Source organism: Malaclemys terrapin, chromosome 11, assembly GCF_027887155.1.
Source record: "Malaclemys terrapin pileata isolate rMalTer1 chromosome 11, rMalTer1.hap1, whole genome shotgun sequence".
In the NCBI taxonomy this organism is placed as follows: Eukaryota; Metazoa; Chordata; order Testudines; family Emydidae; genus Malaclemys; species Malaclemys terrapin.
In genome coordinates, this window is record NC_071515.1 from 65,296,282 (window position 1) to 65,440,460 (window position 144,179).

A 144,179-nucleotide genomic window follows, 5' to 3' on the forward strand; every position below is an offset into this window, starting at 1 on the left:
GCGTTGTCTCGATGCATTTTATAATGTCAAACTCCCTTAAGTACATACCTTTGCTTGAAATCCCAAAATGTACAATGAAATTGTATCCTGGTCAAGATCCCAACCAGCAAAACATTTGGGCATATGCACTCTCCTGATCTGAGGTTAGCTTCCCTGGGTGAGGGTGCAAATTGTATCCTAATTTTTGAACTGTGGGTGAAAATCTGAGAAGTCCTGTAGTTTGAGGTATGGGTTTCTACTCACATTTAAGTTTTGGATGTGACTCTACATCAGCTCCCATTTAATGATCTCAAAGTGGTTTACAGCTGTTAACTAAGCCCCCAACTCAACAAATAACTTAAGCATATGCTTAATTATAAGCATTCAAGTGGTCCCATTGAAGTCAATTGGGACTGCTCTTAAGTGATCAGATGAATCGGGATCTTTATAAGTCTGAGACAGGTAAGGATTATCAACCCCCTTAATCCATCACAGAAATACAGCCATGTCAGTTACCTCTTGGATGGAACACAGCAACACAACATCATAGCTTAGATTATAAAGGCAAAAACCTGTTACCAAATATAATCTGTACACATTATGACTTTTAGAATGCCTAACATTTAGATAGCACTTTTCATGTCCAAAGAACTGGAGAAGCAGGTTTTTCTGGCTCTTATCCCCAAAGGGCATGCTGGTGGAGATTTAGGGGAGTTGCTTTGCACTGGCAACTCAGCCAGAATCCCTCCTGATCACTGTTTGCACCCACCTTCTTGGCCTGCACTGCTGAAAGGGCAAAAGGGAATTGACCTTTTATCTAGCCATCATAGCTACCTTCCTTCTATACCCTGTCTAGGCAGCCCAGGGAAGGCCTAGTCATCAGTAGTACTTGTGCTACAAATCAGGGTTGGTGTCAGTATCATTCACATTGCTGTACTTTCATTTCACTAAGATCTTGTCAACTGAACTTCACACTTTGCTGCGGCATGAATCACTTTATTTCACGTTGGCTTCACTCACACACTTGTGCCTTTTTAATTCCAGAGTCACTGGAGTTATGTTCTTGATTCAGGCATGCAATATTAATTGCATCGTTGTGTAAACATTCCAACACAGCTCTGTTTTGGGTATCATTAATAATTCTGTTTGTGCTCCAGATCAGTTTCACTTTAGATTCACCCATAACACATGCAAGATATTTCAGATATTTTGTGTCTATTTCTTCTTTAAAAAAATTCATAATCATCAGGAACTGTTTTATAGTCAAATTAATTTAATTTTTATAGAGAGGATTGGTTCTCTTTTTGCTGTATCAGCTCTCATAGACTAATACTAACAATATTTTTGTTCCCACTGCTCCCCACCCCCTGCTCAAAATCAATAGAATATGGAGTCAAACACAGGAATTTTTTCTCTTAATAGTATAATTTTATTATTAACTCTGGGGAATGGAAATTACTGAAACACATTTCATTAAAGTTGCCTTGTCTGCATAAGAATCAATAGCACTGTTTCCTAAAACCAAAATGGCTATGTTGCCAAAAAATTCCTTTCTATGTCTCCGCTGTGTTTTGCTGTTCTTCTAAAATCTTATCTGTTTGCAGCTCTGAATGTTATTCTGTTTCCTTTCGTGCTATTCTGTGGTTCATCTAGGATTTTGTTGAGACTTTACAAGGTCTTACAGAAATCTGTTGGCTTCAGCTGGTGACTTTAAAAAAAGTTGGTCATCTGATTATTTTCAATTTTTGCTGGATATTTGTAATTGTGCTGCAGCATCAAAATTCTTAAGATCCCGGAGAAGAGATATGAAAGCCTGTCCATTTCTCGCTGTTTCTGGGCTTAAATCCAGGCATACAAGAAAAAAGTCCCAAAAGTTAAAAAAAAAAAAATCTGTGGATCCATCTGGCATAGGCTTGAATCAATGCCCTACACGGATAGGAAAGCAAGTTCACAAAAGGACTGGGCCATGCTCTGGAGGCTCACTTTGATTGTGGTGCCATAGGGCCCAGTTCTAGTTTTACTGGCATTTCTTCCTTTAGAACCCAAAGTGATGTAGATAATGTGGTTTTTCTGTACCGCGGTTATGCTTTGCACCAATCCACAGAGAGAGATTCCCATTGATTTCAGTTGGCTTAGGAGCAGGCCTTTAGCATGCCACAATGTCAAAAGAGGAACCACTGGCATCCCTAAGTAATGGCTCCTTTTGCAGCTTCTCCCACTCAGTGGATACCGAGCGCAGCTAGGTGCTGACCCCAAATCCACTGAAGTCAACTGAAAGATTCCCAGAGAGGAATTAGCTTGAGGTCCTAAACAGTGAGTCCCATATATCAAACAACAACAACTTCCATGGAGATGCATTAGGTTTCAGTTTGACCCGTAAAATGTCTCCCTCAGATTTTATGCATGGAATGGAATAGGGACACTTTTGTTCTTCTACTAGCTAATTAAAAGGTTTTGCCTCTATGCTTGTTGGTTTCACAATAATAAAGATGGACAATTGATCCTTTTTTCCCTTAAGGAATCCCATGAAACATGCTGGCTTTCTCAACGTATTTACATGAATGCTGACTCTGAAGGTTTTTTTTTTTTTTTTTTAAAAGATTCAGAGTTAGAGTCAAATTTTGAATTTTAAAGAGGCATAAATGGCTCTGTGGGGACAGTAGGTGACATTATACCCAAAGAGAAAGAGATTGACTCAAGCTTTCCCTAATACTTCAGCTCCCTCTGTGTATGTCTACGCTGCACCTGGGAGAATGCCTCCTATCCCAGGGCCACAGACTTTGTAGTGTCGACACAGGATTTAAAAATTCGCTCAGTTCATTCTCCCTTTCCTGCCCCCCTTGCCTTTGTCACATCTCCTACTTCTACAGTTCCAAGGTTTCAGCTGAGACTAGAAGTGGTAGCTCTGAAATACTGAGATAGGTTATTTTTCAATTTTTCCAGACTGACGCTGCAAATGAAATGACATGACCGATACAAAAACAACATTCATGAATCTATGAAAGGAGCCTAATTTCCATCCCGATTTGCAGATCAACAAAGGAAATTGGCTTAGACTGGGACAAGTGTCCCCAAACCCGCAGAGGTTCAGTTCAAGTAACTCTCTGAAACTTTTGAGGACGCCCATCATTAAGAATTACACATCCTGCTACTAGAGCTCACCATAGGAAACATAAGACCCTATATGAAGACAGATTAGATGTTGGCTTTAGTCAGGCTTCCCGAAAGGACAGCATATATTAGAGTGGAGAAGGGTCTGAGAGCTGGGGGAGCTTCAGGGTAGTTTGTCAACAGTGATGGGAATTGTCATGGGGGTGGGGAAGAATGTTAAGGAAGGTTTTAACAGTGATAATGTGGATTTGATCAGTAAACTCAATTCGGGGGGGGGGGGGAGCAGTGAGATTTAGTCCCTAATGGATAAGTCACTGACATTCCTAGCCAAGGACTGTGTGTTCTAGTCCCATCTTGAGCAGAAGATACTTTGGGTAGGAGGCTGGTCTAATGGGCACAGAAGCAGGCTAGAACTCAAGGTTCAGTTCTGACCTCAGCTACAAACTTCCAATGTGACTTGGGCAAAACACTTACTCTACCCTGTGCCTCAGTTCTATAGCTCTACACCTGAATTAGGTAACTTCCCTATCTCGCAGGGGTGATGAGAGTATGAAATCCATTACTGACTGTGAGGTGCTCGGATACCACAGTGGTGATGACCACATAGACCTGTCTCCAATTGTCTTTTAGGATGGAGAGGGGAGGATGTGGTAGCAGACTAATTAGTGTGAGGTGCTATAAGGATGTGCTGACAGGATAGAGCTGTGTAGCGCCGCATACTTTGCGTATGAATCAGACATGCCCTGGTTGCTGCCAGTATGGTCCTGTATACACACGAGCTGATACATTTCCCCCAAAGATGCACTTTTTTGGAACAGTGGTGATGAGAAATCCTTACCACAAGTAAAAGCAGGGAATCTTGCCACCTACTTAAAAACCCTCTTTATGCATTCACTCTCATAAACTTAAAGATCAGAGATGCTTCGTATGAATACTAGGGAATCTTTTAAAAGCTGGTCACTTTTCTACATGTAGCAGAGTGCAATATTAATCACTGGCTTCCAATTTTAATTGCCTCTCTAATGTAGACTATGAACGTCTACCTTCAATATTTTGCAATTTAGTGACAGTAAGTTGAAACATATAATTTGGTTTCTCTAATTGTCTGATTGTATAGAACTTTTTATTGTATTGTTATTGATCTTTTATGCAGTATTTTACAAAGCTACAGTAAAATAGAAGTAGTACATAAAGAAAATAATAGTATTATGCTGGTAGTCAATAAAAATTACAGAGTGGATATAATATCACAACTACGCTATATTACAAAGCAACCATCGCTCACATGGTTCCTCAAAGCCATCAAGCAGACTATCATCTTAAAATAAGGTAGCGCTCCATTAAACAAGACTTAGAGATCATAAATGGAGGAAAGTATTCCATGCCATGGCCAGGCAGAGCTAGAACAGTATCAATTTCTAGGGAAAACTACTTTTTACAGAAAAAATGATACAGGGGATCCGATTCTCGATAACATTATAGCCCTTTACTCCATTTGGCAGTGCAAAGGGACCTTAAATTGGGCATAAATTATATGTACTGATTTTAAGGGTCTTTTACACTACCAGACTGATGTAAAGAAGCCTCGGTGTAAATAAATTCAAGCCCAGAGTATGTCAGGAGGCAAAGTATCAAACCCTGTATATAAACCATGCTGTCACAGCCTTGTCTTTATGTATGTACTACACCTGGTATTTCAAAATGAGTCTCTATAGCTTATTAAATGCATTTTAGATGGGGCAGCACATTTTCTTAATGAAATTCTAGACATTATGGGTCAGAGTTTATGTTACAGTCCAGACTAAAAACAGCACTGTACTAGCAACTGTGGTGATCATGGATCTCAGAACACTGGTAGATCTGAGAGAGAGGGAAAAAAGGCTTAAGAATATTGATTTGGTGTGTTGTCTATTAGACTTAGTCAATAAATAGCCAGAAAAGCCAACCGATTCTTCCAGTTGATTCACAATGTGTGATGCCGTAATGGTTTCTTATGTGCACTGGCTCTAATTAAATTCCACCATAAGCAGACAGAGCAGTTACGACAGAGCCACTGTTCATGTTGTCCCACTAATCCCTTCCATCCAGACAGTCACTGGACTAAATTAATTCTTGCTAAGATAAGGAAATGCAATTGGGTGTCCCTAAGCCAACCTAATCCACCATGGCCTTGAGGTTTCTACCAGTGGCAAGCAACTTCATTCTTTACCAGGGGGCTCAGAGAAGTCTCTCTAGGAGGCAGGCTAACTCAATACACCCCCAGTTTCTATAAGCACACCTCCTCCCTAGTCAGTTCTGCATGCTTTTGGCTCTACATACATACCCAGCAGAGAGTAAAGCTGCTGGCTCCTTGTGTAACAATGACCCTGGTTAGACCATCTGAGGACTGAACCCAACCCCTGGACTGAAAATCTTCAATTAAAGGCCCAGGTCTCCTAGCTCAGAGACAGTGGCAGAGTTCCAGCCACTAGAGAGAGATTAAGAGCCTGTAACAGATATCATCTCAAGATGCTCACTGTGGCACAACATGGGCCTGCAAGTGCATGGCCCTCAGCTCTCTCTGGGGTTCTTGTAAGCCGTCACCCGCAGGCCAGAATACTTTAATTAAGATTCCCCATGGTGGGATTTTCATTTATTATATCTCATATCAAACAACTCCTTGTTCCAGCCCTTGTTCCCCTTGTTTCAGGATCCCACAGCCCTCCTTTCTGGAGTGGGGGGTCTGCTCTGTTAACTCCCACCTGTTTTCCCTCCTTCAGTCAGGAGTCCCACAGCCCTCCTCCTTCTGGGGTTTGTGCTGGTCATTCAGGCTGGCTGCAACCTTCACTCAGCTTCTCTACATTGGCCCCTTTCAACTCTGTCCCTTCCCCCTGGCCTGGGAGAGGCAGGTAGCCCTCACTGCTTCCTTTGCCTCCCTGGAGGCTTCTCTTTTACCTCCAAGCCAGGACTGATTTAACCACATGAATTTCCTGTCATGTAGCTACACTGATCTTCCCTATATGTGGAGAAGGGCTGAATGAGTCACAGGTGGACTGTTACCCCTTAAAGGGACACTCACCCTGTAACATTGCCACTCTGTGGCACTAATGTCTACACTCCCCTTTTGGAAACTAAGGGGGGTCAGACACAGTTAACACTTCAATTGGAGGCCCTCTGGGAATAGATTCCTAGATTCTAGGACTGGAAGGGACCTCGAGAGGTCATCAAGTCCAGTCCCCTGCCCTCATGGCAGGACCAAATACTGTCTAGACCATCCCTGATAGACATTTATCTAACCTACTCTTAAATATCTCCAGAGATGGAGATTCCACAACCTCCCTAGGCAGTTTATTCCAGTGTTTAACCACCCTGACAGTTAGGAACTTTTTCCTAATGTCCAACCTAAACCTACCTTGCCGCAGTTTAAATTCCATGCAGATGACCTCACTAGCAGTGTTAATACTTGAACTGTTGCAACCTTTTTCCTGGTGGACTTTCTACCATCGGGGCACTATGACAAAGTCTTCACAAGTGGGAGCCATTGCAGAGCTTGGAGTGAATCAGGACCACTCTCGCATTCTCTACCCATCCCCATATCTGGGTGGCAGAGAGTCAAAGCTAGAACTAGATACAAGAGAAAATGACAGGCACAAGTTCAGTATCAATTAATTTCTGTACTTGCCTTTGATTTTGTAGTAGATTATTATGATTCACTGGAGGAGGATAAGGGGGTGAGACTGTGGTGTTATTCAGTGCTGAGTGTTCCATGGGGACTAGCAGCTTGCATGAAAACAATGTTATTCTTCCAGTGATTTTTTTCAATGAATGATGCCCCAGTGAAAATGGAGCAGCAGCTGACATGGAGGTACCAAACAGCTCTCCAATTAAAGCAGGATTGATGAACCCAGGAAAAAGCCTTGCAGACTTTGGAGTTTCTGATGATTCTGTTTTGTGATATTTCCTTTCTTAGCAAGTCTGACATTTTTGAGACTGAGCACTAAAGCACCTTGGGCAGATGAGACTCCCAAAGATACATAGCACACACAAGTGTGTGAACTGAAATGTTAATGTAATTGTTTTGTATTGTATCTTGTTTATTTGTCTGTATTTATTTTGATGGTGCAGTAGAAGCAACATGCTCAAAGATTGCATACAAAGAAGGAGGAGTTGAAACTCCCAAAATAAACAAACTAAAAACAAATGAACAACAATAAAAAAAAAGTCAGCACCACCACCAGGGAAACTTCTTAAATTTGTGTTAAGGATATGAGTATGTCCTGATCTTTTGGAATTGCTTTGGCAAGCTCTACAAGATGTATGAAATGAAAAATCCCTGAAGATGCTTCTGCACCAACACTGTCATTCTGTGCTACATACTCAAGTAATAACCACAAACAATGCAGATTTCCCCTAAAATCTAAGGAGGAAGAAAAAATGTTGATTTTTTTCATTATTTTTTTATTTAATTTCATACTTTTGCTCCCTTGTCAAACATCTGTGATGAAGAGTCTTTGTCTTTCCTCATTCTCATGCAAACTACAGAAAAAAGAATTAAAGCCTTTTTAAAAGAAAAGAAATCTGTTTTCTATTTTTGTTATCCTGTGGATTTTTAAGCATATTTATAACACTGAAAACACTCCTTTAAATTCTTATGTTCGTGATGTCTTAGATCACAATCTGAGTCAAATTTACATGACTGTTTGTAGGACATTATGACATCGGCAATGGCTTCTGGGACATTTGAGCCTTTTCTTGTAGTACGTTCTTGGTGGATTCAATTTGCATAAGCCAGACTATGTTAGAGGACGATGTGGTCCAGAGATGACCATTCACGTTGTCAAATCTGTCAGTAGCATTTGACAACAATCATGAACTGATGAGTCACCTAAGAGACATGGCAAAGGTGGGAAGAGCTGCACTGATCTGGCTCTATCCCTTCCTCTCGGACAGAATACTGTGGATCACGATGGACACCAACTCGTCACTCAGGGGATCTGGGTACTACACCTGCACCATAGCCACTACAGGAGTCAGTTCCAGGCAGTCCATGAGCTGTCTTGAGAGCTGCATGAAGAGCTTCACATGCAGAAACCATTGCTGTGCACAACATTTTTATTGATCCTACAAGACCCAGAAATAATGCTGCATATCTTTGAGCACAATTGACTGGCATCTGGTTGGTTAACTATTTACATATATAGAGAGACATCTCTTTTATAGACCACTCTTGTAACAGGCTGAGCACTTGCTATCTCAAGAACCTATCTTTTAGCTACCTAGAAAGAACATAAGAATGGCCGTACCGGGTCAGACCAAAGGTCCATCTAGCCCAGTATCCTGTCTACTGACAGTGGCCAATGCCAGGTGCCCCAGAGGGAGAGGACCTAACAGGCAATGATCAAGTGATCTCTCTCCTGCCATCCATCTCCACCCTCTGACCAACAGAGTCTAGGGACACCATTCCTTACCCATCCTGGCTAACAGCCATTAATGGACTTAACCACCATGAATTTATCCAGTTCTCCTTTAAACGTTGTTATAGTCCTAGCCTTCACAACCTCCTCAGGTAAGGAGTTCCACAAGTTGACTGTGCGCTGCATGAAGAAGAACTTCCTTGTATTTGTTTTAAACCTGCTGCCTATTAATTTCATTTGGTGACCCCTAGTTCTTGTATTATGGGAATAAGTAAATAACTTTTCCTTATCCACTTTCTCCACATCACTCATGATTTTATATACCTCTATCATATCCCCCCCTTAGTCTCCTCTTTTCCAAGCTGAAGAGTCCTAGCCTCTTTAATCTCTCCTCATATGGGACCCAAAAATCACAGGAACACCACTAAAATTCACAAAGCTTGAGTTAGGCACCTAGGCTCCCTATACAATGAATGGGGAGAGATAGACACCTTAGACTGCAATTCACACAAGGCAGTACACTAGACAGGGAGCTGCCTACGTGATCCAATGGGAGATGCTCATGAGAGGGGTGTGTCCAAAGCCCACCTCTCTCACAGAGACAGGTGCTAAGCCCAGGCTGCAAGGAGGCACCTCTCTCTGCTTGTGAACCCTCTCCTAGAGTTAGTCACATCAGGCACATCTGGCAAGAAGCTGGGGGATGAAGGAGGGTTGCAGGGAAGGGAGGGTCATCCTGGTCTCCCACCTCCACCCAATTCATATTTATATACAATGAAACAGCCTCAAAAGGGCAGATTGAGGGAGATCTGCATCAGAATATCCCATAGCTCAACGCTTAGGGACTTATCTGAGAGGTGGCAGACCCTTATTCAAATGCCTTCTCCTCATCATGTGGAAGGAGTCTAGGACCAGGGGTTTCTCACATCCCAGGTGAATATCCTAACTGGGCTAAAGGTATAGAAGGAGGTCCTTCATCTCCTTCCCACCCCTTCTCCAATTGTTTTGTTTTGTATGGAGGTAGGTCCAGGTGTGAAAGTAACTTAAAGGACTTACCAGTATGCAGGGTGGCCAGGGTCCTGGATAGGGTAGGGCGGTGGCTCTGGGCCCCTGGAAGGGGCAGGGCTTCGGGCACAAGGGGTGGGGCAGGACTGGGCCAGACTCCCCCAGCTAGCCCTCCAGTGCCCGGGGCTCCGGCGGCTATTTAAAGGGCCTGGGGCTCTGGCCACTGCCCGGAGCCCTGGGCCCTTTTAAATCATCAGGCCCTGGGGCAACTGCCCCTTTTGGGCCCCCTTTTGGCCCCATCAGTGGCCCTGCAAGCACAGTCGGCCATGTAGCGGACCCTAACGGCGGCCACTTTCTTACTGGTACGCCATACCACTCCATGCCGGTTTACTTTCACCTCTGGGTAGGTGGCCTGTGAGCACCCCCACCCTACCCACTTGGGCCCCACAAGCAAGTTAGCGGGAGGCACAGTTCATGGGTTGAGGCAGGAGGTAGGCGTCCAGACACCCAGAGTGAGGCCACAATGCACATGCAGAAATGTAAGCACATAGGGAAATTTTAATGTAAAAACCTAGGGACCAAAGGGGTTTAGGTGCCTACAGGCTCCAGCAGCAGCTGAGCAGGAGTTTTATGAACCGCAGCGGTGCCTAAAAACAAGACTTGGGCACCTAAGACTGGGGGTTATGCACTTAAGTACCTTTGTGAATCTAGCGCTACATCTCTCTCCGTGGTATAACACGAAAACTGCCTCATTAGGAATTCTGGAGAAAATTCCCATTAATGTCCATGGGATTTGGATCATGACCACAGTATTGGGGAGTGGAGGGTGGGAAAAACTGACTTCTATACAAGATCTTTTATATCCCTATTTGAAAGAGTCTCTGCGTGTCATAGATCTGTCCTTTTCTATCTTATCACTGTCATTGGAATGTGTCAAAATCATAAACATCATATATTTAATAAATCTATGTTACTCTATATTGGGTTTTATAGCATTCTGTTTGTATATTTCATTTTTAAAAGCCTCCTTAAATTAATCTTTTAGCCATACTGAAGACGTTGCTTAGTCTACATTTCGAACGGGAGCATTTTTATTTATTTGTGAGCTACACGAGGCTTCCAAAAGCTCTCTCAGACTTAATGAAGTACCTTCTGCTATTACATATGTACCTGTCCTGTTTGTTTGGCTAGGTCGCTCTTACATGCTTTTAAAGCTGGTCTCTCCAAAACAATACATCCTGTTTCAGAAATAATAGGCTTTAATTTCCAGGTGATATTAAATGTGCAATCATAATGTGACCATTTTACTTTAGCGACTAATGTGATTTTTCTTTCTTTAACCATAGGTCAGGACAAAGATCAGATCTGGAAATACACTCACCATACAATGTGTTAGGAAGCAATAAATTACTGTATCCATTGCTTCTCTCTCCTCTTTTCCTTTGAATTGCAGTTTCAAGGATTCCAATTTAAATATCAACCATAATTACAATATTGTTATCTCTCCACGCCTTCTTTTGTCTCGTACTTATTCTCATTTCTCCAGTAAGGGAAGGGAAAGAGTCTATATCATACTTTGTTACCACAACCCAGGGTAATGTATCCCTCAGATCTAAGGGTATGCATCTCAAGTGAAATCCTAAGACCACTGAAGTCAATAGGGTTTTTGCCATTGACTCTGATACAAGAATTGTACCCTTCCTGCATCTCCTCAGCTTGTTTTATGACCTTCATCATGTTCTTGAGCCCAGCATCTGTATTGTCACCCAAAACTACACACTGGCATTTTAGGTTAAGGTTTTCAAAGGAGCCTATAGAAATTAGATACCCAAATCCCAGCCTCAAACATTTATTTATACTATCCCAAACATACAATTCTACCCAGCAGCATCCACTGTAGAAGTGCTGTATATGAGCCTGACCCAAAGCGCATTAGAGTCAATGGGAACCTTTTCATTAGCTACAAGGGGTTTTGGACCAGACCCTAAATCAACACATCAATTCATAATGCTAAATGTCAACCCATTAAATGTATTTTATGTAGCTTGCACTTACAAGAACGAGATTCTACTATTCTTGTAACTTTGATTGTCTTAACAGCCAGGTAACTTGTAAGAGTGAACGGCTTTTGAAAATCGGTCCCCACATTGTTGACAAACCCAACTTATCTTTCCATTTCTGACAGGTATTTCTTCTTAATACACCACATTTTTCTTGAACAAATGTATTGTGGTCAATGCAAAAAAAGACCCTGTCTATTGCTGATGAAGTGCAGGAGTGTCTTCTACACGCCTTTGTTTTACCGTATAGGATTCCCATTAGTGTTAACAAAGAAACTGGCAAGTTTCCGCAGCAGTATCTCCGTCTAGGGGCATTTAATCTGCGGGTCTCTCTTGACCAGTGAAGATAAGTAATGTGACTAGAATAGCTGATGTGAAGGTGGCAGCTTTCTGAGCATCAACGAGGTCAGCATGCAACTGCCTTTTTGAATATTGTACTAACAAATCACTCGCTGTTGAAAGCTGAAGAAATGAAATCATTTGCTCTGCCTATACTTGATATCCATGCTCCGATATTCAATTGGCCAGACCAACCCAAATACAGGTACAGTACCTCTCTCTGGGCAAAATTCTGCCCTCATTTGCACCTAGTAAATGAGTAGGTTGGGAAGTAGGAAAGCATTGAATATTCCCATACATATTTCAAATGAACTTCACTGAATCTTGAGCATCCAATTACATGCATCCTGTTATACAAAAGATCAGAAATGTCAAGCGTGTGCACATAGTCACACTCAAAAGTTCCAAACAGATTCCTTAATATTAATCAAAACACAAATCATCCCTTGAGCAGTCCTAAAATATCTATTAATAAATTAAAAAGGTGGGTTTTTTCCCCAAACGCTAAAGAAATCTTACAACTTCAAAGGCTGAATGAAAAATATTCTTTGCAAAACCTGGAATGACTAAGACATCATAATCAAATATTAAAATGCATCTGCATCAAACACTAAAATAATTATTTTCTAGCCCTAAAGGGGCTGTGAAACATAGTTTAAAAATATGGCTATGCCATGAAGTGGCTTTTAATTATTCACTACAGCAGAAACAAATCTCTTCCAGTCTTAACAGGACCTTTGACATATAGCAAGCACTATTATTCCTCTTTAAAGGAGTGTTATAAACATTGCTCTTTTTAAAAGACATTTTTCTCTAGAGTTGTAGCACTGGAAAATGTGCACGTTAGGAACATGAATTAAAGTACACATATTACTATTAGTTCAAAGATGTGAAGAATGATTATTTGCTTTAAAAACGTGTCACATTGTTGATTTCCCTCAGGTATTCTTGCTGGGAACTTGGCGATATCTCTGCATTTGTGGATGAAAAATGGGTACTTAAACAAAGAACCAACTTGTTTCCAACAGTAAATAACTTCACACTGGAAAATGCAGGGATTAGCAGTGCTACAAAACAACTGCCTCATATAGCCATGTTATCCCATTGAATCCTAGGGTGAACAAGGCAGGCTGCCACAAGGGCAGAGTCACACCTTGTTAAAGTGGAAAGAGTAAATCACCTTCATAGCTTGTCACTCCAAAACCACATCCAAGACCTGGTGGTGTCAATTTATCTCAAATAGTGTCTTGGAAGTGCAGGATGTTGAAGGGTGCACTAAATCAGGCAGTGTTCAAGTATTTGCCTATGCTCTCCACATTCACATTTGGAGTTATTCCTGAGCTTCCAGTTGATCAAATTGTCACCATTCTTTGCCACCCCAGCTCTCACTTTCTTTAGAGCACACCAGTGTTTTCATTCGAGGTTAGTACTTGGAGGAAGTTGTTCTAAAGGAACCAGGTTCTTCGAGATCATCGGCATTTACCCAATTTTGTTACTCTGTAGCCTTCCATAGTGATATTTTGGGGTAAGGGATTTTCAGAGGCAAAGCTCTTTCCAGACTTCAGCCTCTTGGCTGGGGGAATGTGTCCATGCAATATGGATGTCTGGAATCATGCATCTGTTTTTGTCTCTCCTTTTTACTGAAGGCATCCCACCTCACTGATGGTGGTACAATCCCTGAAAGGCAGCATAATGACAAAGTGGGAGTCAGTTCAAAGTCCCTGTGATAATCCTGCAGGATTGATTGAATTAACAATCAATTTTGTGCATATGGCTTGAGCAAGACCATCCTGAGATGGGCGGGGGGCAGGGGGGGGAGGAGGCTCAGTGCTTTGCAGTGACTCACAGAGGGTGAGATTAGTTGCTTGGAGTGTTTTTGGGTCAACTCCCCATTTTGTGTTGGCCAATTTCTGGAGTACACAATTCCTGGAGTTCACTTTCTTCTCAACTTCTTGAGGTGCTCTCTGAATGTCAGCTTTCAGTCTAAAGTGACCCCAAAGTACACATGGTTCAAAGATTGTACCATGCCACAATATTTGCAGTTTTTGCTTGGCTTTATGGTGTTTCAAATGGAAGGCGCACACCTGTGTCCTGCTAAGGTTGGCATTCAGGAATCATGTGTGAGAATATTTGCCAAGTATACTCAGGAAGCCAGTTAGAATAGACTTAGTGTCCTCAAATCTTTTCAACTTGGTGACAATGCAAAGATCTATATAAAAGAACTTTACCTGTTGGGAAATTCTAGTTGGTCATTTGTATAGACATTAAAGAGCAGGGGTGATAACACTGAACCTTGGGGCAGTCCATTCCACTGAGTATGCAATTGACGTTTCTGACCATCCATTTCAACAAAGAAATGAGGATTCTGGAGCAGGGAGGAGATGACTTGGACCATCTTGCTATTTCTCAAAATTCTTGCCAATTTCAATGGAAGTGCATGATGGTTCACTGTGTCAGAAGCAGGTGACAGATCAACAAACCCAGTATCTGTAATTTTGCAGTTTCAAAACCATATTCAAATGTACTGAGTTAGGTTTAAAACTTGGCCACAGCATTAACATCCTGGGCAAAAAATTACTTGGTCATCAGTCAACTGCCCATCCACTATTGGTGCTGTTCCACCCAACTCAGCCTTAATGGTAAACCAGCCCAAAAAGCAAAGCACAGAACAAAACAAGTCAAGGAGTATCTTTGCTCACTCTGCAGAGACTGCAAAGTCACAAGTAGCTCAATATTGAGGAGCTGTGGAAACCCTGAAATGTGGACTCGATGGTATATCGAATGAATTATTACTGCACTTTTGGACAAGGCCACAAAAATGGCTGCTTGACTTCTCTAACTCTTGCATGCAAACAGCCAGACTGTGGAGACTGGTCAAACCACATTGTTGGGATTTTTCTCCAAGACCTTTCTGTGATGCTTTGTACCATGGGGGAACACCTTACACCCCCATGTTCATCTTTATAAAATGATTGTGTTGTATCCAATGCAAAGTTTGTCATGTTGGGTGTCTTCAGAAGGTTTATGATGCACTGAGCATGGTTTTTATAGTGATGTAATACTAATATTATAGGTTATAATTTTATGTATAAAGTTATAATGCTGAAAATGTATCCTCATTGCTTAAAGCAAGCCCAGACAAAAACTCTCCAGAAGCAGAGGGGCAGTTCACACCTCATCAGGGTGTGGATGGGACAAACCCAGCCCAGCCTCACAGGAACAATCGACGTTGGCCTAGACAGTAACAAAAGAGTGAGTCATCCCCCTTCCTTTGGTCAGTTTGGAACTGCAATAAGGTAATGCTCACCTGACTCTGAAACAGGGTGTGGGGACAAAACCAAGAGGGAAGAAAGGACATGATAAAAAGGAGAGATATTTGCCATGCTCTCTCTCTCTCTTCCACCTACATCTACAGACACCACAACAAGCGACTGAAGCGCTGATCAAAGGGGAGAGCCTGGCTGAAAAGCAACCAGCCAGCCTCTGGTGAGAAGCATATATGTTTGTAAGGGCATTGAAAGTGATAAGATCAGCTTAGAATATGTTTTGCTTTTATTTCATTTGACCAAATCTAACTTGTTATGCTTTGACTTATAATCACTTAAAATCTTTATAGTTAATAAATCTGCTTGTTTATTCTACCTGAAGCAGTGCATTTGGTTTGAAGCATATCAGAAACTCTCCTTGGGATAACAAGCCTGGTACATATCCATTTCTCTGTTAAATTGACAAACTTATATAAGCTTGCAGCATCCAGCCGGCATAACTGGACACTGCAAGACAGAGGTTCCTACAGTTGTATCTGGGACCGGAGAAATTGGCTAGTGTCATTCAGTTTCACAATCCAATGAGCAGCTTACATGAGCAGGGTTCAGTTATCATGGCACTTGTGGCATGACTCACCACGGCATAAGCAGGGTCCGTTTAGCCCAGGCATTTTTCCACCCTTTTCCGCCAACTTCTCTATTCCTCTGAGGTGTTCCATCAGAGAGGCCTGCCCACACATGGGAAGCTACTTTAGCCAGAAATCTGTGTGTCAGAAGAAGGTTTCCAGCAATCCTACTGCAGGGCCCCCCTGAGGCTAAATAATATCTTGGTAAGTCGTAGTATCCTTTTTGGTTGTTCTGTTTTCTTGCTGCTTGAGGCAGGAGATCTGGTAGAACCTTCCTGCAGCTGCTGGAGGCATTTCAAATAGACTAGTTCACCGGCATGGCCAACCCAGCTTGCCTGATTGACAGGTCTCTGGTAATGTCTCCCAAGAAGCTGCAAGCAGGAGTAAGATGCATTGTAAGGCATTTACGGACTTTCCCTGCGAAACCATGCTTTGGAATTTTGTCATGTGACAGATACTGATGCTTTGATTTTTTGTTCTGATTTGGGAGAAAAACAAAGGTCAAAATATCAGTGTCACCTTTCCCAGATTAACTCCACCTCTGACCACACTCCTTCTCATGTCTCCAGGGCGGGCTCCAGGCACCAGCGAAGGACACAGGTGCCTGGGGCGGCCAATAGAAAGGGGCAGCACTCCGTACATTATTGGGGCGGCACGTTCGGTTCTACGGCAGCAATTCAGCGGCGGGTCCTTCAGTCCGTCACTTCCTCTTCGGCTGCACTTCGGCAGCAACTCTATTGCTCCGCTTCAGTCTTCAGCGGCAATTCGGCAGCAGGTCCTTCACTCCCTCCCTTCCTCTTCGGCGACAGCTCAATCGTGTTTTTCTTTTTCTTTTTTTCTTCTATGCTTGGGGTGGCCAAAAAGCTGGAGCCGGCCCTGCATGTCTCAGATTGTCATCTTTCTTGGGGTGGAATCACACAACTCTCCCACTCTCAGAGCGGGCTCTGACCTGCAGTTTCCTGAGATCAACCATGATTCCCTCAGCAGGTCTGAGTTATCGTCAGCACCTATGGGAATAATGACAGTGGTAAGCAGTGACCAATCAGCAAAATATTATTGATCAGAACTAAAGCATGTCAGAGAAAATTGTTCTCCGAGATTAAAAAGACAGTATGCATGTCTAGCTTACCAGGTGTCTAACCATCTTCCACACAGGGACCTTGTAGGTGTAATTTCCTACAGATTCCTCTATACTGCCCCTCCCTCTTTATTAGCTTGGCTCCCTAGCCAGCCCTTGGAAATTGACAACTCTCCCTCTTCTCCTCAGAGGGTTTTAAACTGCCTTTTGATCTCTAGGCTCACAGCCTGGCAAGACACGGCTTGCATCTTAGCTGGAGACAGGCTTTAGGATCCTCAAAGTCAATAGCTTCCCCCATTGTCTTTCAAGTGTGTTCTGGGATGTTCTTATGCCTCCCTGCCTTCCACAGTCCCTACTGAATTATAGGTGAATAATATTCCACTACCCCTACTATATGCTATACAGACTCTCTCAATAACTAGATTGGTATCTAGCATTCTTCAGTATTCTTAGATTATTACAGAGTAATTCTACTTCCGTCATAATCAGAATTTCCCACAGGATGGAAATTCTGATTTTAGATCAGCTCTAGCACATATACATTAAACATTTCATTAAAAAACTGGTACAGTGTTTTGAAAGATGAACATCACCAGCTGTTAATAACTTTTGGGAAATGAGCATCATGCTTTTCTTTAAGTTGTCTTGAAATCATTTCTAGTGCCAATTCCAGGCCTGATGCCATTTATAATAAAACCAAACCCATTGTTGTCAATTTCAAAACAAAAAAAACCATCAAAGCTACAAATTGATAAGAATTAATCAACCATCACACAGAAAAGTGTTTTTAGATGATATAAAAAAAAACTGTAAAATTTATTAAAAACCCAAGAAAATTAGACTAAGGCCAAGATCTTTAAAAGTGACTTGCGATTTTGGGTGCACAACTTTACAGCTTAAAATAGCCCAGATTTTCAAACAGTGATGAAAGCCCAACCTCTGAAAACCAGACCTCTTTAAGGTCAAGAACTCAAAAAATCTGACATCTTGTGGGGAGGAGTATGTGAAGACTTGCAGGATCTTCCATTTTCTTTCATTTATTGACCCAATATTGTATCTGATATCACAACACAATCCTCCGAGCCCAGTTTTCCAATCACCAGCCGATGAGAGTCAATCAAGAGAGAACACAAGGAACTAAAGAAGAAAGATTTACCTTTCCTGTGTTTCATTCCTTGCCATCCTAACATTTGGAAAGGAGGATAGCATATTGACTGAGATCCAGTCAGTCCAGTCAACATATTGCCTTCCCATCCACTTTCCCCAAAAGAGATGGTAAAAAAATGCAAAAAAAGAATATGATTGTCATTTTGTAATAAAAAGACACTATTCAAATAGCGTTTATTTCAAACTTTTAAGATACAACAAAATGCTCTAGTAAAATGCCTGTACTGTATTAAAACTAGAGAGTTTCATGCACTTCACTGGTCCATTTATGCCTAGAACATCCACTGAAATTTTGCAATTGGTCATATGTGGTTTTCTAAATTTACTTTGTTATACACGGGTAGAAAAATGGAGAAAGGCCATTAAATTGTGTGTAGGCCCCCCACTTCCCTCAGCCAACAATGGTATGAAACTAAAGAGGTGAAAACTCAGAGATACTTCTTAAGCAATCTTGTAAACTTCTACTCGATCACTTGTCTAGGATAATTATTTTTGGTGGGTAAATAAAATATTCTGAAGTATCATCATCTCCATCATCACAATAGTAAGGGTGGATGAACAGGTTGTCTTCCTTAGATGGTAAATTTTCATGGTAACTTTGCAAGGTTGCTCTAAACTATGTGGAAGCATAAAAGCAGTAAGAAAGCATTCTACTAACAGAGGTTGTATGATTTATTGGAAAGGAAAACTATAGAACAACAAGTAACAGTTCCATTTTGCAAATCTGTTTATTTAAAGCCATCCTTCAAAGACTGGCCATAGAAAAGTTGTCTAACAAATCATAGGCTAGCATAGAAAGAAAACAACAAATAAAGAGCAATGAAGTGACTATGTGACTACCAGATTTTTTATTGCCCTAGCACAGGGATGAGTTAATAGACCAAGAAAGACCCAAACAGCAAGAGACTGCCCTCAAACTATCAGCAATTTCTAAACTGAAACTATTACAGATGTCCATGATAACCTATTGCAGCAACTCAGTTTCTGGGAGAACAGTATATATTAGCTATTGATTTTCAACACTGTCCTTTCCAATATTAGTTATTAAATTCTGCCTGAGATAGCCATCTTTTTATAAAGTGGGCCAAATTCTCAGTGGAATCACAACTATGCTGAATCTGATCTACTCAGATGGGGCTACATCTCTGCCTTTTGCTCTCAGAAGAAAAAGGACTGAATCCACCAGAATTCTTCTTGTGTTACTCCTGGGCATAGAATGCTGAAGCAGTATCCCTGCTATCATTGGACACTGCCACCCACCCAGACCAAGCCAGCTCTGCTAGCTGGTGTGAGGTAGGGATATCTTATTACCCCACCCTCATCTCTGTTATTATCCCATCCCTGCACAATTCCTCTAAGGCAATTATATCTATGGGAACACTATAGGAAGCAAAACCTGTACTTCCCAGCCATATTCTGTCTGGCTGCTGAAGAGCAAGGAGGTCCAGGAGGTAGGGTTCTAGGCTAGGACATGGGAGACAGTTCAGTTCTATGCTATGCCACCATAGAATTCCTGTGTTACTTTGGGCAAGTCACTTAGCCTTTTTGTGTTTCGAGTCCCTAGCTATAAAATGGGGTGTCATGAGGAGGAATATATTAAAACATTGTGAAGTACTGAGATCTACAGATGAAAAGACAATACAAGAAATAGGAATTATTAACAGAAAGGGGGGTAATAATTGTGCCTTTCTGATTCAATGGAGATACACCAGGAATGAATGTGACCCAATGGTTTTGGCTAATCTCAGCATAATCCTTAACCCAGTGATGTTGGTGATTGAGAAGGAGGAGCTCTACTGAGTCAATACGGAACTGATACCCCAGAATGCCAGGAGTCTGTAAAACCAAGGTCCAGACCATGCTGTACACATTGAAAACAACTTTCAGAGGAGTAGGGACATTAGCCTCGGTGCTCTGACCACATAATAATCTGGGTAATTAAATTTTGCCCACTTAAAATCCCCCTGAAGCTTCAACTAGAAGTGGTTTCCTTTTTCACTCTATTTCCCTGGTTATATAGATCCATAGTAGCTGGACGCTGCACCGAGGCTATGTGTTAGAAAGCACTGGGGTCAGCTACAAAGTGACTGGACGGTACAGGTCATGTTCCCTGGGAGTGCCTCCATGGTCCACCTGAGAGGGAGAATAAGACAGAGCTGAGAGCAGGGCCATGGATCAGGCACTGGACTGGAAGGGAGGAGACCTGAGTTCCATTGCAGACTGTGTGCCTTTGATGAAGTCACTTTCCCTCTCTGTTTCCTCTCCCTATGTCTTGTCTATTTAGACAGAAATGGTCTCTTATTATGTGTTCAGACAGCACCTTCTAGAAAGGGGTCCTGATCTCAATTGTGGCCTCTAAGCTCCACTATAATACAAATGTAACTCACACACTTTCTGGGTGTGGTGCTTTGTCCCATCTCATGGGACTGAGATCACTTAGAGAGAGTGATTAATGAGTCTGCTCTACAACCTTAGCTAACAGCCAGTTGGGTTTTAGCTAATGCAGTAGAGCTTCAGAGGTCCCAGGTTCGATCCCACCCGCCGACGACCGGGGTCTGTCATTGTTACTCTTTCTCTGTGCTTGACTACCCTCACTGCAAATAGAAAGAGCCACAGCACAGTTTCCAAGGATGCCCTGGCCTGCACTCACATGGAGCCTAGAGGAAGAATTCAGCTTAATTCTGCCAGAATTTCCCCACAGGACTCAGGCTGCCACAGTGATCCTTCTGAGAGCAAAAGATTGAATCTAGGCCATTTTTCATAATCAGGCTGTAAAGTCTGAGTGCTTTGGGATTTTTGGAGTGCTTATCTAAAGCATTTATATGCCCGCCCACCCCCCTTCCCCCCCGCCAAAAATCTGAGCATCTCAGAACCTTTAATGTATTTATCCTCATAACATCCCTGTGAAGTAAGGAAGTATGATGATCCCCAGTACAGACAGATCGGCGGGTAGCGATCGATCTATTGGGGATCGATTTATCGCATCTCGTCTAGATGCGATAAATCAATCCCCGAACACGCTACCGTTGACTCTGGAATGCCACCAGAGCGAGAGGCAGAAGCAGAGTTGACGGGGGAGCCGCAGCTGTTGATCCTGCACCGTGAGGACGCGAGGTAAGTCGATCCCGATATGTCAACTTAGTTACGCTATTCTCGTAGCTGAAGTTGAGTATCTTAGATCGATCCCTCCCCCTAGTGTAGACCAGCCCTAAGTGACATGCCCAAAGCCAAACAGAAAGTCTGTGGCAAGCCAGGGAACTGAACCAATCTTTCCTGAGTCTCAGAATCAAGGCTTAACCACTGGACCACCCATCCTTCCTCTCCAATTTGGAACACTTCACGATTAAATTTAAGTTATTATTAGCCAGACAAACCACTCCTCTCAAGTTATAAAAAAATCCATCCCAACACAGACCATAAGGGGAATACTTTGTTTAATAACATGCACATGCTATAACAAGACAAATGAACTTCCTGTGCTAACTCCAATGTCTTCTTGGGCCACAAATGATAATTTAAAAAAACAGCTCTGAAATTTTATAGACACAGCACAAAGAACTGTGTAGGCATACAGCTTTAGCACTGGCAGAACATATTACTCAATTAATGTTAATTCTCAATAATATACCTAACAACTGTTCAGTAGTACAGACATATGGTTATAGCCAATTCTTCATCCACAACATGGTTGCTTTCTAAACCAATACTAAAATCTGTGCTTGCCTGTTTCTAGTAAAATCTTTAAAACTGTGATATCATTGTTCAGTCATTTTTTATTTCCCGTGATTTTTAGCATTACTCCATATTATATTGCCTTGCCCCAACCCCTGAAAATGTTTGTCATTTCAAATATTTTATCACTAATATGTTGATTTTTCTCTAGTAAACACACAGTGCTTTATACAGTGCATCTGTCTTCCATTAATCTCTTTGGATCCATGACACTCCCAGTATTCAGAAAGCCTGATCTGTCAAAGTACTTAATTATTTGTCTAGTTTATATGTTCATTCACAGCACCAGGTCACATCTATAGTGGGTCAACACTCTGGAATATTGGACACACTTCTGTGGTGTCATTCTAAATAGGTGTAGAACCCCATGCTAACACACTGACTCCTTGTTCCCCTCAAAAGCCTGGTTCCTGTATAGAGGTTTCTGAGTTTACTAGAGGCTTCACTCTAACAGCTGTGGTCCTTTCGCTCAGACAGTAGCAGCTACTGCTTTCTGATGCAGAGTTAGGTCCCCATAGACAACCCACGGAGGATGTAAAAGTTAAGTTCATCTTTAAAAGCAACTCACCCCTAATCTGGGACCAGGAACACTGAAATGCATAAGTGATGATTGTATTACTAGCTCAGGGCATTGCTACCAGGCATATTTAAGTTTGTTTGGGTGCTTTACATTTGCATTTTAGTGTAACATGTTTAGATTGCTTTTAAGGCTAACCTCAACTCTGAATTTCATGGGTTTGTTTAGTTCTGGGATAACAACATAAATTGTTCACATGTATTCCCACTGTAGCTTCATCTTAATGTAGTGTTTATATAAAACTTTCACATGTGCATATATAATTTTCTCATCCTGGTATTTGGGCATCTTTAAATAGCCTTCTCGCTATATAAAGCATAGAAAATAATTGTGGAAATTATGTACAATATGTTGTCTTTTTAAATGGTAAACTCTAACAAAATCCCAGTGGCGAGAGGTGTGATCCAGGGAATCTATGGGTACTGACTGACTGGCAGAAGGCACAGAGATGCATAAAGTTTTCAGGGATTCCTTGGATGTGGTATCTACATTCTAGTTCACCCAAAAAGTACCATGTAAGGTCTCTAATGAAAGCAATGGCCATACTCATTTTTAATCACTGCAAAATGTATGTATTTAAGGAGTTATGTGTATTATTATACACACACACACACACACACACACAGTGACTTGGGGGCTGGTCACCAGAAAAGGAGAGAAACAGGTTTCTTTTAGACAAGGGATATTTATCTCTCTGTCTGTCTACATATAAACTGAGTATTGTGTGGTTGACAATGGGCACCCATTTACAGTCTGAGCAGAATGCTAATCAAGTGATTGCAAAGTATCCAGAGGAGATCCTAGACAGGAAAACACAAGCACCAGGGATTATCCTGTCTGCAAGTACAGACAATGGATTTTTGGACTATAACCATAGGGAGTGAGACAAACTCTGGATCTTTCCATTAAGGAATCAAAAAGCTACCATGCTTTTCTCACAAACACAAGATCACAGCCAAACCTGGCTGTAGTACACTAGAAGGATTTTGGGTGAGCTTTTGCTCTGTATGACATGACAATGTCTTATTAAGTAAGTTTAGGCTCTAGTATACATGTTATCATTTATTTTATATGTAACCCTTTTGCTTCCAATATTTCTGCTTGCTATCATTTGCATCTCTGTTCTTTGTTAAATAAACTTATACTAGCTTTCTCTACAAACAAATATAGGTGCCGTGTGTTAAGTGGAGCTGTGTTCTGGGGTGTAATGGGTAAGCTGTGGTGTGTTATTCCTTTGGGAACAGAGGATCTAAGAGTTCTGTGAGCACCCAATGGATCAGGGGCTGGGCATTCCAGAATGATGCTTGGAGGATGCAGGGATCGGAGCGTGCTCGTCCTTAACCTGCAAGGGAGAGTAGGGCCTATGGAGGCCTGGAAGGCAGTGCTTGTGTTGCCAGAGACTGGTGGTGTTGGTGAACTCACACTATGGACAGGGGGTAGTGAAGTGCCTAGTAACCATGGTAAGAGTTACACAACACAGGCTTTCTGTGAGGTGCCATTTGCTTTTATTTATGTTGTGTCCCAAGTGCAACTAAGTGAATTATTAAATGGCACCACTGATATCTAACATGAACCAAGCTGAACAACAGGAACATGCCTTGGGCAACAAATAAGGTTGGGCTTTTTTTTAAAAAAAACTCCATCGCTCTGGAGTTAAATCCCAACTTCTGAATGCTAAGTCAATTATTAATATTGTAAGAGCTGTTTTCCATGCATCTCTTGCCTCCTAGGGATGCTACCACTGTTATTCACTTTGGTCTTTATCTCTTTGATTGGCCAGTGTGAGTACTCAGAGCAGGAACTAAGTCCATGGGGGTTGAAGATGCTGAGTCATCAGATAAGAGCACAGAGAGAAAGACATGCTATCCCTGACTATCTGCTTTTCTTCTGCTTTGAAAACCTAATGCTTTTCCTCCATTTCATAAGTTGCTTCCTTTCTGAGTTGCTCTCAGCTTTAAGACTTGTGCTAGAAGAGTTCTGCACAGATTACCTATGGGACCCATGCATAGGAACAGTACACAGCATGATCCAAAGATCAGAAGTTTGGAGGTTGAAGTTGGGAACTTAAGGCCCTGCCCTGTATCAATGAAACCAATGGGATTTTGCCAGTGTCTTCAATGGAAGAATGATCAAGGTCCTAGAATACAGAGGTGCACAGACAAACCAGGAAGTTTTTGGAAAGTGCAGGGGACAATTTCCTGGTGCAACTGCTGGAGGAACCAACTAGAGCAGAGCTCTTCTTGACCTGCTGCTCACAAACAGGGAAGAATTAGTAGGGGAAGCAAAAGTGGATGGGAACCTGCGAGGCAGTGACCATGAGATGGTCGAGTTCAGGATCCTGACAAAAGGAAGAAAGGAGAGCAGCAGAATATTGACCCTGGACTTCAGAAAAGCAGACTTTGACTCCCTCAGGGCGATCAGGGGAGGTCCCGGATGACTGGAAAAAGGCTAATGTAGTGCCCATCTTTAAAAAAGGAAAGAAAGAGGATGTGGGGAACTACAGGCCAGTCAGCTTCACCTCAGTCCCTGGAAAAATCATGGAGCAGGTCCTCAGGGAATCAATTCTGATGCACTTAGAGGAGAGGAAAGTGATTAGGAACAGTCAGCATGGATTCACCAAGGGCAAGTCATGCCTTCTATGATGAGATAACTAGCTCTCTGGATGAGGGGAAAGCAGTGGATGTGTTATTCCTTGACTTTTGCAAACCTTTTGATACGTCTCCCACAGTATTCTTGCTGCCAAGTTAAAGAAATATGGGCTGGATGAATGGACTATAAGGTGGATAGAAAGCTGGCTAGATCATCAGGCTCAATGGGTAGTGATCAATGGCTCCATGTCTAGTTGGCAGTTGGTATCAATCGGAGTGCCCCAAGGGTCGGTCCTGGGGTCGGTTTTGTTCAATATCTTCATTAATGATCTGGAGGATGGTGTGGATTGCACCCTCAGCAAGTTTGCAGATGACACTAAACTGGGAGAAGTGGTAGACACACTCGAGGGTAGGGATAGAATACAGAGGGACCTAGACAAATTAGAGGATGGGCCAAAAGAAATCTGATGAGGTTCAACAAGGACAAGTGCAGAGTCCTGCACTTATGATGGAAGAATTCCATGCACTGCTACAGACTATGGACCAAATGGCTAGGCAGCAGTTCTGCAGAAAAGGACCTAGGGGTTCCAGTGTACGAGAAGCTGGATATGAGTCAACAGTGTGCCCTTGTTGCCAAGAAGGCTTAATGGGATTTTTGGCTGTATAAGTAGGGGCATTGCCAGTAGATTGAGGGATGTGATCATTCCTCTCTATTTGGCATTGGTGAGGCCTCCTCTGGAGTACTGTGTCCAGTTTTGGACCCCACACTACAAGAAGGACGTGGAAAAATTGGAAAGAGTCCAGCAGAGGGCAACAAAAATGATTAGGGGTCTGGAGCACATGATTTATGAGGAGAGGCTGAGGGAATTGGGATTGTTTAGTCTGCAGAAGAGAAGAATGAGGGAGGATTTGATAGCTGCTTTCAACTACCTGAAAGGGGGTTCCAAAGAGGATCAATCTAAACTGTTCTCAGTGGTACCAGATGCCAGAACAAGGAGTAATGGTCTCAAGTTGCAGTGGGGGAGGTTTAGGTTGGATATTAGGAAAAACTTTTTCACTAGGAGGGTGGTGAAGCACTGGAATGGGTTACCTAGGGAGGTGGTGGAATCTCCTTCCTTAGAGGCTTTTAAAGTCAATCTTGACAAAGCACTGGTGGGATGATTTAGTTGGGTATTGGTCCGGCTTTGAGCAGGGGGTTGGACTAGATGACCTCCTGAGGTCCCTTCCAACCCCAATATTCTATGATTTTATGATTCTATGAATAGTAAAAGAAATGTGCATTGTGTTTTCCAAATGAAAGAGCAAAAAGGTTTAAATAGAGCTGTACAGAGAGCAGAAATTCTGCTTTTTAGAGGATTTCAAGATTTTGAAGTCTCTTTTAGTTCCTATTAGGAATGAAACCTGAGAATTTCAAAATTATTTGCAAAAAAAAATTCAAAGAAAAAATAGGTTGAAACATTTTGTTTCAATAAGATCAAAAAATGTTGATATTTCCTTTGGTATTTTATATGCTATAAAGTATAATACAAAATTAAAAATTCAAAACAGTTATTTTGATGAGAAAAATCTAAATGACTCTTTCTTACAATATTGAACTCCTCCTCCACCTCCGCCCCATTTTCCTTTAAAATAAAATGTTGGTGAAAGTGACACTCTTTTGTAAAAATGTTGACAATGGAAACTGATTTGGTTGAAGTTTTTCCAGTTAGAAGTAGTTTTAAGATTTTTTTTTTCCCATGACCATGCTGATTTCCAAAATTAAACACAGCAGTTAGGAAAATCCTGCTGAGATTTGAAACATCAGTGCATATGTGTCCATTACCGCATATTCTTCTAAATTTACAAAGCCATTCATGGGGTCTCTATCTGCATATTCTCATTATTGAAAATGGAAGCAGAACTATGCCTCCTATTTCCAAGTTCAATTATTTCTTTATCTTTCCTCATATATGGCCCAATCTTGTTGATTCCCTTCACCCCAATTAACAAAAGTTACTCAAGCTCTGCCCAGGATCAGCCCTGCAAGTTGCAAACCTACTGCTGTTTCCTGCAAAGAACTCATTTAGAGGTGTGAGTAACTAATTTTTCAGTGTGAGGCAGTTCTGAAAAGTTAAAAAAAAAAAAGAGTTTCATGTAAAAAAAAAAAAAAGAGTTGTGGGTAGGCAGAGGGAGTCGCGGGGCATCCTGGGTCCGGTCCCAATGCCCCGTGATACATTGCTTCACATCCCAGCAATCCCTGTGCTTCCATCCACATTTGGCGCCATCTTTCAATGGTTTACTGCCCACTCTGCCTTTTCGGTTTCCAGGAATGGATCCTGCACTATTGACCAATATGCTGCTCGCTCTCACTAACACGTCATGAGTGGCAGTGGAGTTATTCCTTAAACTACAAAGGCAAGAGCAGTTCGACATTGATCTCACCACTCAGTATGATATGAGATTGCTTGTGGCATTCAATGAGGTGCTAACCACAGTGGAATGCCGCTTTTAGGCTCGGAAAACAACCACTGAGTTATGGGAGCACAGACCAGAAGATCACCGTAGGTGAAGTTGAAATGCCCATTGTGATCCTGGAGACCCTGCCTACCCCTTACTGAGGTGGCTTATGAAGCCATACACGGGGCACCTTGACAGCAACAAGGAGTGGTTCAGCAACAGGCTGAGCAAGTGCAGAATGACTGTTGAGTATGCTTTTGGCTGCTTAAAGGCCCGCTGGTGCTGCCTATATGGGAGGCTGGACCTGGTTAATGACAATATTCTTATGCTTAAAGCCGCATGCTGTACACTCCATAATATCTGTGAAGGGAACTGTGAAAGTTTCACTCAGGCCTGGACCGCTGAGGCTCAGTGCCTGGAGGCTGAATTTGAACAGCCAGAGACCAGGGCTATTGGAGAGGCACAGCGCAGGGCCATAAGGCTCAAGGATGCCTTGAGGCAGCAATTTGAAGCTGAAAGCCACTAATATTTGTTGCTATGCTCGGGAGTGCAGTGCTTGTAATGCTAGGAAGTGATTGTGATTGGTGCAGACGATGCACGATGAAGGTTTAAGAAAATTGCCTGTTGCTCTGCAGGGCTCTTTTTGCTTTCAATTAATAGAATAAAGATTGCTTTCAAACCAAAACAATTCTTTTATTAAAAATCACATCAGCACTGAGGGGTATGAGGGAAGGGAGGGTCCCAGGAGGAGGTGCGGTCCCAGGACGGTTAAAGATTTGTGTATGTCCAGGTATCATATCCAACCTTCTCCTTTGGAGTACAGTGAGTGGGTACTGTACTTCAGTGGGGCTAAACTGCAGAGGGATGAGTGTTGAATGCAGTCGGTACTGGAAGTGCGCAGTGATGGACTGTGATGGGGGAGGAGTGGAATGCAACGGGTACAAACTGGAGCCTAGAGGTTGATAAGAGTATGTTGGCGGTGTCTGGGGGGGGTGCATGGGAAAAAGTTTTGCAACAGCAGCTGCAGGGGAGGGCAGGTGTGGAGCTGCTCAGTTTGCAGTGCTAGTATCGCCTGGATCATGTCCGCTTGGCGCTCCATAACGTTTCAGAGCCAGTCCATGGCTTTGTTCTGGCACCCCGCATGCTCCTTTTGGTCCCTCTTCATGCTGTCCCGCCACTCCTTCAATTCGCGTTTTTTGTCTGCGGAGTGCATCATGACATCACGCAGAAAGTCTTCTTTAGTTCTTCATGGCTGCTTTCTAATTCTGCGCAGCCGTTCAGCCAGCAATAACAAAGCCCCAGGTGACTGGTGATCAGGATCTCGCTGTCAGCCCTGGGTGGCTGGTGGCCAGGGTCCTGCTGTCAGCTCAGCACATGGCAGGGCTCCCACTGTCAGCCTTGCATATTAATGACTAATATAGTTGCAGCAAAACGTCTGATTATCAAAAAGAATGGCAGGCATAACATAATACTTGAGTGTTTATATTATTCCAGCAATTTTTTCTTAAACAAATAGGTCTCTGGCTGTTCCAAATTACCACAATTAATAAAGGTCCATTATTACTTTTCCGCACTTTTCCATGTCTTGTTCACAACTCAGCCACAATTATTTAACAATCAATTCAAGTAGTTATTAGCTCTTATTATATCTGTAATGTTCTGGAGGTCTATAGATCATATTGATAGATTTTTTCTTTCCAGAAGAGTTTACTCAGAACTGCTGAGTTCTTCTTGAATGCACTGAACACAACTGCTGTTCAAGTTTTCTTGGTAATCGTCAACCTTGTTTACATGCCTATTTACATGCATCCTTGGAAGTGTAATAAATGCTCTAGATACTGAAGAATTGAGAAATTAATGATCATAAATAACTGTAATAAGAAATCTTGGTAATTTGCATTGTTTTTTGGTATAACTGATCAGCCTCAATTCTAGTCTGTGATAATTGCTTGCAAAACTGTCTTATAGCTGTAGTACACATCTACAACATTGGTTGTATCTACACTTTTGTGGAGAATTATTGATTGGATATTAATGCAGTTCTGGGTAAATTAATAAATTGTTGATTGGTTAAGGATAAGCAAGTGCCAGATTTGAGAAATACTGCTAAAAAGTTGACCTGAAAAGAACGCAGAGTTAAAATTGGTGAGCTAAACGGTCTCTGGCCACAATGAAAAGCAGTTATCCAATTAGATTCCATTCTGTATGGGTTATCCAACTGGCAAATCTAGTGCGTTAGATTTCAGTTATGAAATCAAACTGGCACCTCAGCAAATTCATAAAAATTGACACACACACATACACACACTTCCAGAAACTTTTAGTAGGGGCTTTACAGGAGGAGAGGCATATGGATCCATGAGATGTCTTCAAAATGCCTTACTTATAAGGCATTTTACTTTACTCTTATAGGAGACTACTGTGGAGTTATACCACATATGAAGAGAGCTTCCCACTTACCGAAGTGGTTCAACTGAACAATTCTATATAAAAAACTGTCATACACAGGACAAGAGTCAGGTACTTTGAAGTTGTAACCATGTGCCACAATGTTAATCATTAGGATGGTAATATGGATCCAATCACAAATTTTCATCTTGCATGTACAGTAATCAGCTTTGACAGTGGAATGTCACAGAATTAGGAGTGTAAACCTGCAGTTTCATTTTGCAGTTTGCCTTTCCCTACCTCATCTCCTCCTTCCTGTCCCCATTTTACATTTGCTTCTCTAGTGCAGATTGCAAAGAGATAATGGAAAGTTTTGTAGCCACAAAAATTTGGATTTCTCCCACACTCAGCCTTTAGTCTTTGAATCACAGGTATGTACCTCATGTGCGATAGCTATTCTGATCAGACTGCTATTGTGTTCACGGACCTATTTCTCAGGCACAGCTGCTCTCAAAAAACAGGGCAAAATGAAAGTGAACTGACCGACCAAAACACAATGCTGAGGCGGTCCATCTAGTGCTATTAAAACAAAGGGCATCTTTACTTTATGCAAGTATACAACAAAGGCATCCCTAATATAGCCCCATGGACAGAGCACTGGTATGGGACTCAGGACCCCTGGGTTCTAGACCCAACTCTTACAGTGGCCTGATGGGTAACCTTAGGCAAGTCAGAGCCCATTTGTATAATGGGGATAGTGATACTGACCTCCCTTGTATAGCACTTTGAGACTGGAGGATGAAATGTGTGTTGTAGAAGAGTTAGGTGGTGTTATTATTGCACCAAAATCTATTCCTAGCAACACTAGTATAAATTCAGTCATTTTACTTAAAATAAGGAGTTATACTAGTGTAAAATGAGAGCAGAATTTGACTCAGTAAATAAAGGCATCATTCTCTCTTTGCTATCAGCAGGTCAGAGTAGCAGGGGACTGAGATACAGTGATGTCTGCTAAAACCATAGCAATTGCCCTAGATAGCTAATTAAGAATTTGCAGTTAGATAACCTTTGTATGTACTATATATGCTATAGTAACTACAGGGGCATGGAGGAAGCTATTTATCTTGGGCAAAACTGGCAAGTTTTCAAGGCCCTCCAGCGTAGTTTTATTCTCACTGTTCCTGATTGCATTTTGTCTTCTAATCCACATTAAGTAGCATTTTCAGTTAAACACAGCAGGGCCAGGAGCATTCTTTTTGACAGTGTTTTCTGGTAACTTTTTTTTTTTCTTCTAACACATACCGCCGGGCAGTTCAGAGATCCTCAGAATCAAACTTCAGAAGCCCTTTGGGTTAACACTAACTTTCAACCTTGAAATTTTCTTTTTGGGGCTGAGGAGAGATATGCAAGATATGGGTTAGATGGTGCCCTATAATGCTTATCCAAATAGTCCATGCTCCAGAAGTCCTGCGTTCAGCTGGACTGCCCGTGTGAACATGGATTGTTCACATAGAGTAGGGTTGCTGGACTGGGACCAGTGTTTGTATATATGATACAATGGGGCTGGTGACATTTACTTTTCTGGTGCCTTTTGCAAAGGGTAAAAATAAATGCAGTTTGTGCAAGTGTTTGCTAATTGCACCGCAAGAAAAATACAGTTTTGCCAGCAAAAATTGCATCAAGCTTTTGTTCTAAGTGCATCTGGAAGCCTTGGATAACAGGGGAGAGAGTTGAGGGAAAGAGATTGCCTCTCTCTTTGAAAGTGAATCACAGCAACCCAGAAAGCAACATTTCCAGTCTTACAGTGAAATTTTGGCAAAGAAACAAATCAGTGTTTTTGTACCCTGTTGGTGGTTGTATATTTGGTGATAGCTCTGCAACTGCAATTAAAATTTCATTAATATTGAATGCATTTGGATAAATGAATAGGTAATATAACCATTATAAGGACATTAAGTTTGCCTTGAGTTTTAATTTATAATGGCTTCATATTCACTTCTTTACTTGGTTATGGACAGAGTGGGAATTAAGGTAGGTTGTCTATATACAACACACTGTATCTCTAACAAGGAGTGGATTCTAGTCACATATCCTGCATGTGTTTGAAAAGTATTTCATTAGGGAAACTGTTGCCACCTGTTTGAAAATGCATTTTGTTTTCCTCAGTACAGTACATTTCAAAACAAATAAAGAATAGACCCATAGAAGAGTTGGCAAATATTGGTTCATCAATTCCAGAAATTAAAGTATCCACTAATTCTTTAGCGTTTTCTCTAAATTTCTGAGTTGTTTTGGAAGAGCAAAGATAACTCATAAATAATATCCCCTTGGGTCCTTTTTACAAATCTTATTTGTAGACTTTCCAAAAGCTTTTGGATAAATATGATGCAAATAATAATTAAACAAACAAGCAGATGCAAAGATGTGCACATTTTAGGGGTTCTGTTACCAAATAAGTGAATGCATACATAAACAATCTATAAATAAAATTAGTTAAGGCCAGGGCCGGCTCCAGGGTTTTGGCCGTCCCAAGCAGCCAAAAAAAAAAAAAAAAAAAAAAAGTTGCGATCGCGATCTAAAAAAAGCCGCGATTGCGATCTGCGGCAACAATTCGGCGGGAGGTCCTTCACTCCCAGGAGGAGTGAGGGACCATCCGCCGAATTGCCGCCGAATACCTGAACCTGCCACCCCTCTCCGGAGCGGCCGCCCTAAGCACCTGCTTGAGAAGCTGGTGCCTGGAGCCGGCCCTGGTTAAGGCTTACTTGTGGTGATGTCAAACCTAAATTAGCATAAATTTATGACCACAATAGTTGGTGAAAGCTGAGTGATCATAAAAATAAACATTTGGTGAATTCACTTGGAATACATAGTTCTGGTATCAAGAAATAACCTGATCGATATAATACCTACCACTTATATACTGTATTTTCATCCATAGATCTCAAATAACTATTTACTCCTGAGGGCATTCTGTGCCAAAAAAATTAAAATTTCTGCACCAAAACATTACAAATTCTGCACACAATATTTTAAAATTCTGCAAATTTTATTTGTCAAATAAATGTGGAGGCTCCAGCATGGCATTGACAGCACAGGTCACTGGCTGCATAGAGGAGGGAGATCACTGTACAGCCCTCTCCCCCCCCACCCCCTCAGGACATGGACTCAGTGATGAGGCTGTACCCAACCCTGACACAGTGCAAGGACCGGGCCTGCTCCAGAAACACCCCAAAGCCCTGCCCCTCCATGACAGGTACACCAGGTGTGGCCAGGCAGGCTCAGCAAGGCAGGATATGTGTGTGGAGGGTCTTAATGTGAAGGGATCCAGGTGTGGGTTGAGTGGGTTCTGTGTGGGGCAATCTGGGTTCAGGTGACTCAGTGGGTGACCCGGGTGTGGGGAGGTTCTTGGTGCAATGGTAATGGGAGTCTGCAGCGGGGTCCAGGTAAAGGTGGTTGATGCTCAGCAGGGGAGTCTTAGTGTGGAGGGGGGAATAGAGCTCAGCATGGGGGTCTGGATGTGTGGGACTCACTGGGGGAGTCCAGATGCTGAGGGAGTGGGGATCAGTGGAGTTGGGATCCAGGTGCAACTGGTTGGGGCTCGGTAGGGTGAGGATCCGGGTGCAGGTGGCTCATGGGGGGGGACCAGGTGGTCCAGGTGCAGAGGGAGTGGGGCTCATGGGGGGGGTGTTTCTGGGTGTGGGGTGGTGAGGCTCGGAGGGAGGGTCTGGTTTTGAGGAAGTTTGGATGCACGGGAGTTGGACGGATGGAGGAGTTGTACAGGGATCCCTCCCACTGCAGCTGAGGAGCGATGGGTGCAGAAAGCGCTGGGTGGGGAGCTTGCAGAGCTTCCTACAGCCAGGGGAGAAATCTGGGGGTGGGTCTGACCCAGCCGGGACTATCAGCGGAGCCCAGCACAGGGTAGGAGCCAAAAGCCCTGTCTTCCCCAGTCCCACCCCACCCCACCCCACAGTGATTTACCTCTCTGCTGGTGGCCCTCAGCACCTGAAACATACTGCTGGGGAGGGTCGCTTGACTGTTTTTGTGACTTCCCTTTGTTCTCCATCAGAAAATAATATTGCTGCAGGGAAACAAATATATCTGTGGGGCACACAAATTCTGTGCATTCTGCAAGTGCTGAAGCCATGATTTGAGTTATGCAAGTGATACAAGTGAGAATCAAGAAAGGGCCAAGTTCTCCACTCTATTGTACCAACACTAATGACTTTATACCAGTCTAAAACAAGTATACACATGGAACTAGAAGTTTTAATTCAATTGCTATAGATAGGGACTCTTGTGAGCAAACATTATTCCATAATACTAGAATTTGATAGATTACTAGTTCTGCTAACACTTTTTATTTTGAGAGCTCACCTTATGTTTCTTATCAAGGATATCCAAGGACTCTCAATCAAAGCTAGAGGTAGCTCATTTCCTTTCTGCTCAGCTGTAGACGTATGCCCTCCTGAAGGCTCCAGCTGTTACAGTAGCTTAAAAAGCCAAAGTATCAATTTTACCTATCATAATTAAGCAATTGCTCTGATGTACTTTTCTCCCTTTGAAGTCCTGTTTTAGTACTCAAGGATCAAAACAATGACTTCCAAAAAGAAATACTATTTTTGTATGGGTGCTTTTCTTTATTTCTTCTACTTGATTTAAACAATGACTAGAAAGAGTTATATGAAATGCACAAATATGCATATTTTAAAATTACTTCTCTGATCTTATTTTGTTTTAGGTCCAGAAAAATGACCATGCGGAATCAGATCATTGGTCCATCTAAATTAATATCCTATCTCCAATAAGGACCAGTACCAACTGCAGAAAGAAGGTGCAAGAAACCCTGTGTCACAGTTTGAGGTAACTGCATCTCTGACCCTTCTGTATCCTTGAGGATACACCACTTAGGTCTCAAGCTTCTAACCATCACCTTTGTCAGGGCAGGAACCCGCAATTCTGGGCCAGGGATTTAGGCTGCAATCCTCCTGCAATTTATTGTGATTATCTTAGCCAATTTATTGTGATTATCTTAGCAAGTGTGGCAGGGCTATCCATTGCCAGCCAGCCTTCATAAAGCAGAGTACTATTCACTCAGAACAAAACATTACAGAGAAAACATATCTTAAAATCAATAAAAAGCTTATATGCAGGCCTCACCTTACAAGGCAGTCATCCATCTTCCACATAGAGACTATGATAGAAGCAAAGTACTTCAGGCCCTTCCCTCAGGGTCTCTCTCACTTGGTCACAGTTTCAGTCAGTTCTTGGATCAAGTGAGAATGGCCCATCTCTTTACTTCTGGGTGGTTACTTTTTACAGTTCTCAGATCTTTGTCAGGTCTCTTTAACCAGACCAAACCAGTGTATGCAATTTCCTCCCATGGGGTGAGTCTTCTCGAGGCTGATTAGCTGCCTAGGGATATATATTAATTACCTCCCAGTGATTTTAGTTTCTGCAGGAAATTCTTGTAATTCCCACAGAGCCAGAACACAATCCCTATCCCATAAATATACATAGAACATTTATGAAGTTGATACAGGTTTCAGAGTAGCAGTAGTCTTTGGATTTTCCAAGTATCTAAACTATCTGTCATACCCACCAGTGGGCAGGTACGGAACCGCTAGTTGGAGAGTGGCTTATGTCCTGAAGCATGAAGATTTATAATCTACCCCATTTTTTTTTCTTTTTAATCCATAACATAGCTCTAGTTGTTCTCATTATTCACATCAATGTCCAATGGGCCTGATCCTACAAAATCCTGGAGTGCCCTCATCTCTCAGTGAAGTTAGTGGGATTTGAGCACACTCAACTGTCTGTGGGAGGTGCTCAGTATCCCACAGGAGAAGGCCCTACATGATTGTTGGTATAGACACCACAAAGGTAAAAGAAACTCAGTAGGTGCCAATCCCATTAGGAAAATAGGGAAAAATGAAAACTAATAAATGATTCCCTAACATCCCTTAAGAAATCTCCTTTAATAGTGGTCTATACTGATATAATACTGTGGGTTAATGCACATTCGTCCATCTAAGCTATAGTTATAGGAGTGTATTAAGTCTCTCTTTGCAGTTGTGGTCTGTTTTAAAAGGAAAATGATTATCCAGCTCAATTCTGCTTTTGCATTTGACACCGCAATGTAGCCGTTTCAGTTTACCAGCTGTAAATTCTGCTATTTGTCATCTAAACTATTTGAAGTAAGTTACATTTCAGTGGAATCTTTATTTTGACAAAATTATGCAGTTTCTTTCTCTTGCCATCTTTTGCATGCAAAGCCACTGATTGTTAGTGACTGTGGATCAAGCAGTGTTTACTTTTAAATTTAGAACTGCAGCTGTAATACTCAACAAAATGACTGTGCCACTCATTTTCTTCAGTACAGTAAGGTTTCCATAGGTCTATTAGGAAAATGTGGTTATTTACTAGAAATCTAGCAGTGAATATATATGGGCAGATCCTCATCGAGAGCAAATTATCATAGTTCCATTGACGTCAATTATACTGTTGCCTTTATATTTTTTCAGCATGAACAGGGAAATGAAGCTAGCCGCCTGCTTTGTCACGGGTTTCCAAACAGGTGCTTCTTTATTCTTATGGACTATTAATTTATTTTCTTTCTTTCAGTTTACAGAATACGAAAAATTCAGTTTATCCTGCTTTGACATGCTACACAAACCAACAAACTAGCAGCTAACCCTACAAAAGTTGAGAAAACTCCGTCTGAGTCCCTCCCATAGACATCTGTCCCCATTAGTCCCCTACCTCTGTCTCTTTGGATAAAGAGGGGGTATTAGTTCCAAAGCCAAAGGTTCCTCATGGAGAATATTCTGCAGCCAGCTCCCTCTTTTTCAAATCAAGAAGGATCTGGCTAATCACCACTGTGTGCTACTGACTAATGGGGACAACTGTCTGTGGGAGGGACTTAGATTAAATTTTGACTTTTATAGGGTTAGCTGCTAGCTTATCTTATTTTCTTTGTGTAAGATGTCAAAGTGGGGTAAACTGTATTTTCCATATTCTATAAACTGAAAGAAAGAATAAATGAATAGTCCATGAGTATAAGGAAGTGACTGTTTAGAAACTGGTGACAAAGCTGGTAGCTGAGTTGGTTTCCCTTTCCAAGCTGAAAAAATATGAAGACGACAGCAAGGCTTTTTTTTAAGTAAGTCATTTAGAAAGAATAGTCAGTTCTGTTGAGCAATTCCAAGTTAACCAATGTCCCCCAATAGGGTCATTCAAGGGGAAATTTTCTATTAGAAAAACACACACAAATCCCATTGACCTGAGTGAGACTTTACTGTGCTTTCGGAGGTCAGACTTCAGTCCTCTGACAACAGCATTTGCGATTTTTTTAAACAAAATTTATTATGGCCAAGCTGTTCAAAAATGGCTAGTGAATTTGGATACTTCAAGCTTTGAGTGCCCAATTTGAGACACCTTAAAGTGGCCCAATTTTCAGAAAGTGGATGCTCAGCCCTTTTGGAAATCAGGCCTCCTTTAAGGTGTCAACTTGAGCACCAAAAAATTGAGGCACACAAACTCACTGACAAACTGTCAAAAGTGACTAATTTATGTTCAACATCACTAAATGCTTCCATACAGACTGTTGGTTGTCCCTATTACATTTTAAACTAAATTCTTCATTGCTAGTTTAAATTGGCTGCTTCCTTTGTGAACTTTTTATTCCAGCTAAATACACTGGGAATCAGGAAATAATTACATGTGATAACTGAAACTTAACCTGCCGCTTTGTTCACCCAATCCAATGAGCAAAGTAAAGAGAGAGAGATGCAAGAGAAGACAGGCTGAAATTGAACTGTCAGCATGTTGAATAACACTAAGATGTAAACGTACACAGTCAGTCAGATTCTTGTAGGACAAACATAGCAACGGAGCAGCTAATACTGTTTAACTTACAAAATCTGAGCTGGTGTGGGTTCTTCATAAGTGACAGAATGAATGAAGGCACTATATTGCTACATTACTTTCTTCCCCTTCAGTAATCACATGCATGTCAGACTTAAATCCATGCAAGGATTATGTCACTGAGTGGAAATAGTTTAATGCTTATACAATGAATTATAGTCTCATTAATTCTACATGTTACTTGTTCATAGCTACATTTTAAAATTATAATAGTTATGTAAATCAAAATTTGCATAGCTATGTGGTTTTGTAGTGGTTTCAAAGATTCTGTTCTATTATCCTATCAATTATTAGTGAGGATGTTGTGGGGAAAATACAGTAACTCTTTGCTTACTGTTGTAGTTATGTTCTGAAAAATGCGACTTTAAGCAAAACAATGTTAAGCAAATCCAATTTCCCCATAAGAATTAATATAAATGGAGGGATTAGGTTCCAGGGAAATTTTTTTCACCAAATGACTATATTATATATACACACAGTATAATTTTTAAACAAATAATTTAATACTGTACACAGCAATGATGATTGTGAAGCTTATTTAAGAGGGTGAAGTCAGAGGGTGGAAGAGCGAGGGATATTTCCCAGGGAATGCCTAAATGATGAACTAGCACTCGTCTGAGCCCTCAAGGGTTAACACAGTGTTGTTAATGTAGCCTCACACTCTACAAGGCAGCACAAATGGAGGGAGGGGAGACAGCATGGCAGAGACAGAGACACACACCCTGTGTGTGAGAGAGAGAGATGTGCATTGCCCCTTTAAGTACACTGACCCCTCTCTAAGTACATTGCCTTTTTAAGTAGATCAGCAAGTTGAGACAGCCGCTGCTGCTGCCAGAAAGCTCCCTCCCATGTCCCCCCCGCTCTATGGAGATGGGGTATGGAGGGGGAGGGGAACACCCTGACATTAGCACCAGTGGCGTAGCCAGCTCGTAAGAGGAGGAGGAGCAAACATAAAAAAGGCGCCCCCTCTTGGCTCCTCCTCTGGCCACGCCCCCCTGGCTCCTCCGGCCGCACAGCCCCTCCCCCCCATGGCTCCTCTGACCGCCATGCTGCGCCCCCCCCCGCTCTTCCGGCCGCGCCCGCTGTCCCCCCGTGGCTGCTGGCCACCAGCCTGCACCACCCCCCCCTCCTCCGGCCGCAGTAGCCGGCCGCGCTGCGGGCCTCATGCTGCGCCCGCTCCCCCCCCCCCCAATTCCGGCCGCGGCAGCCGGCCGTGCTGCAGGCCGCATGCTGCGCTCCAGGCTGGAGCAACCATTGGCTTTGTGGTGTGGGCAGCAGAACAGCGCAAGGGTCTCATCAGTAGCTAGTACAGATGCCTGGCTGGTGAGGCTTGCGCACATGCTCAGAGTCCATCTAATCCCAAGATCTGGGGTCGGGACAGAATTTCCCCCCAGGTCAGTTTGGCAGTGTGATGGTTATGTTAAGCTGCGCCCCCGCTCCTCCGCGTCCCCCCGCTCCTCCGACCGCGCGCCCCCCCATGGCTGCTGGCTGCGCTGTGGGCGGCCAGCCTGTGCCCCCCCCCCTCGCTCCTCCGGCCATGGCGGCTGCGTGCCACATGCCGCACCCCCCCGCTCCTCCAGCCACGCGCCCGCCGCCCCCCCATGGCTGCCGGCCGCGCTGTGAGTGGCCAGCCTGCACCCCCCCTCACTCCTCCAGCCGCCTTTGGAAAGGCGCCGCTTTTGGCAAATTTGCTGAGGGGAAGCGGCTGCTTCCCCTGCACCCCGCTAGCTACGCTACTGATTAGCATCCCTTTCCCCTCTCCCCTTGCACAGCAAGCAGGAGGCTCCCAGCAGCAGCTCCAAGGCAGAGGGCAGGAGCAGCACATGGCAGTGGAGGGAGGGACAGTTGAACAGCCGGCAATTGATAGCCTGCTGGGCAGCTGCCACACAGGGAACTTAGGGAAGCGGGAAGCTGATAGGGGGGCTGCTGGTCCACCCTGGTTCCAAGCCCCCACCAGCTAGCTCTAAGGGGCTGCTCTTTCTGCAAGCAGCAGACGAGCAGACGGCTGCCAAACAACGTTATAAGGGAGCATTGCACAACTTTAAACGAGTATGTTCTCTAATTGATCAGCAACGTAACAATGAAACAACGTTAACCGGGACAACTTTAAGTGAGGAGTTCCTGTACTTGAAATAATTTGTCCCTGCCAAAAAACAGTCTAATAACTGGTTTCCCCTTTCCAAAGAGCTCTCTAAAAAGAGAATGCAGGGTAACTGCTGCACAACAGGAGGAACATAAAGAAATGGTACAATGGCATCAGTTATATTGCAAGAACATCAGTTTCAGCAGAAACTGGGATAGGATTGATACTGGGATAGGATTGTACAGCCGAGTATTCTAAGAGATCTTGACAAGATGGAATTAACTTCTTTCAGCCAATAATAAACACCCAACTCAATGTTGAAAAATAGTAAATTTCTAACAACAAGGATTTTCTGCATTAAACATTGATACCATGGGACTAGAAGTTCAAGTACCAATGATCCTTCAGCCACCTTGACTCACCGCAGTTCAGGTTAATGAATGGAAATAGCTGTTACCACCTGTAAGACTGACAGAGAACCAGTCTAAGAATGTCCCCTACCCGCATCGATCATCAAGGTTTGTTGTCAGCCCCTTAAAAAAAAAAAAAAGTAAACCAACTAGGATGTGTGGGTGTAAACAACCAAGGTACTTATTGAACCATCAACAGTTCTAAACAAGGTAAACCAGAGGTGAACCGAATGAATAGGAACACAGATAAAGCAAGGACTTCCACAACAAGTGATATAAGGTAAGTAAAGGGCTGGCAGTAGGCTGACTGTGACTGAGGGTACGTTCCCTCCCCAGGACGGAACCCAGGTAAGAGGATGGATGATAAATGTTCCACTACGATGTCTTTCAGCTCTGAGGACGCTCGTGACGACAGGACAGCTTCAGACTGGTGGGTAGGTGAAACCCACAGGCACGACCAGCTCTGGCTTTCTGACCGCCCCAAGCCAAAAAAAAAAAAAAAACGCGGCGCGGCCGGAACCAGGTTGCAGGGGGACTCCCTGCCCTGCAGATATGCCCTGGGGGGAGAGAGAGAAGGGGGGCGGCCAGGGCTTCAGCAGGGCACTGCCACGCAGCCCCTCCCACTGTGCCACCTGCCGGGAGGGCGCCGCGCCGCTCCGGTCGGCTGGGAGGGAAGGACGCGGGCTGCCCTGCTGGGCTCATTGCAGGGCGCTCCCGTCCTCCACACCGCTGCCCCATACAGGGCGGGCGGAGCGGAACAATAACAACAACAAAAAGCGGCCGTGCTGCCCTAGGATTGGGCGGAATGCCGCCTCCTACAAGCTGCCGCCCCAAGCACCAGCTTGCTCGGCTGGTGCCTGGAGCCGGCCCTGCCCACAGGTAAGGAGTGGACCTCAGGATCAGGTGATGACAGCTCTGCCCCAGTGATGACTTGGCTTGTACGCCCCCTGCGACATCATGGGTGTGTGTTTGTTCTCAGTTAAAGAGTGGCAGCTAGTGACACAGTCTCTGTATGCAAGTGAGAAGGTCACATGGTTGCTTGGTTTCCCACCTTTCAGTAGAAAGGGTAGGAAACATTATCTGAGGAGGGGGAAGAAGGCCAGCGAAGATGGATTCCTAGTTGTTAGGGCATTCCAAGATGGTGCACCTATGATGTTAAGCACCAAAGTTTTTCCCCTACAATCTGATAACTCTCTTTCCATTCCACCAGCATCTAAGGAGGCTGTTAAACAGCTACTAAAGTTAAATATTTTTAAAAAATTAGCTAGACTTGATAACTTGCACCCAAGAGTTTTAAAATAGCTGGTTGAGGAGCTTACTGGACTGTTAATGTTGATTTTTCACTACATCTTAGAGCACTGGGGAAATACAAGAAGCCTGGAAGAAAACTAATGTTGTGCCAATTTTAAAAGGGGTAAATGGGATGACCCAGGCAATTATAGGCCTGTCAGCCTAACATTGATCTCTTGCAAGATAATGAAGCTGCTGGTATGGGACTCGATTAATAAAGAACTACAGGAGGGTAATGTAAATCATCATGGGTATATGGAAAATAGATCCTGTCAAACTGGATATCTTTTTCTGATGAGATTAAAAGTTTGGTTGATAAAGGTAACAGTACTGACAATATTCTTAGACTTTTGAAAGGCATTTGACTTGGTGATAACTTTTTTTGTCTTTGAATTATAGCAAACACATGCATTCCTGTTCCCTACTAGCCATTCCAATTATTTTGAACAGAGTGCTTTTGATTTGGGGCTCCAATTCCTAAGCACCTCATGAAGGTGATGTAGGCCAAAAACACCTTAAAAGCTGCAGATCTCCTGACACAGTGGGTGGAAAGTAAAAAGCAGCAAATATCTTGCTCAAGGAGGCTCCATAGTCACATTCACTTCACATGCAGGGTTTATGGTTATGCAAGGGGCATAGCTAATGAGATTTGCATGGACAGCATGGAAGCACATGGCCACAAACCTGCACTGGAGGGAAGCATAAGGCTGAATATGCGGCTTTTCACTATTTATCAAACATCTGGGTAAGTATCTTGGACCCTGCTTTCAGACTGATGGTCAGGGACGGCCTTAGGGTAGGGCAAAGTGGGAGCCGTAGCCAGGGGGCACCATGGTGCAGAGGCCAGGGGCTTGGGCTTCCCCCCTCTGCCTGCAGGGTGCAGCCCTGTGCAGCAGGAACGTCCGCTACTCTGCTCCTGAGCAGAGGCCCACTGCTCACCACCCTACGTGGTTTCCCAGCCTGGCTCCAAGTCCTGCCTCTGCACTCGATGACTGCAAGTCAGGATCTTCCCTGCATCCTCCTCCCAGACTATCCCAGCCCTGCTGCTCCTCTTTCCAGGGGCAGTCTAAATGAAAGCCTTGCCACCCAATGGAAGGCGAGTGTGGTGTCTCAGCCAGCCAATGGGATCTGGAAGTTGCCAGCCTCCTCCAGGTTGGGAGGGACTGGGAACTAAAACTGAAGGGCAAAGAGACCAGTAAGTCTTAGGGGGTCCTGACCCTGTGACCCATCTCCTAGCCCAGGGAACCCCACTCTGTGCCCCCAGCTCCCAGGGGAACCCACTCTGTGCCCCCAGTTCCCGAGGGCTCCTTCCCTGTGCCCCCATCTTCCAGCTCCCGAGGGACCCTTCCCTGTGCCCCCAGCTCCCCCAACTCCCTGTGTCCCCCCAGCTCCCTGGGGACCCTTCCCTGTGCTTCTAGGTACCAGCCCACCCAGCTCCCAGGGGGCCCCTCTCTGTGCCCCCAGAGCCTGAAAGACCTCTCCCTGTGCCCCCAGCCCCTGCCAATGCCCAACGACCCCTCCCTGTGCCCACAACTCACAGGAGGCACCTCCCTCTGTCCCACAGATCCCAGCCTCCCAGTTCTCACAGCCCCCCCACTCTCCCCAGTTCTCAGGGTGTCCCTCACATCTTGGAGTTTCCCCCTCCTGCATGCCACACTCAGACCCCACAGTTCCCCATGCTCCCCAGCTCTCAGGAGTTCCCCCTTTTCCATATTCATCCCAAAGGGAGGTGTTAGTGCAGGGGTGTGGGGCTATTTTGGGAGCCAACCTTCCACCATCACCACCCACCCTAACTACCTTCAGTGCACTGGAGCATTTTAACCTCCCCCTCCCACAATAACCTACCTTCCCTCGGACTGGGGAGGGGCAATATTGGGGATGCACAGTATTGGGGTGGGGAGAGATCTGCCCTCCTCGAACCCTCACGTCACTGCACCCCCCCCCCCGGTATCCCCACACCAATGTAATTATATCTATACATCTCTGGGTCCCTTCCCCCTTTCTGGGGCTCTCAGGTCACCATGCTCCTCTGCCACCACAGCCCTCTGGTGCCCTCCTGTCACTGCACCTCCCCTTAGCTGCTGACCCTCTGGGGCTCTGGCAGAGGAGCTGGATGCCATGCTGAATGGGAGAATTTGGGAGGTGCAGGAGAGGTACGACTCTGTCCTGGAGCCCGCTCACCCTGTCGGAGTGCAGAAGACTGCCTACTACATTGTCTTGGCTGCTCAACGACCAGATGAGGGTTCCTTGTAGCACTGGCTGGGGGAGTCAAAGTGACTGCTGTGGGGTTTCCTATGATGCCCATCACCGTGGCATCCAGATGTGAGACACTGCAGGGCAAAACGGGCCCTATGCATGGGTGACGTGGTCAGGGAGGTGCTGTGGTTAAGAGGCAAGGAGCGGGGTGGGCGTGGAGTGCAAGGTCATGGAAGGGAGTTTGGGGGCAATGAGTGGTGGAGGAAGATGCAGTGGGGGCTGGGGTAATGGGGAGCCTAGGAAGGCAGCTGGGACCAGGGGAGCCAAAATACAAGTTTGCCCAGGGTGCTATTTTCCCTGAGGCTGGCCCTGCTGCTGGTAAAGATTCATAGTTTCTGGCATTAAAGTCTTTCCATTCCAGCTTTGCTCAAAGAATCAGGACTGGGGCTTGTGCTATATATCAGCAACAAAAACTTCATATAAACCAGGAGTGACAATTACTTGACAACAGTTAGGCAGCTGGTGTGCCAAGACCACTGCCTATCACATTGGCCATATTATCTCTCTGCTTCTTTGTGCTCCCCATCTGTCTGAATCCTGCTGTTGTCTCTTGTTTTATAATTTGATAATAAATTCCTTGAGGCAGGGACCATCTTTTAGTTCTGTTTGTATAGCACCTCACCAAATGAGGACCCTAGGAGCTAGTATAATAAAAATTTATCCCCAGGACAGCTCCATGATATCCCTTTGAAATCATAGTTCTAAAATTGTCCTTTGAACAACATGAGCCTTTCACACAGGCTGTCTTCATATTCAGCAGCAAAAGGATTCACATTTTATAGACGGAAGTGATGTATCTTTTACTTGGCACCTCCCCTCCTGTTGGATGAATATGACCGGGTGGGTGATAGCCCATATAATTTCATTCTTCCTGTAGGCAGAATAGGGCGAGTTCAAAAAAGAATGCCAAGCTTTCCTTTGAATTCCTTTCCTTTTCTCATTTACAGCTTTAAATGAGACCCTTACATTTCCTGCATGAGCCACAGAGGGCTCGCTGTGTCATGTCTGATATTGCAGTACATGAATTGTGGGTGGTTTAAGTTCGTTTGTACAGTAAATTTATTCCATTATTGGCTGCTTTAATCTCAGGAAAAGGGCTGAAAGCACAAGCCGTAATCTGAATTTATCTTTATCTTTTAAATTACCAAATGCTGACCGCTTCTTGTCAAACGCTGTCATGCAAATAGCTATCTCCCTGTGAAAACTGCTAGGCCATTAATCACCCTGATCAGGATTCAGAAACGAAAGAGGCACCTCTAAATAAAGCATAATGAGTAACACTGTACATAGCAGTTTATGTAACTGCTTATTTTGAGCAAAAGTGCACAGTTTTGCTTCTTCAGTTTGAGCTTGCTGACCTCTGTTTGTAGGATACTCTGTTGTATATTATACAAACTGAACAGGTAGAAAGATTGTCGTACCAGAGAAGCATTGCAATATAAACAATGAGCTAATGTGTTTCTTCTGCAGATTGAGAAGGCAAGTTTGCCTTTCTCTCAGTTTCACCTCTCCAACATAATCAAGTATTTAGGAATACAGAGATTGTCATAATGAATCAGGCCAGTGGTCCATCTCATCCAGTGTTCTGTCTCCAATTGTGCCCAGTGCCAGATGCTTCTGGGGAAGGTGCAGAAATTCTGCAGTAGACAAAGTGGACTGCAGAGATGAAGTTAACCCCTTATGCCATTATCAAGCCAAATATTAAGCATATTTCTTATAATTGGTCCTTTCTTTGTGGAGGGGCTAGGATTTCTTCTTCTTGTAGCGTGCTGAGCACAATGTGCCTAATAATGGTTATTGCCTACATTAAATCTCATGAGCTATGAACCAACTCTTCCACATACTCACATCCATATCCTGTTTTCAGATTATACTCTGCACATTACCTGTACAAGGTTTGGATTGTTCCCTATCATTTCGCTTAGTGCCACTCAGTTGCTTGCAATAATGATCTTCTCCACTTGACAGGCATGACAACTGTCCTCAGAGTTATGCTCAACTTTGCTAGACGATAGGTACAAATAGTCTATCATTGCACCAGTCTTTTAATTGGCATCTCATTCTGGCCATCTGACTGAGAAGCCTTGGCAAACACAAGCTGTTCAAAGTCCAGTCAGTTCTAGCTATCCTAGATTTAGTTTTGTAAGTGTTGAAGTTACAGTCTCCTGTACAGTTTATATAAAGATGTATGGCCACAATAAAATAAAAATCTCAGGTCAGATTCTCTGGTAAGGTGCAGCTGCTTTGTCCCACAGTACAGGTGTAATCTGTTCTTAACTTCATGGAGATTTACCATAGTGTAAGGTGTATTTCCAATGGCATAAAGCCACCTCCACCCTCACTGACCACCACCACAACTACAGAGGAAAAAAAGGTGCCTTGCCACAGAAAAAAATCTGTGGCTGTGATACTTCTGCATTACTCCAATTGTTGAAGGGTTAATCTAACAAACAATCTCTGCACACCATTCCTTGACCCAAGCTCTGTGCAGTAGATACACACCCCAGATTCTGGCCTGCAATCTTACTTTTACTTAAAATAATAATACTTGGCACTTACGTAAAACGACGTCTTCAAAGCATGAGATAAACGTTAGCTCAACGGTCCTTACCACACACCCCTCAGGTGTTTAACATTTTACAGATGGGGAAATTGAAACACAGCAGGCTTGCAGGTGCAACTCCTGTTGACAACAAGAGTTGCAGGAGTTCATGCCAATGATGAATCTGGATGAGTTTCTCCAGTTCACTTTGCAAATCATTGGCAGCACCAGGAACAGAAGGCAGGATTTCCCAACCCCCGGTCCCACTCACTGTTTACCAAACTATCTTGTCCATTTCCCCACAAACACTGATAAAAAAAACAGTGAATTCTAATATTATTGACATTTAAATGTACAGATTATTCTGCAGTCATTTGGAATAAGAAATAATCCCCCTCTCCCTTTTTGTGTCTCAGGTTTTTTTTTGTTTTTTTTTTTTGTGTAATATGCTTGGCACTATTGTGTTCAAGTACCTCTATTTCAGACCCTGAACCTGCAAAGTATGTCTAAAATAGAAGTACTTGAATACTATAATGACTGGCACATTATAAGAATCTGATAGACAAAGAGAGAGAGAGGTTGACTTCTTGTTCAAACAACTGCAGAACGATAGGTATGTTTAAATGGTGGGGCTCGGTCTCTCCTGCTGAAATTGTGCCACCGTGTATAAATCATTAAACTTTAATTGAAAGTGAATGCCCTGACCACTTGGCTATAGTCGCTCTCTCTCTGGCCCAATGACTAATTATTTTTACACAAAGTGGAACAGCTTCAACAAGAGACAGCCACCCAGAAAACCTATAATCCAGTGGTTAGAGCCCTCATATGCAATGTAAAAGATGCTCTGAATCAGGCAGAATTGGGACTTAAACCTGGGTCTCCCGCATGACAGGGAAATTCTGTAGACTTGAGAGTATGGAGTGGGGGCACCCACAGGCACCTCCTTCTCCTCCTGTTTTGTAAATGGTGCCTCAGGCCGCTTCCCTCTCACGCTCTCTCTCCCCAATATTTTTGGCCAAAATTATTCAGCATATTTACATCAAATTCACAGATAGTTTCAGTAAACTGCATTTTTTGGCAAATAAACTACTCATCCAAAAAATGTTGCCCAGCTCTAATTATAACATTATCTTAAAGATGTGATTAAATGCTTTTCTGGATTGTGGCCTAAATCCTTGACCTGTGCTAAAATTAGTAACACCCCAAAACTTATGGTTATTCCTATGGTGTTGGCCTTGGGAGACTAACTAACATTCCCAGCACATTAATGACTTTTGCACAATAGCAATTTGTGAATTTGCACACATTTAAAAGCAGTGACCTAGAGGCCAATGTCTCCTATCAGTTACAAGCCTCTTGAGTCATCCAGCCCCACCAGTCAACTTTTCATTTCTATTTGCCATGTCAGTTTCACTTTACAGTGGATCAGATCTGTAAGGTTTTTCACATCTAGAGTGGCTTTTTCATCAATTACAATTTCTTTTTCAGAGGCTTCTGAAGTTTCTTCATTGATTTCAACACTCTCCACATAGAACTCAGCCATTATTTCTTGCTGTGTCTATTCTCTTCCAGACAGCATATATCACAGAACTTTGTGTATTCCATATCACAGCTACAAGTCTGCCCTCCACAGGAGAACAAATGTGTCAGCTGCAAAGGATTTTAAATAAATTGTTTTTAAAGTATTTTTAGTGGAAACCATGATTTTACATTAGCTAAATGAATGTTTTATTTGAGACCATATAAAACCAGTGGATGAACCCTTAAAATTAATTTTCTCCTTCAGAATTTATAGGGAAGATGAGAAATTGATACCGGGAGGGAGGGAAGAAGCCACCTTTCCAAAGGGGGTGAAATATTGGAAAAAGTTGGTCTCTCCAAAAGACTCCATAAAGGAATTAAAGTTAAGAGATCAGAGCCAGATGGCTCTATCCAGGACTCTCAGGGTTACTACAAAGCAGAAATTGAAGCACTAAGATAAGATATTTTAAAATGCATGAAAACCTGGTACAAGGAATAGATCAGACATGGTGTAGAAAATCTATGGTACAGCCATAAAGAAGATGTGAAAATGTTTGCTCACTGAACCTCATATGATTAAGCTTTTGGCTTTGGTTTGGATGAGCATTCTAAAATTTCAGATGTTTGTGTTAACTTCTTTTTTCTGTAAACCTGAAATTCATAGAATAGGCTCTTGTGCTGTTTCTCCACACTTACTGTGTATGTGTGTGTGTGTGTGTGTGAATGCGCATGGGCATACACTTTCTGCCAGTGAGAAAAACTGCAAGAACAGCAAATCCCATTATGTTTTGGCACATTTGCTTCTGCGATTCAAATGCAAAAGGTGCAAAAATGAAAAATACAGGAAAAATGTACCAAACTATTTCAAACCATCAGAAATAAATATTCACCCAATTCTCCCAAGTTGTATGCACTTGTATAAGGACAGAACATAGGCCCTGGTCTGGGGTGAATTTTCAATTACTTTTTTTAGCTGAGTATTGGGAATTATACCAGACTTACTAACGGCTGCCACTAAAGAACATGCAAAGAGTAGTATGGAATTACAAATCATAAAAATACATCTGATCTCTATTCCACTTGCATAAATCTCAAGCATTTCTATCAACTACTGATTTTCACCAATGCAACAGAAATCAGAATCTAGTCCATGGAACATAGACATTCATCTTTCAGCATACAGTTTTCAACTGGTTAGTCAAGTATTTTCATGTAATCTCCACTGTGGACTGTACCTGGTAAATCAAAGAAATAAAGTAGCTAAATATACATGGATCTTCTGTCCCTAAAATTTATTATATTCTTATTAGAAATGGGTCTACATCAAAATCTCATTTCCTAGTGCTTCTGAACTTTGGCAGAGGTCAATTCCAAATTTAGATCCAGATCTGAATTTTACAGCTGGTCCCTCCCTCTAAGGGGCTGAACCAAATCCCTGGATCCTAATTAGAGTGGGGGGCTGAAACTCAGGATCCACATCTGAATTTTGTAGCTGAGGCCTGTTTCTAATTCCTATCACATACACACAACTCTTTGCTATAATTATTTATAAATCACACCGATCTGTTGCACAGGAAATCCAGGTTTCCCTGCACTGAATAGTTCATTGCAATAGGCAGCATAAGCCATCAAACATATTGGCCAAGTTAATACAAATTAATCAGTTTAAGCATCTGGTGTGCTAGACACCAATGATTCATTGAAGGGCGGAGATCTTCTCTGCACGCTGACAAGATCTGCTGTAAGTGAATAAAAGACGGTTGTTGCTCTAATATTAGTTTGTCATCTGCTTTGCCAATTCCATTAAAAAAAATGACTATGCCTAAAACACTTCTTCTGGAGAGAAAACTGAAGTGCAGGTGCTCCACCCATTTCCATTTGCTGCTTTCCTCTTCTAACGTCAGCTCCATCTGTCTGGCCATAGGAACTTCATGTCTTTTGAATTGTCTATTTACTCACTTGCAAGTTTGTCCTCGTTTGGCTGTACTCTGCCCAGGGCCAGCTCCAGGCACCAACGAAGGAAGCAGGTGCCTGGGGCAGCCAATAGAAAGGGGCGGCAATCCATCCGTTATTGGGACGGCATAGGGGCACTTCGGCGGCAGCTGAAGCGCTCCACTTTAGTCTTCGGCGGCAATTCGGCGGTGGGTCCTTCACTTCGTCTCTTCAGCGGCAGCTCAATCGGGTTTTTCTTTTCTTTTTTTCTTCGCCGCTTGGGGCGACAAAAAAGCTGGAGCCGGCCCTGACTCTGCCCTTCATTTGTTACTTTCAGCATTCACCATTCAGAGCATCCCACCATTGGCAAACTTTTCCTACTTTTCAACACATTGCATGTTATCAGTTCCTTCTCCTTTGTCGGCCTGAGACTTCTTCGTTTCCACACAATGTGATTGATTTCTGCTCTGGAGGCAGTATCTTTTCCAGCCCATGCAATCTCTCCTTTCCTATCCTTAGCTCTTCGCAGGGCTCTCTAAACTTCTCATCCAGCATTCTGTGATCTCTGTAGAACCTTCCCATTCCACCATATATCTTTCACTGTAGCTAAACTTTTTCCTGGTTTGTTATTTGGAGTAGCCAGTAAGATTGACTTTAGAGTAAACCTCTCTCCTAACAGCAGTAATTTGTTTAGCACTGTACTATTGCTCTGCCAGTGATTTATCTGCTCATTTAACAGCTGCAGAATATCATTCTACATTGTTCATTATTGCACAACCGTTCCTCAGAAAGTCCAGTACTTGGACTCCTGCGTCTGCCTCACTTACATTTCCATAATAATTGAATATTAACAATATTATAGTGTTGAATCCCTTTAAACATATAACGTAGATTCTGAGTGAATACTTTTTTCCTTTTTGGTTGCTTATTAATGGATGCATGGCAATGGATGATGACAGGAGTTTTAACTCTTGAATGCAAATCTTTCTATAAGAAGCATCACATTGATGATATTTCTTCTAGCTACTATAGCAAACTGCTGCTCTAGCATGAGATCTTTAGTGACTGTCAAGGGAAAGTCATCCTGACTAGGAACTTTGTTTCTTACCCTCATCTGTTTTATTACCATCAGTCAAATGCAGTCCGGTGTTTTTCCGCTTACTTTAAGAAAGTGAAAGCAGCATTTCTCTCAAAACCCAATTACATGTGCCAATCATATTTCCAACTGAGTAGTACACGGTCCCGAGGTTATTCCCTCCAGATCCATGACTAGCTGTTTGGAGCATACAAAGATGAGAAAGTCCCAGGTTTTAATCTCAGTGTAGTGCATGCTGGGACAGAATTTGGGGATTGTTTACAGTGTTGTGCAAATTCCCTTACAGTGCAGAAATGATCAATAAAGCACATTGGTATATGCTGCAATATACTACCTTTGTGTATATGTGTCTAGCCCACAGGGAGGAAAAGGAAACTACTACAAGTGGCAGTTACATCAGTTCTCCTTTAACTCACGTAAATGGGACTTGTGTTTTCTCTGGAGCTAAGGAACCATGATTCTAATTCAAATCCCCTCCCCCCCCCAAGTGTGTCTATGGTTTATCTAGCTACTGATCTGTTGCCTACATCACCTGATTTTGTTACAGTACTTCAGTATGAAGTTTTGATTTAAGGAACTCCCAGTTACATGAATATAACAATTACCTAATCTACTGGGACCACTGGGCATCACTACTCATAAGGGACAGTCTTAATACCAATACCATGTTATTTATCTGACTAACCACAATTAAGCAATACAGCTCGAATTTAGAATATTCATCACTTCCTAGAAGAATAAATTTGAAAATATTAAGTTTACCAACACACACACTTGATATGCCACAAACAGAAGGAGGACTGACAATAGGAACCTTCTACACCATTCTGTCATTGAAAGTTGAAAATCTGGCCCAAGGAGGTACCTTTTTTAGATTTGTTTGCTATTTATTAAGAACACGATTCTGTCACGGAGGTCACAGATTCTGTGATTTTCTGGGACCTCCATTACTTCTGGGGCAGGGCTGGAGCAGCTGTCAGTGGCGGGCCCACCAGAGCAGCTCACTGGTGGCATGCCCCAGAGACGCCCAAACAGCTGACCTGTCCACTGGAGCAGAGGTCCCCAGCCTGCCAGAGCAGGGGCTGGAGTTGGGTCAGCCGCCCTGGGACTGGAGCAGCAGCCATCAGCTCCTGCTGCAGGAGCAGCATCGGGACTGGAACAGCTGCAAGCCACAGTAGCAGCCCTCTGTCTGTGTGTCCCCTCCCCCTCCCGCAGGTATTTTTAGTAAAGTCAGAGACAAAAATTTTGTTTATTGACCGTGACCTGTCCATGACTTTTACTAAAACTACCTGTGACAGAATCTTAACCTTACTGTTTACTGTTCACTCAACCCTACTTAAAAAAAAAAAAAAAAATCAACAGTTCTGTTTAGAATGTTGAACAATATTTGCAGGCTAATATATATATATATATATATATATATATATATATATATATATATATATAATCTGTATTATCTGCACTATATATACACATTAGTATGCATTAAGCACAAATATTATAGCAGTTATGTAGACTAATTTGGCCTATTTCTTTACTATAGTCCTGTTCACCTACGCTAAGTACCTCATAACACATTGAATTAGCTAGCAGATGGGAAAGCTGTCAAGATCAGGACATATGATTATTTTATCATAGGAACAGGCAGGGAGTTATTCTCACAGACCAGTATTGGAATGTCCCAAAGGAAGAGGACAAGACATTGGATTGTTCTACCCTAGTAGAGACCTGGTATGTTTCAAGCAATTGACTAGACAATTTATCAACAAACTGGTGAGTCAGCTAGGAACCATCTAGCCAAAAGCTCGATCAAACCAAATACAACCTAACCGCTTGGAGGAGGATAGTGTTCAGTAAGTTGGGGCGGGAGGGGCTTATGTTCATTAATCTCATGTATACTCACGAAGCCAGGTAGGCCAGACCTAGGAGGGGGGGAGTAAGTGTTACTATGACTAGAACCGTCCCTTGCGTAGGGTGAATCGGAGTGACTGCTCCAGGCCCCGTGCTTTGGAGGGCCCCAAGGGCTGGTGTGAGAGGCCAGCGCGGTCAGTCCCGCAAGAGACAAATCCGTCACTTTCACCCCGGCCCCCTCTAGGGATGGCCCTGACTATGGCAAAATGCCTTTTTAATACCCAGTTTAATACAGAATGAATAATAAAGCACTTTAAGCAAAACACCAATACTTTAGGAATTCCTGGGCAAGAAGCCAAAAAAGATTAATTATAAATGAAACTTTTGGGCAAACTGCCCAGACACAGTAAATATTTTTGGTAAGTAAATGTGTAACCAAATACGGGGGTGGTGCAGGACACAAGGCACAAAAACAACCCTTGGAATTCATTATGTGAAGTAAAAGTTAAATGTAACCCACACACCTCCTGAGTGTGGTGTTCTGTCCCCTCTCAGTTGGCCCTTAGCTAAGGCTGTAGAGCAGACTCATTAATCTCTAAGTGGTCTCGGTGCCACTAGAGGGGACAGAACACCACACTCAGGAGGTGTGTGGGTTACATAAACAAGGAAACAAATCAAAGAACTAAAAAAAAAAAAGTTACAACTAGAACAAGATCAAAATAAAAAATTCAGGAAGTGGAAGATATAAGTAACTGTAACACCCATCTTGCTTACTGTTTACAAGAAATGACGGGACGACTAGGAGATTGTGCAGCAAGCAGGAGGGATAGAAGTTAGGCTGGCAGGGCAGACTGAAAATTGAGTGGCCCACAAACAGGTAACTGCAACAAGGAAGGGCACTCCTGTAATCCATTTGGCATGCAGACAAATTATCAGGCAATTTGGGAACAAATTCAGGTTTTCAGGGAACAGGTAGCAAGCCTACACTCTCCTCCCAGAGTTGGGATAAACACACACAGGTCCTGTTTCCCAACCCCCAGATGCTCTAACACACAGAATTTCACTCCTCTCTCAGAGCTTATTTACAGGTCAAGTTTTTCCTTTATGTCCTTTCTTCATCCAAACCTTTCCTCTTCCTTTCTTTCTCTTGTAGTGCTTACTTCATTCAGTTTGCTAAACTCACTGCTGCAGCCTGTGCTTTGAAATACCCTCAGAGAGTTAATTAATTTCCCTTAACTCATGTCTCCTTCCCTACACTGTTTTCTTCTACATTGCTCGGCTCTCCCTTTGTTTTAAAAGCAACAGAGGGTCCTGTGGCACCTTTAAGACTAACAGAAGTATTGGGAGCATAAGCTTTCTTGGTAAGAACCTCACTTCTTCAGATGCAACCCTCTGTCGCTTTTTACAGATTCAGACTAACAGGGCTACCCCTCTGATACTTTGTTTTAAAAGTTATAGTTGTTACAGAAACCCCCATTGCAGAAACACAGAACTGGACAACAAAAAAACAAACAAACAAAAAAACCCAAAGAAATTATCAGAACACTTAAGGTAAAAACTTTAATCTTACTGGACTTATTTAAGTAATTATTTTAACTCTTTAGGAATGCTACCGGTGAACATACTCTTAAGAGTCTTGAAGATATGGTTTCTAAGCCACAGAAATGCAAACCCTGTTTCTAATCCCAGACACTAACGAAAATATGAAATTTAGGTTTTCCTTATTTCTCAATAGTAGTTTTCTTAAAAGTAATATAAAGTACTGGAAACTGCCTTAAGTTAACTAAGTTAATTCAACAAAGTGGGCAAATAAGAGGATTTTAAAAATCAATTCTTATTACAAGTTTTACATAAAAAGGTAACAAATAAACAAAAGAATTAAACATTTAATTAGGGATGTTAACTATTTGTTTTCAAAAGTGCATTCAAAAATTTGTTTTAAAAAATGCATTGCCTTAATAACTTTAAACTTTTATGCCTCATCTTGTATAGTTATAAATAGGGCTGTCGATTAATCACAGTTAACTCACGCGAATAACTCAATAAAATTAATCACTACTAAAAAATTAATTGTAGTTTTAACTGCTCTGTTAAACAATAGTACACCAATTGAAATGTATATAAATATTTTGGGTGTTTTTCTACATTTGCATATGCATTGTATTCTGTGTTGTAACTGAAATCAAAGTGTGTATTATTTTTATTACAAATATTTGCACTGTAAAATGATAAATAAAATAAATAGTATTTTTCAATTCACCTGATACAAATACTGTAGTGCAATCTCTTTGTCCTAAAAGTGCAACTTACAAATGTAGATTTGTTTTTGTTCCATAACTGCACTCAAAACAAAACAATGTAAAACTTCAGAACCTACAAGTCCACTTCTTCAGCCAATCGCTAAGACAAACAAGTTTGTTGTTTACATTTACAGGAAATAATGCTGCCCTCTTCTTATTTACAATGTCACCAGAAAACAGGCATTTGTATGGCACTTTTGTAGCTAGCATTGCAAGGTATTTGTGCTCCAGATACTAAACATTTGTATGCCCCTTCATTCCAGAGGACATGCTTCCATGATGATTACGCTCGTTAAAAAAATAATGCGCTAATTAAATTTGTGACTAAACTCCTTAGGGGAGAATTGTATGTCCTCTGCTCTGTTTTACCTGAATTCTGCCATATGTTTCATGTTATAGCAGTATCGGACGATGACCCAGCACATGTTCGTTTTAAGAACACTTTCACAGCAGATTTCACAAAACGCAAAGAAGGTACCAATGTGAGATTTCTAAAGGTAGCTACAGCACTCGATCCAAGGTTTAAGAATCTGAAGTGTCTTCCAAAATCTGAGAGGGGCGAGGTGTGGAACATGCTGTCATAAGTCTTAAAAGAGCAACACTCTGATGTGCTAACTATAGAACCTGAACCACCTTTTGCTGGCGGCATCGGACTCAGATGATGAAAATGAACAAGCTCAAAAAGGCCTCCTTTGTAAATGTGTACATATATTTCAGCTTCAATAAATAATGCAATTGCAAACAAAAAATGATTTAAAAAGTATTAATTATTATTAATCACAGTCTTTTGACTGAAAACACTGAAAAAGGAAAATTATCTAACCTTATTAGCGATAAACAGTTAGCTAAATGGTATTGTCCTCCATGCATCACAGAAATAATAGCAAATTGTCAGTGTGCCAATTTATTTGTTCAAAGAAAAAACTGTAGGAAAACGATCTCAACATTATGCAAAGGTAATATTAATACATATAACCTTTTAAAGATGATTTAATAAACTTGTTTGTGTCTTAATTAAATACTAAAATTCAGTTATAAGCATATTATAGACAAAATGTTTAAAAATATACCAATATAATGTCTGGTTATGTTGCAAAATGTTAAAGCTAACCAAACAAATTTCAACAGGTTTCTACCTTTGCCTCCCAAGCACAAGCAAATGTCTTAAAAGTCTATTATCCTCAAAGAGTTTGCATGAACCTGCATTTAAACTTCATTTTGCTTTACAGTAATTCCTCACTTAACGTTGTAGTTATGTTCCATAAAAATGCGACTTTAAGCAAAACGATGTTAAGCTAATCCAATTTCCCCATAAGAATTCATGTAAGTAGGGGGGGTTAGGTTCCAGGGAAATTTTTTTCACCAGACAAGAGACTATATTATATATAGTCAGACACACACACACACACACAGTTTAAGTTTTAAACACACAGTTGAATACTGTACACAGCAATGATGATTGTGAAGCTTGATTGTGGGGGTGAAGTCAGAGGGTGGAAGAGGGTGGGATATTTCCCAGTGAATGCCTTACTGCTAAATTATGAACAAGCACTTGGCTGAGCCCTCAAGAGTTAACACATTGTTATTAATGTAGCCTCACACTCTACAAGGCAGCACAAATGGAGGGAGGGGAGATGGCATGACACACAGAGACCGAGACACATACCCTGTGTGTGTGAGAAAGAGAGAGAGAGATGTACATTGCCCCTTTAAGTACACTGACCCCACTCTAAGTATATTGCCTTTTTAAGTAGATCAGCAAGTTAAGATAGCAGCTGCTGCTAACAAGCTCCCTCCGTCCTGCTCTATGGAGATTGGGTAAGTGGGGGGCAGGATCAGGGGGGGAGGGGGACACCCTCTCTTCCCCCCCGCCACCACCTGCACAGCAAGCAGAAGGCTCCCGGGAGCAGCTCCAAGGCAGAGGGCAGGAGCAGCACATGGCAGTGAGGGGAGGGACAGCTGAACAGCCGGCAATTGATAGCCTGCTGGGCGGCTGCTGCACAGGGAACTTGGGAAGTGGAGAGTTGATAGGGGGGCTGCCAGTCCACCCTGGTTCCAAGCCCCCACCAGCTAGTTCCAACGAGCTGCTCTTTCTGCAAGCAGTGGACAAAGCAGGCGGCTGCCAAACAACGTTAAGGGAACATTGCGCAACTTTAAACGAGCATGTTCTCTAATTGATCAGCAACGTAACAACGAAACAGCGTTAATCGGGACGACTTTAAGTGAGGCGTTACTATAATTTTTATATTATTTTCTTTTGTGCCATGTTAAAAATGTATTGGTTATTAAAGTTTACGCTTCCAAATATTTAACAAAAGTTTAGTTGCTGCTATCACAAACAAATTCATTCTAAAAACCTTGGGTAACAATTATGTTGCTAATTCTCTTGCTAAAACAGAGTGCTCAGTATGGGGGAGCAATGTACTTTCTCACAGAAGACTGAGCATCTATTTTAACAGTCAAGCACTATATATATTATGAAAAACTAGAAATGCACATGTTAAGAAAGTAAAAATGAATGTATGAAAAAACTGCAAAAGCATCTAAAACATATATATTTGTTCTAAAAACTAGGAAAATCAGAACAAAAAGCAAAAACATATTTTAAGAAAGAGAAACAAAATTAGAGTGAAAATCCAGGTTATGCTTCTGTCATATGCTGTACCAAAACACATATTGTTTCAGTACAGCATATGTACACATAAATAAAGTAAGTTCAACTGTGTGTAAATTTGGGTTACTTAGAACAAGAGAAATGTAAAAAATGAACAAAGAAACAAATTTATCATGATAAGCAGCTTAAGCTGTTTAAGGGTGCATCCCACAGACTGGAGACACAAGAAGATATCAGTGCACAGTGAAGAAATGAAGAAACCCCCAGGCAACAGAAGAAGAAAAGAGAAGTTTTATAAAAAACAGACCAGTCAACTACACTTCAAACTACCATATATGTACAATTGATTACAAAAACCATTATAAAGACCCCTAGCCAGGCCAGAGCTGTCTGTTATTTAAACGATATATTACTAAGCAAAGTGAATTTATGCATATACCTATGGTTTTAAATCTCTCTCTCATTGTAATGTGGCTAATTTGGTGATTATTTAAAAGTAAATGTATCATTACTGCATACTTTTTTGTTAATTAATATAATAGCTTCTTTTCAGGAACATGCACTATTCCAGAGTCTTTCAAACTAGGAAATTTCAAAGTCTAGATGAAATTATTGGTTAAGTTGCAGAATTTTTTGTTTTTGGAATGGCTATTGGAACAGGAACAACATGAAAAAAAAATTTAAAAAAAACGATTTAGAGCATCAGGCTGTGGAAACCATCTCTAAACCCATAATTCATGGCATTAAGGGTTGAGCTACTAAAAAAATCCAAATAAAAACGAAACAAAAAAGAGTATGTGGTACATAATAGGCATAACATTGCTAAATTGTTTAGCCGAACACTAGCAAACTTAATAAATTAATCACAACAAATTATGAACAGGTAAAGAAATTATTTGCACTGCTTTATGGGAATTACATCTTAAATACCATAACCAACTCATTAGGGAACACTGAAAAGGCTGAAAAGGGGAAATTGCCTAACCTTATTAGCGATAAACAGTTAGCTGAATGGTATTGTCCTCCATTTATAACAGAAACAGTGGCAATTTGGCAATGTGCTAAATTGTGTAGCTAGATCTCCTTCAGTACCATTCATAATTTGGGTTCAGTGACACTGCATTCTAATCAAGGCACATATTATTCAAAACAATCTTGCTCAGTGTCTGATTCCATGTACATTTATTTTATGGTATCACTACAGATATCGAATCCTGACACAGCAATCTTTGATAATTTAGTTACTGTCCATTCAATAGGTTACGTAGAAGATGGCATCTACAAGGAATGACTAGATCAACTATTGGTATATCACACAGCAACACAAACCTGGAGAGAACCATACACAGCTTGTTGTTCCATTAAGGGATATCAGTATGTATGCCGATACAATGTTTTTGGCATCATAACTCCAGTGTGTAGCCATGATGGCTTGGACCAGTACCATGAGACAGAGAAGCTAGCCACTCCTGTCTCCTGTCTGGTGAAGCTTGTCAAATGGTGATAACCTGCAGTAAGAGTGACCTATATGGGCAGTACTGTGTAATAACTCGTAGCAAGGAATTTATATATGGCAGAGTCACTGGTAATGTCACTACTCCAAATTTCTGTTTTATTCCTCAGGTATGTAGCACTGTGGGACACAGTATAATAATGCCTATCCCAGTTTTTCAAAAATGAATGTTTTATCCAAATTGAGCTCCAATACCAGGATGAAGTTGAAATTTCACCTATCAGTTTTTAACATGCATATTAAACCACTTACTTTAAATTTAAAAACATTACTAGACAGAAAAGATTATTCAGATTAGCTAGGACATGCACAAGGAAGAACAAGGCTTCAGAGACCTCATCCATGATTGGAATCTTAAAATACTCCATTTCTTACACTTAGAGACAAGTTGCATTTAAAGCTTTATATTATTATAAAGCTGTATTAATTTTAGCTGTGTTAATTATATATTGCCACTTATGCAGCTTGGCAAAGCACTTTAAATCACATATAAAGGCTCTAACCACGCCTTCAAAGGTGTCACTATAACAATTATCAAGGTGACAAGTGTGGTGTCTGTTGACCAATAATACTTGTATAATATGCTAGCCAGCATATAATACAAGTATTATAGTCATTTCCTCATAGAAGAGATCTTTGGGGTTACTTAATTAAAGGGTAACAAATTTAGCAAAATTGATCCATGTTTACTTACACAGTCAAGCTCTATATTAAAAACAGGCTTTAGGAAGTATATTAAATAACATGTATACCTATCTATAGAGCAAGGGCAAGTCATTCTCAATATCAGGCCCTCATTTCTGTAGTTTTCTATCACCAGAAATTTGCACAAGCTATAGCCTTGCCACAATCTGAACATTGTATGACCTACCTCTTTGCCCAAGCTTTTCAATACCTGCCACCTCACACTTTGTCATTTGGCCTACTTACAAGGTCTTTTTTATCCCTATCTTTTAAAAAGCCTTGCTGCCACAAGGAAAGGAGTTATCTCATACAAAGTACTTGCATCTGAAGAAGTGAGGTTCTTATCCACGAAAGCTTATGCTCCCAGTACTTCTGTTAGTCTCAAAGGTGCCACAGGACCCTCTGTTGCTTATCTCATACAAAGTTCTCCAATGCCTCCCGTTTACTGTTGAATGCTTGACCCACTTGAGAAACTTCTTTGGACAAATCATTTGATCACTGCAGAAGTCATAAGCACAGGTCTATTTGCTGTTCTCTGACATCAGTGATCACAGCTATATATATTCTCTGGCAGGTAATCACATTCGAGTGAAAGGTTATGGTAAAGCAAAATAATTGCTCAGTGTGACCTTCTCATGCATGTGGCTCATGGGTTCATTTTTCAAATCTGTCTGCCTTTGGGTAATTACAGTGTACATTAGGTAGCAATCACTCCATACCATCCAAAGACTTGTTTGTTGATATGTATTATTTCTTGTGTCAACCACTTGATAAATAATCAATGGCAGCTTAGATACAGTAGTGGATGGTGGTTTTCGAAAGAGCTATAACAATCGCTGTGATTCTTCCTTTTCTGCCTTCTAAAGTCCATGGACTAGTTAAATACAACTACATTTCTTGGTCTATGTTTTGCTCCTGTTGCTTTAAGGATTACATTGTCTAGACAAAAACATGGCCAGTTAAAGATGTCTGTATGATATTTAATACCTATATAAATAAAAATAATTTAAGAGCTTAGATTGTGATCATTTAAGTGAAAAACAATATGTGATAAAGTTTTAATGTTAATAATGCTAAAAAAAAAAAGTTTTGCTCTTCTCTATTACCTTCTATCTGAGGATCATAAAATGACTTACAAATGTTATTAAATCAAGCCCATGAGGTAGTATCAGTCCTATATGACTGGTGCACAACATTGTTAAGATAACACAGTAAAACCAGAACCCAGTGCAGCGATTGAAATCACTAGTCCAGGTTTCCAATTTATGTAATGATCAGTGTAGCATAAAGCATGCATATAACTGTAAGCCAGTATGTAGCCTCACCAGCTGCAGAAGGAAAAGTAATGTCCCAACTGAGGTCTCTTCTGATGTCTTTCTTCAGGGCTTGTTTTATTTCCAAATGCACAAACTGAGAACCAGAACAATTCAACTCAAATTAGTCAAAGGTTGCCAAGTCTCACAAGATAACAAAGCTGCACTGCCTTTCAAAACAAGCCCAAGCCACCCAAAACAAGCCAGTCCCATTTTGGTTGCCACCGATCCACGTCCACAGTGCCACCTGCCAACTGCCAGTACAGCCGACCCCCAAAATACTCCCTCCCCCTCCCCCCCGGTGGTATACCACACCACCAGAAATGCCCCAAGAGTCACTGACCAACAACGGTGGCACAGTGCCACTCCACTCCCCCCCACAGCCCTGTGGAGCTCCCCCGCCCCATATAGCCCTCAGGCCCAGCCTGGCCATGCCACTCCTCAATCCCCCCGACTTGCCCCAAGCAGCCCCCTAGCTTTGCCACCACCTCCTCCCTCCCCCACACAAACCCCCACAGCCTGTATCCCCCTGCCCCTCACAGTTCCCCCAATGGACCTCCCCCGGCTGGTGCAGGTGCAACACCACCAGAGATGCACCAACAGAAAGACCACCAACAGCTGAGCTTTTAATAATAATTAAAAAAAAAAAAAAAAAGCAAAAGCGTTGCAGAACCAGCAGCCAGGCAAGCGCAGGCAAATCGCAGGCTGCTGCTACTGCAGCTTGCCAGCCTACTGCTATCAGTACCCCCCACCCATGCACCCACCCAAACCACAATCCCCCTCTACCAAACCAACCAACCCCCCTGTACCTAGTAGTCCAGGCAGAAGGCAGCCCATGGAGAGATAGTAGGCACTGCAGGGCACGCAAGAAGCAAGCACATGCAGCAATCTCAGGATGACACAGAGGGAGAGGTGAGAGTGAGAAACCCAAAGTGGGTAATTATCACCTGAGGACTTTCAAGCTTCCATCAGCTGGGAGGAGACAGGACACACCCATCCTCTATGGTAGTCTCCTATGCCAGTTTCTCTTTCCCTTTTAGTATAACCATGCTCTGATCAGCCATGTGATACGCAGGAACCCAGGAACCCGTTACATGTAGGATTGCCTTCACACCTTGTCACAACAACTAATCATGGGTGAACCTCCAGAGATTTGCTTTGGTTCAGACTTTGAAAGGTTCATTTCCTAGGCCTGAAAAATCAGGCCATAAATTCAGGTTAGGCTGTCTCTCACCAGATCTCCCAAGCCATAAATACCATGATGACAGATTTCACTGTTGTGATTTAGTACTTACATTGATGGTCAAAAACAAGACTTTTTTTTTTCTTTAAGTAGTAACAAAAGTTAACCAAACAAAAAAGTCTTGGGTTCACTTTACATTTTGGTCTAAGTTTTTGGTCGATTATGAATTTATCTGATGCAGCTTTATCAACTCTCCTGATTTTATTACGAGTCTCATTTGGGTGTTTTTCTGTAAGCCCCAGCACCTGAAATCATATGAATATATACATCTCAGCTTTCTTATTTTTTTAAAGTTTGTAGCCATTATGGTTGCAAAACTTTGAAAATGGCACTGTATGTAGACTGAAGGCTCAGAAACAAGAAAACAAATTTTAAAAGTAATAAATACTAATACTAATAAATAATAAAAAATATTAGAAATGTTAGAAATGTAAACCAATCATTATTCTGGGGGCCTGATTCATGATTTCTAAACATTTGGGGGTTAGCAACATTGCTGATGAATTCCCCTCTCTTTGACACAACCTATTTTATGTCATGATCCCAGTTTTCAAAACTTAGCTATCTAAATCAAGGCACCGAATCCTATATTTGGGGTTCAATTCTGCAAGGTGATAATCATGCAGGTCCTGATTCAGACAAGAAACACGTGCTTAATCATAGTACACTTGCTTTAATTTTGAAGTCAATGGGACTGTTCACATGACTGAAATTAAGCATGCGCTTAAGTGCTTAGATGCATTGGGGCCAGGATGGTAAGCCACTTACTGGACTATTCAATAAATGTAAACTACCCAGCATAAAAATAGTGCCTAAAAATAGGTATTTCTGTGTCCAACTGCTGATTTTATCGTAATGTCAATGTTTGACCCATATATTTTCAAAGATTGTATACAACTACAAGTTTCAGAGTAACAGCCGTGTTAGTCTGTATCCGCAAAAAGAAGAACAGGAGTACTTGTGGCACCTTAGAGACTAACAAATTTATTAGAGCATAAGCTTTCGTGGACTACAGCCCACTTCTTCGGATGAAAATTCAGGCTGGGTTCTGCTTAAGTGATGACAGAAGTGGGCAAATTCTATCCCTGGGAAACATTTTCCAAAGCTTCACATTACTGAGAAAGATTTCCAACAGAGAGGACCTGGAACTCCTGGATCATGGTTCAGGTGCATCCTCCTAATTTCCATTACTGAACATCTGGCTTTGGATATGCATACAGGGCAATCAGAAAGTGTGATTGCCATAGGTGTAGACATAGCAGAACTAGCTGCTAGATGAAAGCTAGTTTGAGTAACAATAGGTGGCAGTACAGTGGCTGCATGGGCTATATCCCCACCCATCCAGGTACATACGTACATGGCCACCAACTATGCTGCCATGGCTTCATTGCTCCTGTTATTCTAGTAGATATGATCTAGCTAGCTCAAAGCTAGCTCTGGTATGGCTACACCTGTGGCAATACCAACTCCCAATTGCCATGTAGACATACTTTGACTCCCAGAGCATTTTCCCAGAAAAAGAAATCTACACGTGCATGACAGAACATATTTTAATTAAAAAATGCTTAAGAGTTACATCTCCTGGATGTTGCAATATGTTTTTTTTAAAGATGATTTACAAGTCATTAGTTGCTATTATGAAAAGCACTGAGAATACACTACTAGGAGATGAAAGAATAGAAGATGGTAATTTTCTCTAGTTGTTTTTTTTTATAAAGCTTATGATTGTTAATACTTTCAGTTATAATTGAACTATCCTGGTTGTTAAAATACTAAGTCTTTGGATAGATTATTCTAGTTGATATGAGTCTCCAAGTTAAAAAAAAAAAGAAAAAAAAAAGTCATCAGCCTTTCCAGCATCTACATGCAATGCTTTTGCCTCATTGATATGCCATGTATCATTTAACATCAGTCATCGATAACTGATTATAATTCTCTGATCCATCAGAATGCAGATCTCAGAGCACACGGTTGTATGCATTCAAACTGGTGACAGGGAGAATCTTGCAGAATATTCTACGTGTGGGTGAAATTCTCCCCAATGCAACGGGACTCATTTTAGTTGCACCTAAACCCTATCTTGACAGCACAAGTGGGACCTAAATGATGCATAGGCCAGTGCTGGTCCTCTGCATAGGAGTGAACTTCACCCCAGTATGAAGAGCATGGACCTCACAAGAGAAGAGAGTTTTGAGGAGGGATTTTAATGAAAAGAGTGTCTGTGCCTGGTGGACTAGATTATTTGGTTTCTATTTTCCATTCTTATTTCAACTTTTGTTGTGGGAGTCAAAAAATGAGAGGACAGAATGGGGTCTAAGGGCTGGAAATAGTGCCAGCATTAATCAAATTTTTTAGGTCCCCTGGATCTTTATAATTCATCTTATAGTGGTAAAATCCTGGCCCTGTTGAAATCAATGACAAAAATTCCATTGGTTTCAATGGAACCAGGACTTCACCCTAGGAAGTTCTGCTTTTTTAAAAAGTTCATTTTAAAATACCTCTTTTCTCTGAATACAGCATTTTTGCCTTTGTGGTGAAACTTTTAAACATAACCACTCTAGCCCAACCATTGAACGTGGTGTTTGTATTGTTCCATCTTGGCTAAAAATCTCTTTTTCTATGTTATATTGCAGAAGCACACAGACTTTTAACTTCTGGTTATAAATTGCCAGAGGTTCTTTAAATAAACATTTTAATTCCCAAACCCACCCCGTACTATTAATTCACTTTATACAGTTTCAGATTAATTCCTTCTTCCCACTCCTTTTGAGAGGAGGCTTCGTTCTCCCTTCAATGCATGCTTGTATATCCAGTAATACTAATGGGAGTTATGAACACTCACTGAGGAAAGAGGAGACTGCTGTGGAAGAAAACGCAGTCTTCACTCTTAAGTTGTTTGCAACATGTCAGAGACAGTTTATTCTCAAGCAATTGCAAGGGGGACAGTGTGCACGGACAGGGAATCCCCCTTCCTAGGCAGGTCTCTGCCAGATAAACAATTAGGGCAAGCATTTATACCTTTTGTTGCATACAATAATGATCAACAGCCACATCTTGTTTATACATATTCCTTCCTGATATCTTACTTTTCTCAATAGTTCCTGCTACAGTCTGTGTTCCATTCTTATCTAACACAAAGTCAAACAGCATCTCTTACAGTTTTCCCACTCGCCCAGGCCCTGCCTTAAAGTCTCATATTATTAGAGTTAGAGTTAGCTCGACTCTTGCGCTATTCTGTTGAAAACTAAGATGTCTGCGTCCAAATTCCCTTTATCCCTTTTCCCACTTCCACGCTGCCATAGTATGTTTCACTTTCAAAAACCTAGATTCCCAGTAGCACTGAGTTTTGACTTGATGCAGCTGAGGAAAGTGATGGGTAAAGGTGACCATAAACCCTGATCATGATCCAGGGTCAGGGGAAAAGGGGACAGAGGGAAGCTCAAATGGCCTGGTCTCCATTAGAAAAGTTTCAGCGGTTTAACTAAAACCATTCTTAAACTGATTTAGGTAAACTGGTGGAAACACTTAACGAAGGCACACCTTAACCCTTGCTTCAACTGGTTTAGCACAATCTGGTAAATTACAGATGCGAGCTCAACCAATTTAAGCAAGGGTTAAAGTGTGTCTTCAATAGGGGCTTGCATTAATTAATTCTGTCTAGTTAAAAGTCCATTTAATTCAACTGGTGCCACTTTTCTAATATAGACAACACCTTTGTAAGGGAAAGGTTGTGGAAGATTGGTGAGGAGCTAAGTGGCGGACCGAGTATGTGACTGAATGTAAGCGAAAAATGCAGGCTGTGCAGTTAAAGGCCGTGCAATGAACCTTGTCCAGCAGATCCTGCCAAAATGTAGTTTAGTATAGTTCAGCATGTTTTTGTCTGTAAACAAGTCAGCTTATATAATATGTATAATTTATAAATGCAATAAATGTAGCCAGCTGTTGACCCCAGGTAACCTTAAAATAAGCACGGGGGGATATAGCATTGCAGCGGACTCCCTTCAGTGCAGTCCTGCCTGGCCAGCTGTCCTGGATGGTCAGAATCCCCCGCAGCCTCAGGGACTCCCCGCGCAGCTTGGAGTGTAAGTTCTTCCCTCAATAAAGCCTTGCTTTTTACTCTCAGGCCTAAGTGTCATGCTTTCGCCGGTATCACGGCCCCCCTTGCGGGCACAACCTTAAAGCCGTCTTTTGGATGATCTATGTTACACCAGCAGCTGCATCAGTCAAGAACCAGGTGAAGCAATCTGAACTTCTACAAAGGGAAATCCTTGGCCATAGGCAGGACCAAGAACCCAGCTTTCTCTGTGTGTGTGTGCGTGCGTGTGTATACACACACAAACCAGTACTGCCCAAAGAACATTCCAAAATATGAACTTAGCTCCAAATCTTACTTACATCTCAAGCATCTTCTCTGTACCCTGGGGTTCAACCACTTTTGGGTCTAGAGTGGAAAAGAATAATTTCCAATTATCTCTAGGCAGCAGGGTGGCCTCTTTAGCCACACGACCAGTCTCAGCGCTGGAGATTCATCTGTATCACATGCACCCTGTACTTTGTGAGGAAGAGAATAGTTGATGGAGTTGTTTAGTGATATATCTATCTCCTTGTCTCTTCTCCAGCCTGTTGCACATCAGCTTGGTTGGAGACCTTATATAGCACACAAGGGAACAAGCTTCATAAATCTTGGTTTCTCTCTACCCCATGCACCCCATAAAATGCAGCCACATTGGCTCTGTTTTGCACCAAGCCATTCACATCTGAAGAGGGAGAACAAGATTTTCTCCTGAGATGTAATAGAAAAGTCATCTTGATGCTCAGGCTCTCTGACTGTAATTTTCACGCCATGCATCTGAAGAAGTGGGTTTTTTTACCCACGAAAGCTTATGCCCAAATAAATCTGTTAGTCTTTAAGGTGCCACCAGACTCCTTGTTGTTTAAGAGAGCTAAGTATGTATTGCTTGGTTAAGAGATACCCAGACACATATGTGATAGAGGATTACCTCTAGTAGAAGGTTATAAACACCAAGGAGGATGAGGAAATAATTTATTGCTGAACAAGCAGATATAACTAAGCAAAAAGGAATTAAAATAAGAAATGGAAATTTGGTGTATTACCATAAAAGCTTCCTAAACAGTGAACTATGTCAGCCTCAAAGGGAATTGGTGAAAGTCTCATTAAGAGGACATGTACAACTAGAGAAGACAAATCCCAAGGTAAGGTACTAAACTAACAGAGAAGGTTTGTATTGGCAGTAGGATGGATTGGATCATCATATTTTTCATTTCTTCTAGGTCTGTGCCACTTCTAACTCTATGAATGTGCAGTCTGGACACGACTAACCAATCTGTATTTAAAAGGTGTTGCAGAATTGCCACAACACTAAGCAAAAAAGCAGGAGTGTATTTGATGGATTAACTTAATTTATATCTGCTTCTGTGAATCATCCCCAAGTATACAGGCTACATATTTAAAGAAGTCTTGGGTCAACTTGTGAATTTGTAAGTAATTTTTCCTATATCAATAGAATATCAATTCCTATGGCCTATTTTCCTGTAAAGGATAGGAAGCCTTTACAGGTCTGGAGCATCATGAAGTATAGAATGTCACTTAGGGCCTGATCCCAAACTAATTGCCATCAAAATCTGATTTTATGTTTATTGCTAGGAGAGAGAGATCAATAAGACATACTGGCCATTGAAAAATGCAGTGGGGGTGCAATATATGCTCCAAGTATGGTACAGCCCTTCCAAAACACTTGAAATTCTTAGCGCATCCAAAACATATGGCCAAAATTTCCATTTTGCGTATTTCTAATAACTGTATATTAACATTCACTTTGCATAGCCTAGACAGCATCACATGGACTCTGTGAACTCAATTAAAGAAAATGATTCTGTGTCTTGCATTAATTGATATTGTTTTTATCTGTTCACAGATGTCCCTCACAATATTCTGCATTCAGATCCCTTTCTCATTTAGCTTTAACTTTCCCCTCTAATTCTACATATTCATCTAAAGTCACCTGATTATATTAGAAATGTGGGGAGAGTTTCTTCTGAGCTCTGACATTTTTTAACCATTCTGGATGGGACAAAGGCACCAGGAAACAACTGGATCTGGATAGCTGAAATTTCCCCTGGTGTAGGGAAATTTCAGAGGGCACATAGTGTATGGCTACTCTGCATTGTAAACTGGGGCTCAGACTCAAATTTGAGCCCAACCTCTATCCCTCCCACCCCATCCATACAATAATCTTTCTGACTTGGGTCAGCAAGCTTTCAAGACCCAGGTCCTAGAACCCACCAGGGGAATCCTACTGGGACTCATGCCCAAGCCCCAACATTTTGCAGTGTGGATGCAACTCAAGCCTCGATTCACAGACTCATGTCTGGAAAGTTCACCAATGCTATACCACAATCCTCTGGGCCTGTGTTTCTTGGTCTATCACAAAATGTCCCACTTGATTGCGACGAACCAGAAGCAACCTCACTTGATTCAAATACAGCTGCTCAGTGTTTAATTCTTTTTTTCCACACAGGCCACTCACCTGGAAACACGTAATAGTCTCTTGTGTTAGTTAAGGCCACCAATAGGAAGAAGTCCTACACCAAGTGCACTGTCAGCTAGCCAGAAGAACACAACTGAATTCCGGTAAATCTGTGGTGTGAGGAGAGCAAAACATTTGATTTCAGCAAGAGTGCAAGAAATGGTCATGCACACAAAGAAATTTCAAAGACGCTTGAGGCATTGGGATCCACCAGACTGTCTGTCAGTGCACATAGCAAGTCAAGAGGCAAGGTCAAGAATTGTAACAGCATCTCTGGGAGCTCACCTCCTATGCGCAATTTGACCTAGGCAGTGGTGCCTAACAATCTGCTAACAAGGGATGGTTATAACCCCTGAGTCACAGGAACCAGAGGATAGCCAGCAGCCATTGGAAGAAACTCAAGAAGTGACTGGTTTTCATGCTGGTTACTGAGGAGACTATGCTGATTGAGTAACTACAGCATATCCTGGAACTATACTCAGAGGACCTGTTTGGGGAGCAGCCCACAGCAGAACTGTGGCTCTCTAAGGGCCATGAGTTGCTTGCACCAAATGCACACATACAGCACTTGCCCACAAGACCTCCTACTGGTTCCTCTAGTGAATCCATAATGGTGAATCTGTCATTGCATTAATTTCCATGGCAACAGATTTTGATGCCACAAATAGAGTTTTAATTCCAGAATACAGAAAAAGGAAAAAGATGTGTTGTGAAAGAGAATTCTTTTTCAAAGACAAATATTAAAGATAATTGCAAAGTGAATATAGCAAATTACTTGCTAAGTGAATTTTCTTTTATATAAATATACTCTTTCAGAAGATTGTGCCGCTAAGAAGGGCATTCTCACCTTGAAGCTCTATAGGCTTAAAATAACATTCACAGATAGGTGATTAGATATGCTAATATTTGTCTCATTTTGATTATCCTTGATTACATGACACACATCCTTTTTCTTATCAGCTGATAAGATATTTTATATTAAAATTGAGAAATTATGCATGATTATTCTCAGTGGCATCTGCACATTTCAAAAGATGTTGGTGGCAGTGTAAATCCTTGTTTATGAGATATAAATAGTCTTATATTTAGGATGTTTGTGACCCTGGGGGATTTACAAAATGCATTACAAAATTAGGGCCCAATCCAGAGCCCATTGAAACCAATAGGTGTTCAATGAGGCCCTTAAATTGATATACGAGTTTAAATTATGCCTAGGGTCATTCTACTTACACTCTAGTTCCCCTTTTTGATACTCTTCAGAGAGGGGAAAATCACAAGACCTTTTGCATGCAACCTTGTACTTTCACCATTTCTCCTAGGATCGATCCTCACCATCCCCTATCTTAATTGCTCTTTGAGGTGCTCAGTAATTATCCCAAACAGTCTGAGGCTAGAGACCTGAATGAGACAGGTCTTCTTGTCTTTTGTGATATGTAAAGAGGCATTCTCCTATTCAGCAGCGGTACTGAAAGATTTGCAGGACCAGCCTTAAATGTAATTACAAAGTATTGTAAAGTATACCTGAAAAAGATATACATCCACATCTAGCTTCCTTGTTTAACGCTGAGGTGTCCACTCTGTTTTCTTATATTTAGTCTCTAGGAAGAGAGAAAACAGATGTCCCTTCACACAAGGCCCCCACAGCCTCTACATTCAATCTCCCTCAAAACTCCTTTCCTTCCATAAGACCCAGGCTTTTCATACAAGGATAAAGAGGGCCACAGGGCTATGCATCTCTTAAACCCCACTGAAGCTCTCAAAACACAGTGAGGTGGAACTTCAGTGATGTTCAGACTTTGTGCTAGCCCTCTACACAAGAATCAATTTCACCCACTGATGAATACTAACATGCAGATCCTGGCCTCTGTATCCCTGCCTTTTGGGCTAGAGAGCTGTCCTGAGAGGGCAGCCAAAGATTTTCCTAAGGAATGGGAAATCCCTGACTACGACAGCCTTTCCCTACTGTCCCAGGAAAGGAGTTATTTCTGCATAGACATAGAATATAGTTAAGGGTTGCATGGGGCAGAGCTGTACTGTGCAGTGTTCTTGTAATCCCTGTTTATCCATAGAGAACCACTTTACCCAATAACATTTTGAGCAGCCCCTAATCTGCTCTAAATTAAGAGATTCCAATTTGGGCTGCAGGTGAAAAGTTCCCCTCCTAACATGGTCAACTCAGCATATCTGGACTTGTCCTGGGGGATCTGGCTTACAGTGAATATTTCCTAGAGGTATGCATGGGATCTTGATCTAGTCCCTTCTGTGTATTTGGATGTGTTAGCAAACATTGAATCACTGGAAATTCAATCCAATGGAAATGCATGGGAAACCAATGTAACTCCATGAAAACTAGAGCTTTCCCAGAGTCAGATTAAAATCAGCTATGGCCGCTGCTAATGCATCCAGACTCATTAGCAGTGAGCCTATGGGATTACAATGTACCACTAGCAGAAAAAAAATGCATCTGGATTTCTCCTAATTGTTCCTAGTTTATCACAGACTTCAAATGCACTTTCGTTTGGGGAAGACAATCTAATCAAAGTAAAGATCTCTAGGATGATAACAACTAAACAGAAAGCAATTATAATTCACACTCAAAAACTACATTAAAAGAACATTAAGGTTGTGACACAAACTGAGAAAAGTAATAAAATGCACAGGTAAAGGAAGACACTTACTATACAGTATTTTCTCCAATACTTAGGCATAACAGGTGATCTCCTTAACTCCTTCTTGATGTGCCCTATTGGAGAATTAGAGGGCATAAGGCAGGTTTCACTCCTAAGTGCATTTTCTTTCATTGTGCTTTGTCTCAGTCTTCACATTCTTTTAACATAGGGGTGTGTGTGTGAGAGAGTTCATTTTTATACTAAATACTACAGGAAAAAATATTAAAGGGGAATTGTGTAAATGTTAAAGTTTAAACCAGATCTTTGACATTTGGAAACCTTTGAACTGATGTTTTTAAAGGGTTCTAAATGTTTCCAAGTAATCTCATTGGAAATACTGTTTCACTGGCATAGAATTTACATTTCACAAAGTCCTGAGTAAAATATCTACTAGGTTAAAGCCTGTCTAGTCACAAATTATTTTGCTATTCATTGAACAATAAAAGCAGAAATGTTTATCTCAATCATGTCACATGGATCAGAAAATTTTGACATCTCATTTGACATTAATTTTAGTGGCTCTTTTAAAAAGAGTGTCATTTTCAAAGTTACTTATCTTCATTAAATTTATTTATTTTTATCTTTAGCTATTGCAATGCTGAGACTGATTTATAAATTACTGAAAATATATTTGTAGTGGTGGTGTAGCCATGTAGGTCCCAGGATGTTAGAGAGAGAAGGTGGGTAAGATAATATATTTTACTTGACCAAGGTCAGTTGGTGAAAGAGAATGTTTTGAGCTCCACAGAGCTCTTCTTCAGGTCTGGGAAAGGTAATCAGAGTGTCACATGGTGATGTGCCAAGTAGAACAGATTGTTAAACATAAGGAGTTAACAAGAAACCATTCAAAATTAAATGGGCAATTGACACCTTGTCTCTCAAAAGATACTCACATTCTCATTTTTATGATCAATACCAGTCTTAAAATATTTGGAAATAGCAGTAGAACAAAAAATATACAAAAGAGGTAAAATCAGTATCTTGTGTCTCAATTATTGTTAAATGTTTTAGTTTAATACATTATTTGTTGTTACTTAAGGATTCTGAAACACTCTTATGGTACTCCAATTTTATAGTAATTAATGCAACTCATTTATTATAATGAAGCCAATTACCTATAATCACAATCTCATATCTCAGAGTAATATACTGTAATAATTTCAGCCAAATACCACAAATGCTTATTGTGATGGAATGCACCCCTGTATTCACACTCTACACACCATTGTAATACTCTGAATTCAAAATATGTCTTGTAAGGTATCATCAGAAAATTAATAAAACTTGCAGGTCAATAATATGGTGAAATATATGTAGCAACATTATATGAACATAAAATGAAATCATGATTGAAATGTGTCCGGGGAACGGGCAAGCCTGTTTCTCACCTGTTTCTTAAAGATGAAGGACAAGAGGACACCCCTACCTAGGTGTCAAAGCTGATTGGCAATCACCTATCAAGCAGCCATTTTTTGGCATGGAAAGCAGGGAAGGCAAGAGACAAGAGAAATCTGCATTTCAGCATACACAGGTGAAAACGAACAGCATGGAACTTCCCCCACCACACTCCATGTCTCCTTGCTGTCTGCTGGAAAGAATTTTATCGGGAGGACACTCTCAGGAAAATGCATTTCAAAGGGTGATTGAACTATAAAACTGAGGGGGTAAAACCACCCCAAATTCTCTTTCCCCGCCCATCTCTCTCCTTTCACCTAAGGGGAAAAAAAGGAACAGCCATTGGACTTTAGGAGCAGATCCAAGTCTGAGAGTTTGGTCAGTAATGTTACTGGAACATGTGGTAAGGGACTTCATCTTGAACAAAGTCTAGTTTGTTAAGTTTAGAAAGTATTTTATCTTTATTTTTGTAACCATTTATGACTTTAATGCCTCATTACTTGTATTCACTTAAAAACCTCTCTCTTTGTAATTAAATAAGCTTGTTTTATTCTTTAATCAAAACTAAACCAGTTTTCTAAACTGTGGGTAATTCCATTTGAGATAGCAAATGTTTCATCTTGATCCCTTAGAGGGGCAACAGACTGAATATATCTGGACTGCCCAGGGGAGGTCTGGACAGTGAAGAACACATGTTTTTTGGGGGAAAGCTGGGACTGAGAGTGTGGGGGGGTTACCATGTGGTAACCACAGCTGCGTTACCAGAGATATTCCCCAGACTCCATTTTGTATTCCTGACCTCCATTTTTGAGTAAGCAAGAGTCATTCTGCCATTGGAAGCTGCAGGTCACATGGTACTTCAAAAAGTAGGGGAAAGATCAGATGCTGTAGACAACATAGAATTGGTGGGAAAACCAAAGTAGGGGAAAGGTCAGCAAATCATAACTGAGGTAATCAATGGTTGCAGGCTAAAAATAGAACTCGCAGTGAGCATGCACGGAATGTTGGCAGTGAGCATGTGCAGTAAAGATCTGACAGAGATATTAAAAAAACCCATCTAGAAAGTTCTGACAGGACAGTATAAAGGACAATTGACAGGAGTCGACAGGAAAGAGAGCGAGAGAGAGAGAGGAATTAGGTGAAGAATAGATACGAGCAAAGTGAAGCAAAGCAGAAACAGGAGACTTGAAGAAGAAAGCAACAGCACAGCATCCTGTCCGGCAGCAGACCCAGCAGCTGAAGTCAGCAGACAGAGTAAACCTGTCAATTATTAGTATAGTGTGTGTGCATGTGCGCTTAGGTTAGTGAAGGGGTGTGTTTGTGTTATGTTAATTGTAAAAGCAAGGTATATACGCAAGACTTACAGTACATTTAAGAATTGCTGTCAGCAGCCTGTGACAGACTGGCCATCTGTAACAGAGTGCAACCACTTAGAATCATCTTAACTATATGTTACTGTGGTTTGGAGTGCTCTAACTTGTTGTAAGGGCTTTGTGTTTTAGATTATTGTATTAGGGATTATTACTTGTACCAATAAAAAGGTGCCTTGTTTTGGAAAGAAACACAATCTGTGTGTCAGTCATTTATTGGAAGGCTTTTATTTATCCACGTCCTCCAGGTATTTCTTTAGCCACCCTGGAGACCTATACCTTAGGAAAACAGATTGGTTTGTAGGTGAGCTATTCTGGGGGTACCCTAAATTTGTTTTTGGGGTAACAGCTGCTGGAAGCCAGTGAGAGACTGGAGTGTGCTGGCAGGCTGCCACTATACACAGACACTAAGGGTGTTACCTGCATGATGGCAGGCTGTTTGTGAGTTGTGAGGCACCAAAGTTTGCAGGGCAGGTGGAGACAGCCCCTCACTGATCTACTTATACACACACTTACCTCTAAGCACTTCTATAGCCCCATCAACTTCATGTGACTACTCTTGTGCTTAATGTTAAAACACATGCAAAACTATTTTCAGGATCAGAGCCAGAGTGGTACAGTAACCATGTTTTGTTTGTTAGTTTTGGGGAGAGCTTTGCTATTTCAAAATTTCTTCCATTCCAGAATACAATAAAAAAATGGAAATTTTCCAAAAACTGAAAATTCTGAAGCAAAACTGTGTTTTGAGTCTTTTTCTTTTTTTGACAAAAATCAAGAGAGTTTGTTGCAATTGTGACTCCCCCTTCCCCCCATTTTACAGAAGGGGCAGACTGGCAGAACAACCACCCATTATCTCCATATTTTCCTCTCTTCCTATATTTCTAAACCTACCAGGTGCACTGCAGTTTTTCCAGGTCACCTAAGTGTGCATGATATTTTATCTGAAATTTGTGAGCCATACTGTAATTCTACAATTCAGCCCAAATTATTCTCCTAGAGCAGGACAAGAATTAGATTGTCACTAGGAGTGACAATTTGGTTCCTGTTCCCCACTCACTCCCAAGGAAGTAACCTGCACCAGCCTCCTCCTGCATGTTGCCTCCAGTGTATGGACTGGCCCTCTGGGTAAGCAGAGCAAAGACTCACCAACTCATTCCTCTCCCACCTGCATAGGATGGGGCATAGCACCCTGGCAGTGGCTTCCCTTCCCCCTGCATATGCTTAGGTGTGGGTTACCTATGTAGTGGCTTCTTATGCCCCCCGGCTCCTCTTCACAGCCACATAAGAGGACTCACAAGTCAGCCCTGTATAATTAAGTCTTGATACGTTTTGTAGAAATCCTAAGATTTTTTTCAAAGATGCCCAGCAAACAGCACTGCCGATTTAATAGGAAACTTGCAAAATAATTTGAGAGTGACTTTTACCATGTGTGCTACCTATGCCCCTTATGTTTGTTCACGTAGATCCCAAGTCTAGCTACATCTGCTAACACTCATCAGTTCATACCACTAGCAAAAATAGTGCTGTCACTTTTTATGTTCTTATCAGCAATTAGCAGCCAGATTACAGTTATGTTTAGGAAAAATAATAAGACAAGTACAGTAACATATAGTGTAAGGAAGGAGAGAGAGAGTCGGAAATACTTTTATTCTGCAAAATAAATTCAGTTTAGCAGTTACTTGGCACAAATTATGCTAGATTTGAATGGGATATGTACATTGTTGTTAATACTAAAGACATTTTGAAGTCTTTTACAAAGGACTGATCCAGTTGCCATTTAAGTCAATGGCAAAACTATTGATTTCAGGGGATACAAGATCATGCCACATTCCCCACCCTGTTGCACCACTTTTACACTTGTGTAGGGGAGCTGGGAATTATACCTTCATTTCCCAATAACTCAAATTCAGGTAGAAAACTAAAATCAATCAGTGTGTATGCAATTACAGGACTGGGATTAAAGTATGTCAGGACTTGATAAAGTATGACCCCAAATCCTACCCAAAATAAATGGGTAACTTTTTGCCTGATTTGGTCTCAAGGAACAAACCTTATCAAGACTCTGACATGATGCCTAAAAATTATGGCACTTCATCTCCTTTTTGAAGGTGAAAATCATAGTACTTAGAAATGGAAAAGACATTAGAATGCTGGAGAACGTTATCAACGGCAGGCGAGAGAGAGACAGACATGCACACGGACATCAGTGGGCTATAAATTGGGCCCGGCAGGAGTGGTAATACTTCACATGCCTCAGCTCAATAGCACACAGTGCATGGGACATTAAAACATTTTTATTGACAGACAGAACATTGGCCAGGACACTGAGTTTATCATCTGATCGGCATAAAGTCCTAGCGAGTCATCATGCAGGAGCTGATATCAGCAATTGGCAGAATTTTCCTCAGTTAATCTGAAAGACAATCTACAAGTGTGCCTATTGCCGAAACACCCATGAACCTCAGAATTTACTTGTTCCCTCATTAATGATATCAATATTCAAAGTTAAAGAAACATTAAACTTGCCCCTTTAAAATATAAGAACTTACATTTTCAAACTTGAGCTATAACTTAATTTCCCTATGACTGCATGATGTTTAGCATGTAAGTATATGGTGTCTGCTTCTACTGTGATTGAAGTTACTGAGCGTTTTGCTGTTAGAGGAATAGGAAGCAAGAGCAATCCCATGGTTAGTGAAATATTTACTAGGAGTTTTCATCACAGCATTGACATGACTGGCTCTGCTACATAAAGGAAACTGATACTTTGTATAAAATAGTTTACGAACAGCAGTTAGCAGGCCATTAAATTCATTACATAATAAAGATTTATACGGATGAATGCAGTAAATGATTTAACTCCAGCAAGTCCTTAGCTGGATCTTCTGGTTGAGATTTTCAAAGTATCTTAGGGGATTTAGCCTCATGTACAACATAAATTTTAACCATTATTCCTAATGTTGTGGCTTCATTTAAATAAAAACAGCTTGGATTTCTCTCTTTTTTTTTTTTTTTTTTTTTTTTGTGATCATATTTCCTTCAGTTCACTTTGACATCAGTACAACAGGTCAAAGGAAATACATCAGGACTGTAGTATCTGTACACAGTAAGTGATATGGGAACAGAGAAGGATAATTCTTTGTAAATTGCCTATACAAACATTAAAAATGCTGAATGGCAAAAGACTAATCATTTCTTTTTAAAGGTAATTATTTAGTGAGGACAATGGGGTCGTTGTTTCATCAAAACACCATTCGAAACAATTTGCTTTTTGTAGTATTCACTGACTAATTCATACATTCAAAAATAAATCAAATTGTTTTATATATTTATTTGGCCTCCACAAAACAGAACCTACATTCTCCCTAATATTTACACTTGTTAATACTTCTCTGATAGATGAATTAACAGAGAGTTGCAGCTGAATTAGTAGAGTCAAATCGAAATTTTGTATGTTTGTGATATTTCAGCAGTTCAAGAAAGATGAATAGTAAAAGGTCAGTTTCCAGCCAAGGATAACAGTTAGGCTACTGATGAGCTGAGACAACCTGTCATGCTGACCAATATTGTCTTATTGTTTCCTTCTAACTCCTCCATTTATCTGTATCCATCTGTTGGCTCTTGTCTTATGCTCAAATTGTAAAGTTCTTTAGGTCAGGGATCATCTTTGTTCTGTGTTTGTATATTACTTAGCACAATGGGGTCCTGGCCAATGACTGGGGCTCCTAGATGCTCTGGAAATACAAAAAATAAAGATGATAATGTTAAAAAAAGCTGTAAGCTATAATGCAACGAGCAGGTCAGACTAGATGATTATAGTGGTCTCTTCTGATCTCAAAATCTAGGAAAACAGATGTTGTGGCAATAAGCATGCAGCTCTGGAAGAGCACCTGTGGTAGTGTTAATTTTGAAATAGCCGAGTAATTTACAGATAGTTCTTTTGTTCTCCCTTTCAGGAAAAAAAAAATGGCAGAACCATTTTAAATCACCTTTGTGTAGACTAGTGTTTGCAAACATTCATCCAAAGAGAGAAAGTTCTGAGCAACTGGAAACAAAGAGTTATACTGAAAACTCTTATGCAACATTACTATCATAATGTGTATTACACAGTGCCTAGGGGGCAGTTGAACACACTGTACTGGCACAGTACAAACAGAACGCATATGTCTATATCATCATGATCCCATTTGGAATGTGAGTTTTATGTCATTTATATGCGTGACATGAGCCCTAATTGCATCTGAGATTTTAGAAATCATAAAGGTTAGAGTGAATCTCCACCCTTTCACTATAGAGCGTATGTTTAATATTTCAATATTGAATGTATACAAAGAATCAGTTGCTCTATGCCTCTGTCTGCCCCATTACCTCTCCTTTTATTGCAAGGCAACCGGTGGACCTGCTGGAACCTAATGTCTGACTGATGATGCCTTGATTATATTACTTTTTGTTGTATCCAAGTCCAATTCATGGGTATGCTTTAGTAACAGATGAAAGCATCAGTTTTGTCTACACTTTCTCTGCAAAAAAAGCACCAGAAACACATGAAGAAGGACAATAGACTGCACATCAAAACATTCATGGTTTTAGAAAATGACCCTGAAAGATGAAAGCTAAAAGATGGTCCCAATACACCCATTTAAGTGCTTGAGAAAAACCACAAAGCAAGTAGAAAGAAAAAGGAGAGGTGGCATCAAAGCACTATTTTAAAGTGCTTTTCCATCTCCATAATTATCCAAGGTGCTGATACTTCAGAAGGAAAAAGCGTTTATCTGAACAATTAACATCTCTCTAGTTTTCTAAAATACAGAATAAAACTTCCAGTAGAGATATTTAGTTTTAGAAGTTTTCCTGTAAGGGAATCCAAATGTTGTGCGTCACAGTGGAAGGAGAAGGAGAAAGTCAGAGGGTAAATTCAGCTCACTGTGTACTTATGCTACTGCTGGGCCATCACCAGAACACATCAGATGGCAATTGTTATACTTAGAGCAAGAGAGGACTCAAAAGGAGGATCCAATAGATTTTTTTAACTGCACTTTTGGAAAACTATGTCACTGATCTCCTTTTACTGTATGTACATTTCTTTTTGTCCTCCTGCTGCTACAGTGATCTAACAACTGTTGAAATCAATGAAATGTTCCATTAACTTCACTGGACATTGGATCAGTCCCATACAGCTTCTAACCACCCTAACTAGCAAAGTCATTCTTTTTCCTTACTAGTTTTTAAACAGTCTAGCTAAACTTCTCCTTTAACTTCGGGTGTTTCTTTAATAAAAAAAGAAAAGAAAAGAGGTGATTGCTAGAGACAGATTTTCCACCAGTCCCTAATACAGTGTCCCTAATACAGAACATAGGTGATGCTTGAAAGGAAGTAAGCCTACTGGTAAAAATCACATTACATGTTGATCAACATGTATTCCATCTATAATTGTTATGCACCTCAGAAAAAAATATGCACACCAGGGAGTTTAATATTAGGCACTTACACATTTAGGAATGTAAGCAAAGATTATATTCTGCTTTTCAGTTATGCTGGTCTAACCCATAGTAATATCATTGAAGTTAATGGGATTGCTCCGGTTTTAACCCAGTGTAACTGAAAAGAATCTGGCTGGCTGTGGCCTGTTTTTCAGAGATATTGAGCACCCAGAGCTTCCCCTGACCCGTGAGTGGCTCAGCAACTAAAACTTTGGTGAAACCATCAGCTGATGATCTTGCACAATATATAATTGTCACGTTATCAGCAGGATCGAGCCCTTTTAAACTGTAGTTGCTGCCACTCAAATTAAAGAGAATTTAGGATCAAAAATGTAACTTGTAACTTTTGTTGGGAATGCTGGGAAAGATACCACATAGCTTTCAACAACCCTACTTTACCCTTCAGTAGACCTATGTTGGATTTGCACCACTGTAAATAAGAGTAGAATTTCACCTGAGCTTTTTGTAATATGACAACCTCTCACCAAGAAATGAAAAGTGATCCCAAAATAGTCACCCCGCGTTACTAGAATCAAAGAGTGAATGGATAGTGCTCCCCATCTGCCTGTAGCAAGCATTTAAGGCTCATCCCTGCCAGGGCTAAGTACTTCCTGTAAGGTCATCTGCACCCTCACCTCACACAACAGTAGTCTGTAAGCTCTCAAAACCTCTCAGGACAGTCATCTTAATAAACAAGCAGCTCTGAGTTGCACACACCCCTAATTTCTAGAGCCAGGCAGAGAAAGGTAATTCCATTTCATGAAGAATTTTGATTTGTTGGAATTGGGTTTTGCTCCAATTTGCATCAAAAACCAAAAATCTCAAAGTTCTCTTCAAAAAGGAATGCAACCCTAGCTCAGGGGCAGTATGCATGGCAGGCTGCCCCAAAGACACTGACCCCAGAAGCCAGGTGGGCCACTTTTCAGAGACCGTCTGACAAGGGGATGCTGAGGAGTGGGTGGGTAACCAGGCCAGAAACCAGCCAAGTTTCCTATGGGTTCTGTCATAATGTCATCCAAATCAAACCATTTCCACAAAAAGTATTTCAATTTCAATGGATTGGCAAATTCCAAATGATGTGTTTCATCTGATTTTTTCCAACCAACTATATTAAATTACCGCACCCACACTCCTTGTGCCATACTACCATAAGACAGAAGTCAAGATTAGGGCCCCTCTTAGTGCCACGGGGCTGCTCTGTAATAATTTATGTATACTGTATAATCTATATGTTTGTCGGATTGTTGTGGGGATTTCATGTATGACTATCTTGGACTAAATCAATAGGGCTGTTGATAAATGAACAGAAGGCAAGACAGTGACTTGAAATAAGTTGTCCCTCAAACACTTGATGGGATGGGGTGGGGGATGTTACAAAACACTTGAGACAATGCAAGGGCCTTTTGCTCTGATGATCTGGCCTGGTCCTCTGTGGAGATCAAACTAGTTTTGAGCAGCAGGTCCAAGCCTGAGAAGCTAAGACAAAGGTCTGCAGGCTGGAATTTCAGGTCAGTCCCACAAGGACAGAGGATCCCACAAGAACCCAGACTTCATAAGTTGGGGTGTCTAGGAAGTTAGACCTGCCTAGGGTCTTGGCCAAGGGATGGCAACCCTTTAGGTTACATAGACATGCATGTAGACTTTTTTTGCTAGGATTTATGTTATGATTTGTTCCTATTGTTAAGATTAAACAATATTTTCCTTTTAAAAAGGTTGTTTGGGGTATTTATATATACCTCTGGTCATAAGCTCCCAAAGGGAAGAATAGTAGGTATGAATTCCAATTGGAGCTGCTGCGTAAGCAAGGCCAGTACACAGGGTACTGTACCTACGACCCAACCTAAGAGTGGGAGAATCGTGGGGGGCGCAAGGGCAGGATCTTGAGGAGAAGAGGCGGTGCAGGGGGAGGGGCTAGGTGGAAGGAGCGTCACATCGCATGCTGCTCCCGGGGGCTTGTGAGTGATGAGTGATGGCAGCAGCAGTGTGTGTTGCATCACAGCAAGGTGAAGAGGTGAGGCACTTGGGCCCTGCCCACTCCAATCCCTGCGGTTGGGCTCTGCTGCCCCCGGAGCCGGCAGGCCAGGAGCGTGGCCCGTGTTGCTGAGGTGGGCCAGGGAGGGGACACTGGTGCTGCCTGAGGGGCCCAAGCTGCTGGACAGGAAGCAGCATGGCGAGTGGGTACTAGACAGCCCCAACTCCGGTCTACTGCCCAGGCCCAACCACTGGCTGCTGGCCCTAAGCATGCTGTGTCCTCGGGGCTGCCCAAGCCAGATGCCGTGGGCCAGATGCCGCCGGTGAGTAGAGCCCTGCGCGGTTGTATCCACATCTGATCAACTATCTGCAAAAATGGTCCACGGATATTGGTGGATTTGCAGGGCTCTACCCATCATCTTCAGTGGACTTTTGGACAGGCACTTGGTGAGAGTAAAATTGATAAGCAAGACAATTTTACGTTGAACCTTATAAGAGAAAGTTACAAACCATAAGTGTGATCCTGCTCCCATTGAAATCAATAGCAAAATTCCCACTGATTTCAAGGGAAGCAGTAGAAAAACTGTGTGCCCAATACTGCTCTCCTTACTCAGGGAAATGTCCCATTAAAATGGAAGAAAGAAAATATAATAAAATAAGTATAATACTGAATGTTCACATATATATTTTAGAAAACCCATATTTGTGTATTAATACTGCACACCTTGCAGATGGTTCAGCAATTTTGTGCTTAGAGTGCATGTTGGGAATACAGCAAATACAGAAGGCATAATATTCAAACAGTTTGACTTTGTTTCAGAGTTGCATTATTGATGATCACAGCCATTAATGCAGATCAATATTAAGCCACTCTGGTTGCGGTAATTTATACATTACACATGCTTTGGTTTTTATTTAATGTGATTTCATGAAAAATGACATTGGAATAATGCATGTCAAATGAAACCTCAGCCTGTGCATGAATTACAGTGTTAACATGCACAAGAGAGTAACATTTTGAAAAATCTAAGTTTCAGTGAAAGCTTTAATTCCTCAAGGGAGACAAGATTTTCCTATCTCTATACTCAACCTGTTAACATTCAATTAATTCAAATTTTAAAGACACAGATGAGACACACTGGATTTACAAAGGTAAAAATGGCAATCCCTGTGTATTCCCAGGAAGCCACTATATACATGTTAATTTGGGAACTCTCCCTCACATTGTTAGTAAAATTGTTACCTAGGCTTCTAACATTGGTATATAGGCAATTAAAGAATTTCTTCTTTTCATGTCTTTTGGTTCCTTGATTAATGTTATTCTCAGCATCTTGATTTTGTGTGGCATGCTCATATCTTCCCTCTTTTGCCATTAGTTTAACCCCTTCTGACTACACTAGTCAGTCTATTCCCAAGGAGACTGGCCCCCTTCCACTGAGGTGAAGGCTATCCAAGCTATACAGCCCACTCTTCCCCAGAAGGTAGACCAAGAGTTCCACCAATCCTTAACCTTCCACCATTTACATAGCCAGCAATTCACTTCCAGAATCTTCTTGCTTGTCTTCTTCACTCATGGGACTCGCTGCCTACCGTGGAGTTTCTTGAACGTCTCTCTGAGGAATCTGGTGCCGGCCACTGTCAGAAATAGGATACTGCACTAAATGGATCAATGGTCCAATGCAGTAAAGCAATTCCTATGTTTCCTCCAAAGATTTAGAAATAGCTTTAGTGTGGTTTGATTATTACTTTGTCAGCTGAGCAGTATATTATATATTTTCTTTTTTCTTGATTTCATTCATTCCCATAAGTTATTTCTTCAAAACATATATTAGTTCTTTATTTAAATTAATTCAGCTGGATTTAGACACTTCATTTAATCCATCACTGAAAATGTTCCCATTTCAGTGCAAAAAGAGAGTCAGACATGACCAGTTTTGGATTCACAACAAAATATGAAAATCTTGGATATCTGAAATGTTGTTATAAATATGGTGTATACATCCATTGATGTGAAAGTCACACCACATTCCTTTCAAATGTTCCACAAAACCTTGGGCATCTTTAATGGGTTTTAAAGAGGACAAAGATAGTCAGCTTTAAGTGCATTTATGCCATAGGTATCGGTTGTGAGAGCACATCACGGCTACTGAAACCTCACCTGGCAAAGTGAATATGAATGCACCACTTCAGCATAGAGTGAAGGCCAAGCTTAGAAGAATACTTGGACAAAAAAACATGCATCCCAGCCAGCAGGAAGTATAAGTGTTTCCAAGTGCTGGAGCCAACAAAGCTGCTGAAATGTGAGATAACATTCAGTAGAAGATCCCTGCATCAGGACCTCACTCTGAATGTGACTTTTGTTACATTGTTTGCAATAGGACAAGTGAGCCTAGGATCAACTTAGTGACAATGTCACAAAGGGAGAGAAACTGGGCCCATGGACTGAATGCCAAACTAGCTGATAGAAACAGCACATGTTCCAAAGTCATCTAAGGGAAGATGCAATGGGGGGGAGGGCCAAAGACCTATGAGATCTGAAGCAAAGACACCAATTTTAAAGTTCACTCTCTGATACAAAAAAAAAAAAAAAAGGATGCCCCAACCTCCAAGCAAACCTTTTAAGTATTATTTTCTCTGTCAAAATCAAAAAGGACCCAAAATTCACCCCAGAGTTGAGGGTAGTAGCAGGGCCAGCTCCAAGAGGGACTGAGGGACCCGCCGCCGAATTGCCACCGAAGATCCGGACATGCCGCCCCTTTAGGTTGGCCGCCCAATCACCTGCTTGCTGCGCTGGTGCCTGAAGCCGGCACTGGGTAGTAGAGCCCTACACTCCACATTTGATTGTAATAATAATGTTGACCAGTAACGGAAGCATCAGAAACAGGAACACAAACCAAATACAATGGGCCCAGTGCTATATCATGTGTCATTTAGAAAAATGGTTCTTGTGATAACACTGGTCTACAATTTGAGAAGTCGTCTGCTTCAGAGATAAAATGTGCTAATTATTATGTATTTTGATGTGCTGAATTCAAATATGACAATTAAAACAACTGATTGGCTACTGTTTCTAAGATATTTAAGTTTTTACATTTTATGTCTATGTATATTGTGTAGATAGTAGAGTTTTAATCATAAATTGTAAACCTAGGTCTTTTCATGTGTTTATGGTTGCTTTACATGAGAATATTTCACCTGTCCTGTTTATGTAACACTTTAAAAATCAGCAAAAGGGTTATATAAATAAAATTTATTATGAAACAAAAGGCAAAAATCTATTCTGTACATAGTTTAGTCCTCTTCAGTGTCTACTCGGCGCTTCTTGGCTTGTCTCTTGTATTCATTAAATGGAGCATCTCTTGTCACTGTCCAGCAATAGTCTGCAAGCATTGATGGGCTCCATTTGCCCTGATAGCATTTCTCCATTGTTGCAATGTCCTGGTGAAATCGCTCGCCGTGCTCGTCGCTCACTGCTCCGCAGTTCGGTGGAAACAAATCTAGATGAGAGTGCAAAAAATGTATCTTTAGTGACATGTTGCAACCAAGGCTTTTGTATGCCTTGAGGAGGTTTTCCACAAACAACCTGTAGCTGTCTGCCTTTTTGTTTCCGAGAAAATTTATTGCCACTAACTTCTTCCATGAAGAAGAATGGGACAAGATCCTTTTGACGGTCATGGAACATGGAAACCCTAACATCACCTGCCAGGAGATTTCACTGCTGTAGTCTGGAGCCCAACAGCTCTGCCTTACTCTTGGGTAGTTCCAAATCCCTGACAAGGTCATTCAGTTCACCTTGTGTTATGAGGTGTGTTTCAGAGGAGGAGGATGGGAGAAAATGTGGGTCCTGTGACATTGATGGTTCAGGACCAGAAGTTTCATCCTCTTCCTTGTCTGACTCAAGTGAGAATGATTCTGGTGCATCAGGAACCGGCAGTCCTCCTCCGTGGGGTACTGGGCGTATAGCTGATGGAATGTTTGGATAATGCACAGTCCACTTTTTCTTCTTTGACACACCTTTCCCAACTGGAGGCACCATGCAGAAGTAACAATTGCTGGTATGATCTGTTGGCTCTCTCCAAATCATTGGCACTGCAAAAGGCATAGATTTCCTTTGCCTGTTCAACCACTGGCGAAGATTTGTTGCACAAGTGTTGCAGCATACGTGTGGGGCCCACCTCTTGTCCTGATCTCCAATTTTGCAGCCAAAATAAAGGTGATAGGCTTTCTTAATCATAGTGGTTATACTGCGCTTTTGTGATGCAAAAGTCACTTCACCACAAACATAGCAGAAGTTATCTTCACTGTTCACACAAGTACGAGGCATCTCTGCTCACTTTGGCTAAACAGAAATGTGTCCCTTTGCAAAATCAAACACTGACAAATAAGAGAGCAGGATACTGTATGATTTCTAGAGCTTATATAGGGCAATTTGTTCAGCAGAGTGATGTAAGCTTCGCTATGATTGCATCATCCATGACTTCTAGGAATAACATGATGCAATTCATATTATGTATGACGCAATACCAGCTTCAGATTGCATCATTCATTGTTTTGCCTAAAAAGCAAGTACTGTCCAAACCCAGTCATAGATTTATTCATAGATCCAGTCAAAGATGTATTTTAGTCATTTCTGGTTTAAATTGAGATCCCTTCCCTTTATAATTCACTTATCCTCTGCCATTCCCAAGTCAAGGGTCGTATATACTGACTCAATAGCATATCTTGAAAACTAGAGCCAATCAACAATTTTAAGCATCATTTTTGTTCTCAGTGACCCAGAATTAGTAAAGTTTGACTACATTTATTTCAGAAGCATTTTGGCTGTAGAGCAGTGAGAGACGACACATCAGTGATACAGGAGATCAACTCAACTGGACACTGGTTCTGAGGGATTGCTAGTCATAAACCTTTATGGTGCATTTAAAAAAAAAAACATACTGGGGCAAACTCCGCCTAGTTATCACTGGCAAACCAGGAAGTTGTGCCTTCTTAAACTGGGTTCAGTTATGACTAAATTACTTTTAAACAATATATACATATGTATATGTACGCATTATAGTATATGACAGACCATTCATACAAAACATATCGCTTTTGCTGTTACTTTTTCCTTGTCTTACTGTAGGTCACTCTATTCTGTCTACCTTTTGTGTCTTGTCATTAACTTAGCTGCTGGCCTGAAAAGATTATCTTTTTACTACATGTTTGTAAAGCAATCGGCAGAATTGGGCAATGATTTTGGCAGATGCACCTAGATCCTTCAGGAATACAAAATTTTATAATAATAGTATATTACATCCAAAAAATGGAAGTGGGGAGACTAAGAAAAAAAAATCACCCCTTAACAACACAAATAAAAACAGTAAGATCTGTTTGCTATTATTTCTGGAGTTGTACTATTCATCATTTGAGTTGCATTGTTGTATGAGATGGTGCTGTATTTTATTGTATTGTACTGTATTGTTGTATGAGTATTCAGATGGCCATGTGGAAATGTTAACTTATCCTGAAAGTTTCAAGAGTGTTAGCGTAAATATTTGCCAGAACAATTGTACCAGTGGAGAAGGGTTTTTTTATTCAACATTAATTTTTCTTCTCTTAAAAATTGCAATAATCCATTCAGGGAGGAGAAACTAAATCTTGGGTTATCGGTGTCATACTGTGAACAGCGACCAGAGAATAGATGAATTGAACAGTTTGCAAACAACCCATTGGATGAGACTATTTCGCAAATACTTACAAATAATGGATAGAATTCACAGAACTCAAGATGATTTGATGAATGATATACGATCCGGGGCGGGGGGTTCAATTGATGGGGCAGTTCCTCAGCTGGTGTAATTTGTCATAGCTCTATTGATTCTAATTGGAGCTCTGACCGTTTTTCCACCTGATAATCTGCCACATGAATACTACTACAAAGAATACTTCTATCAGCTCTCCTCTTGAGCTAATTACTGATCCTACATGCTTAACACTGCAGCCCATATTACTTACAGAAGGCCACCACACAGATGGAAGAGTAAGTTGGAGGGCCACTGAACACAGTGCATTTTATCAATGTGCTAACATTACAGAAACAAACACCTGACCCACTGTGAAAATTCAGCGTTCAAAAGCCCCCTCAAAATTTTTCATGTGTTACCTGTGGTGAAGTGGTACACACCAGATTGCAGTATGAAGCATATAGAGACACTGGTTTAGGACCCCATAGAAAGACCTTTTAATAAATTGCCAGCAAAGTACCCTGGAACTTCTTCACTTGTTGATCAATATCTCCTTGTTTCTGCACTGATATTTAAAAAAAAAAATGTATAGGGTGGAAAGTTCTAAATATAATCACTGGTGTACGTTACCACGAAGAGCAAGGTTCTAAGATTGCCACAGCTTTCATGGAGAAAACTGGGATGAAAGTTAAGTTTGAGTGTTTATAAAATGAAAGCAACCCAACCACACACAGATGTGGACATGAAAAAAAAAATCAACACAAACATTACCACACTATTGAGATCACGAAGTTATCCAGTAAACAATGGAGAATTAAGGCTAGAATAAATAGCCTAATCCAGTGGAGAGCCAAGTTATCAATTTGGGGAAATTTTTTGCTTTAGAAAGAGAGAACAAAGAATCTAAATTAACTGCAGTCACAGTAGGCCATAAAGTGACCTGCCAAGTCTCAGCAAGAGCATACTGGAATAAATGAACAGTGAATCATTTCCATGAATGGAAAGTAACGAGCCCCTTCTGTGAAGAGAAGGGGAAAAGTGAAACAGAGAGAAAACAAGGATCAGATAACTTCCTTATTTGTAAGAACCAAAGCAGAAATAGAAAATGACTTGAAAAAACAGATCAAGCATATATTGGGTAGAGGTGGGCAAAGGAAGTGTATTATGGGCCTTCCTTCAAATAAACAACCAAAAAATGTGTTAAGATTTCACTTTCAACCCCTTTCATTTGCTTTCTACACACATACCCATCACCATGCCTCAGTGGGTCACAGCTGAGGATCCAAATTCAGTACGAACTGCTGAGAAATAGGGCAGACACCCCCCCCTCCTCCCCCGACTGATGGTTATTCTATTATTATATATACCAAGCCAAAAACAAAAGTAAACTGTCTCACCACACTGGTTAACAAGTCTAAACTGCAGTCTCCTTAAGCATCCCAGCCTTTGTTTCACCACCCAGACATTAGACTATAATGAGTGGTTACTGAAAACCAGTTTCATCTATCAAAGAGTTCTTCTGATCTCAAAAGTTCAGTCGCATACCCAGGTCAATATATAACTCAGATCTTACCCAATAATCACGCTGTTGCCAGTCTTTTAGTATCTAATACCTAAAAGATTATTTATAAGAGAAAAGAAAGTGTGTTCAAATGGTTATGGAAGTCATAGTCTTACAATCATTGTAAAGTTCTTGGATCAGGTTTGTAGCAGCGATGTTACAGACAGCTGGCTTGTAAAGTCTCTGGCAACTTTCAAAAGATTGGAAGGCCCTAAGTCCATAGTCTATATGGTCCTTTCAGTATAAGTCCATAATCCAGAGATCAGAACAGGAAAGAGGAAAAATGGAGATGCTTCCAGGGTCCTGGTTACATTGGATGTAAACTACCTTGTAGGTGTGGCCCAGGAATATAGCACATAGGTAAATGCCAGTATATGGTCAATATTTATAACTTCTGATACAAAAATACATGCATATAAGGATACTCATGCTCAGCCAATCATAACTTTTTACCTTACATGACATTTTGTATAAAGATTTGTTGCAATTGTCTAACAATGGTAATATCAGGGATATAAATGGTCAAGTTTCAATCATACAGCATCACAATGCCATAAGTGTCACAGATACTCACGCAGATATTTGCCTCAAATCTGTGCCAATAGTGATTTATACATGCCCTCCTCCTGCTTATATAGAGTTTCAGTTACCCAGTCAGGAACCAGAGATACCACTTGGGTTAGGTAACCAATCATAGAGAAGGAACAGGAAATTTTGACTAGTGAACTCTCAAAGTCATACATTAAAAAAAAAAAAGTTCATTGATCAGACAGTTTTCAGGCTATGATTAAAGGCCTTTTTTTAAAAAAGAGTGCCTAAAATTAGACATATTAGAATGAGTATTTGTGACACTTACAGCATCAACATTCGTGATAATAGTATCGTGAATGCTTGTGTGACTAGGTATTTCCACAACTTGTTTTTAGGGACCTAAATAAGATAATTGAGTATCTAAAGTGCAGAGAACCACACCCATCATTTCCAATGGAAGTCACTGTTTATTAGCTATTCTCTGTGATGGTTAGTTCTCTCAATGGTATTCTTGACCACTGAAAAATCAGGCCACTTTTCTTGGCCAAAATATTCATCACAATAAAACTAATGTATAAATGGCAAGGAAGGAAGTAGACACAAGTTGTATAGAAAGCAGACAGAAATGAGAGGAGAGGAGAGATGTAGGCTGGCGTAGAGGTTTGTATACCACTGAACAAATGATACAGAAGGCAAGAGGACACTTGGGGCAGGATAGGAGAGTGGGTAACAAAGGAGCTGGGGAGGAAGATGATTTTTGAAGCAGCATTTCGCATGGATTTGAGGAAAATCAAGGAAGCCTGAAAGGAGAAGGCTGCAGAAGCCTAGACAAAAGTGGACTACAATGTGTAGAAAAGCTAGCCAGAGGGCTGAGAAGGAAAGTGCAGCTTTTAGGGGTGTTCTACAAGGAAGAGGGGAAGTGTTCAGTAGGAACCAGGATGTGATTGGACAAAGTAAAAAAAAACAGGGCCAAATTTTCTGCTGATGTAACTCAGTTAACTTCAGTGGCACTGTACCAATTTATACCAGCAGACAAGGCTGGATTGCACAGAGACTAGTGGAATTGTTTACAGTGACTGAGGAGAGAGGGAGCAGGGAAGATTTGGTAATTATTGAATGATATTGCTGTATCATTATACTAGACATCTACAAACAAGGGACAAATACATCCAGTAGGAAAAACAACCGGTGTGTGCGCATGCACACATGTACAAAGATAAGAGAAAACAACAAAAATATGCAGTGACAAAGATCTAATATGCAGATTATGCGCTGGACATTTTAAACATAATTTTTTGTTTTATAAGTATCAAGAGATCAGTTTTGTCTGAAAGTCCTCAATTTACTATCAAAGCTGTCAAGGAAGCTGCTCTACATGCCTGATCCAAAGGCCATTGAAGTCAATGGAAAGCGTCTGACTTTAGATGAGGCAAAAATATAGCCTGTCCATATTTTATGAGAGAGGAAGAATTCATAGACAATAAAGAGAATTAAACCTTGACCAAGTAACAGGTGACTCCTCAGCAGCTATACATAATCAATACAAATAAATAAATATCACAGCCATTATTTTGAGTAGAGCAGGGAAATGGAAGACTCCGTTTCACTAAAGTCTATCTAATTATGACAGAGGTGCACTCTGCAGTCCCACGTCCCCTCCTTTAGCAGGCAGCCCTGTAGATTTTGTTTATTTCTATGCTGTGTTTGGATGACCTACATCATCTAATTGGATCCATTTCATATGGGGATATGAGCCTGTTAGCCAACAGCTGCAGAGACATGGTTGCTTGTGTAAATGAAAAGAAAGTTTCTGTCGTTCATTTCTAAGCATAAAAGTGATAAGCTGCGGCTAGGTTGCAGCGGTTTCCAATCCCCCACATTAACACACACTCCCTTTCTAAGCCAGTAATCCTCTCAAAAAATAATTCATTGTTTTTAAAATAATGGCGTAACTGTTCCTGAGAATCACAAAAGCTATTCTTGCCAGCTGGCACTAGTCACTTAGCAATATATCAAAGTAATTGCACCTCAGTTATGGATTAGCACAATGCATCATCCAAATGAGAAGCCCTGATGATATATTGAAGAAGATAGGGCTTCCCAGGAAGAAGGGAGTCAAGAGGTAGCCATTTTATTTTATTATGCAAAAGGGGGGGGAAAGGACTAAGTGAGAAAGAGAATTATGTTAAATATGGATTTTCATTTACACTGGTGGGGGGTGACAAATGCCAACTAAGATCCAAGGCAATTCTTGTGACATTAGAATGTTGCTTCTCTCTGCAAAAACCTGTTTGACATGATTGGTTTGCAAAGTATATCGGGGAAGCATCATTTACAAAGCATTCCTTCTGCTCTAAGCCAGTGGCTCTCAACTTTCCAGACTACTGTATCCCTTTCAGGGATCTGATTTGTCTTGCGTACCCCCAAGTTTTACCTCACTTAAAAACTATTTGCTTACAAAATCAGACATAAAAAATACAAAAAAGTGTTGCACACTATTACTGAAAAATTGCTTGCTTTCTCATTTTTACCTTATAATTATAAAATAAATGGATTGGAATAAAAATATGGTACGTACATTTCAGTGTATAGTATATAGAACAGTATAAACACTTCATTGTATTGTGAAGGTAGAATGGATTAAAGAAATGCTGTATGTTCCTTTAAGCAGGAATAAGGAATGTTGAAATATAATTGTCAGGAAGAGAAACATTAAGGTATGAAACAATGGGTCCACTTAAGCTAATGGTGGGACATTAACAGGAGATCGGTAATAATTAGTAAGGAAATAAGATATGTATGTCTAGCCCCAGGTAAACTTATCAGTTCTGCTTCCTTTTATTATCTTGTTAAGTTCGCACCCTTTTATCTGTATAAATAGTTTGAGTCTTGCATGATGTTCACATTATCTGGGTGTATTAGCAGAGCGCTTTGTTGGTCTGACAAATTGTGAGTCCTGAGTCTGACTTTGACAGTATGAAATTTTAGTTTGTACTGACTTCACTAGTGCTTTTTAGGTAGCCTGTTGTAAAACTAACTAGGCAAATATCTGTACCCCCAGAAGACCACTGCGTACCCTCAGGGGTACGCCTACCCCTGATTGAGAACCACTTCTCTAAGCAGCAAAATACAGTTCTGCACCTCCAACCTTTACTTGGGTAACCCACACAAGTAGTCCTATTAAATTAATACAAGAAAGGGAGCAATTTGTGAGAGAGGAATACCTTGGGAGGTGGGGGGAGGAAAAGAAAGAAATGTGTTATATCTTGACTTTAATAAGACTTTTGATACGGTCTCGCATGACCTTCTCCTAAACAAATTAGGGAAATACAACCTAGATGGAGCAACTATGAGGTGGGTGCATACACTTGTTGGAAAACAGTTCCCGGAGAGTACACATATAATGTTTGTGGACAATACCGAGCTGGGAGGGGTTGCAACTGCATTGGAGGATAAGATTAAAATTCAAAATTATCTGGACAAACTGGAGAAATGGTCTGAAGTAAATAGGATGAAATTCAATAAGGACAAATGCAAAGTACTCTACTTAGGAAGGAACAATCAATTGCACACATACAAAATGGGAAATGACTGCGTAGGAAGGAGTACTACAGAAAAGGATCTGGAGGTCATAGTGGATCACAAGCTAAACATGAGTCAACAGCGTAATGCTGTTGCAAAAAACCCCAAAACCACACACACAGGAGTGTTGTAAGCAAAACATGAGAAGTAATTCTTCCACTATACTCCTCACTGATTAGATCTCAACTGGAGTACTGTGTCTTGTTCTGGGCGCCACATTTCAGGAAAGATGTGGACAAATTGGAGAAAGTTCAGAAAAGAGCAACAAAAATGATTAAAGGTGTAGAAAACATGGCCTATGGGGGAAGATGGAAACAATTGGGCTTGTTTTGTCTAGAGAAGAGAAGACTGAGGGGGGAATATGATAATTTTCCAGTACATAAAGTGTTGTTACAAGGAGATGGGAGGTATATTGTTCTCATTAATCTCTGTAGATAGGACAAGAAGTAATGGGTTTAAATTGCAGCAAGGAAGGTTTAGCTTGGACATGAAGAAAAAATTCCTGTCAGGGTAGTTAAGCACTGGAATAAATGGCCTAGGGAGGTTGTGGAATTTCTGTCATTGGAGGATTTTAAGAGCAGGTTAGACAAATACCTCTCAGGGATGGTCTAGATAACACTTAATCCTGCTCTGAGTGCCTGGGACTAGATGACCTCTCCCTACCAGTTCTGTGATTCTATACTCACCTGAGTAAGGGCTTTAAGGGGAGTACCATAGTTCTGATAGTTATCAGCTTTTCATTAGCTGACATCCCCATCCCCAACTCTCTCTCATAGTAGGCTACAGGGTTTCCTTGTAACAAACTGCCCTGATAAGCTTAAATGGTGCTTTGAAATGCTAATCGTTTGGCTATATTATTGTCATGTGCTGTTTTCTTAGACAACTTGTGCAAGTTTCCAAGTGCACATTTGTATGTATTGTAAGGCATGAAGAGCTTTTATTTTTCAATTACCTCAGCAGTCAACCAAATAACTTCTTTCCTTGAAGGATACTGTTGCTATTTTAAAAAAAATGGGACCAGCAGTGATTAGAATGCAAACGCAAGGCATGGGCCAAACTGCATCCTGCAGAACCCAGGATTAGGTTTTTTTTTTTTTTTTTAAAGCATAATTTGGCCCAACCGATGACCTGCTACTTGAATTCTGGGAACAATTTGGTAGCATGAAAACAAATGGCTTATATATGTTATGTGGTCATCATGTCACACTAGGAGCCTTATTTTCAGGGACCAATTCCGCATGTATGGAGGAGCACAGCCCTATGGTACACCAGGGATGCGTACCCCAGTTCAGGGAGTTTCCTTAGCTTCCCTCTTATACAGGGAAACTGCACCAGTTCTTCCACCTTTTGGCCTCTAGGTGTCCAGGAAATGGGAGGGGGATTTTGGCAACAGAGATGACTGTACTTTCCTCAGTATCACATTTGTTCCTCTTATGCAGCATTCAAGCTACTTATATAGTAATTTGGAATCGCAGACACTTTTACATGAAGGGACAATACATTGTGGATCAAGGAGGCAGCTGGTCTTCCCAAGTGGACTTAGATGGAAGGAGTCACATTCACTATGGCAAAAAAAACAGCTTAAAGAGTGACAGGTGAAGAAATGGAGATGAAACCTCTTGGACTCACACTGAAGAAAGGCAGGCATTAAATAGTTCTCTTTAGCACTCCAGCTCTTTAGGAGGTCCTTGAAATTGCTTCTTTATTGATTTTATAACACAAAAATAAGAGCATTTCGTATTTTGTATTTCAAAATAGTCATCCAGTATGCTGGTTGGGTTGAAGTCACTAAGAAGAGCTAAATCTAACCCTCTGTTTTTGTGATAACATGTTAAATTCCCTGTGGATACTAGAAGGGGAAATAGAAACACTTAGTATTAAAGAATGATGCTAGGGGCTAGGTTAACACTGGGGCAAGGAGATGACACCCAAAACTTATGCCCACAGAAGTTTGGCCAAGACTTTGGAACTCAATGTTGGATGAAATAAGAATGACCATGCTGCATTCTAAACTAAATGCAAGCCTTATCTTAATCCTACTTCTCTTGCAATAGTACCCTCATATACTTCAGTACTCATCCCATAGATGTATATGCATGTGCTTATACATAAATAGATGAAAATTGTTTCTTCAAAAAGTTGTGACCATCTCTAATAAGGAGGTTGATGTGTATTAAAAATTAAAGGTGTATTAAAAATTCAGATCTACATGTTATTAGTGTAGATATGTAGTAACTCCAGGTGGCATTATTCCTGACAAAGTAGTGTAAAATGTTGCAGGAATGTGCCACTGGGCTCAAATTTGGTGTTTGGTGACAAAACCAGTGTTCTTCTCATACTCCCCATTTGGGTACCTTCAGTACTCTAATCAGCACAGTTGGCATTAACTGGACCCAGATCTGGAATAATGCTTTCAAGTTGGAACAAATTGTATCAGCAGAGGTGTGTGGAGAAGGTGCCCCTTTCAGCTCTACATGTATATCCAGCCAGTGCAATTAGTCCCATATTCATAAGTAGTGCAGTGATTTATAAAGTTAAAAATAAACTAACCATCATGAAATTTAGCTACAGGAAAGCACAAACATAGAAAGTACCAGTTCAGTGTTAGCTACATCAATGTGTGCTGATAATGGATAGCATATTTGTATACCTCAAAAATATTTAGTTCAACAATAGCGTATTAGATGAATCATGGAATTGCTCAAAAATGCTATTCCTGGCAGGCTACACAGGAATATTATAGCCTTTGCAAACAATTGATGTGTTTTAATTACATTTTATTTATTCAACCAAACCCAGAAATAATTAAAATACATATTGTGTAAACAGTAATGACACTTCATAACTAGGTGAATTTATAGAACCCAACTGTTCTTTGTATGAGAACAACTACGTGAGGCAAAAGAAATTGAAGTTACAATGTACTGGGCCAGATCCTCATTTGTTATAAACAGATAAAGCTCCAATAGACTTCAGGGGAGCTGTACTCAGTCATACCAGTTAAGGATCTAATCCCTGGAGTTTCTTCTTTCATCAGAGATCATGTTTCCCCACAATTGGAAGTAGCAAAAAATCTATTTCCTAAGCCCACAGATACCCCAAGATACTCAGGAGGCAAGTTGCACTCATTTGTTGCTTCATGGCTCCCTCAAAGATGGTTCTGCGTTGACGCCTGTCTTTACCAGCTCCTACTGACCCTTAGATAAGGGAAAGGATCAAGCTAATGCAGAGAGGAGCATATTACTCTTTAGTTTGCAGAATTCCCTTGGGCAGATGCTGGGAGTGCAGGGAAATATGCACTTCAGTCTTTACTCTTTAGAAGCAGTCTTTTCTCATAAAGAGACTTTTGCAATTCAAGTTTCAGAGTAACAGCCGTGTTAGTCTGTATCCGCAAAAAGAAGAACAGGAGTACTTGTGGCACCTTAGAGACTAACAAATTTATTAGAGCATAAGCTTTCGTGGACTACAGCCCACTTCTTCGGATGCATATATGCATCCGAAGAAGTGGGCTGTAGTCCACGAAAGCTTATGCTCTAATAAATTTGTTAGTCTCTAAGGTGCCACAAGTACTCCTGTTCTTCTTTTTGCAATTCAGTATATTTTGTTCAAATTGTCAAAAATTTGTGATGAGTCCTGAGGAAGTAATCAAGTACCCCAATATGCTAACTGGCTCTTTATTTTGCTTCAATAGGAAAATGAGACTGAAAAGTTCATTCTCATTTGTAGAGACTATTTTGCAAAGATGGTGTCCTCATTTCCTTTGGACAACTGTTCGCCATACCAGACTGCTATTCCTGGGGTTTAGTGATTAAAAACAAACTGTGTCCTAGGCAGAAGGCTGCCTGTGTGTGTCTGAAAGATAAGACGCTAATGGCAGGAAACCTCACAGAACAATTTTAGTTTGACTTTAGGGAAATAAAAGCTTGCCAGTCCTGTGAGTCCAGGTGTGCTTCGTATCAAAGATGTATCAGGGTGGATTATAGTTAATTCCCCCCCCAAAAAGAAGGGAGGGGAGTATTGTAGAAATGCTAAAGGTGAGATCATGTGTTTGCTGCCTCAATTCTTCAGAGTCAGTTTTGTATTACTATGAGAATTTAAGAGAGCAAATGGCATAGGCTTAAGATCCTTAATTCTGGGAAGTTTGCCCATTGAAACTCCCTGATGTAGAGGGGTGGTTAGATACCATGGTTATTACAGCTTCTGCCCTGTGTTTACGTAGAATATATTGAGGAACTTGAGCAATGACATTCATGTTTATGCCTGCGATTTTTGTGGGCTTGTCTATACAGCGGTGCAATGCACCCTAGAGGGGGTATGAATTCTAAAGTACACTATGCTGCACATTGACTGAAGTAAAGCCTGGTAGTGCCCTGTAAATCTCACTGTAAACTGGTTTATCGTTAAAGAGCCCCATGTTTAGCATTGACTTTCTGGTTTTGCCCCATTGACCCAACATATGAGTAACCTAGATTACTGCTGTGTGGGTCTTTGTCTCCCATTAGTGGCTGATAGGTTAATAAAGTTTACTGAGCTGCTGGGTGAGGGATTTACTCCTTCATCTCATCCAACAGAGGCTCAGGACAGAGTCAATTCTCAATGAAGTCAAGGGAAGTCTCCATTGCTGATACTGGGCCTTGCATGAGACTTTTAACAGGAAAGGTCACAAGTTCAAACTCAGAGGATAATCCTAGGTGAGGCAGTATCCAGAGAAACATCCCAATCTCTTTCATACCATCCTTAGATAGGTATTCAAAAATTAATAGAGAAAAATCCTGAGGGCTTGCGGGGGAGGTTTAGGTTGGATATTAGGAAAACTGTGGTGAAGCACTGGGATGGGTTACTAGGGTGGTGGTGGAATCTCCATCCTTAGAGGTCGTTAAGGTCAGGCTTGACAAAGCCCTGGCTGGGATGATTTAGTTGGGGTTTGGTCTTGCTTTGAGCAGGGGGATGGACTAGATGACCTCCTGAAGTCCCTTCCAACCCTGATACTCTATGATTCAATGATAATGGTCATCGTGGGTGCGATGGGGAGAAGAGAATCCTTGACTTGTCATTTTGTCCTTTGCATCAGTGGATGATCTTTTCCCTTATAGACATAAATATGATCAAGAGGGAGAACAGTAGGGTAGCCCCCATAGGTGCTCATCTTCATTAGAGAGTCTTCACTATGATGAACCATCCTTGTGCCTGTGTGTCCCCTGCTACAAGACTGAGTTTAATGTAGAGCTATTTTGATCAATGCCACTTGAAGATCAGACAGTCTATATTCAGCAGTGAGACCCTAAGATATATCAAGGGATAGTACACCCAGATGACATTACTATGGGTGATAGTGGTTTAAGGAATTTTTAATACTAAATTATATTTGTCCTCAAACATGAAACAGAGCAAGTAAAAAAATGAAAATTGGTAAAAATGCAGGAGAAACAGGATACATTTATTCAGCTGGGTAAGATGTGCTAGCGTAAAGGGCTAAAACCTTAAATTCATTGCAGACCAGGTTTCTTCTTCTTCTCAAAGCATCAGACAGCATATTCCCCTTTTCAGACTTGGTATTTATTATACTACCATGTTGACACTAGCTTTATATTACACATACCTAATGGCAGGTGAGTATTCACTACTCACTGATCAAACTAATTTAAGTCACAACTATCAACAAAGGTTCCAATCCTGCAACTGATTCAGAGTGGATGGACCCCTGAACTCCAGCCCCAAAGAAACTAGTCACGGAAGTCTGTGGGAGTTTGTGCGTGCCCAGAGGTTTGCCCACAGAGTCAGTACCATATCAAGACCTTAAGGTGCAGTTTACACTGAAAAAGGACTCTGGTTCCAGAGTTAGTGTCTCTCAATGATTCCAAGATTAATTTACAAATAAAATATGCTAACAGCTAGCTATACAAGTTTCCTGTGGGAACGGAATCTCAAGGTATGTTCCTGTTCACTCATCATGATCCTAATCCTAAAACATATGCCTTGACACTTCAGTTATACATTTCTAATATGTCTCAGCTGAGTCAAGTTACTGCCAATGATGTGCAAACAGAAAATAGTTAAGTCTCAGGTTGAGTTTGCAGGCATAGCAGTTTGAAACAGCACCTGTATCGCTATCAACTTAGCAAAATGGAGATGCTGGGAGTGCAAGGTGGCTTTATGGGGTTCCATTTTTGCAAGGTTACTTTTAAATCCACTTTAAAGGAAAATGCAAACATGAAGAAACTTTTATTAAAAAAGGGGCAACTTTATTTGTGATTAAAGAGAACAGGACTGCCATGTCACATATTTGGGCAAATAACTAATTTTCTTTGGGCTAGATGATGACATGAAATCCCCTTACACCACTGTTCAGTCTCCTTGCATTTTGGATGTGGGCATATATGAGCGAGAGCTTTTCCCCTCGTGGAGTAGGTGGGTGGGGAGTGAGTGGGGATCAGCAGGGGAATAGTTAGAGCCTCAGCACCACACCACTTGCTGAGATAATGCAGTAGAGGTTTAATTTCCTGTTAAGAAAGGGCAGAGTATAAACTGCATCAAACCCAGAGAGTAGCCCTACGAGGTATTCTACCTCAAAGATGGCCCTCAGACACAATTCCTCCTCCTCTTTCTCCTTGCTTAAGGGAGAGAATAACTGGTGCGAGTATATCCCAGTAGCTATTTACAACGTATTTTGCATTGACTTAACTGCATTACCCAGGCAATTGGGTGTGCAGAGTCTTGCAGCCATGTCTTTTCATATATTGAACCCCATATAATATCAGTCTCATAATACAATATAGAGCTGGTTGGAAAGTGTCAATAAACATAAAAATGTAATTCTACGTTAAAGTTTTGCAGTAATTTTCATAATTCTTACTTCCATCCACCATTCCCTTCATTTTCCAACCAGCAACAGAAGTGGTGCGAAAATACTAAAAATGAAATATTTGATGAAATATCCAAATATGACTGATAGCACAGTAACTCTGAGGTCACACTTTATGACTGTTCACATTCTTAGAAATCATGAATGAGGAATAATGGTCAAAAATGTAAGAATCCAGTTTTTCAGTCAGTGTTTCAAAAAGGATACAATCAGCTATGACAAACAAACAAAATCTGTGTTCTTAAATCATTTAATGTAATCTGGCATTGGAAAATCTGCATTAATGTGATCAAAACCAGTGTAATTAAATTTCAATATAAGGAATTGTATAGTGCACTTTCCTAAGCAATTCAAGTTAAATATCTGTACGTATCTCTGAATTATCCATATGTTATTTACCCAACATCCATCATTCAGGTTTATCAGTGTTATTAATACTAAGAGGAGGCATTGTACTTCTTATACTGTTAAAGAGCGTCTTTAGTTTCTGTTTGGTGGAAATATTAAACACCACACACAAGAAAACAGTATCATAAAATAGGAAATGCAAGCTCCTGGTGTAGGTAGAAAAGGGAAACAAAGCTACAGGGTGAAAAGATCAATCACAGCTTCATGAAAGTTATATGGATGAACAAGCTATATCTCCAACACAAAGGGACCATTATTACAATACGGAATCTCATTGAAAACAAGCAGCACCCTTCAAACAGCTCAATACTTGCCTTTGCCTCATGTTTGCCAAGCTATAAAAATTTAGTGCTGTTAATCTTTCCTCCTGTGTCAATCCCTCCTCCCACATGATAATTTTGTTGTTCATTCTCTGTTGCTCCAATTAGTAAATATCTTTCTGGTAATGCTATGGTCAAATTCATGCAATAATTAGTGTCACACTATAGAGCAAAAAGGGAAGCAACGATATCATTTTCTTGTCTCACCAAGTAATGCGTTTGAGTATGCACTAAAGCCACTGGGAGCAAGTAGCCTGTCACTCATTAGATGCCTGAGTATGGATTTGGCTACCAGCTCACATTAGGCCTCCACATTTGATATGGGGACTGGGTATTTAGCCTCAAAACTGCCATATGAGGGGGTACCAATGATGAAGAAACACACCCTGATAGATATTGTTCATGGGTCTTAATATTTAGATGATTTTTGAGACCCAAACATCATGCGAGTATTTACCTTTGTTTCTCCTCTACTTTCCCCTACAAGAGTCTTGAAACTCTGCCTCCATCCATAATGTACTGTCTTCTTTCTAGGGAGTGATCCATTATCTCTTCCCCTCATCCCCAAAGGTGAATATTTGGTAGAAGGGTTATCCAGCTGGTCCCTCCTGTGACATTCTACACCTCATATTCACCATGGAGATATAATTATGTTTTGTACAAAGTATGCCCTGCGAGGTATCATTCTAAAAGTCTTAATTTGTTGAACATTAATATCCTGTTAAGTTGCATGTGCTATCATTGTATATAAGGTTATGAAGCTTTGCTATGTATGTGCCACTGAAACATGTTGTGAGGTTGGAAACACCCACAAGCAGGCTTTCAGGTACAACAATAAAAAGGCCAAACAATGTTGATGGCCTATTGAGGAAACACTCAAACTCACAAGAATTACTCCAGGAATTGGGTACAATATAAGCTTCTCAGAGCTAGCACTACACAATGGGGACTGTTTGACTCAGGTCACACCAAAAGATATTTCCAACAAGTTGGAAGAAGATATAAAAGGGGGAAGTGACATCATGACTAGACCACACTCCCCACACAAGAGAATATCTGAGGAATAAATACTGAAGGGGGGAGAGGGGGCGGCACTGGTCCCAGGCAAGAAAGAAGGAAGCCCAGTTCCAGGTTGCACCCCAGGGAGGGACCTGTCACACCTTCCACTCCTGTAAATTCAGATAGTGGCCCATCTCCTCCATCCTACATCTTTAGAGTGGTGATTAACCAGAGTAGAACTATTGCTCCCACAAAGCCTGCAGTAAGTATCTCTTAGGGTGCAAGTACATTGGCACTCACCCTAGCTATCTCATCCATTCTTCAGCATCACTTTACCATCACACTCTTCCTCTTGCCACATTGGCCTTTTAGAACTCTGGAGCGGAGATACTCAAGAGTGTACTAAGATAAAAGGAAGTCCTTATTTAAGCAGACTAGGCAAAGCTAGAGAATCACAACCAAACTAGGAGTCCACTTCTGACTCCTGAGGGCAGCAGACCCTGAACTGAGTGATTGGCAGCTTTAGCGTTGCCAAATATCACTGGACAACACTGATTTTTTGTACTATCTAGCAAAGTTATTCTTTGAGTCCATTCTTGCTGGTGTGCATTCAGGGACAAAGGATTTATGCAACACAGTGTCTAATGAAATGTCAAGCATTCAGAGGAATGAGGCAAATAGGAACACAGGAACGGATACTGGTTGAGAGACTAGCGATCCATCTAGCCAAGTATCCTAACAATGGTCAGCACAAACTACGTCAGGAAAAGGCAAGAAACTTTAATTTGTTCCCTTATGCAAATATATCCATGCTGTGATACAGCTGTCACTATTAAAATGTCTAGGAGGTAATGAACCTTCCTCCTACACCTTTGAAAGGTTCTAGAAGAGGGGGTCTGCTTTTTGAAGACTCGAGCCATCAACAGGTAGGCCATCCAAAACAGAGACTTCTTTGCCTCAGGGCTCTTACATTTTTTGGGGGGTGGGGTGGGGGACGACGACTAATCAACTTAGCCAATACAATGAACTAGCACCCAGTTCAGAATGTTCAATCTTAACTTTTAGGGAGGATCATTCTTGTAGGATGGATAGAAGGGGATACTTTGCAAGTAGATCCCCCCCCCCCCCATACTCCATACCTCATCTATTCACCCACAATAAGGACTGGACCAAATCTGCCCCACGTAACTAATTGTGTTCTGGAAATAAGATATATATATTTTTTGTGCTAAAATGCAAAATCCTAAATCCTCGCAGCCTTGATCTTATTATTCCACTGACACTTATGATGGGAATTTATCTCACTTTTCTCAGCTATGACCATTGACAGAACAGAATCTTAAATACTAATGGTTGAATCAGGGAAACTGGGGGAAAAAGGTGTATCGGTTGTTCATAGAGTTAATTCATGCATCAGGTACCACAACTCTGGGGTGATGTTACAAACCATGGGCCTAATCTTCTCCCCAGTGGAAGAAATATTAGGCTCTACATTAGCTTAGCCAAGCTAAGAAGGGACTTTGACTTTAATGCTACATTTTCTTGCTTTTGAGAGTTTCATTCAAATCTTTGTTATTTGCATCACTTTTTCCATAGTATAGTAGTTACTTTGTTACTTAATGCAAATCAAGACTATTTGCAAACTAAGGAAGATTCATAAATAAATATTTGAAAAGAGAACTGTTGGAATGAGATATTAGCTTCCTGCCAAATTAACAAAAAGAGCCAGCTACCAAGTAAGTGTACTGTAGCATGCTATGCAATTTTTCCACCCACTACAAATATGCAAAAAGGATAAGCTCTTGCTTCTAAGCCCTTACAATAGTCATTTCATAAATAAATAATGGTATCAAAAACTTGACACTGTGTTAAGGTGTAAGCTTGTGCAGCACAAAAACTGCATCATTTTGCCTTAGAATTACTGAATAAAAAGAACAAACCAAATGACTGCTTTTATTTCTTTGATCAGAGATATGGCACTGTGAGAAGTCTCAGTCAGGGGATTTTCCCCATCAATGGTATCTTTAAAGAATATAATTTTAAATGGTAATTTATTTTATAGCCATGGTAGTTAATTATTTTATTATAGTCATTAGTGCAGTCTAGTTTTAGGAGAGTTTGCATATTGGCATACAGGAATGTAATGCATGAAACTTTGCATCAATCAGAATGGTTATATAGACCCCCTTAGTGTAGATGTGCATCTGCATAGCAATATCTTTTAGACTTTATTTTTTGTCTAGCACCCTGCAATGTTCCACATACAAGAAAGATGACATTAAAGAGTTCCGAATTCTGGATGTCATTCTGGGCACAAAAACAGAACTCTTGAAATGAGCTAAAACATGGACAAGGAGTCCAAATAGTTCCTTTCCTGTCTCTCATACAAAGATTACAGCAGTTGAGATTCTGATAAAAAACTGTGCATGCCTGCAGTAGAAACTGCTGGGGGGGCGGGTGGAGTGAGTGACATGAAGGTGTGTGGGATGAAAAAAAACAAAACAAAACAAAAAAGACACATCAGTGAGGATGATAACCCATTTTTTGAGACTTCAGATTGCTGGAAGAGATTTTAGAGGTGACTTAGTCAAAATTAGATCCTAGAATAATTCACTAAAATCTGAAGGAGCAGTTACTCCAATATGTAAACACTTTTAAGATGTTGTTTAACACAGTGGTTCTCAACCAGGGGTCTGGGTCCCCCTGGGGGTTCTGCCAAGCATGGCTGGCATTAGACTCGCTAGGATCCAGGGCAGAAAGCCAAAGGCCCGCTATGTGAGACTGCAACCCAGGGCCAAGAGCCCCACCATTTGGGGCTGAAGCAGAAACCTGAGGAGCTTAGCTTCACAGGGCCCTCTTGGGTGTGGAGTCCTGAGCAACTGCCCTGCTTGCTACCCCCTAATGCCGACCTTGGCTTAAACCCCTGGTTTAAGGGATCTGCTGCCTGCATGAATTCAGAGTCTTAGCTAACACGGCTGCTACTCTGAAACGAGTCTTAGCTAGTTACTCTAGCGACACAATACATTTTTACTGCCTTGTTTTTAACAAAGACACTGCTGTTAGACCTACAGAATCAACCCAGGTTACAGTGAGCTGGATTATGTGCCTTTTAAATCAAACAAGTTTAATTCCAAATCAGGTTGAATCATACTTTAAATTCTCCTTATCAGACTTATCAATAAACAACCCACTGAGAAGAATCGGGGAGACAGTTCTTACCTCTCTGAGCTACTGGACCAAGTTCTTCTTTCATGTACAAAGGTACATTTATTTATATTGAGGAGCACCTGGGAACCTTAGTCATGGCCCAGGATCCCATTGTGCTAGGCACTGTACAAGTCCAGAAGAGAAGAGGGACAATCCCTTATACTGGGTCAAATGTGATAGCCCTAGCCCAGTCATCCCTCGGACCCGATGCGAGTTTTGCCTGAATAAGACTTAGAAGTTGCAGCCATGTAATGGAGACCAGAATTTGTTCCTCTCTCTCTCTGTCAAACAGCACCACATCAGTTCATTTTCATAACCTTAAGAGGCTAGAAACAATGGGCAAAAATAATCCCTGGGGATACAAGTAAATGGAATTTAAAATGCTGCATGAGCTGGTGGGGCCATCAGAGACATTCTGGTGAAATGTGACAAGCATGTACTAACAGTCCCCATGACACTATGTGGAAGATCAGGGAAGGAAAGTCACCCAAAAGTGTTGAAGAAATTTCTAACCAGTTCCCAGGAGGTGCAGTAACAAGGCTGACCATAAAAGAAAGATAGATATGACCGTGCCTAACACAGCTGACTGTAGTGTTAGAGTATTGAAGAGTGCTTAAGTTACTTAGGAGCATACGTTCCATTGAATTGTGCTCTTAAGTCATGCAGCTTGGTTTGGGGAGGTGCGGGGGAAGTCTCCTTAAAGCATTCTTGTGCTGAACGTAAAACTGCAGTATATAAAAGTGTCATTTTAACATTTATCATGCTAAAAGTCTGTAGATGTTCAATGAAATGACTGCTGTATCATGATGATCATTTACAACTGAAAAAGTAAGAGGGGTAACTACTGCTTTGAGGAATGGTACCATGCATAGTCCAAAACCCATCCCGTATATAGTTTCACTTTTATACCTCCCTTGATTAGGTCTCTATGTATATCTGGCTCACACTAGCATTTTCTCTTTTCTATTGCAACCCTCAAGCTAGCCCATTGTGATGGTTCCACCTTTTCAGTTATACCCAAATGTTCCTGACACTGGAGGTCCTTCTCCATTTGGGGCCCTTTGCAGTGCTGGAACTGCATTTGGAGAGGTCTACCAGGATATTGGGGGTGGGGGAAGCTATCCCATGCCTTCAAACAAGTCAGGAAATCTTTTCTTAATTTCCTCTACTGTGAAGAGGTCTTTTTGTAGCTTCCACTGCCATTAGGCTTTATCAAAGTTCAGTGAGTTTAAAGCAGTCAGTCCCAATACTGGCTGATGTGTTCATTACGTAAGTAACCCTTCTGCCAAGTGGAGTCATCAGCAACATAAGCTAGGTTAAATGTCCAGGGGTTTCCCTTAACAGAAAGTAGAACCTTTTGCAACCCAACACCATCCCAGGTGCCTCTATGAGGCAATACTTCCCCTCTGGCAAGCCCTGAGTCTGTATATGGGGAGGGGGAAAACTTTAAAAAGGGGACCCAACATTAATTTGGGGAAACAATTCAAAAGCATGTGACCACAGGCAAACACCCCCCCCCCACAGCATGTTGGGGGTGTGTCCTTTGCCTCAGAGTCTTACCTTGCAGTGTGAAAGTCCAAACAAACAAATGTCCTTTAACACACCACTCCCCTCTCTGGCATCCCTTGGTTGGTGAAGACAGTTCAGAGGTGTGCTCGTGGGGGGTGGGAAGAGAGGGGGAAGGGTTGAGCAATGTCTCTGCTGCCTGTACAACTGGCTCAGTTGCTGCTGTCACTGTCGCCGTCCCTCAGCTGCTACCGCAGTCCATCTCTGCTGTCACCGCTGGCCACTGCGGCAATGTCACATTCACACACTCCACCCCTTAACCCAGCTCTCAGTCATTTTAGCAGGTAGAGGGGAACCTCACTGCCAGTGCAGTTTGTGTTGCCTTTCACTGTTTCCACACTAGGTTTGGGGCTTAGCCCCTTGACCTGCTCAGCAGTGGGAGATTCCTAGAACTCTCCTAACTGGAAACAAGGATTCTTGAGTCGAATCAGCTTTGTCATTAAACACTAGAGAGGGGCAGGTCATAGGATGTCTAGGACTACTTAGGCAGAGTCCCCACCCACTTATCTTGGCTGGGATTTCTCATCCCTACCCCCTGCTTAGCAGTGAGGTTCAGTGGAGGGTGAAGCTCAATCAGGGCAGGCTAATCACAGTTCTGCTGCCCTTTAGGTCATCCAATACAGATAACATTTCATGATCCTTGAATTCAAATACTAGAGTGATTTGTAACCCAAACTAGCTAAAATTGATCATTTTGACAAAGCAATATCATGCTGTGCACATAGGCAGAGTAAGCCGGTCTATCCAAATACAGTCAGCTCCTGAAATCTTCCCCCACAAGTGCAGCATTAGGTGTCAAGGGAGAGCTCATTCAGACCCCAATTACATATAGAAATCTAGAGTGACTTTTTCCTTGTACCTGCATTTAACATTACATTTCCCCACTCGGCAGAGTGGATGCCCTCAATATCACCTGTATCAGCAAGACTACCAGGATGTTGTGTCATAGTAATGGTAGGGTTACCATATTTTGTGCCTCCAAATGGAGGACACTCCATGGGGCCCCGGCCCCGCCCCCGCCCCCGCCCCGCCCCAACTCCGCCCCCTCCCCAAAGTCTCCGCCCCCTCCCCTGCTTCCCACGAACATTTAATTCGCGGGAAGCCTGAAGCAGGTAAGGGGGGTAGGGGGAGGGGGTGCGGCCCAGGCTGGCCGCCCTGGCGGCTCCAGCCTGGGTCGGCTCGGGCCCTGGGGTGCCGGCCCCGGCCCCCGGCCGACCACCCCTGGCCCGCCCAGCACCGCCGGCCCCCGGCGGCCCGGCGCACCCCCCGGCCCCGCGACCCCGGACCGGCTCCCGGACCGGCCCGGCGCACCCCCGCGGCTCCCGGCCCGGCGCACCCCCCCGGCCCCGCGGCCCCGGCCCGGCGCACCCCCGCGCACCCCCCGGCCCCGCGACCCCGGACCGGCACCCCGGCTCAGCACACCCCGCGGCCCCGTGGCCCGGCGCACCCCCGCGGCCCCGCGGCCCCGGCCCGGCCCCCCGGCCCGGCGCACCCCCCGGCCCGGCTCCGCGGCCCCCCCAGCGGCCCGGCCCGGCGCACCCCCCAGCGGCCCGGCCCCGCGAGCCCGGACCGGCTCCCGGCACCGCGCCCCCGGCCCGGCCCGGCACTGCGACACCGGCCCCGCACCGGCCCCGGCCAAAGAGGCCCCGGCCGAGCCCTCCCTCCCTCCCAATTTTCCCGGACATGCCCGGCTTTTGGGGATTTCCCCCCGGACGGGGATTTGAGCCCCCAAAAGCCGGACATGTCCGGGAAAATCCGGACGTATGGTAACCCTAATAATGGACTAGACTTTTCCTAGCTTCTATCTCAGGAATGCAGTTTACTTGTGCCCTAGTGTCTTGTTAAGATAACGATGAAACATATGTAACTATCCTCTCTCTCATTCTGTATTGTAAGCCAAAAAGAAAGCTACACTCTTGTGAAACACCTCTTCGGAGGCGTTCCGCTGCATGCACTGTATGCCCTCTACTTTTCTGTTTGCAATGTTCATGCAAAATGGTTTGCTGTGTGGCACTTCATGCATATCTCCTCCCCCACTGGTGGACATTCCTCTTGTTGTGAATTGTAGTATGCAAATCTGTTGCGGATCTTTGCTATATGCTTCTCTTTTAAAGTTGCACGAGGCTGGTGCTCTGCTGTTGCACCCTGATCTCGTTATGTGCATGTCTGATTGCTAGTTGTACCTGTTTTGTCATACGAACAGAGACTAGTAATCGTGAGTACTTTCATTAGCTCTGTGGAGGTCTTGTGTGCTGTGGCTAGCCTAATGGCTTCTTTTAGTGTTAAGAAATTATTGGAGGACAACTTACTCCTTATCCTTCAGCACATCACCCCCCTTAGTGAAAGTACAGTCTTTTCAGCTGTAGCTAGGTTACCCACTCAGTCATTGCCATAGGTCACTGATTTCTCACAGTGAATTTCTTTGTATGGAGGCGTTTTTCTTTGGAAAGCAATAGGCCTCAAATAATTCAAACAGCCTGTCTGAATTTTTCCCTCACTGCCTCAGTGATCTTGCCACTTGAGATCCATGCCTTTTTGCCCAATACAGATTAGAAAAGGAGAGCTTTTTGTGCTGTGGGCCACTTATCTGCCTCCAAAGATCAGCTCCATTAACTCCTTCCACCTAGTCCAGTTCTCTACAATACTTCCAGTTTCAAAGTCCATAAGTAATATTTTTGCCTTTTTTTGCATGAATGCCAGTGTTAGTTTTTACTTCTGACACCATGTATTGTCTTTATTTCAACTACTCCCAGGAATGGAGCTCCACCCAGGCCAATGGAAAACTGTACAGGGTTTTGTTTGCCAACTCTTCAAATATATATTCTGCTCTCAGCAACCCAGATCTGCACACAAAACACAGATCCATGGTCTCAGAATCACTTCATGTGCCTTTCTTGAACAGCCATTGCACCAGTTATCTGCATGGATACAATACACCTACCACTGCATGCAATTACTGCATATGGGGTGAAATCTTCACCTCATTGATGTTAATTGATTAATTCCCATTCATTTCAATGGGGTAGCCAGGATTTCAACCCAAATCTTTCAGCCAATATAAGACAACAGATGGAAAGCCCTTAATGCAACATAGCCAGGACAGTTTGCTGTTCAAGGAAGTCCTGAGTACAGTTCATTTGTGAAGTATTTTTGTTCATAATTAAGCCACATTCTCCTGCAGTAAGAAGAAATTTAAGGTGACACTTTCAGGTTTGAAATAGGAAGTGACATCTGACAACTTTTGGAATTTAACAGGCTGTGCTATAAATGCCATTTCATTGATTAATTCTATTCTGTGATGCCAAAAACATTAATCTTCAGATGCTCTGTTCCCATCACTGTTGCATTGAAAACAGTTACATATTAAGAACATAGCCAATTCCACAATGAGTAAAATAGCGATTGGAAAAAAGGTTACATGACTTTTCAAATAAGCAGCTTATCTGTCATTTTGTTAATGCTGCAGTCCTGAAAGTTTTCAGATGAAAATAAAAAATGGAAATAGTGTTTGCCTAGATTTGACCATAGTGAATAATTCTAGATTCCAGCCATATAAAAGAAATGATCATACACAACCTGAAGGGAACAGTCATGGCAAACTGCTTCAGCATCAAGCAAAAAAGACAACTGTCAGAAAAATAAATATTACAGCCATCCTTACTGAGGAGTTCTTAAGGAATTAAAAACATTGATTTAGATATGGGAGCAGTGGACAGGAATTCATTAAGAAACATAAAATATGGTATAACTATGAAAATCAATGCAGTTGGCAAACAAAGGGACAAAAAAATGCAAGCCCATCTCAAAGAGGCAGTGAAGACTGAGCTACAATGAAATACAGCTCCTGTAGCAATAAGGCATAACAGCGCATCCTCAGTGTGATACAAGAGAAGGAAAGGGCACTACTCAGTTTGTATAGGGAACAGCAAAGGAATAAAAGCATTTATTATATTGATAGTTCATAAAACTAAAGAAATATTCCATCTTGCATCTGTAAGTGGAGGACTGACTATGTGGGATATGCATTAGTGAACACATCTGGATTTTTCCTCATTACATTCCTCAAGTGAATCCATCTCAGCTCAAAAATGGTACTATTTTCACATTCAGAAGTGAGACGAAAGTGTCTCCCCAGTGATTTGTATCGGAGGATTACAGCTATACAAATTTTAGAGCGATGTGAGGAGTGATAGTCTTATTACCTGTAATACAAATAAATATTACCAGCCATGATTGTCAGTTTCACAACAGGTGGAAATTAAATGCCCCTGTTCTCTCACCCTGACCCAAGTTGAGCAGTACCATACTCTGTAACTAGCCCCATTTGAATCGATAAAACAATTCTCTGGCTCTGTACTTCTATAGATCTGGGCCTGCATTTGGAAGGAGTCCAAGCTCTGTCAAAGTGTGAATCCTTTTTCCTCTAGAGAACTAGTTTCAATAAAGTGGGTGAAATCCTGGCCCTAATCCAGTCAGTGATAGAACTCCCATTGACTGCAATAGGCCCAAGATTTTACCTGATATTGCTAACAAGGAGGCTAGCTGAAGCAAAGAGGCCTCCAACCTAGTTACCAATACCCTGTTGAAATCTGCCTTACAGCTGACTGCTGCCCCATCCCATAGGGAAACACAGAGATATCTATTGGTGGTGCCAGAAGGAAGAAGTCATTCATGAGAACATCTAGCACAGAGACTGCATAGGGTGTTGTACCAAGCTTTAGCTTGCACATTGATCTATTCCAGTGGCTCTCAAACTTTTGTACTGGTGACCTCTTTCACATAGCAAGTCTGAGTGCGACCCCCCCTTATAAATTAAAAACACTTTTTAAAATATATTTAACGCCATTATAAATTCTGGAATCAAAGCAGGGTTTGGGGTGGAGGTTGACAGCTCACGACCCCCCCCCTGCCCCCTATATAAGAATTTCGTGACCCCCTGAGGGGTCCTGACCCCCAGTTTGAGAACCCCTGATCTATTCCATCATCTATTGGGACTGGGTACCTTGTTTTTCTTGCTAGTCATCAAGCAGTTCGCACCATAATTGAAAATTGAAAAATAAAGATAAGGCTCAAGCCACAAAATTCAGATCCCAATTTAGACTTTAAACATCCCAAAGTTCAAGGATGTTAAGAACCAGTTTTGGGGATTAGCTCATTATAAAGACTGGGACTAGGGAGACCAGATAGCAAGTGTGAAAAATCGGGACAGGGGGTGGGAGGTTATAGGCGCCTCTATAAGACAAAAGTCCAGAATATCAGGACTGTCCCTATAAAATCGGGACATCTGGTCACCCTAACTGGGACCATCAGCAAGTTTTGTTTTTGTTTTTTTTTTAAATATAAACAGGATAACTCAAAGTTCAGGGAATTCATACTAGAGCTGATTCCATGCTACTCTACACGATGTTCTCAATTGTATGACACCAATAAAAAGGCAAATATTTTAGTTCCCAGCCAACGGGAGCTGTGGGGGCAATGCTTGGGGCTGGGGCAGTGTGCAGAACCCCCTGACTGCCTCTATGCATAGGAGCCAGAGGGGGACATATCGCATGCTTCTGGAGTGCCAGAGCAGGGCAAGTGGCAGACCCTGCTCCCTGGTGGGAGCTCGAGGACCAGATTAAAATGTCTGGAGGGCCGGATGTGGCCCCTGGGCTGTAGTTTGCCCACCCTTGTGTTACACTATTCTGAACAATGAATAGAGCAGCAGTAGTAGTGCCTGATATTGTTTAATACAGTTGTTCCTTTGTAGGTTATATTGTACACCATGAATTCTATATAATGGTGACATTTTATTTTATTGAAACAGGTCTACAAAATTAAAAATGTGTTTGCAAGATTGAGACCGGGAGATGACATTCTTTCAATTTATGGTTTTAAAAATTATTGTTCTGGAAGGTTTATTTTGCTAGGATCTCTGTATGCAGAGGAACTGCAGGATGGACCCTCAATCTAGGATACTTATTAAATGCAGAGAAAAAAAAAAAAAAAATGGGATTCAGGACATGCGTGCTGAGGTAAAAGAGCCATTTATTTAGTAAGGTAGATACCTATAGGGCAGGGGTCGGCAACATTTGGCACGTGGCTCGCCAGGATAAGCACCTTGGCGGGCTAGGCCAGTTTATTTACCTGCTGATGTGGCAGGTTCGCCACATTGGCGAGCCGTGTGCCAAACGTTGCCGACCCCTGACCTATAGGTGGCCAAAATTTTCCCAAAGAACAGTGACTATTTCCCATCAATTAGGAAAAAAAAAAACTGTTTTATTTGTACTATTGTACTATTTAGTCCAAGTGTTTCGATAAGACTGAAATGAAATATTTTGCAGAATTTTCATCCCATGTGAAATTCTTTCCCACTTGACACTATGGTTACTTTAAAAAGTGTTTTGCCTCTCAGTATTGTTATACATGCTATAAATAGTTACTTGCGGCTAGATTGCCCCTTAGACTACATACTGACCCACTTGCATTCCCTGCATGGGTTGATTTATTTCCCACTCACTCATAGTAGGTGGAAGGAGTAAGAAGTGGGGAGCCTTGTTTAAACCTCCACACACAACTGGGTCAAATGGGGATGTAATTTTCTGCTGGCATAGCCACCAACAGTTTAGTAACCCTCTGAAACAAGATGGGCACAGGGAAGGAATTCTGAGTCAGGCATTCGGGATGATTTTAGAATATCAACATGGTTAAATGTTTCACTGCTAAGACATCATCTCTGGGACAGAGTCTCAGTATAATCAGCATAGTGCCATTGACTTCACCAGCTAAGCATCTGCCCCATCCAATATGGCCAGATGAACAATTTCCATTGCCTATTTCCTGCAAATAAGGCTGCAAGTTTTGAATACCCAAACAACTGAATGCAATTATTTAGACAATTGAGTGGTTTGCTGGTGTGTTCAATATTAGTGTGATGTATTACAGAGTTCATGCCACTTAAAGTATTTTCTGAACTTAACGAAATTTAGTCCAGAAGTGACAACATTCCACATGATAAAGTTCACCATTTCATGGCTGAATTGAGAATTCAGACTAGTTTATATAACTAAGTCTACATCCTCCATATTTGAAGATACCAGATCAAAGGCTAACCAGTCCAACCCATCTCTAATAATTAGTGAGTAGGAATTTTGCAGGACATCATATCAGTCCAGCATTTCAATACTCAACTCTATGGATGGGTGTCTTTTCCTTCTTTACCTACTTCTCACTTGTATGTCTTCCACCTTTACACTGCATGAGCAGGCTACTATATTTATTAGGCACCATCAATACATTACAACATTGTTCCAAGTGAAGTGTACTGTTAAGTATTACCTGGGTGAGTAATTTAATAGGATAGTGACAGACATTGTTAAGGCGTCTGACCTAATGATTTATGGGAGAAGTTACATTTGAAGACTCATTGATTTTGGTAACTGCCATGAACAATAATTGAACAATTTGTCCATTTTTTCATTGCCTTAAAAAAAAGGTCTCTCCCTCTGCCCCCTCCCATTACGTTAATCACAGAAGGGCTTCTTTCAAAGCCCATTGACATTAGAAAGGGTTTGTAGGTCATGGCATTAACAAAGTTTGGAATAATGTGAAGAGCACAGTTCAGAAGTTGCATGTATCCTGATATGTGCCAGTTAGCCTGTTCTGCAACACGGAACCTTAAAAAAAATATGATAAAATGCAATGATTATAGTAATCTAGTTTAAATGATTGGTGATATTTGTGCTTTGACACCCTGGTGACACTTCAAGTGAAAGGAGGACAAGCTGAAAAAAAAAAAAAAAAAAAAAAGCAGTACAGCAGTGTCACCCTGTACTGTGCTTTCCGGTACTGCTAGAACAATAGAAAGTAGGTGTATGTGGGGAAAGGGAGCACTTTCCTTGGGACTTACGTTAACTTGAGTAACTAGCAGGCAATAATATATGATAAAAAGTCCTATTGTCACAACCGAATGGCCCCCTCCCTAAGGGGGTCCCCTGGGGAGGCAGATCCGCATTGTACGTTGCTAACATTGTTGCAGGTATTGCAAGGTATTTTGGGAAGGGTTAAAGATGTGAGTGTGGAGTGAAAGGTTCCTTTGCAGGTTGCAAGAGGCCGAAGGGGGGAGAAATGGATTAACTCAACGCTCCAGCTAGGTCTAAAGATAAGAGGCTGACTTCAGCCTAAGGCCACTGCACACAACCGACCCTCAGCTACCTGCCAAGAAAGACGGGAGCCTAAATTCCAACCCCAATCAGGGGGGGAGGGATAGCTCAGTGGTTTGAGCATTGGCCTGCTAAACCCAGGGTTGTAAGTTCAATCCTTGAGGGGGCCACTTAGGGATCTGGGGCAAAATCAGTACTTGGTCCTGCTAGTGAAGGCAGGGGGCTGGACTCGATGACCTTTCAAGGTCCCTTCCAGTTCTAGGAGATGGGATTAAAAAAAAACCTAAGCTAAGCAGGACTGCAGAGGCTGCAAAAACTAGTAAAACGGCAAAAGCCAACAACAAACAAACAAAGTCTTGTGTCCCTGAAGCTGGTGTGTTTTGGGAAAGCTAAAAAAAGCCGCAAAAAGCAAAAAGCAAGTTTAAACTAAAACAAACCACAGGGGACAGAGGTCCCTGAACAAAACACCCCCCAAAAAACCCCAAACTTAAAAACCCTCCTAAAAGCCGAAGCAAGTCAAAAATCAACAGCAAACCCTTAACGGCCTGTGCACAGGACAGAACTCTCATCCACCCTTCCCCACTCTTCTTCTTACATTACACCCAGGCTTGGCCAGCCTTGTGAGTATGAATGTGGGCTAGGGCTGGGACATTAACACTTTCTTTCTTCCTCCAAGTAACGTAAAAGCATTCCCAGCACTCACTGCTGTTATTTAATTAATAAAGCTTTAAAATTAATCACTTGGTGTGCTCCTTCATCTCCTCCCCTAACAATCCTGCGGCCTCAGCCTAATCACCTGACGCCTCAGGCAAATTGGTAACAAAAATCTGTCACACTATGCACCTCTACACTCTGGGGGATGAAGGAAGTGTATGGGTCAATCCCACTGGTTCATTAATTACTATGTTAATGATAAACCAAGGGATAAGAATATTATATATAAATATAATTTTGTGTGTGTGTGTGTGTGTGTGTGTGCGCGTGTATAAAATAGTGATTTTTAAGCAGCTGGTATATGTAAATTTGTTTGGCACAATGATATATGTTTAGCAGTAGGATGATAAACTATTCAAGACTTTTTTAAATGTTGATAAGCAGCACTAAATGGCCATGTAGCCAGGACTACTTTAGCCAACTGCAAGAGTTTAAGCCAATTTTTATAATGAGAAATTCTGAATGAAAGTAACTACTCTCTCATTTAAATTTATTAATTTTTTTTTGGTCAGATTCTTGCACCATTCCTTATACGATCCTGTCATTAGCACACTAGCCTGGGCTTTAGGAGGCCAGGGTTTAATTCCCTGCTCTGTCAGATTTCTTGTCTAACCTTCAACAGGTCACAACCTCTCAGCCTCAATTGCCCATCTGTAAAATGGGGATAGGTAGCACTTCCTTATCTCACAGGGACTGATTCTGAAGCACTAAGGTACTTCTATGGCCCTGTCACCAAAGAGATACATTTTACCAGTCAACAAACACTGGGCCAAGTTCCTGAACTTGTGTGTTTAATAAGTCTTCTATTGGTTTCCTCTCCAAAATGGAGAGGAGAGGCTAGAGCAATACTCAATTCTATCTTTTTGGGGACAGAAGCCAAGGGGCCTGTCTTCCTTCTCTCCCCCACACCCATTAACTATTTGCTTCTATAACACACACACACACACACTTTAATTTCCAGTAAGAACAGTGAGAAAAAGCATTGAAAAAAGTACAGAGTAGTGGTATTAGGCTTTGACAATGATTGACAGACTCTGTTTTGGCCGATACCTGAATTATGCCTGTTAGGCATAATAGGTATAATTCAGCAAGCCTCCCTTCTGCTTCTATAAAAAGGTAGGATTCCTTAGAGAATTATGAAAAGGCTAATAAAATCTCTTTTGAGAAAAGACTTGAATGGAAGTTTCTTGTATAAAGTACCATATAAATCAGTAAAACCGGTTTGATCTACTTCTTGGACAGCTGGATTAAATAAAACCTCCTATGTATGCAGGGGTGGGGAAGAAGGGGGAGGGGTAAACAAAACCAAACCACTTTTTATTGTAAAGTCTTTATGATCCCATCACATGTATGCAGAGAATCCAGAGCTCCCATCCACCACTGTAGTTAAAGGCAAAAGAGCAGAAGGTATGAGAATGGCATATTCCTTACAGCTTAGGCTTTGAACCACTTACAATTCTTAAATGGCTGGCTAATTTCTCTCTTCTGATTTCTGCTGTGGTATAAGCACTGAGAAAGTTAGAACTCAATGTTTTAAATAACTCTGCTCTGAGTTTTATCCATCTCAAGGGAAGACTTACTGTTTTTCAAGCTTGTCAATTCTATTGATAGTCTCCCAGCAACCAAAAAAGAAAAAAAAAACATCCTGATCATTGTCTAGTTGTAAGATGACACTAGAACTGGGGAATGGAGAAGGCTGTTTGTTTCCATACCCCACATTTTTATTAACACAATTGACATACTACACCACTCTGTATTCTTAGCTTTACTAAACAATATCTTTCAACTAGGGGTATCGATTAATCTCAATTAACTCCAAAAAATTAATTGTGATTAAGCGCAGTTTTAATCACACTGTTAAACTATAGAATACCAATCAAAGTGTATTAAATATTTCGGATGTTTTTCTACATTTTCAAATACAACCCAGAATTGAAAGTGTACAGTACTCACTTTATTTTTATTACAAATATTTGCAATGTAAAAATGATAAACAAAAGAAAGCATTTTTCAATTCACCTCATACAAGTACCATAGTGCAACTTACAAATTTAGATTTTTTTGTTTACGTAACTGCACTCAAAAACAAAACAAACAATGTAAAATTGTAGAGTCTAACAGTCCACTCAGTCCTACTTTTTGTTGAGCCAATCGCTCAAACAAGCAAGTTTGTTTACATTTGCAGGAGATATTCTTAATAAGAAGCGGGCAGCATTGTCACCTGAAAGGGAGAACAGACGTTGGCATGCACTCTTGTAGCTAGCACTGCACAGTATTTACGTGTTAGATATGCTAAACATTCATATGCCCCTTCATGCTTCAGCCACCATTCCAGAGGACATGCTTCCATGTTGATGACACTCGTTACAAGAGTGTGTTAATTAAATTTGTCACTGAATTCTTTGGGGGAGAATTGTATGTCTCCTCCTGCATTCTGCCATATATTTCAGGTTATAGCAGTCTTGGATGGATGACCCAGCACATGTTCTTCATTTTAAGAAGACTTTCACTGCATATTTGGCAAAATGCAAAGAAGGTACCAATGTGAAATTTCTAAAGATGGCTACAGCACTCAACCCAAGATTTAAGTAACTGAAGTGCCTTCCAAAGTCTGAGGGACAAGGCTTTCAGAAGTCTTAAAAGAGCAACACTTGGATGAGTCTTCAGCGCATCTGGCACGTAAATACCTTGCAGTGCTAGGTACAAAAGTGCCATGCCAACATCTGTTCTCCCTTTCAGGTGACAATGCTGCCCGCTTCTTATTAAGAATATCTCCTGCAAATGTAAACAAACTTGCTTGTCTGAGCGATTGGCTCAACAAGAAGTAGGACTGAGTGGACTGTTAGGCTCTACAGTTTTACATTGTTTTGTTTTTCAATGCAGTTATTTTTTGTACATAAAATTATACATTTGTAAGTTCAACTTTATTGATAAAGAGATTTCATTACAGTACTTGTCTGAGGTGAATTGAAAAATATTTTTACAGTGCAAATATTTATAATAAAAATATGAAGTGAGCACTGTACACTTTTATTCTGTTGTAATTGAAATATATCTGAAAATGTGGAAACATCCAAAAATGTTTAAATAGTAGTCTATTATTGTTTAATCACACGATTAAAAAAGTTAATCACTTGACAACACTACTTTCCACAATTCACTTAAATGGCACAATGTAAAATGGTAGACTATACACAGAGCAATAAGGAGTATAGAACAGCTATGAGAAGGAGTTATTTTCCCCTCATCTGCACTTGAAGACAGACTAAATTAATGGAGAAGTTATAATTTTCTAATAAGTTAGCACCCTTGCAGTTTAACAGGAGTAAAAAAGTGTGCCCTTGCCACAAGGTTGGGGGGGAAAGTCAAGTAAATATCTTCCTCATGCCCCCTTTGTGGGGGTAGGGCAGCACGATGGGTCTTAGAATTGCATCACCTGTGCTCAATAGTGCGAGAGCTGCTGCCAGGAGGTTACCTTACTGGAGCTAGTCACCGAAGACAGGGCAGGCAACAGCAGAGAGTTGGCAGAACCATGGCTCAGTAGGGAGTATGTTGCATTAAAAAGGGATGTTGCTTATTTCTCAGCACCCACAGCCAATGCACATGGAGAGTTCCAGGAGGTGATATGTTTTGCTGAGACAGAACACCTCCTGCTGCTCCCCCCAGCTCCACAACACCCCCAAAACAGGGTGATGGCTAAAGGTGAAGATGTAGCAATGTAGTCAGACACCTGAGAAAGCACCAGGGGGATGGGGAAGAGAAGAGAGGAAGGAGTTTGTTATGCACTGGATTGCTCATTTGTTCGCCAACAAAGAGAAACTGCTGAAGAGGAAGTTCTGGGAAAAATCAGCAGCAATAGATTCCAGCTGCCACCTGCTAGTGCAGAGGCCACTCCACATAATAGGAGGCATAACAAAATTCAAGCTTACGTTAGGCACCTCCAGATACATTGACAATGATAACAGAATAACTTGCATAAAAAAAATAAACAAAAAGGCTCCGGGTCAAAAATTGTGCAACTTTAATTAAAGCATTTTAATTAAACTGCCGTTACATAGCTACACTTGTGTCAGCAGAGCGCATCCACACTAGTAGCTCTTGCATCAACACAGCAGTGCACTGTGGGTAGCTTTCCCACTGTGCAACTGGCTGCAGGGTGCTTTGGGAAGGGTTTACAATGCCTTATGGGGCAGATACAGCCTCACATGATGCAGGTTCCTCAGTCCCATCATTCTAGTGGCATCCTACTAGATTGCCAACTGCTTTTCAACTGAAGTATGGGGAGGGGAGAAGAGAGACTGCATTGGGGGAAGTGTGTGAGGGTATATGTGAGAGACCATGTGTGTTGGGGGATAGAGTGTGTTGACATGCTGTTTCTAAGTTCAAACAGCTGCCAAAAGCAACCATTCCTGAGGCAGGGGAGCGGGACTCTTGACATCAGCCCCTGCCTCCCTCTCTGGCTCTGCATAGCACTGTAATTTCTGTCACACTCACCCCTGCCTGCCTGTGTTCCTAGTGCAGGAGAGAGTAGGAACATTCCAGGTTAATGATTTGCGCTTTGCTTCCCAGAACAGAGCAGCACACTCAGCTGTCAGAGCTTCACAGAGCTTTGACAGGGAGGTGCACATGCCTGTAGGGCAGCAGAGTTCAAAACAGCGAGCAGAGCAGTCATGGCGGGCATTGTGGGATACTGGGGAGGCCAGTTCTGGAGATAATGAAGACCGTGTCTGCACTGATGGTTTGTTGTTTTAACTTCGCTGCAAAAAAGCTTTACATCTCTCGTCGAGGTGGTTTTATTTTGTTGCCAAAACTGAAGAGTTTTGTCACCAAAAGTGGCATTGCAGTTTGTACACATCCACTGCTTTGCTGCCAAAACCTGCCTTTTGCCGACAAAACCCTGCAGTGTAGACAAGGCCTTAGTTCGGGGATCTATTGTTGAGGCGGCTGGATTCTATGAACAAGACAGAATACAATTCCACACTAGAAGAGGTGTGAAGAGGTTAAGCTGGCACTACACAATTTCAGATAGAAGGCCTAAAAGCAAAAATCCCTTCCCCTTTTTTGTAGCATTCATGTCTTTGCTTTTGTATCATTTGGTGTCTGCTAATCAAAAACACTCCCATCTATTCTTCATTGCCTTTCAGCCACAAAGAATGGTTATTTACCGTATAGCAACTTATGCCTCGAGATGCTCTGTGAATGTAGATTTCACTCATCGTGTGCATGCATGGGAATCTGGAAAGTTCTCTAGCAGCATCCAGTAGGAGTCATGCATGTGCCCTGCATATCATGCTCTCCCTCCCAAGGCCATACAGGACAGAGAGTGACCCCCTCTGCTCCTCAGTTCTTTTGCCATCTGGAATCTAGAGGGGAAGACTCCGAGTTGCACAAATGGAGGATAGGTCTTCCACATACACAGAATGTCCCAAAATTAACTGTTTTCTTTGAGTCTCTGTACATGTGACTCTCATTTATGGGTGCTTAGCCAGATTGACATCCAGCAGTCAGTCAGAATTTAGAGATTATCTGAATGACTGGTGGACCTCCCTGCCAACCTCTTGATATTGCCACCAGTGAGTAACATTTAGTAAAGGTATGGACTGAAGACCATGTTGCTGCGCTACAGAGATTTTTGTTAATGGAACTTTGCTTGACATGCTGAAGTTGACAGTGCCGTGGTCAAGTGTGCTGTAACATGTACTGGAGGATCTCTAATAATCTGATAAACTGTCCTGATAGATCATTCACTGACTATTTAGATAATCTGAGCGAATATAGGACCAAATGGAAATCAACCATCATAGAACAGGAGAACTCTGCATCCAGAGTATGAAGTTTTGATCCATGGGGATTTGAGGACTCAAAGAGTACAGGTATTTGAATATATTGGTTAATATTAAAGTTGGACACCACCTTTGAAATGGAGTCTTGATGTTCCTCTGCATGGAAAACCGTGCATTTAGGATTTGACATGCGCATTTGAATTTCACTTATTCTACAGGTTGGTGTAATTGCCCCTACGAATGTTACTTTGCATCACTTAAAGAGCAAGATAAAGATTCCCAAGGGAATCCATTAATGATTAAAGAACCAGGTTTAAGGAATCTTGAGTTGAAAGGAAGATTGATTCAAGCCCTTTAGAAATCTTACAGCTGTTTGCCAAAAAAGGGGAAGAACCAGATATTGGTGGATGACAGGCTGAGATTGCCACCAAATGCACTTTAATGGAGTTTAGGAGATAATCCTGCTTGGATAAAATATAACAATCAGCTCACAGCCCCTTGCTTTTACTCAAGTTGAAAAATAGCTTCCATTTTGCCTTACAAGTCTCTTGTAGACGGCTTTCCACTCTAACACCATCCTCTGGTCTTTCTGTGACCATTCTCTCTCTCTCTCTCTCTCTCTCTCTCTCTCACACACACACCCCACATTATTAGGTGCAGAGAAGTCGGGTTTGGATGAAGTACTAGGGTGGCATTCTGAGAGACTCTTTTTATATGAGAGCATTAATGGTCTTTAATAGTAGATCTTAGAACTAGACCTGGTAGAGCCATACAGGCACACAGAGGATCATTTGAACCTTGTCCCCCACACCTTCCATATACTCTTGGAATTAGTAGGAAGAAAATGAATGCACAAAGAAGGGGAATTGATCACAGGAATCAAGAAGGAATCTTTTGAGGATGCAGGTTACTTGCTCAGAGCAAAATAGATTTGGTCTTCAGTTGCAAGGTGATCTATTTGATGAAATCCCTGTTTATGGAAGACTTATAGAAGGACCATGTCCTTTAAAAATCCACTTGTGAGAGGACATGTTTCGCCTGCTTAGCTGATCCACCAGGACATGGGTTTCTCATGGTAGATGCAATGCTAGGATATCAACATGGTGTAGAATGCACTATTCCCATATCAGCATGGCTTCTCAACAAAAGGGGTTCTGTCCTTGCTTCTGCCTTCTCCCCAATCTCTTTATATAAATACATAACTGCTGAATTGTCTGTTAATACTTACTTTGACTGGCCCTTTAGAACTGGAAGGAAGGATTTGCATGATAAAGAGCTAGGTCTCAACTCCAGGACATGTGATCCATTCAGTTGGTTATTGACTAAGAACCGCAAGTCTGAAAATGATCTAAGTGAGCTCCACAGCTCTTCCTGGAGGCACTGGTGATCAGGACAGGGCTCAGAGTTTGAAAGGGAATTCCCTGACATAGGTTGTTGTAGTTTAGCCATCATAGAAGAGATGAAAGAATCTGAGGGATTCTTGCCCTTTTCCCCATGCTATGAATGCTTGAGTGAAATACTGATTTGATCTATACTTGCACAGGTCTTAGTCTGAGTCTTGCAAAGACCATCACAAGTACACAAGGCCATGTGGTCTGATACAGAGTTATCTTTGGCTAAGGATGTATGAGAGCAAGCTTGAATCTGATGTAAATTGTTCTCTGATCTCAAGGGAAAAAAAGCTTTTGCTATTCTTGAGACTAAGTTCACTCAGTCAGTCTAAAGAAAAATCAAACCTATAAGATCCAACTCTTAAGATAATGCAATAAGATTTGAGATTAGTTGGACTACTTGCTGTGCTGCAGTTCCTCAGACCAGCCAGGTATCTAGGTACGGGTACATGTATCCCTAGACAGTGTAGATGAGCTGTGATGACTGACAGACACTGCATAAAACCTCAAGATGCCGTAGGAGAGGCCAAAGGGAAGAACCATGAACTGAGTGATTGTTTTCATAGCAACAGGCATAAAAGCTTCTTGTGTGCTTGATGAATGGACATGTATCCTGTAAATCAAGAAAACCAAACCCAGTCAATGGGATCTGGGGAGGGTATAACAGAATTGAGGGTTGTCATGAGGAATTTGACTTGAGTGTGTGCATTGAGGAGCCTGAACTTTAAAATGGGTGTGAGAAGTAGAGGAATAGCATCTTTTTCCTATGAATTCTTGAGGACCCAACTCTGTTCCACGACGACCTTGTAAGACTGGCCCCTGAAGGGGGATACTCTGGAATGGAATGGTGTGCCTGTGAGTGGGGATGCTAGAGATGGTTCTTTGCTTGAGACAGTCAAAGACAATTCCTCCAGTGGAGGGGCTGTCCCTAGTGGGGACATGATTTGTCTGGGCATATGGAATTTACTGATCTTTAACAGAAGGATAAAAAGTGAGATTTTCATCACTAAAACTCTGGATTTATGCTTTAACACAGATGAAAGAAGAGACCCATCCAACAGAAATGACTAATTCTGGGGTTACAGTAATCTTCTGAGAGGTAGAAGAGAGCCATTTTGGTGCCAGCTGAGAAAAGGCTGGTGTTTTTGGTGTCAAATGCAAAGATGTTGAGGCATTTAGTCCTAGGAGTTTGGGTGATGGGTCAGGGAGAGCTGACTACAACTGTGCCAATGGCATCAGTGCCATCTGGGATGGTGCATGTGTCAGTGTGACTGAAGCTGCCAGTGCCAAGGGTTGAGAGACTTGGGCGCCATACTGTGTTGCAGCTTCAGCTGGCTTGGCACCACTTTAGCCTCTTTCAGAGACGATTACTCAGGCTTTTTTGGAGTAGCACCAGGGACAGCAACCAGTTTCAAGAAGTCAACTTGGAGGGGGGGGTTCTTTTCTCTTGTAGGTAGTAGGGGGTATCTGACTGTTCCAGTGGGACACTAAAATGGAAACCCAATTCTTAAGACAATAGGAAGCATCCCGGGGTGACTCCTCTCTGTAGCACTGATTGTGCGCCCTGACCCGTAGGGTTGAGCTGTCCTGCCCTTTTACAAGCTCTGAGTCCAAGGTAGGTTTGGGGATTTTTCCATTAGGAAAATCTTTAATCTACATTCTTTCCTTTTGAGAGCACATCTTGAAAGTCTTGCAAATATCACGCTTACCTGGAATAGGCCTTCCCCTAAACACTTGTCATGTTCATCCTTGAGGAGCATCAGAGCTACACAATGGGCACAATTTAAGACCTGGAGGAAAAGGCTTGTGACATGAGAATAGCCCCATGAATAGGCACCTAACAAGAGTGTAATGCTGCCTTTGTTTATTGTGCCAATGGGTTATAACTAAATATTTACAGAAAGCCATCCTAAACTAAACTTGAGACATAGGTGGGATTCTGTTCTGACTGACAAAGGGCAGTCAGAGAATTGAGGAAGAGACAGTCATTCTATCCTTATGCCCTCAGGAGGGGAAGCATGAGGGCATGCAGGGTGCATGTGTGACCCTTAGTGGACAGGTCTGGAGAAAGTTTTCTGGACTCCTGAGCAGAGGGTGCAAGTGAACCATCAGTGGGATCCACATGTACAGAGACACAAAGAAACCACCAATTGTCTATTGGACTCCAGGAATTTCTTAGGAATCCCCTTTTTAAAAACAGTGGGACCTCATCACTTTTAATACTCATGAGAATATATCCCCATCTCTTACTTACAGGAGAAAGTTTGGCCACAATTGTAACATCCATTTACAGTATCTCCATCAGGTAAGCAATTCAAAAGCATTCATCTACCTAATCAGACAAAACAAGCTGTAGAGAAACGGACTCACCCCTGTGGCTCCTCCTGCTGGTGACTTCCGGGAATTAACTCGTCCAGCATCCTGGAGCGCCCTCTGCAGGCTGGTGGTCCACCTGTCCTCTGGCCCCCCTGTCCCACCCTGGACCCCAGTGCCCTTTTACCTGGGGTGCTGCCCCCTGGCAGGAACCCCTCAGTCTTAGGGTCTCGCCTCCCCAGGGAACCCCCACCCACTATTCCCACCTCACCTCAGTATAAGGCTACTGCCAGTCATTGTCTAGCCACACACCCTGGGGCAGACTGCAGTATCAGCCACTCATCATAGGCAAGGTTGGGTTTGGACCTGCTGCCTTTGCCTACCCCTGGACTTCCCTCTGCAACCCCTAGTACCTATTAGCCCAATGCTAGGCCGCAGCCTGGGGCTTTCCAGGCTGGAGCTCCCCAGCTCCTCAGCCCTGCTCCACTCAGGTACTCTGTCTCTAGCTCCCTGCAGCCAGGCCCATCTCCTCTACAGCTAGAGAGAGACTGTTTGGCTCACAGCCTTTTTATACAGGCTAGCTGTGGCCTGAGTGGGGCGTGGCCCAACTGCGGCCGCTTCCCCAATCAGCCCAGCTTTTAGAGCTGCAGCCCTCAGCAGGGTTGCTTTTAACCCCTGCTATTTTAGGAGCGGGGTAGCCACCCTGCTACACAGGCCTACACACTAAAAATATATAAAATACACTTGATTAACATAAATGCATGGCAGGTACTGATGCATTGCTTAGAGCAAAATAGTAGAAAGATGAAGGAGAGCTCACTGAAATAGCTAGGCTGAAGAGAGGAGTGCACAGTTCATCACTATGCCAGCTGTCGTGGGTGATTTCTCAGTGCTACTAAAGCCTATCAAAGGGGCTAGGGACTGCTGACTGGGCCCTCGCGTGACTTTCTGCTACCAGCGTTATTTATCAAACCACGTATTGCAAAGTGTTTTAATATGCTTCCTGACACCTAGAGCACAGCACTGTTCAGCTAGAGCTGCTGTTGTGTTGCAACTCAATTCCACCCCTTTCAGGGATAACAGCCTCGTGGTATTGCTAAGCAACACATAGAATTGTGTATGCTATTCTTCTTCCAGTTATCTTACCTTCATTCACAAGAACAGCCATACTGGGTCAGACCAAAGGTCCATCCAATCCAGTATGCTGACAGTGGCCAATGCCAGGTTCACTCCCTCTGGGGCACCTAACAGGTAATGATCAAGTGATCTCTCTCCTGCCATCCATCTCCAGACTCTGACAAACATAGGCTTGGGACACCATTCCTTACCTATCCTGGCTAATAGCCATTAATGGACTTAACCTCCATGAATTTATCTAGTTCTCTTTTAAACCCTGTTATAATCCTACACTTCACAACCTCCTCAGGCAAGGATTCCACAGGTTGACTGTGCGCTGTGTGAAGAACTTCCTTTTATTTGTTTTAAATCTGCTGCCCATTAATTTCATTTGGTGGCCCCTAGTTCTTATATTCTGGGAACAAGTAAAGAACTTTTTCTTATTCACTTTCTCCACACCACTCATGATTTTATATACCTCTATCATATCCCCCCTTAGTCTCCTCTTTTCCAAGCTGAAAAGTCCTAGCCTCTTTAATCTCTCCTCATATGGGACCCGTTCCAAACCCCTAATCATTTTAGCTGCCCTTTTCTCAACTTTTTCTAATGCCAGTATATCTTTTTTGAGATGAGGAGACCACATCTGTACACAGTATTCAAGATATGGGCGTACCATGGATTTATATAAGGGCAATAAGATATTCTCTGTCTTATTCTCTATCCCTTTTTAATGATTCCTAACATCCTGTTTGCTTTTTTGACTGCCGCTGCACACTGCATGGATGTCTTCAGAGAACTATTCATTATGACTCCAAGATCTCTTTCCTGATTAGTTGTAGCTAAATTAGCCCTCATCATATTGTATGTATAGTTGGGGTTATTTTTTCCAATGTGCACTACTTTACATTTATCCACATTAAGTTTCAGTTGCCGTTTTGTTGCCCAATCACTTAGTTTTGTGAGATCTTTTTGAAGTTCTTCACATTCTGCTTTGGTCTTAACTATCTTGAGCAGTTTAGTATCGTCGGCAAACTTTGCCACCTCACTGTTTACCCCTTTCTCCAGATCATTTATGATTCATTTATTCTTTCACTCTCATGACAAAAGTGTACCAAACTTTGATGCCATTGCTTCAGAGACCAGTGAGAATGGAATTTCATAAAGGAAGTCAGCAAGTGACTATAGCAGTTTGAATTATTTTGCTTTTCTCCAAGTTCATATGTCACTGCTTTGATGTGTCCAGTAGTATTCCTGAAGACAGAATATCATCTAAACCTTTTGAAAATTTGGCAGTCTATATCTGATGGATTGCAAAGTGAAGCATTACTCAGATCAGAAGTGACAACATAGGGGCCTAGGTAATAGCTGATGGAGCCAACAACCTTTTGTGTCTGGTGGCCTCAGTTTGCATTTTGCCCCCCTCCCCCAAATAATCACAAATGAAAAAAAAAACAGGTTGGTTTCTCCTCTCTTTGTTTGCATTTCATAAAGTCACACACTTCAGTGAAAAGAGATTCTCTGAACAATAAAATTTTGACTAACAGTGTTTCAAGTTCAGGACTGAAGCCCAGGGGTCCCATTAGAAAGACAACATTTGCCTAGTTACCACAGTCTTCTATTTTAAATAAACCAGAAAGATGATATCTCATTGTATGCTATCATGTGGCAAATGCTGAGCACTGTCAATCGGTAGGATTATTTGGGGAGTTTACATAGACCCCTGGCATGAAGCAGGCTTAAAAAACGAAAACAAAAGACCCCACACTTCAGCTGTGCAGATCTATAAGCACAGAGGGGAACATGGGGTTCATAACAATTGTACTCTGCACATATTGTCTCTCTCCGGGAGCTTAAATTTGGCCTTACCATTAACACATCCTTGTGAGAAGTATCATCCCCATTTCACAGATGTAGGAAATGGAGACAGAGGGACTGAGGTCACAGAACAAGTCCAGACAGAACTGGGAACAAAACCCAAGTCTGACTCCTAGCCCTGCATTATAACCACTAGACTATGTTCTTTTACTCGGGCACAGTCCTCTCAGGAAATATTCACAGCACTGAGACGCTTAGACATGCTTTAAGCTTGCACCTCCCTTCAGTATCATCCCACCCGGTTGGCCAGATTGTGAATCCCCTCCTCATGAGGAGAGCTGGCTGAATAATCCCCGCTCTCAATCAGGCAGAGAGATTTGAATCCACATCACCCAAGCAAGTTCCTTAATCAGCAGACTATCAAAGTTGTTTCACTCTTGACCCAGTGAATGTTTGTTTCTACAAAGTGGAACAACTTCAGCTGGAAAGACTAAGGACAACCATCTCCAGAATAGCCTATAGCCTGGTGATGAGGGCTCTCACTTGGGTTTGGAAAGATCAGTCTGTGACACATTGGTGAGCCAAACCTGGGTCTCCCATATCCCAGGCAAGTGCCCTAACAGCTAGGATAAAGAAGAACAGGGATAGATATACCATACATTTGTTTGATGGCCCTGAAATAGTCTTTGCCCTCCGCCCCTCTCCCCACCCACGCAAAATATCACCCAGCTCTAGGTGCTAGTAGTTACTCACTTGAATAATCCTATTGAGTCAGTGACCAGGAGTTATTTTTGTAACACTTTCATCAGTTATTTTCCTTTAACAAGATTCTTGTGTCAAGCCCACAATGTCCTAATTTGGCCGTTATTTACCTGCTTTTTAAGTTGTCCTCCATTACAAACCTGCCAGTATTCCCTTTATTTTTAGCAGCATGCCTGTTACTCCAATATACTCAATTTTATTTATAGAGCCTCTTTCCTCCTTTGACCTCCACCAAGAAATTCCAGGCATTTAAGAATCATACATATATCAATAAATTGGGAGACAGAGCTCTATCAAAGATACACTCCCATAGCTGCAAAAGCAGAGTTACTTCTTCTGCAATATTAGTATTAAGGCAGCAATCACTCTTCTTCAGACTTCTGAACTGTAATGTAGTAATGTTGTGTAACAAGGGACTACTGTATTACTTTCCTATTATACAACAGTTTCATTAGGAAGAGTCAAAGAACAGTGCAGCTACTGATATTGCTATACTAATTAGTCTATCTGTATTGAACAAAAGGTGCACAAAGTGTTGCTTAAGGGCAAAATTCCACCTAGAGTTGTCTTGAATGTTTTCTATCAGGTACAAGGAGTAGAAATTGCAGAGCCTTGTACAATAATTAGGTAAGAGCCCATATCTCCAAATGCCTCTGGGAATGCTTTGGGGAAGGGGTTGTTTTTATTGTTAGTGAACTTAAACAAGCAATTTCTGTTCTTTAAAGACATTTACAAGCAAACATCACGGTTGTATGCATTTAGTTTTAACACGACGATAAGTGCATATGTAACTTACTGTTTGGTGTGTTGTGTCCTCCTTTCTATTTAAGGTTCTAATGTGGCTCTCATTACAACAGTATCTGTGTTCCTCACTATGTTTTCATGTATTCATTCTTAGAATACCCCTGTGAAGTAGGGCAGTTCTATTATCAGGACCGGCTCTAACTTTTTTGCTGCCCCAAGCAGCAAAAAAAAAGTGCCGCCCCGCCGAGCCCCTCCCCGCCGAGCGCTGCGCCGCCGGAGCCCGCCCCCCCCCCGCCGAGCGCTGCGCCGCTGGAACCCCTCCCTGAATGCCGCGCCCCTCGCCGAGCGTCGCCCGGAGCGCCGCCTCTCCCCCCCCCCCCCACGGAATGCCGCGCCGCGCTGCCCCCCGCCACCTCAAGATTGGCCGCCCCTTACCAGGTGCCGCCCCAAGCATGTGCTTGGTTGCCTGGTGCCTGGAGCCGGCCCTGAGTACAGCTAATAAATGTACAAGTAATTATTGTGATTCTTTTAAAAGTTTCAAGTCTGATGAGAAACCTCTTCCAAAACTCAACAAAGTGCTTGCTCAGTATCTCTGAGTATTAGGCCACATGTGTTTATTTTTTCTGTGGTCAAGCACAACTGAGGCTAGAGTTCGGAGGAGCTAAATCAAACACACAACAATGCTCCTGATTATTCACTTATCTCTTTCATCACCAGCCTACAGTATTGCTAAGAAAAAAATATGAAATTGTTCATAATATTGTAACATTTAATTGGCTTTGCAGAACACTGAGCAGCACACCAGATGATAATGAAATCCTGACTGAAGCACATATGTCCTAACACATTTTAATTTCAAATTATTTTTATGTATTTCAGAGAGAAATTACAGGCTACATCCTCAACACACATTTTCTGTCACCAAGAACAAAAAAGCAAACAAATTAAAATATAAATATTTTCTGATGTCAAACAGAACATATTTAGCTGCAGGGAAACTGTTGCACAGTCAGTATTGTGAGTCAGTTAAAACAACTAATTAGATTGGAACTGGCTACATTGGCAAAATCCCTGAAGATAAGAAAATGGGCCAAATTTCAATGCCAAGATAGTGTATAACAGAATAGGTAGTATAGGCATAGACCAAGATAGGTTGTAACACTGAAGAGTAGTTTGTGTTTGATGGGGAGAAGTGGGAACCAGTGAAGGGATACAAAAAAGAGGGCGGGGGGACACCCATGGTCAATGTTGCGAGCCAAACAAGTGAACTTATTAATTTTCCTGTTAAAAGCTATCAGTACAGAATCATAGAATATCAGGGTTGGAAGGGACCTCAAGAGGTCATCTAGTCCAACCCCCTGCTCAAAGCAGGACCAATTCCCAGCCAGGCCTTAAAAACCTCCAAGGAAGGAGATTCCACCACCTCCCTAGGTAACGCATTCCAGTGTTTCACCACCCTCCTAGTGAAATAGTTTTTCCTAATATCCAACCTGGACCTCCCCCACTGCAACTTGAGACCATTGCTCCTTGTTCTGTCATCTGCCACCACTGAGAACAGCCGAGCTCCATCCTCTTTGGAACCCCCCTTCAGGTAGTTGAAGGCTGCTATCAAATCCCCCCTCATTCTTCTCTTCTGGAGACTAAACAATCCCAGTTCCCTCAGCCTCTCCTCATAAGTCATGTGCTCCAGACCCCTAATCATTTTTGTTGCCCTCCGTTGGACTCTTTCCAATTTTTCCACATCCTTCTTGTAGTGTGGGGCCCAAAACTGGACACAGTATTCCAGATGAGGCCTCACCAATGTCGAATAAAGGGGAACGATCACATTCCTCGATCTGCTGGCAATGCCCCTACTTATACAGCCCAAAATGCCGTTAGCCTTCTTGGCAACAAGAGCACACTGTTGACTCATATCCAGCTTCTCGTCCACTGTGACCCCTAGGTCCTTTTCTGCAGAACTGCTACCTAGCCATTCGGTCCCTAGTCTGTAGCAGTGCATGGGATTCTTCCATCCTAAGTGCAGGACTCTGCACTTGTCCTTGTTGAACCTCATCAGGTTTCTTTTGGCCCAATCCTCTAATTTGTCTAGGTCCCTCTGTATCCGATCCCTACCCTCTAGTGTATCTACCACGCCTCCTAGTTTAGTGTCATCTGCAAACTTGCTGAGAGTGCAGTCCACACCATCCTCCAGATCATTAATAAAGATATTAAACAAAACCGGCCCCAGGACCGACCCTTGGGGCACTCCGCTTGAAACCGGCTGCCAACTAGACATGGAGCCATTGATCACTACCCGTTGAGCTCGACGATCTAGCCAGCTTTCTATCCACCTTACAGTCCATTCATCCAGCTCATACTTCTTTAACTTGGCGGCAAGAATACTGTGGAAGACTGTATCAAAAGCTTTGCTAAAGTCAAGGAATAACACATCCACTGCTTTCCCCTCATCCACAGAGCCAGTTATCTCATCATAGAAGGCAATTGGGTTAGTCAGGCACGACTTTCCCTTCGTGAATCCATGCTGACTGTTCCTGATCACTTTCCTCTCCTCTAAATGTTTCATAATTGATTCCTTGAGGACCTGCTCCATGATTTTTCCAGGGACTGAGGTGAGGCTGACTGGCCTGTAGTTCCCCGGATCCTCCTTCTTCCCTTTTTTAAAGATGGGCACTACATTAGCCTTTTTCCAATCATCTGGGACCTCCCCCGATCGCCATGAGTTTTCAAAAATAATGGCTAATGGCTCTGCAATCTCACCCGCCAACTCCTTTAGCACCCTCGGATGCAGCGCATCCGGCCCCATGGACTTGTGCACGTCCAGTTTTTCTAAATAGTCCCGAACCACTTCTTTCTCCACAGAGGGCTGGTCACCTTCTCCCCATACTGTACTGCCCAGTACAGCAATCTGGGAGCTGACCTTGTTCGTGAAGACAGAGGCAAAAAAATCATTGAGTACATTAGCTTTTTCCACGTCCTTGGTCACTAGGTTGCCTCCCTCATTCAGTAAGGGGCCCACACTTTCCTTGACTTTCTTCTTGTTGCTAACGTACCTGTAGAAACCCTTCTTGTTACTCTTAACATCTCTTGCTAACTGCAACTCCAAGTGTGATTTGGCCTTCCTAATTTCACTCCTGCATGCCTGAGCAATATTTTTATACTCCTCCCTGGTCATTTGTCCAATCTTCCACTTCGTGTAAGCTTCTTTTTTGCGTTTAAGATCAGCAAGGATTTCACTGTTTAGCCAAGCTGGTCGCCTGCCATATTTACTATTCTTTCTACACATCGGGATGGTTTGTTCCTGCAACCGCAATAAGGATTCTTTAAAATACAGCCAGCTCTCCTGGACCCCTTTGCCCTTCATGTTATTCTCCCAGGGGATCCTGCCCATCTGTTCCCTGAGGGAGTCAAAGTCTGCTTTTCTGAAGTCCAGGGTCCGTATTCTGCTGCTCTCCTTTCTTCCTTGTGTCAGGATCCTGAACTCGACCATCTCATGGTCACTGCCTCCCAGGTTCCCATCCACTTTTGCTTCCCCTACTAATTCTTCCCTGTTTGTGAGCAGCAGGTCAAGAAAAGCTCTAAAAATATGAAATATTAAGTCTATTTCCTCTCAAAATGTAAGGGCCTGACCAAAGCCCATCAAAGTCAATGGGAGTCACAGACATTTGGAACAAGACCTTTTATGAATGAACCTGCCACACCAGGAGTTACTCTAAATATGCTGCCCTTCTAAAGGGCTAAACCTAGAGAAACTGCAAGTGATCTGCTTTGTAGATTTTGGGTACAGTTATCAGACATGTATAAGTGACTTAGGCTCCTAAGTCCCATTGAAAGTGAGTGGCATGTGCCCAAAAGAATCAGGAACTTTTGAAATGTTGACCCTTAGCCTTTAGGATAGCATTTGTGCAGGTCTCACTACTTCGGCTGAGATGCTGTACTGATATTCTCTAACATCCCAAGAGCTATTACAGGTCTGTTTGAATGCCTTTTCCCTATCAGTCAGAACTTTAAAAAAAGGAAAGGTACTGCACTCTACAGCAATTCTTTAACATACAGCAGCCAACAGTAGTGATATTGCAGTGACTAGAGCAGTATTTCTTTTTAAGGGCCAAAATAAGAGGCATACAACATTGGCTCAGACAGCCCCATGGGAGTGGGATGCTCAACAGCACAACTGGAAATGCTCAGTTCAAAACCTATTGAAGTAAAGGATTCAAGAGGAAATTGTCACTGCTCTCTACAGACAAACAGTTTTCTAAGACACTACTGCTGTGATTGGGGCATTCGCCAGTTCCCCATAGGATACTCGATAACTATTTTAACATGCAATAATAACTTCAACATGTTTGTTTCATTAACAATCAGATACCAGTTAGGGCATTAAAAAAAAAAAAAAAAGAGTTCACCTCTGAGCTTTACATGAGGCTGAATGGCTGCGAACTGAGCAAAATGGAGAAGGATAATTTTTTAACCTGGCACAAATTGAACTACGTAAAATTTGCATCTTAGTTGGGTCCCTGCTATTGTTCTATTCTCCCCTTTGTCCTTCCTCCCCCACTATACTGTATGTTCTGCTAGTGAACCAGGGAAGTTTGATAAGCTTAAAAATGCTGGTGCCTGGTGTTTTGGGGTGGGGTGGGGGTTGGCGCACACATGCCCACTTACTAAGAAGACATTTCAATTTGATCTTTCTTCTGTAAGATATTTTGCTGGGTCACAAAATGCCTTGATACACAGCTGCTGTTAAACTACTACATACATGTATTCAAACAGCACTAACTGCCTTGCAAGTTGCCATCAGCTGGTTGAAGAACCTGGACAAATTAGTTTGGCTTATTCCATGCTTAGATCCTTAGTAGCAACTGGAAGCGTGCCAAAGGAATAAGCTACACAACAGATGTTAATTGGGTTTTAGATCACACAGAATGACTCCATATTGTAGATGACTTTAAATATTCCAGTCACTCAAAAGTACAAGACTATGTTTCCCTGTTGCACCTTAATATTCACTCTGGCAACACAAAAGGGATTTTGAAAAGAAAGCTAGGGGGTTGTTTAAAGATATAAAAAACCTGGGTGAAATTCAACAAGACCTCAGTAAAATGGCTTTGTGCAGAGAAATAAGTCAAGGGTTGGATGCAGCAGAATCCACCCCAAGCCCTAAGAGCAACGGGCAGCCCCTGTCGGTCTACATTGCAGTAAAACATCTGCAACTGGCCCAGCCATAGGTGTTATTACAGTGTAGACATACCCTCAGATAAACCATAGCTTCATGGGACTAGAAAAGAGATCTTGTGTTCTGTGTCATCTATTCATAGGGATTAGTTTTCACTAGATTTGTGTAATCCTGGATCCCCTGATTTGTCTCCAAACTCCGCTCCAGTCTGCTGTGTGGTATGGACCTGGGCCTCAGGTCCCTCACATGTAAAGCCATTCTGTAAGCCTGCTTTGCAAGTGATTGTACCTTGCATATCTTTTACTGGACCAACTTTTGTTGAAGGTCCTGAAGAGCTCTGTGTAACTCAAAAGCTTGTCTCACCAACAGAAGTTGGTCCAATAAAAGATGTTACCTCACTCTCCTTGCCTCTCTAATATCCTGGGTCCAACATATCTACAACAAGGGAACATACCTTGCGTAGCAGTTTTGTTTTCTTGGGGACTTTCCCCAGTCCCAAAGTTCCTGGAAAACATTCAGCAGCTTCAAAGCCAAAACATTTAGAGTAGAGATGGACCCAGCTACCCATCATAGGGAGTTTGTGTATTTGAAATCTGAATCCAGATTTTGAAAGTGACATATAATGGGCCAAACTAAGATCCTAGATTTTAGCCACTGAATCTCAGCATGTTCTAACTTTGCATCTATTTTCGTGCTTCAGATCAACTCAGTTCTCCCATGTTTTTTCTTTGGAAGATTTGGAATGAAACAGCAAGACCTCTGTGTTTGTATATTTCATATTCGTCTCACTCACCCTGTGGGTATCTTGTCTTTTTCAAATGCAAGCTCTTTGGAGCAGGGAACATATTTTGCTCTATGTTTGTATAGCACAGAGTACAATGAGGCCCTGATCTCAATTTGGGTTTCTAGGCATCACTGGAACACAAAAAACCCTAAACCTTGTCATAGGCAGTGGATTAGCATACAGCAGTTGGGGTTCCCCCTGCATTAAAAATAAAGCTTGGAAATAGCTTGGCTAAAACAAATATGGTCATAAGTTTGACTTGGACCTTCACTCTGCCTTGTTTGTCATGTCAGATAAACATTAACCTGAAAGGGTAAAGGCTTCCAGTGAGAAACTTGCTTAAATGAGAAAGGGAAATAAAGTCCAGGACCGATTAAACTAAAATTTAATTAGCTTTAGGAAAATACATCCATATTTATAGATTTTATCTAATTAACAAAAACCTGCCTTCACTTAAAAACATGCAACTGTTACACAGAACCTAATAAGCACCTGGACAGCATTAGTTTGTTTATTGGCTAAGGGCCATTAAAATTAATGGGAGTTTTGCCTATATAAAGATTTTAGAATTCGGTCCCCAAATTGATACAGTTTCCAAGTGTTTAGTGTTTCCTTCAAAGCTAATGTCCGTAGAGAGACCTGGAGTTACTATTCAATTCAAGTAAAACAAGCAAGAAAATACCTAATCCCCTCATTTCAAGTTATCTACTGCAGTGGCACAGTTTGAGAAGTAAAGCGCCTGCTGGACTGCATCTCAGATGGCTGCATTAAATTGAGGTCCAAACAGCAGAAGACAGAAATCTTTCTAATTAGCTAGCAGACTGGCTTGGCTCTTACAAAGAAACCTGTCCAGTGTGTTTTACTGGTCAGCCAGACTCACTTACATTACACTAATAACTCTTTAGTGCACCACAGATTACCGGGTATACCTGATTGATGGATTAAAAACTCAAATGCCTTCCCTGAGACCCAGACTAGTTAGAGGGATTAATAAAACCTGGCTGAGATCAAGGTGATTTGGAACCACCAGCTTCACAGTAACCAACCATGATTTCCCATACAGCTAATGTTGGCCATTTCACCTTCTGCACTAACAATGGGAACTTCCTCCAATAATGGAAGAAAATCACCCCTGTACAGCAAGCCTGCACAATAGCTTTTCATCACTTCTGGCCTGCACTCTCTGAACAGGAGTGAATTTCAGCCTATATGAATAGGATGGCCTGTCCCCTGACCAAATCTCAGAGTGCTTTTATACCTTATCTAAATACTGTATGTGTTCACTTGAATCTCCTTGATTTAGTTCTTTGTACATCAATATCAACCTTAAATTTCATCTTAGGTTAGAGATGCAGATGTCCAAGGGGGAATGCAGATATGATGTGCAGTGCACATCATATTACTCATTTTAATTTCATCTGCTCAGAGGGTGCTTGGTGTGAGGCCTGTAACAAACAGAAAGGAGAAACGATCAAAGAAAGCCACCCAGCACTGAAAATGGAAAAAAGGCTGGCTCAGATGCAAACCTATAACGCTACTGGAGCATTTGAGATTTTTAAGCCAAAGAAAGGGAGACTGTGGGGAGAAGATGAGGATTTTTGTTTAAAGGCGGTTTCTCTGCATATGAAGGTGGTAGGGCAATTCAGCTAGCAGGGCCCAAACATGCCAGAAGAAGAGTGGCAGTTAGACAAGCTCAATTGATGTTCCTGAAGATGTATAGGAAGTTTCCAGCAAGGACTTGCAGTCTCAAAAGCCCCACACATTCATAGACAAGGAGCTGAGCCAATCACAGGTCAGGGAGGTGACAAAACTCTACATAGTAAAAAAAAACAAAACAAAAAGTTAAAGACAGCTCTGTGGACTCAGTGGCCAACTGATACAGGACTAAGAAATATGACTGCGTAGAGGACTGCGTCCCAGTACCTTTACACCACTGTGCTTATCACACCAAAAACTGAGACGACCAATCTGTATCCTGTCAACTATTCACCCTAATAGTGTCAACTACTCACACACGGTCTAGAATACTGCTAGCTGTAAGGAACCCTGGACTTGTTTGCTGATAGACACCCTTCAGTTTATTTAAAAAAAAACAACAACAACCAAACAAAAACACTGAGATGCTGAATTCTTAAACTGTAAAGAATCTGGGTGACACTACATTTTAAGACCACACCATGGACCCTGAGAAATCTTTTCTGAAAAGATCAAAGGATGGGGAGTGTGTACACTCAGTATCAATATTATATTGAAACCTGACACTGAAATAGTCTGTGTAAGAAAAAAAAAATCTATTGGGTAGTGAGTCTATTTAAATTACTTTATTAAAAATAACACCAATGCTTTTTTAAAATCTATGCTTTTTTTATAATAAATGCTCGTTTACAAAGCAGCTGTAAGGTACTCTATTGAAGGTGACTGGAAGCTGCTCACATTTCCATTCAGGGTTTTGCACACAAACAGCTGTAGGTTTGACTGAGTAATGCTTTCAGAGAAGTCCTGAAAAGACCTCTCTCAGCCCTGTGCCGCTGTTAAGAAAATCATAAGTACATATATAGCCCCCATTACTCTAGGATCTGAGCACCTCATCATCAAATGCATTTATCCTCACAACACTCCTGTAAGAGAAGGAAATATTGTTGTCCCATTTTACAGATGGGGAAAATGAAGGGAGAGAGGCTAACTGACCTTGGGCAAGTTGCACACAGTTTGTTGTGAAGCAGGGTTTCAAGACCTAAGCAAGTGCCTTATCCATCCTTCCTCTCAGCTAGGGTGACCAGATGGCAAATGTGAGAAATCAGGACGCGGGGGAGGAGAGGCGGGTAAATCAGTGCCTATATAAGAAAGGCCCAAATATCGAGACTGTCCCTATAAAAATCGGGACATCTGGTCACCCTACTCATCACCTTTTACACACTCCCTGGAAAGGAATCCATTCCAAAGTAGTCAGAATGATGGGGGGGGGGGAGGGGCTTCAAAGAAAGGTCTCAATTTGACAAAGAGAAATAACTTTATCCCCACCTGTAAATTACATTTTTCTTAACAGTGATACCAATAAATGGGCTTCCATTGGAAACAGGCAGGCATATGAACCAGCTGGACAAAGGACAAACATCAGTTCACTCCAGTAACTAATGGATTTTGATATGCTGGTTAAAATAGGCAAAAAGCCAATGAACACCTAAGGAGCACAAAGAGGGGTGGTGTAGAATTTAAAAAAAAAAAAAAATGAAGGGAGTGGAGCCAAAATTTTATCCCAATTAGGAGAAACCCAGTTTTCAAGAAAGCATGAAGTTTAATTTTCTGTAATTTGGACCTCATTAGAGCTTGAGGTCCAGGCAGCAGTGTGGAAGGACAGCATGGTAGGACTGAGATGTAACACTATGCTAATGTCCAGGAATAACCAATTTGCATTTTGTGGCCAGAGACACAATTTGTAGCTTTAATGATTAGAGGGTCAGAGAAACTTCACTTGGTAGTATAGCAACTTTCCTCTGCAGAAGAGGATTCTGCTCAAGATGAAGAAATACTGTACCACACACAGTAAGTGCTTTTATGAAACGCATACCAGAAAAAAAAATTGCTACCACAGGCTTCACTGGAAAGAATCCATTGGGATACAAATATGTTTAGTGTCTTTCCTTTACTGAGATTCCCCCAAAGATGGTAAACAGCAAATCTGAAAGTCTAAAGACCTTGACTTTTGTCAAAGTAGACGGTTAAGGCCCTGGCAGGGTCTAAAGAACGCCAGAGTTTAATTCAGAGGGATATGTGTGTGGGGTGGGGGGGGAGGAAGGGGGAAAAAGAGAGCGAGCTGAATGTGGAACAAAGCAGAGTGTCATGTTATCCTTTTGAAAACAAAAGGATAGTATTGTAGAGTAGCCTATGTGGCTGTTACAACATGTATTAAGAAGTCTCTTCCATCCTATTAGAAAAGAATGCATCGCAAAGATTTATGAATAGAAAAGTGTAGCCAGTGTATCATGAGGGAATGCTAGAGCTTTCCCTAGCTCTCTTACCCCATACGTGTTAGGCAATTGCAGTATAGTGGCAGCGTACACAGACCTTGAGAGCTGGGAGCATGCCTCACAGCCTGGGCCGACAGACTTATGCTAGCTCATTAAAAATAGAGGTATGAACATTGCGGCACGGTGACAACCCAGCCAGCAACCCAAGTGGGTTTGGATCAGTGGTTAGCCTGAGCCGCTGACTGTGCCACAACATCCACACTGTGGAGCTGGCATGCGTCTTCCTGGGCTGGGAGGAATTGTACCCTACATTGTACACAAACCCAAAAGGTACAGAGGAGTCAGTCTTCAAAAAGAAAAGCAGAGATCTCCTGATTGCTGATTTTTGTGTGTGTGATGCCTCTTAGCTATCAAACTAAACTTGACGCAACATTATAAATGCTTGCTCAGAGACAAAATAGCCATGGCAATCGTCCTGGTCAGGAGACTTTGTATCTCAACTGAAATTAATGACTCTACCCTTCAAGGGTCACAAAGTTTGTTAGACAACTACAAGTGACGATAAAATAAAATGGTAAATCCTCAGTTATCTATCACTGTCAGAAGGATACACTGCAACCTCAGCAGCCTTCCATGCCAAAGTTCTCCCAGAAGAGTTCTTCTGGTAGATTGTTACTGTGTATTCAAAGGCTCTTTAATCGAAAGGAGAAAGGCAAAACGAGAGCCAATGGCAGGAAGCGGAAGCCAGACAAATTCAAATGAGAGATAAGGCATGAGTTTTAATAGTAAAAGGTAATTTAATCATTGAAAGACTATCAAAAGTGATAGATTCTTCACTTCTTGGTATCTTCACATCAAGACTGGAAGCCCCTCTGTCTGGACAACAATTGACGAGCTAGTCAATACGAGCAGGGCCGGCTCCAGGTTTTTTGCCACTCCAAGCAAAATAATAAAATAAAATAAAATAAAATAAAAGGGCCAGAATGGAACGCTGGTGCCTAGAGCCGGCCCTGCAAACAAGTTATTGGGTTCAATATTGTGCCAACTAGATAGAATTCTATGACTAGTGTTATACACGATGTCAGAGTAAGTGATCTAATGGTACTCTCTGGCCTTAAAAAACAAACAAACAAAAAAAACCACAACAAAACCTCTAACAGCAACTGCTTCAGCAACTTTTTGGTGCCATATGAGCATCTAAATAAAAATCAATCTTCTGCATAAGGCAAAGGTAAGACAGTTTCTCTCCCTGACTCTCAATAAGCTGAAGAGAACGTTTATACCTTCGTTTAACACAACTAGCTAGTCCCCTTAGACATATGGTTGTTCCCCGACAGAGAGTGACAGCAAAATACAATGTTCACTAAAGTGGATCAATTTTTTAACCCAACCCTAATCAAAACAATGGGGTTTGTTTTGTTTTTAAAAGATTCTGGGTTTTTTATATAGATTTTATAAAAGCTGAAAAAAGTTATTGAACTCAGAAAACTTGAAGCTAAACATTTCTATAGCCATTTTGGGATGTTTTCAATAGTGACTTGAAAAGAAACGTGGAAGTTTTTCAAGGCGACAAATGTATCCATTTCAAAAAAGATATTTCACAAAAAAGAGTCTCATTTTCCCCAACCAGCTGTAGTGTTCTCTCCACCATTAACCACCACTGTACAGAACTTTGAAAAATCCCTCCCCCCTCAAAGACACTCATTTCCCCTCTATACAAGAATCTCCACAAGAAAAACTTGAATTTCACAGATATTTATGCTGTTGTGGGTTAGTTACATAAAATCATCCAGTCAGAATAAACCTAATACCATGGAATGTATATAACCAACCAGCACAGATTTTGGCTCTCAGATATTCAGTGAACTGATTATGCTGAATAAATTCAGCAAATAGTTTACAAACTTTGAGACTGTCAGGCTTGCAAACAAACAGAAGAAAGAGGGGATGGTCATTGACTATGTGACTATGAATTATTTTCCCAGACCAACATAAAAAAAAACAAAAAAAACACACCTTTCTACTGTAAGGGCATGCCACATGCTGACTGTGTAGACAAGCCAGGTAGATCTACAGTGCTCCAGCCTGCTATGCACTAAGTTGCTGAGTGCACCTTGCTACCACATACAAACAACAGTACGTCAAAGTGCACTATAGAACAGTTAGTGCAGAGTGGCAGGGTACATGTGGACAATGCATGGCCTGTCAAGGTGTGAATGTACAGTGCTCTATCCTGTCACATCAGGATGCTCTGTGGACTAATCCAACCTGCACTTTTTTCTGACGATACTCTGTACTCCTGGAGTTGCCAGAGAATAAGAGGGGAAAGCAAAACCTTTTCTAATTAGCCTTGGTTCTAAGGGTCTGATGAAGCCCTGTCATCAGCTGACAGAGAGCCCTTGCTTTATCACCTGCTTTCAGAGTCTCTTTGTAACTCACCTGAATTTCCTTCAATGTGACAGTCACCTCTCTGCAGGGGACTAGTACAAGGCCTATGCATCATTTACATTCACTTAATCCCTCAAAATAGGGCTCAGTTGGGATTTACAGGACATGAAAAACCATTACTCAGTTTACATTGTGGTGCCTCCTCAAGTGTGTGTTCGAGCTCTCTGGTATGCACATTCTGAAATTAACAACTTTTAAACTTCTGAGCTGAAATTAATTTTTTTAGCTTGGATTTTAAGAATCAGTGATCCCACAACAAGCTGATCTTGACATTCCTATCTTTAACTCTTTTGTAGATATAAAAGTTTCAAATTGGAACACTTAAAAAGTGTCATTTTATCACACTTGCGCAAGTCAAAACAGCAGATCCTACTTTCTTAAAATAAAGAGTTTTGGACTAAGCCTAGCGTGGGACAGTTCAGTGTAAAAGGAGTTTGCTTGAGTAAGTTCCAAGAAGGGTAACTGGAACTGAGCCTTAACTGTAGCACTCACTGCCAGCAACCAGAATACTACTATATGCAGGAGTTCTAATAATTGAATCCAGTAGTAGGACCAAGGTCTTTGAATGTCCTTGGGCCCTCAACTTCCTGGCAGCTCAACATTCAGAATGGTCATGGTGTATGCTGTGAATGTTTAATATAACTGTACATTCTGCTTCCACGATGAGCTATATAATGGTGCTGCATGCATTATTCATAGTACACAAAACCATAATAGTTCCTGAACTTGGGTACCATGGATTCAAAATACAAAATAAGTTTGTGTTCTCTTCCTGATGTTTATTTTACTTCCATTTAAGTTAATGGGAGTTTTGTGCAGACAAGGAGAGGGGAAATGCACCCTCGTAAATTAATACATATGAAAAGTGGTTAATATACTTCAAGCATCCTTAGTAATTGGATGATAAAAAAAACATCATGGTCCCTTTACAATGCAAAATAGTATATTTTAAAACTTAAGATGTGAAAAGTGTCATTACCTAAACTTACCAGTTGATAGTTTAGAGTGCAGCACAAGGGTGTGTAGGAAATGGATAAATACTTTTTTGCTGTTGTCCCATAATTTCAAACTTGTAAATAAAACTACCTGGCAATATTTGAGAGCCAAGAGAACAAGAACTAGCTGAGTGGGAAATACACAACCTTCCTGTTGAAATTAGCTTCTGTTCAGAAAGGAAGTGTTGACACACCCTTAACTCTGACAGTGCTATAATACCAACCATAATATCATGTTTACCCACCACCCATTCAAAAGTTCACATCTCTTGACCAACAGAATGTATGATAAGTCCCTTCTCAATAGCTTTTCTGTTTTCTATACAGAATTTTGTAATATAGAAGCCTCTTAAACAAGCATTAGCATTCAACTGGAAGTTAATCTTTGCCCAACATAGTTTGATATGAGTCAATGAGACTATTCACATACTTAAATGCTTTGCTGGCTCAAGGTATTCAACAAAGAGGTTTTTATACCATTATATGAGGCACTGGTGAGACCTCATCTGGAATTCTGTATGCAATTCTGGTCTATGTTGAAGAAAGATTAATTCAAACTGGAACAGGTACAGAGAAGGGCTGCTAGGATGAGCTGAGGAATGGAAAGCCTACCTGATGAAAGGAGGCAAAGAGCTTGGCTTGTTTAGCCTAATCAAAAGGCAGACACTCGGTGGTTTCCACCTTCCTCTGCAACATAGGTCACTTGCTGGTTTAAACTAGCATAAATGATGGATTACCTGTAACTTAAAGTCTTTAAATCATGATTTGAGGACTTCAGTAATTCTGGCTGAGTAAGGTGTTTCTTACAGGAGTGGGTGGGGGAGGTTCTGTGGCTTGCAATGTGCAGGAGGTCAGACTAGATGATCGTGATGGTTTCTTCTGACCTTAAAGTCTAATACTGGGCCATGGAGGATAAGCAGTTTTTAAATAGTCAAGGGAATTTTCAGCACAGTTACTAGACATTAAGAGATATGACCCTTTCCTATAACTGGGAGATTTCAATAAGTGTGGCTTGTAGAATCAAGATTGTACTGCATGATGAGCCAACAAAAGTGTAGACTATCAGAAAACAAGAATCAAAGGCCATATTTAAAAGCCTTTGCAAACAAACAAGCCTTAAATTGCATTGTTCTATATGTTGTTTGTCCCTCTTAAAACATAAATTTTAGAAGTCTAAAGTGTTGTGTTTGACAGGTGTTCAGATGTATAAATCATACCCATAAATTATGTCTAAAACTGCTTTGGTGTCTGACAGAGAATATGTGATGAAATATTACACAGAAGACCTTGACTGTCCTTGAATGATATTCAGAAATAAACAGAAAAGAAAATAGCTGCCCTGCATGAAGCAGAGAACAAAAGAAATCTGCCCTGACGTGACCAAGGATATAGTGCATCCAGCTGAGGCCATCATTAATTCTCACATCACAAATTGTGTTTACAAGCTACTTTATGTTACACCTCTTAAAGATGCACTTGTCAAGGTCATTATTATTTCCATTAAGCATGGTTTGTAACTTGAAT

At 41.7% G+C, this 144,179-nt stretch overlaps 1 long non-coding RNA gene across 1 annotated transcript; it reads right to left on the bottom strand.

The window, feature by feature from the left end:
- Window positions 1-7,506: 7,506 nt before the first annotated feature.
- Window positions 7,507-71,706, bottom strand: LOC128845556 (uncharacterized). Its single transcript, XR_008446675.1, has 3 exons — window positions 71,540-71,706; window positions 68,862-68,971; window positions 7,507-16,783 (listed from the first exon to the last, which is right to left on the bottom strand). It is a non-coding gene; the product is annotated as an uncharacterized LOC128845556 (long non-coding RNA).
- Window positions 71,707-144,179: the final 72,473 nt, after the last annotated feature.